This window comes from Colossoma macropomum, unplaced genomic scaffold (assembly GCF_904425465.1).
Source record: "Colossoma macropomum unplaced genomic scaffold, Colossoma_macropomum, whole genome shotgun sequence".
NCBI lineage: Eukaryota > Metazoa > Chordata > Actinopteri > Characiformes > Serrasalmidae > Colossoma > Colossoma macropomum.
In genome coordinates this window covers 23,615,740-23,759,918 of record NW_023494801.1, presented here as the reverse complement: position 1 = coordinate 23,759,918, position 144,179 = coordinate 23,615,740, and the positions used below count along the sequence as shown (strand labels likewise).

At 39.4% G+C, this 144,179-nt stretch overlaps 5 protein-coding genes across 7 annotated transcripts; 4 read left to right on the top strand and 1 right to left on the bottom strand.

The window, feature by feature from the left end:
• The first annotated feature begins 17,406 nt into the window (after window positions 1–17,406).
• Window positions 17,407–43,923, top strand: LOC118821478 (cytochrome P450 2K1-like). Its single transcript, XM_036590114.1, has 9 exons — window positions 17,407–17,765; window positions 18,538–18,700; window positions 19,677–19,826; window positions 34,653–34,813; window positions 34,952–35,131; window positions 35,543–35,684; window positions 39,873–40,057; window positions 40,642–40,783; window positions 40,872–43,923. Exons 1-9 carry the CDS (start codon window positions 17,562–17,564, stop codon window positions 41,060–41,062), a joined length of 1,518 nt encoding a protein of 505 aa, XP_036446007.1. The 5' UTR covers window positions 17,407–17,561; the 3' UTR covers window positions 41,063–43,923.
• Window positions 26,959–33,623, bottom strand: LOC118821473. The gene is made up of 2 exons (XM_036590107.1): window positions 29,495–33,623; window positions 26,959–27,060 (listed from the first exon to the last, which is right to left on the bottom strand). Exons 1-2 carry the CDS (start codon window positions 31,042–31,044, stop codon window positions 27,051–27,053), a joined length of 1,560 nt encoding a protein of 519 aa, XP_036446000.1. The 5' UTR covers window positions 31,045–33,623; the 3' UTR covers window positions 26,959–27,050.
• A 20,977-nt stretch (window positions 43,924–64,900) lies between the features above and the next one.
• LOC118821481 (cytochrome P450 2K1-like) lies at window positions 64,901–75,009 on the top strand. Of its 2 annotated transcripts, none has more exons than XM_036590118.1 (9): window positions 64,901–65,197; window positions 69,076–69,238; window positions 69,716–69,865; window positions 70,719–70,879; window positions 71,028–71,207; window positions 72,086–72,227; window positions 73,564–73,748; window positions 74,294–74,435; window positions 74,518–75,009. In XM_036590118.1, exons 1-9 carry the CDS (start codon window positions 64,994–64,996, stop codon window positions 74,706–74,708), a joined length of 1,518 nt encoding a protein of 505 aa, XP_036446011.1. In that variant the 5' UTR covers window positions 64,901–64,993; the 3' UTR covers window positions 74,709–75,009. The 2 variants fall into 2 exon arrangements, with proteins under 2 accessions (XP_036446011.1, XP_036446012.1); XM_036590119.1 differs by having other exon boundaries at window positions 65,119–65,228.
• Window positions 75,010–79,636: 4,627 nt separating this feature from the next.
• Window positions 79,637–100,861, top strand: LOC118821479 (cytochrome P450 2K1-like). Of its 2 annotated transcripts, none has more exons than XM_036590115.1 (9): window positions 79,637–79,955; window positions 84,187–84,349; window positions 88,453–88,602; window positions 89,479–89,639; window positions 95,737–95,916; window positions 97,017–97,158; window positions 98,020–98,204; window positions 98,388–98,529; window positions 98,609–100,861. In XM_036590115.1, the coding sequence occupies exons 1-9, from the start codon at window positions 79,752–79,754 to the stop codon at window positions 98,797–98,799; spliced, it is 1,518 nt and encodes a 505-aa protein (XP_036446008.1). In that variant the 5' UTR covers window positions 79,637–79,751; the 3' UTR covers window positions 98,800–100,861. The 2 variants fall into 2 exon arrangements, with proteins under 2 accessions (XP_036446008.1, XP_036446009.1); XM_036590116.1 differs by lacking the exon at window positions 79,637–79,955 and adding an exon at window positions 79,992–80,688.
• An 8,703-nt stretch (window positions 100,862–109,564) lies between these two features.
• LOC118821474 (cytochrome P450 2K1-like) lies at window positions 109,565–134,787 on the top strand. Its single transcript, XM_036590108.1, has 9 exons — window positions 109,565–109,806; window positions 121,333–121,495; window positions 121,640–121,789; window positions 122,515–122,675; window positions 122,781–122,960; window positions 131,390–131,531; window positions 131,623–131,807; window positions 133,727–133,868; window positions 133,956–134,787. The coding sequence occupies exons 1-9, from the start codon at window positions 109,597–109,599 to the stop codon at window positions 134,144–134,146; spliced, it is 1,524 nt and encodes a 507-aa protein (XP_036446001.1). The 5' UTR covers window positions 109,565–109,596; the 3' UTR covers window positions 134,147–134,787.
• Window positions 134,788–144,179: the final 9,392 nt, after the last annotated feature.

Sequence of the window (144,179 nt, the reverse complement as noted above, 5' to 3'; positions counted from 1 at the left end):
ATCTTCGAATTCTCAGTATACCAGAGGGTAGTGAAATGGGCAAGACTCTACTCAGTTTATCTCGAATATGCTGGTGGAGGTGATGGGACAGAATGCCTTCGTTAAGCCCCCAAAGCTGGAGAGAGCTCATCGTTCGCTTGGGTTGAAACCGAAAACAGATCAACCGCCTAGACCTTTTGTGGTATGCTTTCACAGATACAGGGAGAAAGAGAAGGTGCTTAGATGGGCAAGAGAACACGGTCTAACCTATAAAGGAAGCAAGCTGAGAGTCTACCCTGATCTGAGTGCGGTTTTGTCGAGAAAACGAGCAGCCTACACTAAACAAGACATTAAACGCACGCTTTTCGAGAAAGGCGTTCGTTTCCAGCTTTTGTACCCAGCTCGACTGCGAATAAACTACAACAATGAGACTCCCACCTTTGACAGCCCAGAGGAAGCTTTGAAATTCTATCGAGAGCGGATCTCTCCAGGACAGTAAGAACATTTCAATGTTTAATCAGAGAGATGGCTGATTCACACAGGTACAATTTGAGTCCGCTGGAACATTGACTTAACTGTGCAATGTGTAATATTAGTACATGTTTGGATTTGTTTAGAGTGACACGGAAGGCACCTGGTTTGCCTTGTAGCCGTGCTATTTGAGTTGGACAGCTTTCTTGTTGCTGCAAATTTTGCAAAGTTTGTAAATAAGTTGGGTGTTATAGACGTCAAGATCTGTTATCCTTTCATCGGCCTCCTCCGCTGTGAATTGTTGGTGTGTAAAAATATTGGAAGTCTTGAAATATAGTTAGGTGATATATAGCCTGCAGTTGACCAAACAGTAGGAGGTTAGCATAGGCAATGGTTGATTTTGTTAAATTCTTCCCTTCTAATTATTTTTTCGCTCGGTTTGGAGTTAAGTTTCATATGTTACTTCATGGTCAGGACAATGTTAATTATGTGAACTCTTCTTTGCAGTCTTATATCTTCTTAGGGTCGATGAATCATTTTAGCTTATATTTTTACTAAGTACATATGGCTAATAGAGTAAATATTAAGACAAAGCCAGAAGGGGGTGCTATTCGCTTTGTTTGCTGGAATGTAAAGGGCTTAAATGGACCTGTTAAAAGAGCCAGGATATTTTCCCACCTTAAAGCATTGAGGGCAGAAGTTATTTTTTTGCAAGAAACGCATTTACGCAATATCGATCATATTAGACTTAAAAAACCATGGATTGGTCAAATTTTTCATTTCAATTTCAATGCAAGAAACCGAGGTACTGCTATTCTGTTTCACAAAAAGGTACTCTTTTCTGCCCAGAACACTGTCTCTGATCCTCAGGGGAGATTTATTATAGTGGCTGGTTTGCTTTTCCATACTCCAGTACTTCTTATAAACATTTACGCTCCTAACTGGGACAATGTTAACTTTGCACATAAAATAATTTCTTCAATACCTGAAATAAATACCCACAGATTAATTTTTGGAGGAGACCTAAATTGCGTGATGGACCCTGTGTTGGACCGTTCTAATTCTAAAACATTTAACATCTCAAAATTTGCACACACTTTCTCATCGTTTTTGTCTCAAATTGGCTGCATTGACCCTTGGCGTTTCTTTTATCCAGATAAAAGGGCTTTTTCTTTTTTTTCACATGTCCACCATTCTTACTCCAGAATAGATTACTTTTTTGTTGACAAAACTCTTATTTCCTTTATTAAAAGCATAGAATATCAAGCCATAGTAGAATCTGATCACGCTCCTGATTCCTTAGATTTAATGTTCCCCTCACATTATAAGACACGACCTCCATGGAGACTGAATACCATGTTACTATCAGACCAAAACTTCTGCTCATCAGTGTCAACTGCTATAGGTAATTTTATCCTGGAAAATAAAACTGAATCAATCTCTCCTTCAGTTTTATGGGAGACTTTGAAAGTAGTGATTAGAGGAGAAATTATTGCCTATTCTGCATTGCGTAAAAAAAACAGAACATTTATCAAAAGTCGATCAGCAATATTCAACATGTCCTTCCCCACATCTGTACAAAGAAAAGATAAAACTTCAATCACAGTATAATCTGCTGTCTACTGATGAAGCAGAACAGGCCTTTCTTAAATTGCGTGGATATATATATGAAAATGGAGAGAAAGCAAGTCGACTTTTAGCGTGACAACTCAAAACTAGAGCAGCTGCTCAGCTTATACCACGGATTCGCACTACAAATGGTAACCTTACAAATGACCCTATACAAATAAATAGTACCTTCAAAGAATATTATAAGGAACTTTACTCCTCAGAATCTTCAAATCATTATTCAGAAATGACTAAATTCTTGGAAGGCTTAGATGTTCCTAAACTTGCTTTTGCACTTCAAACACAGCTAGATGAACCAATACAAATTGAAGAAATACTAGATTCAATTTCTAAAATGCAAAGTAGTAAGGCCCCAGGTCCGAATGGTTATCCCATAGAGTTTTTCAAAACATTCTCCAATCAGTTAGCACCTATTCTTTTGCAGATGTATAACCACGCCCTGGAATCAGGTTGCCTACCGCAAACTTTGACAGAAGCCACTATTACACTCCTTTTAAAGCCTGGAAATGATCCAAATGAGTGTAGTTCTTACAGACCCATTTCTTTATTGAATGTAGATTTGAAGATTCGTGCAAAGTTACTTGCAACTAGGTTACAAAAGGTAATTCTCAAATTAATCTCAGCAGATCAGACAGGATTTATGCACGGTCGTTATTTGTTTTCGAATATCCGTAGGCTCCTTAGCATCATATATTCACCTTCTCCGTCAGAGTCGCCAGAGGTTGTTATATCGCTTGACGCAGAAAAAGCATTCGATAGAGTGGAATGGGAGTATATGTTTGCAGTACTGAAAAGATTTGGTTTGGGCCCTAATTTTATATCTTGGATTCGTTTGTTATACACATCTCCTAAAGTCTCTGTAGTTACTAATGGGATAAATTCAGATTATTTTCCCCTTTTTAGAGCAACAAGGCAAGGGTGCCCACTCAGTCCAAGTTTATTTTCATTAGCAATTGAGCCCTTATCGATCTGGCTTAAAACAACTACTAACCTTCAGGGTATTTGGAGAAGAGGAACAGAACATGGAGTAGCTTTGTATGCAGACAATCTGCTTTTATTTATATCTGATCCGGCATCTTCTGCACAACAAATTATTCAAATGTTGAAACAGTTTGGTAGTTTCTCAGGCTATAAAATAAATTTTTCAAAGAGTGTGTGCTTCCCCATAAGTAACAAAGATATCCTTCATCCCAGCACTGTATTGCCTTTTTCAATATCAGTAACAGGGTTTAAATATCTAGGTGTGAATATTACCCCATGATTTAAAGAACTTTATTCGAAGAACTTTCTACCGTTGTTAGATAGCCTGAAACAAGATCTTCAAAAGTGGGAAACCTTACATCTATCATTGGCAGGTAGAATAAATTGCATTAAAATGTCAGTTCTACCCAGATTTATGTTTTTATTTCAGTGTCTTCCAGTATTCCTGAATAAGGCCTTTTTCCGCACGGTGGACAGTATTATACTGTCATTTGTGTGGGGAGGAAAAATCTCTAGGATACATAAGAGCTTATTACAACAACAAAGGAAAGAAGGTGGTTTGGCCCTTTCTAACTTTATGCAGTACTATTGGGCAGCTAATGTGCAGAAGGTAGCACTTTGGTATCAATACCCACAGTTAAATTGGTGTAGTTGGGAAGCTGATGCTTGTACTTCATCCTCGCTTTCAGCCCTAATAACAGCTAATTTACCTCTACCCATTTCGACCTGTGCAACTTGCCCTGTGGTTAGATCCACTTTGAAGATATGGTCCCAATTTCGGCGGCATTTTGGCCTTACTGAATTTTCTAATCTTGGTCCTATTTGTAAAAATCATTTGTTTATTCCTGCTACCATAGATCGGGTTTTTAATGATTTGCATAAAAGGGGCATTAGTAGATTTGCAGATCTGTACACTGATGGAGTCTTTGCTTCCTTTTCTGATCTTTCAGTCAAGTTTCAATTATCACCTTCTTCATTTTACAGATACCTTCAAATTCGGAATTTTATGCGTAATCAGTGCTCTTATTTTCCTTCCCTGCCACCAAAAACTCTCCTAGAAGATATTCTTGAATTACCCATGATAAATAAAGGTTTAATTTCAAGAATTTATAATAAAATTGCTCCACCACATAATACTCATTTAGAGAAAATTCATACTGCTTGGAACAAAGAGTTGGGTCTGACTATACCTGAAGAAACTTGGAAATCAGCTATGAACATAATTAGCAGATCTTTGTCATGTGTACGGATTAACCTTATTCAGTTCAAGGTCCTTCACAGGGTTCATTACTGCAAAGTGAAGCTGGCAAAAATTCAACATGGGGTAGATGAGCTATGTGATCTTTGTCATTTAGATAAAGCTGACCTAACGCATATGTTTTATCAACTTTGGTTGGCAATTACTAACTGTTTATCAGAAGTATTTAAGTTAGAGATTGTGCCAAGTTTTGAATTATGTCTATTTGGGTTGATTAACACAGACTCAAAAATTCCAAATAGGATTAAGGAGGCCTTGGCCTTTGCATCCCTTCTGGCAAGAAGGAGGATATTGACTAATTGGAAATCTCCACATCCACCGAAGTCCTCACAGTGGCTCTGCGATCTTATGCTTTTCCTTAAATTAGAAAAGATTAAGTTTTCATCTAGAAAGGCCTCTGTAAAATTCCATAGAACTTGGGATCCCATGATTGCATATTTTGAGAAGCTGAAAAGTCTCCCAAGTAATTAGCATCCCTCCCCCTATTCTTCTAAGTTGAGGTTAGTCTTTAGCTTAAATAATTACTTTCCCAATATCTGTATGTACAGTGATATGACCCTGTATGTATTTTGTATATATCTGTTTTGTTCCTAATTAACACAAATTATGTACAAGGTACAAGTAATTCCTGACCTACTCATCACTATGAGAATATATATTTATGTAAGTTTTTTTTTTTTTTTCTTTCCTCCAGTATTGTTTTAGTTTTTGGTTATGATGTAAAATGTGGAACACATAAATGTCTGTAATCCTGTATCTGCATAGATCCACAAATAAAAAATAATGTTAAAAAAAAAAAAATTAAACACATAAAACAAGTAAAATAAGTATAGTAAGTGTAATATCCCTCATATAAATGATGTGGAGTTTTAACCATCTGCATGCAATTTGAAAAGAATGGTTTTGTAAAGGTTTAGAATATCTTATTTCCGTAACGTGATGGTGCTTTGGGTCCATATTTAAAATATCAGTTTAATCATGAGACGATAACTTTGTAATGGTTCACAATGAAACTTTTGTATTTAGATGGCCTCTTCTTCTTATGGAAACCCATGATGATTAGTTAGCATTTGTAGTTGTTATGAGTTTTAGAAGTTTGATTTTCTATAAGAAAGAAGTTTTCTACACCACTTCGCTGGACCCACAGGAAAGGGTTGCATTCCTGAGGCCCTTCCAGAGTTCAACCTTGTGATTAAGAGGTGTCATAACACCCCCCAGGTCAGCAGATGGCCCTGACAGAGGGTATTAAAATAGACAATTTGTGTGTTGCCTTAAACCCAGTTCATGGTTGTGTTCAGATTTGTGGCATCAAAGCTAGTAGGGACAAACCATCCAGTGCTGTCTTCACTACAACTTTAAACACAGAGAGAGAAAGAATAGAATTTGAACTGAAACTGGATCAATTCAACCTGCCTTAATGTATTACAGTATAACTCCATTGTAAAGCAATGCTTATTTGCACAGCTGTACAAATACACATTTCTTCAGATCCTTTCACATTGATTCTTTACTATTCTTTCTTGTTCTTTATTCTGTTTAATAAATGTTTCTTTTATTTGTACCGTATTTAAAGATTTGTTAATAGTCTGTGTTGCTCGTCTCGTCTGTTCAGTATGTTACGTCATACTTGTGTACTCACCAAGGTAAATTCCTTTTATGTGTAACATACTTAACAAAATAAAGTGATTCTGATTCTGAACTGGAATTGCAGCATATGATGTGTAGTAACTGAAAAGATTTGTAAAGTACCTGCAGAAAAGTACATGAAACCATCTTTCTTAACAAACTGTCCATGCTCATCAAGGAAGAGTTCTGGGTTGAAGGGGTTGGGGCTCCCCCACTCTTCCACAGATGCCAACAAAGGAAATATGCAGGTGCCCTGCAAAGAACTAGGCCTCAGATCTATTTAGTCAGAGTAAAGTGGAACGTTTCCATGACAAGACAACTGTGACAATTGTGGCCTTTTCATGAACGGGTTTGGAATTACTATTGCCTTTTAAAAAGATTCTATGCCATATGTATTTTCTGCTACATTATTTTTAGATCCTTCGTAATTAACCCCAAAGACTGAACTTTTTCATGATGAAGCCCTGAAAGTGAAAATTACAGGTGGTGGTGTGGGGTAAACCTATGGGTGCTATGCTGACCAGGTTTCTAGCTGTCATGAATCACTGCATCAGTAACCAGATTTACATGCAGCCTGATAATCTGTTAATAATCCGACTAACTAGCTATAATAGAATACAGTTACTATCTGATTGAACGAGGTTGGTAATCCTGTAAACAGTCAGTTAAATAGAAGAATAATATTAACGTAAATACCTGAATCTGATTACATTCCCAATCGGAAAGTGTAAGTACCTTCTGTGCATGTGCATTGGCATCATAATGGAAGTTTATAACTTTCAAGATGGCAGGAGCCAAAAACTGATCTGCAGAAGAGATAAAGTGTATGCTTTGAACTTTAAAAGACACCGGTGTGACTGGAATCTAGCTTATGTGTTTCAGAACATGACATCTTCCTCTCGCCCTTCTTTGATAAAAACGTGAAATATGTTTTCCTGAGTCCACCATAATCTTAAAGTAATGAAAAACACAAGTGCCAGTGGTCATGTACTAGTGCTTGGTGGCTGTATCAATAAACAATAGCTAAGTAAAACTGCTTATATATAGCTAGATGAAGGAAAAATTGCAACTGAAGTCAGATTTGTCAGACTTACAGTGTGTTTCAATGAACGCATTTCTGCTTTCTTCCATTATTAGTTAGCCATATATTGGTAGTATTGTGAGAGAATGAAAGTGGCATTTAAGGGTGAATAGTGCCACCTGCTAATAGTCTCAGGTGACACTTGTGCATGCGTATAATAAAAGACTGCAACTCTCGAAGTCTGGCCCCATTTGTAGTTCAACAAACTACTGTTATCCAAGGGTCAAAACGGCATTCCTGCCTGATTAAGTTTATGTTTTTTTCCAAAATCACAATGGACTTCACCTGCTGTCACCCTCCCAACTCAAAATATGGCCACCCATACTAGTACTGACTGCACTCGGATGAAAAAAAATCAGTTTTGCAAGTGGTGTTCAGGAGAAATTGTAATGAACAGGCCTTTTTATATGACCTTGCACTTAGTGATATCCACTATACTTCTGAATTTCACAATATTGATTCAGCACTTTTACATATTGGTACCAAACACTTTAGTAAAACTTATTTCCACAAGCAACACACATGCACCTTTTAAGAACTGTAGAATACAAAGATCAGGCCCCTGGTTTTCTGATGAAATCTCTGTGTTTCTTTAGGCAAGAAACAAAGCCGGTGTACTCGCTAGGCAGACGGGATGACATTGACGTACTTTTATGCAACCCAGAAACAAATGCACATCTATTAGCAAGCTAAATCTTATAATTAATCTTATAATTAATTAATAATAATTAATTATAATTATAATAGATGTGTAATATTCAAATTCAGTCAAGTTTTGGAAGGCAGTACTCCATCAAAACAAACCCACCTACTTTATTCCTCCTCATATTTCACTTGAAGATCTGATAACTGATCAAAAAGAGATGTGCTTAATTTTTACTTTACAGCTTACACCTATACAGCTGCCAGGGGTGGATAACCACCTATCAAATTGGATTCTTGACTACTTCACCAACCGACCACAGTATGTGAGGGCACGGGATTGTGTGTCTGACATGGTGTTCAGCAGCACAGGGGCCCCACAGGAGCAGTCCTGGCACCATTCCTCTTCACCCTGTACACTGCAGACTTCATGTACAGCTCAACAAACTGCCATCTACAGACGTTCTCTGATGACTCAGCAATCATCAAAATCATTACAGATGAGGACGACAGAGAGTATGGAGAACTGACCCAGGACTTTGTGGGCTGGTGTCTGAGGAACGACCTCTTGATCAATGCAGGGAACACCAAAAAGATGGTGGTGGATTTTCACAGATGCAGTCACCTCCCTCCACCAGTGCACATCCAGAGAATGGACGTTGAGATAGTAGACTCTTATAAGTACCTGGGTTTTCACCTCAACAATAGCCTGGAGTGGTTAGAAAACACTAGTGCACTTTATAGGAAAGGCCAGAGCACACTCTACCTGCTTAGAAGACTGAGGTTATTTGGAGTGCAGGGGCATTCCTGAGGACCTTCTTCGACACCATGGTGGCATAAGCCATCTTTCATGGTGTGGTCTGCTGGGGTAGCAGCATCTCAACTGCATACAGGATAAGACTTGACAGACTCATCAGGAAGGCCAGCTCTGTCATGGGAAGCCGCCTAAACCCAGTGCAGGTGCTGGGAGACAGGAGGATGTTTGCCAGACCAGCATCGATGCTGGAGAACAGCTCCCACCCCATGCATGAGACTTCCTTCAGTGACAGGCTGCTTCACCCCAAGTGTGAAGGAACACTATTGCAGGTCCTTCCTTCCCCCCATTAGACCCTGATGCACCTACAACACATAAACTGTGAATTCATCACCATTTCCTGTGTGCAATATCATCAATACTCCATGTGAAATATTTGTAAAATCTCTATAGTGTAAAGATTTTTTGCTTTTCTATTTATAATGTTTATATTGTTAGCTCCTCACATTTCCCATGTTTAATATAAATCAGTGCCTCATGTGCAATATTCTACATGCAATTCAGGTAAAATATCCTTACAGTGTAAATATTTTAGCTTTTATTTATTTATAAATTGTTCATATTGTTAATTGTAGTGAAGGACAGAGTTTATATTTTTTTCTTATTTTTTACTTTTAGTATTATATATATTGTCTACATAGTAACAAGTAACAAACTGTAAACTGTAATTACTTAACAAGGTTAATTGCTTGTTAAATCTCTTTCTGCCACTTTTTTCCTTGAGTGCCTTACTATTCTTTTGCTGCTGTAGCACTGAGAATTTCCCTGTTGTGGGACTAATAAAGGATTATCTTATCTTATCAGTCACTTATTTGATAGCACCCTCCTTCCCCGAACAGTCGCTAAAGCACTAGGGCAAAGGTAACTGTGTGAGTTCACTTTTAATCTGTCAACCAGAGGCCACCATATATCATGTCAATAAGACTATCAACCCTGCTCAAATGACTTTATTACACCTCAGGTCCCCAGTGCTTTTACTGAGATTGTTAAATCTGCTTTTAGCTATGATACATCAGTGAAAAGGGATATGTGTGACGAATCAACAGAAACCAGACGCTCGCGGATAAAAAGGACAATAGCAGGTTTACTTTCAGAATCACAGTCCAAAAACGTAGTCAAATAACTGGCGTGGGTCAAATCCAGAAAACACAGCAGAAGTGTTATGATGAGCATAACACCAGACAAACAATCACAAAAGGGCAAGGCAAAAGACGTAGTCGTAGAGGCAGGCAAAAAGGTCAAAACACGAATCAAAACACAGTCCAGCAAAAGTACAAAGGGATAGAGCAAACGGCAGAGTCAAAAAACGAAGCAAACGGTCAAAAAACAGGATACAAACAGCAATGATGAACACTCAGTAGTTTACAGAGAAACAATACCTCGCAACTAGACCTAACTACAGCCCGGGCTTATAAACTAAACTCTGTGAGTCATATGACTACACACACAGATGATTATTAGTATTCGGGTGACTGAGAGCGCTGATAGGAGCGTGATAGAGAGTCAGAAGTGATGTGATTCCCCGGAGCATTCTGGGTAATGGAGTCCGAGCCGTACTCTGGTTCTGAGGGAAGTATCTCAGTCATGTGATCTCCCAGAGGGGTCTGGGAGATGGAGTCCGTGTTTCTGTGAGAACATGCCGGATGCGTGACAGTACCCCCCCCCAAAGAGTCCGGATGGGCCTTGGCACGAGGACGACCAGGACGACCACCACTTCCACTACCGGTGGCGAGGTGCTGGACAGGTGCTGGACAGACGGGTCCACATCACGCGGATCCCATAGACGATCAGGCAGGGAGTTAGGGAGCCCCTTCCGTGGGCGACCCCTTGGACGCGGAGCAGGTTTATCCGGGTGTTGGCTGTGGAAGTCCGCTATCAGACCAGGGTCCAACATGTCTCTAGCAGGCACCCAACACTGCTCCTCTGGGCCATATCCTTCCCAGTCTATGAGGTACTGGAGGAGCCCGGCCCGTTTTCGAGGTTACAAATAAATGGATATCCATCACCATGGATTCTCACCAGTATCGATGGGCGAGGAGCTTGTGGGTTCCGGTTTCTCCGGGATGTCTAGATGTGATAGATGCCCAGGTGATGAGCTGGGTATGAAAGGTCTCGGGTACGTAAAGCTTTCCGGGGGGAGACTGACTGGGCACTACGATGTTGGACAAAGCATTTTCTATGGCTTCATCTATCTCCCATCTGATAGAGGAAATGGTAACCTTGGGGGGAAGAATGCGTTCAATTATTTTGGAATCCTGCATGGGGGTATCTTTTTGGCGAATCCTGGACAAAGCATCCGCTTTAGTATTGCGAGAGCCAGGTTAATAGGTTATGCTGAACTGAAAATGTGAAAAGAATAATGACCATCTAGCTTGGCGGGCGTTTAGCCGTTTAGCACTACGAAGGTATTCTAGGTTCTTGTGATCAGTTAATACGGTGAACAGGTGGTTAGCTCCCTCAAGCAAATGTCGCCACTCCTCCGAAGCTAATTTAACTGCAAGCAGTTCTCTATCACCAATACCATAATTCCTCTCAGCCGGAGACAACTTATGAGAATAAAAAGCTATAGGGTGCAATTTCTGAGGAGACCCGGTGCGCTGAGATAATATGGCCCCTACTCCCGTCTCTGAAACATCCACTTTGACTATAAAGGGCTGCGTTGGTTTGGGGTGTGTAAGAATAGGGGCTGTCGTGAAGGCCTCTTTGAGGCTTTGGAATGCCTTCTTTGCCTGCTCTGTCCATCTTAGTTTCTTGGGGGCTCCTTTTAGGAGGGAAGGGAGTGGGGCAGCAATAGTACTGAACTCTCTTATAAACCTGCGATGGAAATTGGCAAAGCCTAGAAACCTCTGTAGCTCTTTAATAGACGTAGGAATGGGCCACTGAATCACTGCTTTAACTTTTTGATCATCCATAACTATGCCTTGCTCACTAATGATATAGCCTAGGAAAGAAACCGACTGCAAGTAAAATTCACATTTCTCTCCTTTTACGAATAAGTTATCTGGAAGTCGTTGTTGCATCGTGCGCACGTGTTGCACATGGGTTTCTAGATTAGGTGAATGAGAATATCGTCGAGATAGGCGATGACAAAGCACCCTAACATATCTCTGAGGACCTCATTTATGAACGCTTGGAAGACAGAGGGGGCGACAGAGAGTCCGAAGGGCATGACAAGATATTCATAGTGCCCCCTAGTGGTCAAAAATGCTGTCTTCCATTCATCTCCTTCTCTCACTCGGATGAGGTTATATGCACTACGAAGATCTAATTTAGTGAAAAACTTGGCCCCTTGTAATTGTTCTAATGCTACTGGAACCAACGGAAGGGGATACGGGTAAGCTTTTGTGATCTGATTGAGAGCCCGATAATCTATGCAGGGACGTAGACCGCCGTCCCTCTTCTTAACAAAAAAGAAACTGGATGCGATGGGAGACATGGAAGGTCTAATGAAGCCTTGGTCGAGGGCTTCTTGTATGTAAACATCTAAAGCCTTTTGCTCTTCTTGTGTCAGCGGATACACTCTAGATTTGGGGAAAACTGGGTTCTCTATGAGTTATTTTGCACAATCATAAGATCTATGAGGAGGCAACTTAGTAGCGTTTTTCTTGTTGAATACTTCTTTCAAATCTATGTATTCTGAGGGGATTTGAAAGTTGGATTTTGTGTTGGGGCTTTCTACTGAGGTAGACAAAACTGAGATGGACGGTGGTGTAATGCATGACTGAAAACAGAAATCAGACCACTTTGTTATAGTATGCTCTGTCCAGGAGATAGTGGTGTTGTGTTTCTTTAGCCATGGGAGTCCCAATATTAACTCAAATTCAGACTGTTCAAGGACTAAAAATGACAAAGTTTCCTTATGAAGAGCACTAGTCTGTCAAACCAAGGGAGTGTTGATTTTGGATATGGTCCCCATTCCTACTGGTCCTCCATCCAGTGCGGCTACCTTTAGAATGGTCTGAAGGGTCTCCATAGGGATCTGGAGCTAGACTGGTGTGAATGAAATTTCCTTCCGCACCAGAGTCAATCAGGGCTGAAATGACAAGAGAATAAGGATGACAGTAGAGAGTCAAAGAAAACATTAAAGATTTGGAAACGAACCCCTTTGTGGGAACACTCACCACATTAGCACGTGGAGTGTCCAGGGGTCAGAGCCTTGCTGTTTTGAGGTCTGGCCCAGCAGTGACGAACCTGATGTCCCGCCTTGCCACAATACAGGCACAGATGATTCATCAGCCGGCACCGTCTTTCTTCTTGTGACGGTCGAGACGAATCACATTGCATGTGCTCGGTAGACTCTGTGGTTTCTTGAGTGACTTTTATCCAGGTGAGAGTTTGTCTGGGGCTTCTTTCGACCTTGGGCTTGTTGCAGTGGTGAAGGAGATGATCTAGTTTAATGGCTAGCGTGATAAGTTGATCTAAGTTTAACTCATCATCTTTGCAAGCCAGTTCGTTCAGCATATCCACATTTAATCCTTGACGAAAGGTAACCAAAAGCGCTGCCTCATTCCAGCCACTACTCGCGGCTAGAGTCCTAAACTCTAGTGAATTATCGACCACTGAGCGATTCCCCTGATGCAATTTTGACACTAACCCCCCACTAACGTTTCCTTAGTAGGGGTGGTCAAATACTGTCTTGAACTCTTTTATAAGGAAGGAAGCATAAGGAAGGCGGTGGATATAATTCCAACTGGCGGTGGCCCATTCAAGGGCTTTATCAGCTAAACGGGATACAACGAATGATATCTTAGCTTGGTCAGAACTAGCAGGAGAATTTTCAAAAAAAAACTGACCACTGTTGTAGGAACCCGTGGCATTTATCAGGGTCACCTTCAAATTTGTCAGGTTTACTAACCGGAAAGGCTGCCTGTGATGATTCCACTGCAGTCGTCGGGGTAGCTGGGCTTGCAACTGGTTCCGTCAGGCTCATATTCTGAAGTTGGCGGGTTAACCCCTTCACACTGGCAACCAGTTGAGCTAACTGGGCTTGTTGTTCCACTTGTTGGTGAGCTAGTGACTCTAATGAGTGAGTCACTCCGGACAGGACCTGCTGATGTCAGCCGAGAAGTTGTCCTTGTTCATTCAAAGCCTTTTGGAAGGCTTCCGGGTCCATTGTCTGCATGTTCGGTGAGGTGACGAATCAACAGAAACCAGACGCTTGCAGATAAAAAGGACAATAGCAGGTTTACTTTCAGAATCACAGTCCAAAAACGTAGTCAAATAACTTGCGTGGGTCAAATCCAAAAAACACAGCAGAAGTGTTATGATAAGCATAACACCAGACAAACAATCACAAAAGGGCAAGGCAAAAGACGTAGTCGTAGAGGCAGGCAAAAAGGTCAAAACACGAATCAAAACACAGTCCAGCAAAAGTACAAAGGGATAGAACAAATGGCAGAGTCAAAAAACGAAGCAAACGGTCAAAAAAACAGGATACAAACAGCAAAGATGAACACTCAGTAGTTTACAGAGAAACAATACCTCGCAACTAGACCTAACTACAGCCCGGGCTTATAAACTAAACTCTGTGAATCATATGATTACACACACAGGTGATAATTATTAGTATTCGGGTGACTGAGAGACTGATAGGAGCGTGATAGAGAGTCAGAAGTCATGTGATTCCCCGGAGCATTCTGGGTAACGGAGTCCGAGCCATACTCTGGTTCTGAGGGAAGTATCTCAGTCATGTGATCTCCCAGAGGAGTCTGGGAGATGGAGCCCGTGTTTGTGTGAGAACATGCCAGATGCGTGACAATATGGTATAAAACACACTTAAGTTCAACTTGCTCATTCCTCCCAGGGTTTTTAAACTTTTACTTTCTACTTTCTGTTTTTGTTGTTTTAGTTGATTATCTTAATTGATTATTTGTAGTTGTTTTCTTCATTTTTCAGTTGTTTTATTAACTTGCTTCATTGTTTTGTTTGTGTTTTATTTCCAGGCCAGGTTTATTATTTTACTGTTTTATTGTTTTATTGTTTATTATTATACAAGTCTATGTATGTAATAATATTTACCTTAGTGTTAGCTAGTGATACCCTAGTCCTGATGCTTATTAAGTAGGTAACACTGCGTAAGCCGGCCACCCAATTTACTCAGTATTACCCATTGCACAGCATAGGTTTGCTTTTTTGGTGTCATGTTTCTTCAGATGACTGCTGCCAAACCATACTGCGACAACCCTGTCTTTGTCACATGAGACAAACAAATATATTTTTCACACTATGCTGAACTCTTTTTAAACCTGAGATTATGGCCTCATTTTACCCTGCAATGTTATACAACATTTCAAATTTGTAATCAAAGCACTCCTTAATTATTATTTGTAATTAAAGTGCTGCTTTTAACCCTGGCTTATGAAACACTGCACCAGAGCAAAGTCCCAGCTGCAAACACAGGCTGGCATAAACACAAATTGCATTTTTGTTGTTGTAGGGAAGTAAAGAAGAGTGAACATATGGTATTTGATCCCTGATCAGGCATGGACCAGTGGTAATTCATTGTAGTTTGATTACTCAAGTCACCTCATATACAGTCTTATGCAAACGTTTGAATACACTTTGTCAAATTATGTTTTGTTGATTTTGTAAGTGAAAATAAGTTAACTTGTTCTCTACATGGAACAAACTTGTAAAAAATATGGCATTTTCTGCAAATTCTAAAACACAATTTCTTGTATTTAACATACATACATACATCATCTAAACCGCTTATCCTTCTGGGTCACGGTGGGGTGCTGGAGCCTATCCCAGCTGTCATTGGGCGGAAAGCAGGATACACCCTGGACAGGTCGCCAGTCCATCGCAGGGCAGACAGACATACACATACATTCACACACACACCTAGGGGCAATTTAGCATGTCCAATCAGCCTGACTGCATGTTTTTGGACTGTGGGAGGAAACCGGAGTACCCGGAGGAAACCCACGCAGACATGGGGAGAACAGGCAAACTCCACACAGAAACGGCCCTGGTCGCCCAGCCGGGAATCGAACCCAGGCCATTCTTGCTGTGAGGCAACAGCACTACCCACTGCGCCACCGTGCCACCCTGTATTTAACATATTGAGAAAAAAACATGAAACATGTCATAAATTTGCACAGACCTCACTTTATGTTTTATTATTTTTCCTAATAAGTTATATTCAGTAAATACAAAATATAATCAGTATCATGATAATTTATATATCATGATACTGGCCACCATCTGTTCCAACTCCTTCCCTCAGGCTGGTGCTTCAGCCAAATAAGGATCAGGACATCCAGGCTACAGAGAAGCTTCTTCCCACAAGCCATCACTCTTGAACAATATACACATAAACAATATTCCAGCTTCTAAACTGTACTTGTAAATATACTAGTATATAATATCACACTCAACATTTCATCTCTGAAACTACCGTCACAGACCCATGTTTCTTCTTAACTAGTTCACTTGCAAAAGACGTTTATACCAATACCTATACTCACCAAATATGAATGACCTGCAATTACTTGCAATTATTCCAAAAACAATACTGAGTAATTGAAGGTCTTCGAGCAGTGGTGGAGGAATGGAAGAACTCCTGTGCAGTATATATATGTATGTATGTATATATGTACATACATACACACACTGTTAGAAATAACGGTACCGTGTACATTTATAATATATGTTGTATTTGAAATATTTAATTAGTCTTGTATTTTACTTGTTATTTATTTGCTGTTGACGACAAATGACTATCATGATGTCGCTGACACTTTGTTAAAGAACTGGAAGAAGGGAAGTCAAATCTTAAAACGCATTTTTTGTTTTTCCAATAGAATGTAATTTAAAATATTAAGAACTATAATGCAGTATTCAATTTTGGATCATTTTGTTTAAAGAGAGCTGTACTGTGAGTGGATAAGGTGTTTTCTAACAGGGGCTTTGTTAAAGGGAAATCTCCTCTTAATGTCTCTCATATCCTCTAAAGGTTTTGTGGTGTTTGGGAATAAAATATGCAGTGTTTTCTATCAGGAGGCCTTTTACAGCATGTTTCTGAATTTTACATGAATAGAAAAAATGTAGAAAAGTTTTAAATTAGAAAAAAACACCCTGATATTAAGTAAGTGTATGCGTATTAACAAACATGCATGTATATAATAAGCATTGTCTATATAAATGTGTCTCATGAAACCCACATTAAAATGGGCATATATCCACATGTTACCTTATATGGGGGTATGCACTGTATTCAAAACCTTTCTGGATCTTTTCCTTAAATGGACAGTGGTGTTTATTAAAGCAAAGTGCAAGCTCACTGAGCAGTGTGAACCTCTGGTTAACTGAGCACTTTGTTCAATCCAATACAAAAGTACATAATGTCAAGTTAGACGTAATTTGAATATTAAGAAACAAGGAAAAACAAATGTGGAAAATTATTATGGGAAAACAGATGAAAAAAAAATGAGATCACACTTTATGTATTTAATTTCCAGTCAAAATGGCTATTAGGCACAGGCTGTCAATTTTTTTAATCAATCATATTTCTGAGAAGATTGGATAAAAAAACAAAAACTTGCATAAGGAAGGGGAAACTCAAAGCAAATGGGTTGGAAGAAGAATCGAGTGACAATGTGACGCTGTTCAGAGGAATAGCATAGAGGACGTTGATGAATTTGCTGATGTGCCGCAAGCTTTTACAAAAAAAAAATAAATACTTTTTTGTTATTACAGACCAGAGATCTGTGTTATCCAAGAGCTTGGACAGTCTTGTGTGTTCCTGTAGTCCACTGCATGAAAAGTTGATCATGAAGTGACACAACTGAACCCCTGTCCACTGAAAATAGCAGGGCATCACGACCAAGTTACTATTTACTGAGTGAATTATTACCATCTCTCTCTCTCTCTCTCTCTCTCTCTCTCTCTCTCTCTCTCTCTCTCTCATAGCTCTGTTTTTAAACATAGCTCCACTTCTGGTGCAACCACTTCTTCACAAGTGCTCTTACAGGAGTGCTAATCTCTTGAAAGACCTGTTTTGCAACCCAGACAGTCTGTTTGTTTCTACTCACTTTGTGCAGAGCTCATTAGATTTTTCCCAAGACGTTTCTTTGGCAATGGCTTTGGTGACAGAGCTTCTGCTGCAGCCTATCACTGCAGGCATATTGCTTGGTGTTGTATTAATGTCGCTGCTGGTTGTTTATCTTCTTTCATCTGACTCTCAACAAGCATGGAAGGAACCTCCAGGTCCCAAACCGCTGCCTATCCTGGGAAACCTACTAGAGCTTGACCTCAAGAGACCCTACCTCAGTCTCCTTTCAGTGAGTGTCTTGATTTTTGCTCATTTTGGGTGAGTGGACTAAATAAGTGTCGTTTAATCACAACAATCTGTTTGTTCTTCATGAAGTTTATCAGAGTACTTCAGACTGAACTTAAGGAGGCGTGAGGCTGTGAAAATGATGAAAACTAATTGTGAAAGTGGAATAATACACTATGTGGACAGAAGTATTGGGACAACTACACATTACACCTACAGCTGCTGAATGTAATCAAATCCTCACAGCAATGTTCCAGCATTTAGTGTTAAGTCTTCCCCGAAGAGTAGAGACAGTTACTAAAGCAGAGGGGGACAAACTTCTTTATAATACTCTTGATACTGGAAGAAACATTGGATGAGCAGGTGTCTGTAAACTTTTGGCCATATAGTGTTTCTACATTCAGTGTCCATTTTATCAGCTCCATGTAACTTTGTAGTTTTACAATTACAGAGTGTAATCCATCTGTTTCTATGCATAATTTGTTAGCCCCTTTTACCCTGTTCTTCAATAGTCAGAATCCCCACAGATCAGGTAACATTTGGATATCATTATCTTTCTCAGGTGCATGCTTGAAGTAAATAGCTCTGGTCATGTGACCAACACTCACTATAAAATTGCATAAAATGTTCATATGAAATCAAGACATCATATAATTTAATTTAAAAACACCACTTCTAGAGCTTTATAAACTCAAAACAAAATGGGATAAAGTAGAAAGAAAAGACACCAGTTGCATAAAGGCCTTTATTGTGTTATTTTCTGTTTCTGTTTGCAGATGTCAAAACAATATGGATCCATATTCACTGTGTATTTTGGTCCAAAGAAAGTGGTTGTTTTGGCAGGATATCAAACTGTCAAGCAAGCCCTGGTGAATCATGCAGAGGAGTTTGGAGACAGAGACATCACTCCCATATTCCATGATTTCAACCAAGGATACGGTAAAAATTCTTTACTCTTCATTAAACTTCATTTAGAAAAAGTATTTTGTTTGTTTGTAATTTAATTTATTAAGGATAAAAGTAGTGCTTTGATTTTTTTTTTTTACAATTTTAAAAATGAATTTAGCATTCTTTTATCATTTAATCATTTAGATCAGTGTAAGTTTTCTTTCACTTTTCCACCTTAAGGTCAACTTTCTCACTTAAATAGGTTTCACTTAATTCTTACTTAAATAATTATTTGGAAGTTTTTGGCACAGTGATTTTTAGGTCCCACAGTGTGCGACACTGAACATAAAATATTAACACATTAGGCTAACTTTTTATACCAAAAAAGAATAGTGACAGAATGGTGACAAATTAAGCAGAATGTTCCAGCAACATTTTTGGACACCAGTCGTTTGTGAGTGAACAATTGAAACTCCTGGGGTTTATATATATTTTTCTAGAGCCAAACGGCTAAAAAGAGATACAGTCGCTTTGTGTGCTGTTGTTGTTGTTTTGGGTATTGAGTAGCCTTTAAGTATTGAACTAATAAGTTATCGTTCGAAAGGGCCAGTGTCTTTAGAAAGGTCAGCTTCCTATACAGAGTACACACCTGTTCTGCTCAGTTGCTTTGACAAACTTTATTAAAACATAAACAGATAAAAGTGAAATAATTATACATATATTATTTGTGAATAAATGCAATTCCCACACTGGCCCACTTTGGGCCACTGGCTCCCCCTCAGTATTGTCCCAAGGACCGCCAGAGGGTCTTTGCAGCCCAGTGGTTGAGAAACTCTGATCTATATAAAGAAAGAAAAAGAAGGACAACACCTTGAACAATACTGAATCATGTAAACTTTTTTCCAGGTCTATATAAATATAATGGGCTTTGTGAAGCTAATGCAATTAAATTTCATTTACAGTAGATTTTTTTGGGGATACAAATTAATAAGAAACAATCAACTACAAGAATTTTGATCAATTACAGGACTTCTGTTTTCCAATGGGGAGAACTGGAAAGAAATGAGGCGCTTTTCTCTCTCCACCCTTCGAGACTTTGGGATGGGCAAAAGAGGGAGTGAAGAGAAAATCATAGAAGAGACGCGTTACTTGAGAGAAGTGTTTGAGCAGTTTAAAGGTAAAATCATGTCACTAAGTGTACACCAGACACTTCGTTTCAAATAGTTTCTGTATGTAAAGCAATAAAAATTTCAGTCAATGGATACTCACTATTAGCTGGACCGCTTGTGTGTAGATGTCAAAAGTAGAATAACTTTTGTCTCTTAGTTTGTATCATGTACATCCATGACACAAATATATGCACATTTATCTTTTTTATTATCTTTTATTGTCTTTCTTCAATTTTATTTGTCTTTAAAATTATATTTGTATCATTATAAAGTTTATAATACATTGTGTGGACATAAGTATGTGGACACCTGACCATCACATCTATCTGAGCTTGGACATCCCATTCCAAAATCATGGTCAGTAATATGGAGGTGGCAGCTTCCTCTCTTTTGAGAAGGCTTTCAAGAAGATTTTGGTGTGTATCTGTGGGAATTTGTACTTATTTACTCAAAAGAACATATGTGAGGTCAGGCATTGATGTTGGACAAGAAAGCCTGGCTCACAGTTAATGTTCTAGTTCACCCCAAAGGTGTTTAATGGGGTTGAGGTGCTTTCCTCAAACCTTTGCCACAAAGCTGAAAGGATATGATTGTCCAAAATTGTACCAGACTTTATTGTTGACACTGTTGTTTATTTAGTGGCGATGGTGTTTAGATGTTGTGAAGAAAAACTCCGCTGATACTGAGTTGCCAGTAAAAGATTTATTACATAGTAAAACAGTATCATATCAAGCACTATAGAGTACCTGAGAGAGGATCTGTGCCAATTCTAAATGTCCCCTCCCGAACAGACTGACCAACAGCATATATATATGGTTCTTGTTGTTGAAACAGGAGACAGAGCATATGGTTCTTTTTAACATGACCTCATCTATTTGAACCTAAGAGACCAAGGGCCCCCCAATTCACATTCCTAGCCCCTGCACAAACAGAGCACACAGGGAACTCCTAGATACTACCACCTCAACTTATTGAAAGAGTGTTTTTACCTTCTTCTATCAAAGGTTTCTTTTTAAAATATACTTCATTTTCCCCCCTTCGAGACTTCCTTAAAGTCTCGAAAAACAAACAAGTAGCTTATACATATTTGTAGTTGTAACTAAATAACAATTCTTCCTATAGCATAACCTTAGCAATGTAACAGCTTCCTGGAGTGTGAGAGCGAAAAAACCTGTCCGGCAGCTTATCATTCCTGAAATATCCCTCAAACAATCTAGACAGGAAAAATTCTCTCACGGCCCCTCTGCCTTAGGCGACCACATAAAGTACTCCAGACCACTTTAAAGGAGGTATTCTGACAAATTGTATATGGATATGACTTAAGCAAATACATATGGAAACCTCAGAAAATGAAATCAAAACAATGTCCACATTCAGGCTGGTCGACCCATCGGACCTTCCAATGGACCTTTCCCTGCCTAACACCCCTATCCCTAAGCATCCGAAAAAAGAAAAAACATCTGAGGTCCCAATGTACTTACCCCATAACAGAAAACATCCGTCTTCAAACAATTAAACAAAGAGCCTAGTATAACTTTAAGTACTACTCATGCAATAAACAACTCAATCCCACTAGTATGTCTTACTATGATTATCACTTTCTTATAAATGTCCTCTATCAATATCACCCCTTACTATATGACATAACAAAATCCAATACTATGCAAATACATATGAAGACATAACAATGTATCACACTGCAACTCTTCAGCAGTGTCGACTCTCAGTGTAGTGTCGATGATGTGTTGACTCTGGGCATCGTATCACAGTGTCCTTATTTAAAGTCCTTCAGTCCAATCTTATTGTCCATGAACAGCAGGGTCCCTGAAGATCCAGCCACTCTTGCAGTTGTCTTCCCCCAGCATTGTTCTTGAGGAAAAGAAAGAAAACCACCAACCAGTATCTTTTGCAAAAACAACAGATGCAAATTGAAACATCACATATGGGTTAACACCTTATAAGTACATGTGAAATTCACAGTATCATACTTTCACATTATTCTCAGTTATAAATCCCCTTTTTCATTTCCCTCTACTATCATCCCACTCTATAGTAAGAGACTACTAAATACCCTAAATAGTAAAAGAAATAAATGTTAAGATTATAATAAGAATAGATATTCAAAATGGATATTTCTCCATCAGTTCACCTTCTATCACCACTTCTTCGTCATCGTCTATGTCAGTCCTATGTAATAATGGCATCTGAACCTGATCTCCAGGCATCACAACTCCAACCCATCTCAATATCATTGCCTTCGCAAAAGTTAACACCAATGTACAGCAACAGAACATCACACTCAATGATATAAGAACTGCTACCATAATCTGAACCAACACTGCTCCCAATGGTCCTAATTTTTCCTGCAACCAAGCATTCGCCAACCATCCAGCTCCTTCCGATGGGCCAAACGCATCCCTTATATGCTTCAATGCATCTATGACACTAGTCATATTGTCAGAACTATCAGGAATCAAAGTATAACAAGCATCACCAGTTAAGTTTAGAGCCACACATAGGCCCCCTTGTTTGGCCAAAAGATAATCAAGAGCCATGTCATGTTTCAGCAGCGTCAGTCTGTGACTCTTTTGAGTATTTGACAAGTATTCAAAACCTCTTATAGTCTCATTTGCAAAACCCTGTAGGGTGTAGGTAATATTATCAATGTGATCTGCCAAAAATGTCACCCCATACCATGGAAATAATCCTATACCCCACTTCTCTCCTAGGCTTATCCTCCAATGATAGGACTCCAGATTATGAAATTGTGCTAGTTCCCTTTTCTTCCTACTTCCTGAAATAGCCTCAGATTGAACCTCATCAGAAACTTTTCCCTTCTGGACAGTAAAAACCTCATATGGCAGTTTCAACATCGCCATATAACAGCATCCTATCTAGGAATATATATGCCTTATCACCACAAACCCACCAAATATCCTTAAAATTCCCTATAGTTACATTTCCCGGCAACTTTTGGTTCCGCACCATCAAAATTCTACTCAGTTTGCGATGTGGTACCTGAAAAGTCACTTTATACAAGTCATTCATAGCCTCATATTTATGCTCACCCAAGTCCATAATATAGTTGTTACAGTCTGATATCCCCATAAACTTTCCAGGCCCCTTATGAGTACCATCTGAACAAAAACAGTCTTTAGCCCCCACAAATTTCACTTCCAACGGATCAGGGACCGCTGTTATCATATTTTCATGCTGATCAAGTAAATTCACATATGGTAACTCTCCCAACCAAGAACAATTATGTTTAGGTCTAAACAGATGCACTGACAGAGCCATCACCTTATCTTCTGCTGCTTGCTGCTGATATAACAGCCACGATAATGCATATGATTGACATTTAGCACTTAATGGTTCTGGTACCGTTTCTAAAATTGAAGGCCATGTGCCTGGTGTTGGAACTTTCACCACACATGGACAATTCAGCTTCCTAACCGATCTTACAGAATGAGTTAACTGCTGGAACCATAAGTTCCTACCTGCCCATGGGTCTGCGATTTGTAACACCGAAGAATCAAATCCATATGCCTTCCACTTAGTTTCTCTCTTCTGTAATACACGATACTGGTTAGTCATGTCCTCTGGTGTCCAGTCAAAGTCAACAAACCCCTCTTCCTCGTCTAAAATAGTCCTCTGAGCTGTCACAGATGAATCTGCATCATGCTCTTCCACCTTCTGTTCTCTAGGTTCCAAAATCTCCTTACTACTATTCGCACTAAGCTCTATTTTTAGCTTAGGTTTCTGAGTTATATTTACTCTTTCTTTAAAGTTCAATAATGTCATACCAGGTGTCTGTGTTATATTTACAACTTTCCTAGGTGACAGAGATGTTGTCACTGTTTTATTAGCATAGGTTGCCTTTAGCCCAACCTCACTTATACTATTTCCCCCAGTAACAAAAGAAGAAATTGGCATCTTCTCTGTAGTAGCATTCATCCCCTTCAAAATCGTAGCTAAAGTAACAGCCTGAATTGATATATTGACATTCTTAGTTATTTCCGGAGCTAAAGTAGTAAGCTTCCTCAATGTAATATTCACTCTTGGAGTGGTTGCTGTGGTGACTCTTGTAGCCACCCTGAAAATTCCCGAAGAACTCAAATCTTCTATCACAACCACTACCTTACGCGTTATATAACCCTCTCTCCACACATTTTGAAATGGAACAAATTTCAACTCTGGCTCAAAATAAGTACATGTGTATTCCCCTTGATCTTCCCATGTTACATTACGCACTAAAAGTGAACAATCATCTCTAACTTTTAACCACCTCCAGTCATTAAACAACAGATACTTCCTCTGATCACGAGGCACCATATCAACTTCAGGTCCTGTTAACAGCACATCTTCACCACGACTATTTTTCCACATAGGAGGATTATTACCACCCACATTAAATCTTCCACATCTACAGGGGAGAGAAACCGCTCTTCCTAACTTAGTTCTGACTACTGTCTTCAACGGGGTTGATGTCGTCGCAATCATTTGAGGCGCCAACGTGAGTAACTGTGACATATTTATACCTTCAGTAACCTTCAATGCTAAAAAAGTAGAATTCCCTAAGGTCTTTTCAGCCCTAGTCCTCGTAACGTTTTGGTCTGACCCTTTTCCGAACTGGTCTTGGACTTCGTCGTCTAATTGAATCTCTGATTTCTCCTGCAGCAGAATCACAGTCCTTTGAAACCTTTGGCACTTCGCTCTCCACTGAAATAGGCTCTGCTGTTTCTGGGACATGTTGAAAATCAATGTCACCAAATCTTCTTTCCTGTCCATTAACTGCAGAGTCATTTCTGGCATCATCAGAAAAGTACATAGAATCATCAACGTTGTCAACAACCTGGACACCCTCCTCTTCTGGATTTTGACTCTGGAGATCTGTATGCATCTCTTTTTCTTCTGCATGTTCTTCCCCATTTTCTCCTGGCTCTCTTGAGCCTTCAACATCTCTTCCCTGTAAGCGTGGCGCCTCTTCCCTTGGCGCTTTAACACAATGCGATAAATGATACCACGTTGGAGACCCTTTAACCTGGACCGCCGTTCCCGTACTGCGAACAACTTCAAATGGTCCTTCACGGCGTTCGTTATACCACTTCCTTCTAAACACCTTCACGAACACCTTGTCTCCAGGTTGCACTGTGCTCCTCTTTTGCTCATCAAGCCTCTCCTCAGCTTCCTCTTTTCTTTGCCTGTCAGAAACGTACGTATATATTCTTTTATGCAAATTAGCCATATATTTAACGTACGCTCGCATTTCATCTTCCAAAAGGGCTACGCTTGGACCCTTTCCACTTGTACGCAAACAAGGCGTTGGCATTCGTCTTCCTGTGACCAACTCATGAGGTGTCATATGCAAATCACGCAGCTCACTTGAGCGACACACCATTAGCGCCAGCGGCAGTGCCGCTACCCAATTTAAACCTGTGTGCTGGCAGATTTTAACAATACGATTTTTCAGAACCCCATTCATTTTTTCACAAATCCCTTGACTTTGCGGATGATAAACTGCACCAAGACGCTGTTTAATTCCCAATTTTTGCAAAATCAATTTCATCGTCTTATCCACAAACTCTTTTCCATTATCTGAGGATATCCGATCTGGAAGTCCCCACCTGCTTATGACCTCTCTACACAGAAACTTAGCAACTGACTGAGCGTCTTTTCGCTTGGTTGGGCACGCTTCTGGCCAATGCGAAAATCTGTCCACAACAACTAGCATGTATCTCTTACCTTCAACTGGTTTTATCATGTCAACAAAGTCCACAACTAACTCACGCATAGGACCCCTCGGAGTTGGAATGTAACCAGGAGGAACCATCACCCCCCTTCGAACATTATTTTTCAAGCAGATAGTACATCTGCCTATAACATAATCAATCTGTTCAAGCAAGCATGGTGCCCAAAACCCATACTCCTTTGTAATCTTTCGTCTGACTTCCCCCCTTGCAACATGAGCTAGCCCATGCGCCTCCTGAATCATCAGACCTAACAGGTCTGGAGGTGCTATTATCAGCCCCTCATGATTTCTCCAAAGACCAGTAGAATCTTGAGTGGCACCTCGGTCTAGCCACAACTGTTTATCCATTGCAGGAGCAGCTTCCTGCATTAAAATCACATCTCTAAGTGTGATTTTGTCTTTCACGTCTACTTCATGAGTGACCAAAAACACTTTGCCCCATTTATCAGCTCCTGCAAATGCTTTGGCAGCCTCATCAGCCGCTTTATTCCCTTGTGTGACCTTCGACACATCCATTTTATGTGCTGCACACTTAACTATCGCTATTTCTTTAGGCTTCATCATAGCCTGCAACAATTTCATTATCTGATGGTGATGCTGTATTGGAGAACCATCCGTTTTCTTAAACCCTCGGTTCTTCCACACCGCTCCAAATAAATGACACACATTTTGAGCGTAGGCGGAGTCACAATATATATTCACACGCTTACCTTCCGCTAATAAACATGCTTCAGTTAATCCCACAAGTTCAGCAAGCTGTGCGGATGCAGGCTGTGGTACTACTCCAGCCTTCTCAACGACAAATTCAGTCCCTTGGGCTTTTACTACTGCATAACCAGCACTCAATTTATCTCCCACACGATAACAGGACCCATCAGTCCAATACTCCAAGTCCGCCTCACGCAATGGGAGGGCTTGCAAGTCTGATCTAAGCTTCGAGTATTTCTCTGCTTCTTGAACACAATCATGTGGTTCACCATCCTCTGGAGTTGGCAAATTCTCAGCTGGATTCACTGTGACACACCTTACTAGGGTAACATCTTCCTGCTCCAAGAGCCTATGATAGTCTCTAAGTCTAGACATAGTCAATGTGTATTTGCCATAATTCAAGAGATTTCTAAGACTATGATGGGTAAGAATTGTCACTGGATAGCCCATTGTGACAGACGATGCTTTCTCATACATTAAAAAAACTCCCACCAGTGCTCTGTAGCACAGCGGTAGCCCCAGCTCTACTTCTGAATAAGCAGTAGAATAATAAGAAATAGGTTGAGGATTTGTCCCCATACCTGTTGGCTGACAAAGAACTGCACATGCATATTTACCCCCAGTGGAAGTAGCCACATATAACAAAAAATTCTTAGAATAGTCCGGAAGCGCTAGCGCTGGAGCCTCTTGCAACCTCTGTTTGATCGTCTCAAATGCCAAAAGGCCATCCTGTGTCCAAGAAAGGTTACAATGAAGTTGAGCATTCCCAGTATCTTTAATCATAGCTCTCAAAGGCCCTGTTAAACTAGCATAATCCTCTACCCATGCTGAAGAATAACCAGCAATACCAAGAAATGTCATCATCTCTCTGACTGTTCTGGGTTTAGGCACCTTGCGAATAGCTTCCAACTGACTATCAGAAATGCTTCTGTGTCCCTGCGTTATTGTCTGACCCAAATAAACTACTTTCTCCTGACAGTACTGCAACTTCTTCAAAGAGACCTTGTGTCCCTTTTCTGCCAATATCTGTAACAATTTAACTGAATCCTTATGACATGTTTCCTCATCTGGTGAACAAATAATAATGTCATCCACATACTGTACTACTGTACTTTTTAATAGCTGATCTATCCCTACCAAATCATCCTTCAATACTTTATTGAAAATATGAGGACTATGTTTAAATCCCTGTGGTAATCTCTTATACTCATAGAACTGTCCATTGTATGTAAACCCAAATAAACTCTGACTTTCTATGCTAAGTGGAACACTGAAATATGCACCACATAAATCTAACACTGTGAAATGTGTCGCATCTGGAGGAATTTGGGCTAACAAAGTATGCGGATCCGGCACTTCTGCTGGAAAATCAGCTACCACTTCACTCACCGCTCTCAAATCATGTACCAGGCGATACGAGTCATCCGGCTTCTTCACAGGCAGCAAAGGCGTGTTACTCTGAGGATTCTGTGTTATCTTCAAAACATCTGCTTTCACAAGTCCTTCAATCTGTGGTTCAATCCCTCTGATTGCCTCTTCTTTCAGTGGATACTGGTTCTTCCAAGGAGGTTTAACTCCTGGTCGAAGTTCAACTTTCACTGGTTGGGCTGACTTCACACGTCCAATATCAGTACTATGCCGCGACCACAAACATTCTGGAACTTGTTGCAACATCTCTTCTTTCAAAGAGTCTGGATCCATCTTAACACTGCAAATTGACTCATGTGTCATCCGCACAGTTTGTGGCTGTCCCTGTCCTTGAGCAGTAATCATAATCTTAACAAACCGCTGATCCTTACTCCTCCAGATGGCAAGATTCTCTTTCACTGGTTCAAAAACAGCTTCCTCTGCTTCTACCATCATTTCTCCTATGTGCTTCTGCTCATATTCTTCAGCCACCAACAAAGTCACATGTGGCACACTCTTCTCAATGTCAAACTCTTTCTCCAAATAATCATCTCTATCTATCTTCATAGCTGCTCCTTGTGGTCCCAAAATTATGCAGCATGACCGAAGCTGAACTTGCTTTGGTTGACAACTCAACCATTCCTCCGAGTTTGATTGAGCCGCATCCTTGAAATACTTGAGCGTGCAATGAAATGGATACTCTGGAAGCTTCGCATCAGGCATGTTCGCTACAAGAAACTTCTCCCACAACTTAGCTGGCTCCAAAAAATCTGCACTAAGATTTCCAATCCAAAATACTGAAGACGCTTCAGTCTCCGTTGTCATCAATAATTGGTGAGCAATATCATTTGGCACTTCCACCAGACAGCCGTCAGGTGTACACTTTATTGTACAGTTCAATCTGCACAAAGCATCTCTTCCCAAAAGTGCAATAGGTGTATGTTCTGATACCAGTATAGGTAAAGTCGTCTTCATATTTTTATAGCAGAGCTCAATTGGTTCTGTGAGAGGAATCAGCTGTTTCACTCCCTCAAACCCGATTGTCCGAATCCATTGGCCAGACATGGGGAGATGTATAGCTTCTTCAGGCCGAATACAGGTGAACGCAGCTCCGCTATCCACCATCACTTCCAATGGTCGATTATTTACCTTCACCTTTATTGTTGGATCTCTCTCCGGCCCTGATGCTACCAGCTGACACCCCCCTCTCGGGTCCTCTGGGCACCTCTAAAATCCCGGTTCTGGACCCCTATAAGGGTTCACCGGTCCCCCAAATGGCCTTGGTTGGCCCCTGAAGCCTCCTCTGAAATTTCCTCTGAAATTTCCTCCTGGTCTGTTGCACTCACGAGCAAAGTGGCCAAACTGTCCACAATTATAACACACTTCTAAGGACTGTTGAAAATTTGGATTAAACCTTCCTCCTCTTCCTCTTCCTAAATTTCCTCGACCTCTTCCTCTCCAGGTCTGCGCTTGACCCAAAGTTGGCTGTGGGGAGGCAGCCACTGGAACCACCAATGATGGCTGAAACGACTGGGGCTGAACCTGATTCGACTGCGGTTGTGGTAATGGTTGATTTTGCGGAGACTGACTCTGTATAACCAAAGCCTGCTTCTTCTCTTTCTTCTTGTTATCCACCAGTTGTATTTGATTCAGTTTTCTGAGGGTTTCTTGGTCCTGTTCTTTCTGGTCATGTTCCTTTTTCCTATATAGCTCCACTTGATGGGCTATGTGATCCGTATAAACACCCTTTGCCATACTTCCAAGACCAACCACCTCTGCCAGTTTACTCCTCACTGGTAGGGGAAAATTGACTGCTCCATTTGATTCAAATCCGGGTCATTTCCTGTAACATTTCTCCACACTTGATGGGCTCTTGACACATAGGCCCTTGGGTTTTCTTCCTGTCCCAGTGGCTCAATAAGAATATTATCAGGATGTACATTTGTCGGAAATGTATCTCTCAGCGCTCTCCATACTCGACCTCTAATTGCAGAAAACAGCTCCGGATCATTCACAGCAGTCCCCACATATCGATTAAGTCCTGCTTTCTGTAGAATCTCTTCCATGGCTGGGACTCCAAGGAGATTAGCCAAAAGTCTCTTAATATCTCCTATTGCAGGCTGTGTCCCCACCATGATCTCTTCCAACTTCGAAATCCAAGGATGTGCTCCATCCTGAAGAGTAGGTAACTTCTCAAGTATATCTGACATATCTGTGTTTTGCCAAGGCTTGTATTCCAAGCTCTGTCCTCGGATGACCACTGGACACATCTTCTCGTGTGTCTTCCCTTTTCTTGTGCGCAGTGCATATTTCACATCCACTTTTTGGGAGCCTCCTTTCCGCAACTCTTTCTTCTGAATTTGCAGCTCCTTTAATTGGTTCTCCAGTGCTTTTCGGCTTTCTGGTTTAATGGATTTATCCAAGTACGAAAGGCATTGATCTATACTTCTCTCAACCTCTCTTAAAGCTCTCTTTTTATCCTCTCCTATTCTGGTACTAGATGCCGCTGGAAAAAACCCTTTCGAAGACAAAAGACCCTCACTCTCTGAGTCTTCATCACTGTCTCCATCCTCGCTCTCGTTAGAACTATCATCTCCTAAGTCCTCTTTCCTCCATGTTTTATCTCCCCTCTGTTCCGCTCTCATCAATATTCGCCTGACTGCAGGGTCATATCCACCCATGATCCCTTCCAGGTCACTTTGATCGCCATCATCTCCCGATTCCATCCTCCTGATCCTCAGTTCCCCCTTGGTTTCCAACCGTGTCATTTTCTTCTTACTTTTGGAACTTGGATACATCTTTATAGTTGTTTCCGCTTGACCTGTTTCAATTATCCGGTCATCCTCATCTCTGATGCGATATTCACCTTCCTGGCTGATCAATGGGAGCTGGGGATAGATTTCCTTAAACTTCACCTCCTTCTCATAAGGTGGGGGTCTCTTTACTGGATCCATATGTGAGAAAGGTGCTTTAATTTCTGCCATTAATTTTTCTCTTTCCTTTACATTTTCTCCTATTTCTTCTGCACCTCTATCTCTCTTATCTTTAGCCGCTTTTATCCTTTTCTGTCCCTCGTTTTCAAACAACTGGAGAATACCAAGCTCTATTTGTCTCTTTTCTTTACGTTTTTCCCCCTTTTTACCCTTCTTTTGATTTGCCTTATATGTGGACACAAGCACCTGCATTGTTTTAATTACATCTGGGTTAAGGGTCCCCTCCACTGGCCATGGTTGGTCAATTTCAGACCAACGCTTATGCCATTTCTCCGATATCTTTGCAATGCCTTTAACTAAAGGATTATTCTTCTGCACTACATCAACAGGCGTTATTACTTTTGTAATTTTAATGTCCTTTGTCGACATTGTAACTACTCCCTTATGTTCCCTTATTGTGAATTAAGACTATTTACTAAAATTAAAATTAGTTCTCCCTTTCTCTCTTTTTCAAACCACTAATTTACCACATCAGTAAAAATGAAAGAAATTTGCCAACTCCAAAGAAATCGGAAACATTAATGTAATTAGCAATTCACTTCAATAAATCCACCTATAATATGGACCAAACACACAAATAATCTGCCTAATTGCAAATAAAATTTCCTCAAATATCCAACAAATAAAAATCTAATCCTATACAAAGCTCAAAGTAATCACACACCCACAAGGGACCAGCTATCACCCGATGTGTTCCTATTTGCAGCAAGACAATCACCTATTTATCACCCAATGTTCAAACCCCTGCACCTTAAAGCATCCAATAGTCTCAACATTGAATCCCCCGTGCCGCTCAAATCAGAATAAACCATGCACAAACAATAAAACTCATATTTGCCATTCTTAACAGAGTTTAAACCAAATAAGTATGTTGCCTTAATTAATTAAATGCATTGAACAGTCAGTCTGTTGCCAAACCTCTCTTTTTCCCTTAAACTACAGCCCCTAGTATCATATAAACACATAGTTATACTCTTTAACCCCCAAATAGAGAAATATTCTTATAATAGCCTATAAATGAAGCAGATTGTATATATATCAACAATAATGACTATAAATAAGCATACATACATATATTTAAACTGCAGGTATTTGTCAAAAAGAGTTTTGTGGATAAAACACACTGGCCTTAATCAGATTGGAGCCAGATGGGTATGCGGTCAATCCGTGTCAGCACTGGAGCTCTGTCCCCTCCAATCCTCACACACCATAGGCGGACAAAGGAAAAAACAGATCAGAATCAAGTATCAAATGAACCCACTAGGTATTATGGACCACACAAAAACTATCCAATATGATTTACGCCCCTTATCTGCCCACTCTTATATCATTTTTTATCTATAACAAATGTTTTCCTCCTTTAAACACCAAATTATCATCAAAAAAGACATTTCAGTTTATTTCACTCCAACACCTTACATACTCATTCAATGTTCTTCACTCACACACACAAACATCCTCACTGGTCTCTCCACTCATCTCCAAAATTATAAACGTCCTTCTTGGGGGCTCATGAAGCTTATTATTATCAAGTCCCCTGAATGAGGCTCATGTATACTAATTTATAAAAGTCCTCTTATTCTTTATGAGGCTCATAAATCTTAACTTTATCTTAAATCTTAAATCTAACAATGTCCCCCAGGAAAGCTCATGATATTAACGATATCAGAGAAATGCCCTCTCATAGAGGTTCATATTTGATCATTTATACATTCTTAAAGCCAGTCACACAGCTGGAGCACCTCCAAGTCAAGCACCACACACACACACACATACATTTACGCATACGGAGAAGCCAGCTCCGCACACGCCCAGTAAGGGGGGGGCCAATCCCCCTCACACAGAAGCACACACAGCGCTCTCACAGACACAGAAGACACAGAACAAAACATTTATCCTATAGCATGCTTTTTCCTGCCGCTCCTTTTTCTCTTTTTCTTCTAAATTTATGCTACCTTTATGAGGTGTGAATATTCAATAAAAAGCTGCTTCAGACACTGTTCGTCAACTAGTGTTCGAGTGGGAACTTTATAATTGAATTTTCCCTTCCACACCTCCAGTTCCTTAGAACTGACCCAGAAATTCACCTAGTGATTTTCCAGGATTTTAGGCCCGTCTAAAACCGCCTCCCAGAGGGCTTTGGTCCAAATCTGCGGCTCCTTTTCACTTTTAACTCTTATCATCTCTATTCTCTTCCCTTTTCTTATTTCTCTTTTCACTCATATCATCTCTATGCTCTTTAACTTCTTTTATTCTCTTTAACTCTTATCCTTTCTATTCTTTTTAACTCTTCACATCTCTTTTCTATTTTCTTTAACTTCTTTTTTTCCCAGTAAACTATTTTCCCCTTAATCTAATTCCCCAGGGCCCTGGGCTTTTACTTTTCACTTCTCGTTCCCCCTTTTTATTTTCTCACCTGATCCGACTATTTCTCTGAGCCAACTTTCACGCAGTGACCGATATACACATGTCTTACCGTTAAGACGATAAGGGCCCAACCTTTATTAATCTTGCATGGTGTTAATTAGCTCACTTTATCGTTACTAATTAGGCTATTCTACACTTTTGCATCAGCTTTCCTTTTCACTATTATACTCCCCCCTTTTATTGCGGCGTGCACAACGCAATAAACCCCAATTTAGAACGGAGAAGCACTCCAAACATCAACACAGCATCGCCCCCACACACAGTCCTTACGGTGCAGCTAGACAGCAAACATCCAACAGCCTCAACGAAAAAACCCAGCGCTCACCTGAATAGCCGGCCTGGAGCGGGAGTCAGCGCACTGAGGCTGTCGGCGACGCAGCCAGCCACAACACCTCCGAAGTTCGTGACGCCAAATTCTTGTTGTTTATTTAGTGGCGATGGTGTTTAGATGTTGTGAAGAAAAACTCCGCTGATACTGAGTTGCCAGTAAAAGATTTATTACATAGTAAAACAGTATCATATCAAGCACTATAGAGTACCTGAGAGAGGATCTGTGCCAATTCTAAATGTCCCCTCCCGAACAGACTGACCAACAGCATATATATATGGTTCTTGTTGTTGAAACAGGAGACAGAGCATATGGTTCTTTTTAACATGACCTCATCTATTTGAACCTAAGAGACCAAGGGCCCCCCAATTCACATTCCTAGCCCCTGCACAAACAGAGCACACAGGGAACTCCTAGATACTACCACCTCAACTTATTGAAAGAGTGTTTTTACCTTCTTCTATCAAAGGTTTCTTTTTAAAATATACTTCAACACTATGCATTTCTATAGGTATGATTAATCACTCCAAAGAACACATTTCCATTGCTCCCGAGTCCAATGGTGGTGTGCTTTACACCACTCCAGCTGGCGCTTGGCATTGTGCCTAGTGATCTTAGGCCTGTGTTCAGTTGCTCTGCCATGGAAACTCATTTCATCAAGCTCCTGACGCACAGTTCTTGTGCTGATGTTGCTTTAGAGGCACTGAGTGTGACAGGGGAAAAGCAAATTTTACAATTTTACATGCTATGCCCTTCAGCACTTTGCGGCCCTGCATGAACTGCCCTGTGGCAAAGGCAGTGCCACATTTAAAGTCACTAAGCTCTTCAGTACGGTCCATTCTACTGTTTATTTATGGATATTGCTTGGCTATGTGCTTGGTTTTATACATCTTTTAGCAATATGTATGGCTGAAACACCTGAACTCAATAATTAGGTGTGTCCATATACTTTTGGCCAAGTGGTGTACATGGTGATACCAGCCCCGTTAATCTAGTTTCATTATAAATATACCCTCTTTAAAGAGGACTGCTGTTTCATCATGAAATATTCATTTTCAATAGCATGCAGTATTTCTATAGTACAGCACTATATACAGCAACTTATACTAACGTTTTCGTAATTCTTATGCTAATGTTTATAGCATGTTCTGGAGAATGTGTTGGAATGTAATGGATTAGAAATCTTTGGAATTTTAATTGGAAGCTGCTTACTGCCTTACAGGAAACCCGTTTGATACCACACAGCCAGTGAATTATGCCGTTTCAAATATCATCTCAGCCATTGTGTATGGAAGCAGGTTTGAATACAGTGATCCTCTGTTCAAAGACATGGTAAACCAGGCCAACAAACGCATCAAGCTTTCTGGCTCAGCTTCTATACAGGTACCCTTCTGCATCTAAACAGTGGGCCCCTATGTACTAATTTCTAATATGCACTGATTTTCACATCTGTACTGTGATCCTACACAAAGATAGATAATCACTTGACAAATGAATATTAATATATGAATGTACCTCCAGCTGTACAACATGTTTCCCTGGCTTCGTTCCTGCCTAAAGAACTGGAAACTCATCATGAGAAACCATGAGCAAAATATCAAGGAAGTATACAAACTTGTGGATGGTTTGCAGAAGACACTGAATCCTCAGGACTGCAGAGGCCTGGTCGATTGTTTTCTTGTACGCCAACAGAATGCGGAGGTATGGCTTTGCTAGTGCAAAAAAGCTTGAAGTGAAGAATGAGGGTTTTGTCTATATGACACTGATATCTTTTGTGGTGTCTGTGTAGTACTTCTGTACATCTTTCTTGTGTTTTGGTAAAAAAAAAAAAAAAACTACGTTCAGAATATTTGACTGGCATGTTTTTAATAATAATTGAACATCAAGATGTAGAAATTATTTTGAGATATTGTGAGGAGAAGCTTTTAGTGGTGACAAAACCTAACTGCATGTTTCATTTTTCTGTCTTTCATTGGCCACAAATAATATAATTACATATGTCATACCCAAGAGAACATTTGCAATATTCTGTGCATGTACTTTCTCACTGGGCTGTTACCTTGGCTGACTGGTGATCCATTTGTTTTTTGTTTTTTTTGTTTTTTTGCTTAGAAATGTGGAGAGAAGAACACCCCATTCCATGAAAAGAATCTCCTTTTCACCATTGCCAATCTGTTTGCTGCTGGTACTGACACAACTGGCACAACCCTGCGCTGGGGTCTTCTCCTAATGGCCAAGTATCCTCATGTACAGGGTAAGAATGCAAAATGCTGCATTCATATCCAAAGTAGAGTTATTACAGTAAGTCAGAGTATATGACCTCACCGTTAACTTCTCTAAAATGCAGATGAAAATCCATGTTCATCTATTCCCATCTACAAGTTATGATGTTAAAAAACAAAACATTTCATAGAGTGTACTTACTTATGTAACAGAACAAAAACAAAGAAAATATGACTTTGCAATCATTCATTAAAAATAAATTAACTGATGTCATTTTTTTCTGTTGTAAAAGTAAGTACACCCATGGCATCAGTAACTGGTATTGCCCTTTTTGACAGAAATGGCTTTATATTGGCATTTCTTATAACTGTCAACCAGTTTCTGGCACCTACTGGGAGAAACCCCCCCTTATACATGGAGGAGTGGAGAGTAAAATCCCCCACAGCATTTCAGTCAGATCTGGGCTTTGACTAGGTCATTCTACATCCCTCCACTTCTCCTTTTGAGCCATTCTATGGTGGATTTACTTTTACGTTTGTGATTTTTTTCCTGTTGGAAGGTCCATTCCTCAGCTTCAACTTTTTGGCAGGTGGCCTCACATTCTCCTTAAGCACTCTCTGGTATAAAACTGAATTCATAGTCGATTCTATGATTGCAAGTTGGCCAGACCCTGAGGCAGCAAAGCAGCCCCAAAACATAACATTCCCATCATGCTTTACAGTATGATCAAATGTAGTCTTTGGGCTTCACCAAAAATGGCTTCTGGTACTGAGGCCAATGACTCATCTGTCCACAGATCATTGTTCCAGAATTCCTGGATATTGATTAGCAAGCTTTAGTATTGCCCTGATGTTCTTTTTAGACAACAAATACTGTCTCCTTGTGCACCTCCCCTGAGGCTCAAATTTGTGCAGTCTCATTCTAATTGTAGCTGCATGCACTTTTCATACTTATCATACATCCACTGTGGCAGGAGCTACTTGCAGATCCTGTGATGAAATTTTGAGGTTCTTAAAAACTTCTTTATAAATATTATGGTTTGCTGGGGCAGTCTGGCCTGGATAGGGTTGAGATGGTTTTAAAACTTCTGTACTTGTAGATGATCTTCCAGACAGATGAAGGATTGAATTCTAATATTTTGGTAACACTTTCTCAAACCACTTCCTGGACTCATAGGCATCTACATCCTTCTTGCTTAAATCCCCAGGAAGCTCTTTTAATCTAGGCATGATGGTACCCCAAACTCTAATAACAAAGAGCAGACCAGATATCTGAGGTTTAAAGAAGACAAGATCCTCCAATATATTCTCGAATGGTGTTCTAATTATTGGCACCTGATTTCAATTTGACACATTATTATATAAATGATGACAATTTTTTTTTTTATTTCAGGTATCACTTATTAAATTATATCACCTATATCTATCAACATTGTTTAAATGAAGACCAGATCAGTACATCCAATAGGGGTGTGGGAAAAAATCGATTCTTAGATGCGCGATGTGGTCGTGAACGATTCTGAATCGATTCACAAATGTCAAAAAATTCTAAATATTTCTAAATATTTAATTTATAACGTAATGTTGACGGAACGCAGAAGGCGGAGCTTGGAAGTGGGTAAGTGCAGCGCCCGGACAGTCTGCAGCGGCACACAACAAAAACACTTCTGGATGAGTGCAAAATCTGACCGGCAGCCTCTGCATTAAAAGCCAGGTTAGATCAGGAGTCACAACCCAAATGATAAGAAGAGCCGTTTTGTCCTTTCAACAAAAATCAAACATTTAATGTCCAGTATGTGTCAATATGTGCTAGTATAGGCTAAACAATACAAACGAGAGCGCAGATTTACTTTGCTCTGCTTTAAGCTTTAGCTATAGCCACTTTCCTCCCATTTCCGCCAGAAAACTTTTCCTCAAAACTAGAGCAGTTTCTTGTAAAATGTCTCTCAACATTCGGCTGTCTTATGAGGCTGAAGTTGCTTCTCATTCTCCAGCTTCTTGTTCAAAATTTCCCGTTCCACCTTAAATTCTAACTGAGGCGCTGAATGTAAATGCGACACCATTTAAAGTGGAACGAGAAAATTCGGAAGAGAAGCGACTTCATCTTTGTGACTTTTTACTGTTTGACAGTCTATCATTGCAGATTTAACTTGCCAGGAAAACAACTGCGCTGCTTATGAATGCGAATAATGCATCGTTGCTAGGTGACCTACAGTCTGCACGCTAATTCTCAGTTGTTGCGAAACAGGGCTTTCGCGCTATGCTGCACACGTCACGTTTCGAAGATATTTTACTGATCCAGCGAACCTTTCTCTACAACGAGACCAAAACCAAAGTTATAAAGTCACTAAAAACAGGTAGGACGGCTGTAACGGATCTTATTTCACCGTCACTGCACATTTTATCGCAAATGAGTGGCAGCAGCGTCTCATGTGCTCCAAAGGCAGTGAATGAGAGCCTTCTAGTTCACTTGCCACATCACTTTCATTTGATTTATTAATAAAAGATATTTGAAGTAAATACATTATGGATCATTACAAATACTTTGCTTTAAAACTACCAAGTCCTCACACAGTGAGAAAATAGAAATGGTGTATAGAAAAAAAAAGATGCATTCAGATGCATCGATAATCGTTTTATAATCGCATCGCAGCCATCTGAATCGTAATCGAATCGAATCGTGAGTTGCCTAGAGATTCCCACCCCTAACGTCCAATGTCCAAGCATGCTGAAAAAGTCTAAACTTTTCATGGGGTATACATGACTTCACATGACTATATGTGCGTGTTTATATATACACATAATTGTCTAGGTTCTTCAGGATTTAGGCGCACAAATGCCCTTTTATCTGTCTGAATGGGCACAAATTTGTGTGCTCATTTCATACACAGAGATTTTGCGCTCCAAAATGTTGTAGAAAGACTTCCCAGAAATGTAGACACAAAAGAGGGGCCAGGTCCTTGTCAATTCCCATAGTTGTGGAATGAGCTGTTCAACAAGCTCATATGAGTGCGATGTATAGGTGTCCACAGGGGCACTCTGTGCGCGTCAGTGCTGAACGGTTGATTAGCTTTGTGTTGCTGAAGTGGTTAATAGAGCATCATCCTCTTTTTCAAATGTGTGAAAGAATTTACCAGCTAAAGTTAGTAGCCATCCCTCAAACTGGTTGTTTAGCCTTCTGGCTCGCTAGCTAGTCGTGACTTGTGATAGCATAGCATATCTATTTAATATTTTTAAACGAGAGCTGTGTGAATCTTTTAGCAGGAAGCAGTCTCATCTCTACTCATGCTGCTTCCTATGCATTGTGTTTGAAAATACAGCGATTACCATGTTGGCAGGTTTCTTTCATCTGTGATTTTATTATCCATGTTCTCTAAATTAATTTGTATTGTGGATATAGTCTTTTTGTGAATTTATTCCCCTTAATTTATATCCCTTTTTGGGTGAAGCAGACAAAATTTAGCTCTTTTTCAAGAAAAGTGGCAGCAGTGTAAGCTAGTGTAGAAGTGATTGAATAAGTGAGTGTCATTTTCAACCATAACAGCACACATAATTGACATTAAAATCTCTAATTAAATATACACTATTTACCTGAATATAAAGTGGAAGATTACTGAGGTATATATATGTATCTATTTGTTTTTCCTGCTACCATTTTTTTTCTGCTACCGTCCATGATCCCCCAAAATTAACCTCATGAGAACCACTACCTTAAACAGCACAGTGGAGCACAGTGGCCTACAAAATCTAAAAACATGAAAGAAATTTGGCTAATATTTATAGAATCTTTTTTTTTTCTTTTTTTTTATACACACTAAAAGCCTTCATCTAACAAAAATGTAAAACATGTTCTGTTCAAAAGATAAAGAAAATCCTCAAAATGTAATTTTCGAGGATCATGGCAATTTATATTTTACACATGGAACATGTTGAATTAAATGCATGTGTTTGTGGTGATTGTTCTATTTCATCATAATTTTTCCTTGATACTGTGAAACTGTGATGATTTTTTGACAAGCATATTGTGTTATGAAAGTCAAACCTTGACACCCCTAATCCAAAGTTGATGACAGGTAGAAAATAGTGATGAAGCCAAATTGCTTGCCATAATATCTCATTTAAGTGCAAATTTCTTGTTTTGTTTTTATTTATGAACAGTGAAAGTCAAACTTAGTTCTGTTTTCATGCAAAGCTAAGACTTAAATTTCTCTTGATTCCAGACCAGGTCCAGGAGGAGATTGACAAGGTGATTGGAGGTCATCAGATAGTGATGGAGGACAAGAAGAACTTGCCTTACACTGATGCAGTGATCCATGAAATCCAGAGACTGGCCAACATAGTGCCCATGAGTCTCCCTCACACCACTGCTTGTGATGTTCACTTTCAGGGATTCTTCATCAAGAAGGTTGGCCTATGATGTTAAACGAATCTAAATACAATAACTAAATACAATAAAACATGGCATACCATTTTCACAAGTGTGTTAGCAGGCTAGACTTCACTTGCAGCTGACATTTACATGCGTCATGGGCGATCTAATCATAAATGGGCAGCAGTAAGTACAGCTGTAAAAAGAAAATGAAGGACTGTCTTAATCAGCTACTTGATCAGAGTAGACAAGAAAGCAGCTGTGAAGCTTCTTCGTTTGTCTATAAGTTGTGCTAGCAGTGTAATATTTGTCTGACAACAAAAGCAACAAGAGACTCATGTAATAAATGTCTGTGCCACCATTCCTCTAGTCATGAAATCTGATCACATGTTATTCAAGACGTGTTCAAGACATGAGAAATGCCAGGTGTAAACAGCTACATGTCTCAGATCATAAGTGTACTTGTTGTACACTTATGATCTGATCATGCGATACAGGTGTCAATAATAAGTGTAAACAGAGCCAATATTAAGCAACTGACTACAAGACCTTCCCAAAGCTACTACGTAGACCGAATGTGTTAGATGCACTGAAATGTGACAGGCTCTACTTCTTTGCAGGGTACATGTGTGTTCCCACTATTGACATCTGTGTTGAGGGATGAGAATGAGTGGGAGAGCCCCAGCACCTTCAACCCAGAACACTTCCTTGATGAGCAGGGACGATTTGTCAAGAGAAATGCCTTCATGCCATTTTCTGCAGGTATTTTGAATGCTTTACCCTGATGTATCTACAGTTCAAATAAATCATTCTGTAATTCTATCTCTGTATTCTATGTCTCTGCTTTCAGGGCGCAGGGTGTGTGTGGGAGAGAGTCTGGCCAGGATGGAGCTCTTCCTCTTCTTCACCTCCCTCCTGCAACACTTCCGCTTCACTCCTCCACCAGGCGTGTCTGAGGATCAGCTGGACCTCACTCCAGCTGTGGGCTTCACACTGAACCCCTCCCCTCACAAGCTGTGTGCAATTAGCCGCAGTGTTTAAAGCAGTGGTGGCAAACTATGATTCTGGAGGGCTGGTGTCTAGCCCAGTTTGGTGATTTTCCTGCTATTAATGTACCTACTCAACCTGGCAGTTAGATGCTGAGTTCAGGTTTGTTTGAGTAGTAGAATCATCAAACTGTACAGTTCTCCAGCCCTCCAAGACTAGAGTTCACCACTCCTGGCTTAGAAAGACACTCTAGCCAAAAAGAATAATGTAACCATCACTACATACATTCTGAACATTCCTGCTTATCTCTTACAAAGGTGTCGCAATACTTTCTAAAGCAAGAATTTTGTGTTTGAAAGGTATAACCTGAAGGTGGCTGGTACAGACTTTACAAGTACATAGTGACTATATGAAAAGTATCAGGTATATACAACAGTACCTTACTCAGAATCTAATGTCAAACATGTACTTTCTCTTTAATGTCAAACATGTAGTACTTATAAGTAATATTTGGTGCATAATTTTCAAGTTCAACATTTAAGTACATTGCACCTAATGTGAGAAATACCAGGCATATTTCAGCTATTGATTGCGTTTTAGTAATTACATGCATATATGACAGAGAAGTACAACATAAGAGAAACTTAAGAGTAATTTATTCCATATGGCTTGGTACATTTAGTGATAAGGTGTCTGTAATACTATTGTAATATTATGGAAAGAGAACTGTAAAATACCTGTACCTTTGCACATGGAATGGTTAGTGTCTATATCGTAGTGTGAAATATGAATGACTGAAACAAAAACACACACACAGGAAAAATGGAAATATATAAGTATATTTAAGGCACTTGCTATTTTAAATGGCAGTTCTACCATGCCCAAGCAATTCTGAATGGAAAATGCCTGTCACATTTGCATCACATTGTGCAATGCTGCCTTATAATATGCTACCACCTGAACCAATCTTAGCTAGCTTGCTACCTGGCTAACATTTTTATATAATGTTAATTTTGGGTGCTTACAGTAGACAGTGCCTTACAAAAGGAGGAGAATTAAACAGAGAGTGAAAGAGCTAAAGAAGTCAGCTAAGGCGATCTCAACTTAGCAGAGCTGGATTCAAGCATTATGTTAGAAAGGTCAAGCAACAATTTCCTACATAATGAATTTAATATGAAGTAGGCCTATGTTCTCAGAAGCATTTTTTTAGTTGAAAGTAGGCTAATGACTAACTAAAAACAACTGATGATAAATACACAGTATATTATATCTGTACATAGTAGTATTGTGAATGAGCTTCATGTTTACCAATGTTAAGGAGCATTGCTTTTCTGTAGGGTGGTAGGATGGTAAGGCCAGAAAATATGTTCATGAAATCCTATATGACATTTGGTAATGCTCTGTATTCTAGTACATATTTTTACATACAAAACAAGATTCCTGAGCTTTACTAGAAAGAGTCAAGCTACTGATGGCATCATGTCCATGAAAATTCAGTTGGCTACACTGAAGTGAGATGTAAAAGTTGACGATTAAGTTTGACGTTCAGAATTTAAGTGATCAGAACTGTTGAACTGTATATTTAAGGCACTTGCTATTTTAAATGGCAGTTCTACCATGCCCAAGCAATTCTGAATGGAAAATGCTATGGACAATGGTATTTTTGATTCTAATAATTCAATTTAAGATGAGGCACAATCACAAGGCCAGAGAGTAAGAAAGAGCCTGTCTGAGCCTGTCTCACATCAGACAGGTACATATGAGGGTGGCAATGGCTGAGAGTGAGAGAAGTACTACAAAAAGGCCGTGCAAGTAATAGTGGGGTAAAGAGAATGATAGATTCGAATTCTCTGCTGAGCCTGCACATACTCTAACAGTGTGATTAAGAGAGAGCTCTTGCCTCAAGCACAACAATAATAATGCTTCATTATTTGAACACCTATCAACAATAATATCTTAAAAATTCCATCAATTAAAATTGATTTGTTGTTAGGTAAATGACCATATTCTACAATATAAACCTAAAATTGGGGGAGTGGGGGTGCCCTTTTTTAAAGTTAGAGCAACAGCCCCTCAAAGTGTCAGTGCACATCTCTGGTAAGGAATAAGGTGACAGTGCTTCATGCTGCCCTCCAGGTTCAGTTTCCATTTCCCAAAGCTATAGCTGACCGTGCTAATGTTATTCATCCTGATGAACAACCACACGTTCAACTCTGCTTGTCTTAATTCACCACCATCACTGTAACATTAAATTTGACAAGTTTTTATCAATGTTATCACACGAAGGTCATAAACACCTTAACATGGTGCCCTTAAATTTGTTTATTTGTGGTTAATAGTTATTTCATAAACACTTCCAGTTGTTTACTGGTCTTACTTTGTTTCCTCTATCAGCATTCATAAACCATTTATAAGGGTAGTCTTATTCTAAAATACCTTTAAGTTACATGTTAAACTTGCAAAGTATGTACCAAGCATTGTGCCAGATATGTGCCAGATAATTACTACATTTTTAACTATTAATAAACTATTATTATTAACTATTTATTAAGTACCCTAAAATAAGTGTTACCAGAAAAAAACACTTCGGGAAGTTGAATATCATATTTCTATGTTTTAGCCTCTACATCAGTGGCTATGCTAAGAATGATGATTTCTTCATTTTCCCTATTGGTCGTCAAGTTGGATGCATGCCATTAGAAATTAGAATTTTTAACTCAAAAATCTGAATTGTAATGTGATTATTTTGTATCTGTATCATACCATCTGAAATCGAATTCTAAACTGAAATTGAATTTTTGAAGAGAGCAAAATAAAATCTGAAACTTAGTTTTAAGGTTGACAGTGCAATTTAAGCACTCTACTAATTGACATTTTTAATTCACTTTATAAAAAAATATGGATGTCTTGCAAAAGCAGCACAATACCAAATCTCTCCCCTGCTCTCTCATCCCTTGTCTTACGTTGTACCTACATTCTCTGGTCATATGAACTGAAACACCTACCTTACAGGTACACTGGCACTTGCTGACTGTAGCCCATCTGTTGCTACAGTTGCTGCTTTTAAATTCCAATTCCAAATGACATGAATCTAACTCCATACATCTACTGTAGCCATAAAGCTTTGGATAAATATGGAACATACAAAGTTACATTAATAGTACTTATGATTGTTTCATAGAAATGAAAGTCTGTATGATATTGCCACATCTACACTGAGCAATCACAGGACCCCCCTCAGGTCCCCGATCTCCTGATTAATGGTTTCACCTGATTATTCTCATGTGTTTGCTGATCCAACCTCAATACTCAACCTGTAAGGACACTCACTTTGTCCTCTTACTTTGTGAATTATTGACAGTCAGTTCTCACTGCAGTTCTAAGCCTGTTTGTTCTATCTTGGTTCTCCTGTTTTTTGACCCATGTCTGTTTATACATTGTGTGTTTTTGTGCTTTGGGTTTTGAACTTTTCCCTGACCTAGAATTTTGGGCTGTGTTTTTGAATATTCTTGTTAATAAAACTCTGCACATGAATTCCTCAAACCTGTCTGAGCCTCCAGTGTTAAAGAATTTAGGGCAGCTATCTAATGTAGAGTTAATGATATGAGCCAGAACTGAAGCTGAGCTAATAGTTGTGCTAATAATTGGCTTTAACCTAGAGGGTTTTTATTATTATTATTATTATTATTAATAATTATCTTTGCAAATAACCAGAAGACATTTGCCTGAGTTTGATATGAATATATTCTTGATATATTATTCAAATACACAGATTATAGATCAGTTCAGATGGTGTATCAGAAAGAGTGTAATTTTGCTCTGTTTGCAGGTTTAAAAATAAACTATAACAGAACTCCATGGTCATAGTTACAGATCATATATTTTCTCAATTAGGTTCAATTAAATTCAGTACTCTCTCACTTTTCTCTCGATAATTAACCTCTATTAGACCTGCATGAAAACACAGAAACATCACTGAAAGTAAACTTGAGGTGTTTACAAGAAGCATGGAGAAATATCCCAGCAGATTTGTTTGAAAAACTGAAAACAAGTCAGCTGAAAAGAAAGGAGGCATTAATAAAAAATCACGCACATAGAATGGTTAATATTTTGATATTATGTTTATTTGTTGAGGCTTCTGTCTGTAATTTTGTTTTCTGCTTTTTTCCCAGCACTGAAAAATGAATACTTTGTATGTAACGGCTGTTTTGACCGGAAATGGCCTCAGCTTGCATGACTGAACTTTATTCTGATTGTTTTGCTGGTCAGGGAATCTGGAGCAAAGAACACTCTGTTCCATGAACAGAATGACGTTCAAACAGTTTCCAACCTGTTTGCTGCTGGTACTGACACAAAAGCCACAACCCTGCGCTGCAGCCTTCTGCTAATGGCCAGGACCCTCATGTACAGAGTCAGAATACAATGCAGTGATCTGCATTGTGATGGCAGCAGATGTCTGGTCTGATTAGTACATGTTTCTTATTTTTGTTTGCTCTAGATCAGGTGCTTGAGGAGTTTGACAGGGTGGTTGGAGATTATCAGCCAGAAATGAAGCGCAGGAAAAAAAAAGCAAAGAAATTGCGTTAGTACACAGAAACTGGAGAGAGCCTAGACCTCAGCATGACTGAGGGATTACTTGGAGTGTGAGAAGCATAAAGTGCAACCCAGTTCTAAAACTGAACTTTGGAGTTGTTTATAAGAAGCATGCCTACTCAAAGAAAATCCGTGAACATTTTCAAAACACTGCTGACACACGGCGCATGTGGCAGGGCATCCAGGCCATCACCAACTACAAGACACCGCCACCTGCTTGTGACAGTGATGCCTCCCTTTCAGATATGCTTAATAACTTCTATGCTCGGTTTGAAGCACAGAATGGCACGACGGCGAGGAAGATCACATCTCCTCCAAATGAACAGGTACTGTGTCTGTCCACTGCTGATGTGCGGAGAACTCTACACAGAGTCAACCCACGAAAAGCACCAGGATATGACAGCATACCAGGCAGAGTGCTCAGAGAATGCGCCGAACAGCTGGCTGATGTTCTCACGGACATATTCAACATCTCTCTGAGCACTGCAGTCGTTCAAACGTGCTTCAAGTCCACCACCATCATCCCTGTGCCAGAGAAGTCTCCGGTGTTGTGCCTTAATGACTACCGTCCCGTTGCACTCACTCCCATCATCATGAAGTGCTTTGAGAGGCTTGTCATGAGGCACATTAAAGACCAGCTCCCTCCTTCATGGGACCCACTGCAATTTGCATATCGCCCCAGCTGCTCAACGGATGACGCCATCTCCACCACACTCCACCTGGCTCTCACCCACCTAGACAATAGAGACACCTACATCAGAATGCTGTTCATAGACTTCAGTTCAGCATTCACCACCATCATCCCTCAGCAGCTGATTGGAAAACTGAGCCTACTGGGCCTGAATACCTCCCTCTGTAACTGGGTCCTGGATTTCCTGACTGAGAGTCCTCAGTTAGTCAGGATAAGTAACAACATCTCCAGCACCACCATACTGAGCACCGGCGACCCTCAGGGCTGTGTGCTTAGTCCACTGCTGTTCACTGTTCACATTCTTGTTAATAAATCTCTGCACATGAATTCCTCAAACCTGTCTGAGCCTCCAGTGTTAAAGAATTTAGGGCAGCTATCTAATATAGAGTTAATGATATGAGCCAGAACTGAAGCTGAGCTAATAGTTGTGCTAATAATTGGCTTTAACCTAGAGGGTTATTATTATTATTATTATTATTATTATTAATTATCTTTGCAAATAACCAGAAGACATTTGGCTGAGTTTTCTTCTTGATATATTATTCAAATACACAGATTATAGATCAGTTCAGATGGTGCATCAGAAAGAGTGTAATTTTGCTCTGTTTGCAGGTTTTAATAATAAACTATAACAGAACTCCATGGTCATAGTTACAGATCATATATTTTCTCAATTAGGTTCAATTAAATTCAGTACTCATTTTAACTGAAAGCCTCTCTCACTTTTCTCTCGATAATTAACCTCTATTAGACCTGCATGAAAACACAAAAACATCACTGAAAGTAAACCTGAGGTGTTTACAAGAAGCGTGGAGAAATATCCCAGCAGATTTGTTTGAAAAACTGAAAACAAGTCAGCTGAAAAGAAAGGAAGCATTAATAAAAAATCAAGCACATAGAACGGTTAATATTTTGATATTATGTTTATTTGTTGAGGCTTCTGTCTGTAATTTTGTTTTCTGCTTTTTTCCCAGCACTGAAAAATGAATACTTTGTATGTAACGGCTGTTTTGACCGGAAATGGCCTCAGCTTGCATGACTGAACTTTATTCTGATTGTTTTGCTGGTCAGGGAATCTGGAGCAAAGAACACTCTGTTCCATGAACAGAATGACGTTCAAACAGTTTCCAACCTGTTTGCTGCTGGTACTGACACAAAAGCCACAACCCTGCGCTGCAGCCTTCTGCTAATGGCCAGGACCCTCATGTACAGAGTCAGAATACAATGCAGTGATCTGCATTGTGATGGCAGCAGATGTCTGGTCTGATTAGTACATGTTTCTTATTTTTGTTTGCTCTAGATCAGGTGCTTGAGGAGTTTGACAGGGTGGTTGGAGATTATCAGCCAGAAATGAAGCGCAGGAAAAAAAAAAAGCAAAGAAATTGCGTTAGTACACAGAAACTGGAGAGAGCCTAGACCTCAGCATGACTGAGGGATTACTTGGAGTGTGAGAAGCATAAAGTGCAGCCCAGTTCTAAGATTGAACTTTGGAGTTGTTTATAAGAAGCATGGAGAAAAATCGCTGCAATTTGATAAACTGAAAAGCAGTTTCCCAAAAAGAACCGAAGCAGTAATAAAATCAAAACACTAAATGGCAAATATTTTGATATTATGTTACTTGTTGAGGCTTGTTGTCTATAATTTTATTTTCTGCTTTTTTCCCAGCACTGAAAAATGAATACCTTGTATGAAATGGCCATTTTGACTGAAAATTGCCTCATCTTAGATGACTGAGCTTTATTCTGATTGTTTTGTTCAGAGAAGTAGCAATGTCTGGTGACTCCATCAACCTGGAGGAGTATACAGAATCAGTGACTGGCTACATCAGCAAGTGCATTGATGATGTTACTGTCTCCAAACTCGTCACAACTCACCCCAACCAGAAACCATGGATCACTGCGGAGGTGCACATGCTGCTGAGAACCCGTGACAAGGCTTTCAAGTCAGGGGATAAAGCAAGCCTCAGGATAGCAAGAGCCAAGCTTTCCCGGGCCATTAAAGAGGCTAAGCATGCCTACTCAAAGAAAATCCGTGAACATTTTCAAAACACTGCTGACACAGGGCGCATGTGGCAGGGCATCCAGGCCATCACCAACTACAAGACACCGCCACCTGCTTGTGACAGTGATGCCTCCCTTTCAGATATGCTTAATAACTTCTATGCTCGGTTTGAAGCACAGAATGGCACGACGGCGAGGAAGATTACATCTCCTCCAAATGAACAGGCACTGTGTCTGTCCACTGCTGATGTGCGGAGAACTCTACACAGAGTCAACCCACGAAAAGCACCAGGATATGACAGCATACGAGGCAGAGTTCTAAGAGAATGCGCCGAACAGCTGGCTGATGATCTCACGGACATATTCAACATCTCTCTGAGCACTGCAGTCGTTCAAACGTGCTTCAAGTCCACCACCATCATCCCTGTGCCAGAGAAGTCTCCAGTGTTGTGCCTTAATGACTACCGTTCCGTTGCACTTACTCCCATCATCATGAAGTGCTTTGAGAGGCTTGTCATGAGGCACATTAAAGACCAGCTCCCTCCTTCACGGGACCCACTGCAATTTGCATATCGCCCCAACTGCTCAACGGATGACGCCATCTCCACCACACTCCACCTGGCTCTCACCCACCTAGACAATAGAGACACCTACATCAGAATGCTGTTCATAGACTTCAGTTCAGCATTCACCACCATCATCCCTCAGCAGCTGATTGGAAAACTGAGCCTACTGGGCCTGAATACCTCCCTCTGTAACTGGGTCCTGGATTTCCTGACTGAGAGTCCTCAGTTAGTCAGGATAAGTAACAACATCTCCAGCACCACCATACTGAGCACCGGCGACCCTCAGGGCTGTGTGCTTAGTCCACTGCTGTTCACTGTTCACATTCTTGTTAATAAATCTCTGCACATGAATTCCTCAAACCTGTCTGAGCCTCCAGTGTTAAAGAATTTAGGGCAGCTATCTAATATAGAGTTAATGATATGAGCCAGAACTGAAGCTGAGCTAATAGTTGTTCTAATAATTGGCTTTAACCTAGAGGGTTTTTATTATTATTATTATTATTATTATTATTATTAATTATCTTTGCAAATAACCAGAAGACATTTGGCTGAGTTTTCTTCTTGATATATTATTCAAATACACAGATTATAGATCAGTTCAGATGGTGCATCAGAAAGAGTGTAATTTTGCTCTGTTTGCAGGTTTTAATAATAAACTATAACAGAACTCCATGGTCATAGTTACAGATCATATATTTTCTCAATTAGGTTCAATTAAATTCAGTACTCATTTTAACTGAAAGCCTCTCTCACTTTTCTCTCGATAATTAACCTCTATTAGACCTGCATGAAAACACAGAAACATCACTGAAAGTAAACTTGAGGTGTTTACAAGAAGCATGGAGAAATATCCCAGCAGATTTGTTTGAAAAACTGAAAACAAGTCAGCTGAAAAGAAAGGAGGCATTAATAAAAAATCACGCACATAGAATGGTTAATATTTTGATATTATGTTTATTTGTTGAGGCTTCTGTCTGTAATTTTGTTTTCTGCTTTTTTCCCAGCACTGAAAAATGAATACTTTGTATGTAACGGCTGTTTTGACCGGAAATGGCCTCAGCTTGCATGACTGAACTTTATTCTGATTGTTTTGCTGGTCAGGGAATCTGGAGCAAAGAACACTCTGTTCCATGAACAGAATGACGTTCAAACAGTTTCCAACCTGTTTGCTGCTGGTACTGACACAAAAGCCACAACCCTGCGCTGCAGCCTTCTGCTAATGGCCAGGACCCTCATGTACAGAGTCAGAATACAATGCAGTGATCTGCATTGTGATGGCAGCAGATGTCTGGTCTGATTAGTACATGTTTCTTATTTTTGTTTGCTCTAGATCAGGTGCTTGAGGAGTTTGACAGGGTGGTTGGAGATTATCAGCCAGAAATGAAGCGCAGGAAAAAAAAGCAAAGAAATTGTGTTAGTACACAGAAACTGGAGAGAGCCTGGACCTCAGCATGAGTGAGGGATTACTTGGAGTGTGAGAAGCATAAAGTGCAACCCAGTTCTAAAATTCAACTTTGGAGTTGTTTATAAGAAGCATGGAGAAAAATCGCTGCAATTTGATAAACTGAAAAGCAGTTTCCCAAAAAGAATCGAAGCAGTAATAAAATCAAAACACTAATAGGCAAATATTTTGATATTATGTTACTTGTTGAGGCTTGTTGTCTATAATTTTGTTTTCTGCTTTTTTCCCAGCACTGAAAAATGAATACCTTGTATGAAATGGCCATTTTGACTGAAAATTGCCTCATCTTAGATGACTGAGCTTTATTCTGATTGTTTTGTTCAGAGAAGTAGCAACGTCTGAGGAGTATACAGAATCAGTGACTGGCTACATCAGCAAGTGCATTGATGATGTTACTGTCTCCAAACTCGTCACAACTCACCCCAACCAGAAACCATGGATCACTGCGGAGGTGCACATGCTGCTGAGAACCCGTGACAAGGCTTTCAAGTCAGGGGATAAAGCAAGCCTCAGGATAGCAAGAGCCAAGCTTTCCTGGGCCATTAAAGAGGCTAAGCGTGCCTACTCAAAGAAAATCTGTGAACATTTTCAAAACACTGCTGACACAGGGTGCATGTGGCAGGGCATCCAGGCCATCACCAACTACAAGACACCGCCACCTGCTTGTGACAGTGATGCCTCCCTTTCAGATATGCTTAATAACTTCTATGCTCAGTTTGAAGCACAGAATGGCACGACGGCGAGGAAGATCACATCTCCTCCAAATGAACAGGTACTGTGTCTGTCCACTGCTGATGTGCGGAGAACTCTACACAGAGTCAACCCACGAAAAGCACCAGGATATGACAGCATACCAGGCAGAGTGCTCAGAGAATGCGCCGAACAGCTGGCTGATGTTCTCACGGACATATTCAACATCTCTCTGAGCACTGCAGTCGTTCAAACGTGCTTCAAGTCCACCACCATCATCCCTGTACCAGAGAAGTCTCCAGTGTTGTGCCTTAATGACTACCGTCCCGTTGCACTCACTCCCATCATCATGAAGTGCTTTGAGAGGCTTGTCATGAGGCACATTAAAGACCAGCTCCCTCCTTCACGGGACCCACTGCAATTTGCATATCGCCCCAACTGCTCAACGGATGACGCCATCTCCACCACACTCCACCTGGCTCTCACCCACCTAGACAATAGAGACACCTACATCAGAATGCTGTTCATAGACTTCAGTTCAGCATTCACCACCATCATCCCTCAGCAACTGATTGGAAAACTGAGCCTACTGGGCCTGAATGCCTCCCTCAGTAACTGGGTCCTGGATTTCCTGACTGAGAGTCCTCAGTTAGTCAGGATAAGTAACAACATCTCCAGCACCACCATACTGAGCACCAGCGACCCTCAGGGCTGTGTGCTTAGTCCACTGCTGTTCACTCTACTGACTCACGACTGTACTGCAAAGTACAGCTCAAACCACATCATCAAGTTTGCTGATGACACGACTGTGGTGGGTCTGATCAACAAGAATGATCAGTCAGCGTACAGAGAGGAGGTGCAGCGGCTAACAGACTCGTGCAGGGCCAACAACCTGTCTCTGAATGTGGACAAAACTAAGGAGATGGTTGTTGACTTCCGAAGAGTGCGAGGCGACCACCCCCCACTGAACATCACTGGCTCTGCAGTGGAAATCGTCAGGAGCACCAAGTTCCTCGGTGTCTATATCACAGAGAACCTCACCTGGTCCCTCAACACCAACTCCACAGCCAAGAGAGCCCAGCAGCACCTCTACTTCCTGCGGAGACTGAAGAAGGCTCATCTCCCCCCTCCCATCCCCCAACCGTGTTCTACAGGGGACTGTGGAAAGCATCCTGAGCAGCTGCATCATCGCTTGGTTTGGGAATTGCACCGCCTCCGAACGCAAGACCTACAGCGTATAGTGAGGACAGCTGAGAAGATCATCGGGGTCTCTCTCCCCTCCATCATGGACATCTACACCACACCAGCATTGTGGATGACCCCATCCATCCCTCACACGGACTTTTTTCACTGCTGCCGTCTGGCAGAAGGTACCGGAGCATCCGTGCCATCACTGCCAGACTCTGCACCAGCTTTGTTCCTCAAGTGATCAGGTTTTTAAACTCACAAGGACATACTCTACACTCACACACACACACACTCACCTCTTTTGATGCTGTACTTGCACTATGTGGAACATTGCTGCTAACACTGTGTTTACACTGTTTACTCAAGTACTACCTCAGTAACTGCTGTGTTTATGTATGTTATCTGACTGCGTAAACTCACAGATCACAGCATGTTAAATATCTCTGCACCTTATTTCACTACCTCATGTCCAGAAATGAGTGCTGTGTCGGTGCTGCAATGTCCTGTCTGTTCACTGTGTCTAATGTCTGTTTAATTTATCGTATTTATTGTATTGTTTCTAGTTTAATTTTTTGTTTGCACACATTTGAACTGTTTGCTGCTGGTACTGACACAACTGCCACAACCCTGTGCTGCAGCCTTCTGCTAATGGCCAGGACCCTCGTGTACAGAGCCAGAATACAATGCAGTGATCTGCATTGTGATGGCACCAGATGTCTGGTCTGATTAGTACATGTTTCTTGTTTTTGTTTGCTCTAGATCAGGTGCTTGAGGAGTTTGACAGGGTGGTTGGAGAGCATCAGCCAGTAATGAAGCACAGGAAGAACTTACAGGAAAAAAGCAGAGGATTTGCATTAGAACACAGAAACTGGACAGAGCCTAGACCTCAGCATCACTGAGGGATTACTTGGAGTATGAGAAGCATACAATGCAACCAAGTTCTAAGATTGAACTTTGGAGTTGAAATAATGCACAGATTAAGAATGCAGTGCAGTAACATGCAGAGATATAAAAGCACCAGATGTCTGGTCTGATTAGAGGAGTTTGACAGGCCAGTAATAAAGGACAGGAAGAACCTACAGCCTTACACTGATGCAGTGATCCATGAAACCCAGAGACCAACCAAGCACCCAAGGTTTACCCCATAGCACCACCTGTGATGTTAAATTTCAGGGCTTAATCATTAAGGAGGTCAGCTTTTGAGGCTAATTACACAGGATCTAAAAGTAATATTTTCAGAAAATACATGAGGCGTAAAGAGTTATTTAGCAAGCAGTAGTCCTGACAAGTTCATAACAAGATGTTACCATCATCTTGGCATGGAAATTTGCCATTGTACTCTGATTATGTATGTCCAAGCTTCAGTTCTTTACAGGGTACTTGTGTATTGCCTTTATTGGCAATCATGCTGAGAGATGAGAATGAGTGGGAGAGCCAATGCACCTTGTACCCAGAACACTTTCTCAATGAGCAAGGACAGTTTGTAAAGAGAGATGCGTCTATGTCTGTTTTTTCACAGGTACTTTAAATATTACAATACTTATTACACAATACATGCTGTAATTTTAACTCTACACTCTATGTCTCTGTTGTCAGGGTGTAGGGAATGTTTGGGATAGGGTCTGGCTAAGATGCAGCTCTTCCTCTTCTTCATCTCCCTCTTGCAACAGTTTCACTTCATTCCTCCACCAGTCATTGCATGATGATCAGCTGGACCTCACACTAGCTGTGTGCTTCCCACTGAACCCCCTCCCCGGCAAGCTGTGTGCAGTTAGCCGCAGTTCATAACCTGTATGCTTTCAATCTGGAAGTGGCCAAGCCATTTTCCCTTCTTTGCTTGCAGCTATACCTGCTAGATTGTTATTGTTTAGTGCCGTGATCAGATCTGATATTAATAATTTTTCATTTAGTATATCCTGGAAATTATTTTCTTTCATTCTTTCTTTCTTTCTTTCTTTCTTTCTTTCAAACAAATAAGCTGCTGCCGTTCTCAGAACAACAGTGTTGGGTAATTAAATCAAACTTAATAAAACATATAACTTGTTATTCACTATATTAAGATCAATACTATCATTACTTATATGATTGGTCCCTAAAGCATATCAAAACTTGAACTGAATAAAAGAACGCTTAATGACATTGATAAACATAGGCAATGTCAAAATAGCATCTTGTTTAACACTCTAATCCAGTTAAGTTCCACTTACAGAATGGTATCAGCAGCATGTCTACAACAGCTTGTTGAGGATGCTTAGACAACAAAAAATATTTTGCTCAGACTGTTTTAAAATTTCTTTTTTTTTCAAAGCCTATATTTCTCTCACTGTTTCACTCTTTCTCTCAAATTGAACTTTGGCACAGGAAAGAGGGCCATGGACATCTGAACCCTGTGTGAGACAGGAGGACAAAGCCATGTCCATGAAGAAAGGGAACACAAAGCCATAGCATCAGTACACAAAATTAGACTCCTAAGCCTATTTTGTTGAATAGTGGGGGTGGTGGACTGCCTTCTGTAAGTCATGGTGGACATGACAGAGAGCTGGAAGAGTCTTAGTGAGGACTGGTGTGTGTACATGGTATGGGGACATCTGTCATCACTCCCACAACTCTTAGATGCCATTGAAACATTTGTGGAAGAGATCCCATTTTGTCTTGAGGGGGTGGAGTGAAGAAAATGACTGAAAACTCCCCCCACTCACTTATCCTTTATCTTTTATGTAAATGCATATAATTTAATCATCTATTCAATTTAGGCACATTTAGGCAAATTATGTTTCCCTTTTCATGTTCCTGTTATCCTGAAATTTGAAAAATATTATTATTACATTTTATAATCTATTCTACTTTTCAAATTCAATTTGTGTTTTTATGCATTTCATTATGCTGTGGTAAATTACCCAACATTTGTTATAGACATATTAGCATATGATTCAGATTACGTAACATATAAGCATAGGATTCAGATTACATAAAATATTAATTCAGTCAATTCAGAAGGATGAGGCACATAGGACTGTTTGGCATATGCTAATATGTCTATCACAAATGTTGGGTAATTTACCACAGCATAATGAAATGCATAAAAACTTTCATTAGGAAGAACACAAAAACTAAACTGCCCTTTTTTAATGCCTTACAAACAGCTGTTATTATTTATTTATATTATTTATATTAGTAATGTGCCTAATAGTTTTATTTGTTTTGATTTGTTAACCTTATATGTCTTGAACTGGGACAAATGTGAGCTTTATGCCTCCCATAGACAACATAGAGGAAGAATTTTTAAAAACAATGAAGTTCAAGATAGCACACAAATCCTTGAATTATTTAGGAATCATAATCACAAGAAAAGTAGAAACATTATTAAGAGCAAATTGGCATAAGAAAATGGATCAACTCAAAGACAACCTAAAGTTTTAATACAGATGTCAATGGCAGAAAACTAATGCCGTTAAGATGGCAGTGCTCCTGCGATTTTTGTATTTATTCCAGTCCATCACATTGTTTATACCTCTTGTTATACCACATTATATAAACATTAAAAAATCTCTTAAAATTTTTGAAGTACATTAAAACCCGTTTAAAAGCCTCCAAAACATATATTAATAGTCCATCATGTGATAATCATGCATCCCCCCCTTGGCTGGGAGAGAGGTTATTCCCAGTGGAAAAATAAGGGTATTAAAACAATCCAGAACCTATACACTGATGATCATTTTGGAAAACAAAACAAGAATGGGAAAAAGAGTGTAATGCCGAAATTACCATAGACTGATATTCCATTAGTGCACGATATATATTAATCCAGTTTGAGATCATAAGTAGATTACACTATTTAAGATCCATAACACACAAGATTTACCCTGAGATAACCCCTATTTGTAACAAATGCAAATCAGCAGATAGCACTCCTTCCCATGCCTTATGGTCATGATCAAGGACCCAGGCTTTTTGGAAATAAATATTTGAGTTTCTTTCAAAGATCTACACAATTCTACACTGATTGGGAGCCATATAGGTATACTTGGAGTAAAAGGGAATTTCAGTGATTAACATCAAATACAAGATATTTTACTGTGTATTATACTAGCAAAGAGGGCCATATTGCAGATGTGGACATTGGAGACAGTTCCTACTCTTATAATGTGGATCACGGACGTTTCCAGTTTGGTTTATTTATATAGCAGAGATATGATACCTAATGATAAATAAATTCAGTATTTTTAAGAAAATATGACAACTAATCAGAGATCACCTACAATACAGCAACATAAACTGTAAAAGATGTTTATTAATTTTAGAAGAGTGGTCACCATGGACTGCATGCAGTGATTGTGTATGGTGTATGGGATATCAACAGAGTATTTGTATATACAACCAAATGTTTAAGTATCACTGTATAATTGCCTTTGTTAATTTGTGGGTAACACTTTATTTGGATGGTCCACTGTAGATGCTCTGTAGATGCTCAGTTTATCTTTAACTAACATTCAAATTCAATTTCTATTAAATGCAACTGAACTTGAAATTGCATTTGAAAGATTCTATTAAATCTGTCCCTAACTTTAAACCTAATTCTAACCCTAACCTCAAGGCAAAACCTACACCAACTCCTAAACTTAATCCTAACCTTAATGTTGTTGATAATCAACTGAGTATGACCTGAAAGTTTGTTAATAATATAGGTATCTGTAGACCATCGATAGGGGACCATCCAAATAAAGTATGACCAATTTGTGTTTAGAGAGCAGTTACCTCACAATGAGGGACAGCCAGTGTGTACACCTAATGGTGTAAAGTGCCACCTGCTGCTTGTCTCGAGTGACGCTTGTGCATGTGCATTTCAACAGTCAGTCAGTGATTTAGTCAGTAAGAGTCAGTAAGAGACAGCGACTCGCACAGGCTTGCCCGATGGTGGCAAAAACACAGCTGACTGATAATTAGGCTCCAGCACTGCTGCTGACTTGAAACAGTGAAATGTGCAGCCAGCAGCCTTCAAAAACACAGCATGAAGCACCAGACAAAAGGCAGAACACCTTTCTTTTTCGGCCTTCAGATTCTTCAAGCCACACATCTTGTTTTACCATGCACCCTCTCTCCCTAAACAGTTTCAAATGAGTGTGTGAGTTCACTTTTAATCTATAAGGTTCTCGTTGGCCAGATGCCACCATATATCACGTCCATGGTCACTGTGAATATAAACTTCTTGTATCAAACTTTATTAAGATTTACGTACTTTTTACAACAAACTTTATTAATTATTTCAATACTTGTATCTTCAAACAGAGCACAGGAAAATACAAAAGCATACAAAAAGAATCAATATTTTCCAAACAAAACATGATTACATGATTTAATTAATCATATACAGTTGATTTTTTCGGCAGATTATTGAGATTACCTGGATTCAGGTTATGACTCTGTGTTTGCCATTTTTTTATTCTGTCGAGTTTTCCAGGCATGAGCTTTTAATCTTCGAGTCCTGTCACCTCCGTATAAACGAGTGTTTAAACCCACAGAAGTTGGTGATAGAAAATGCAGAATAATAAAGCAGATCGCACTTTGTGGATAAAACATGTGTTTATATGTAGGCGTGAGTACACAATAACAACTGTTTACATGTTTTGATACATATTTAGGTGTACGTTTAAACATAAAAACACAAAAATTAAATAATTAAGAATAATGTATAATAAAATATAATTTCTCATAACAATGAATAATCTGAAATTGTGGTATCAAAGAGTCATTATTTTATTTGTGTCATTATTTTATTTCATATGTTCATTGTACACATGATAAATAGAGACTAGGTTCACTTATTTTATGGCTCTCTTTACACTCTAAGGAGGTCTGTTTTGCTGCTTAGACACTTACTATTTTACTATGCTGCTATTTGTGAAAGACTCACTGTATTACACACTATCACATTTGTGTCTCGACATGCACTGTTTGTTTACTGTGCTGTTATATGTGGCCCCTTGGCCTTGGAGAAAGACTGAATACCTATATTTAGCTTACTTTACCTTTAAACACATTTTAGTGTTTTAGTGTTTAGTGTGTTGCCAGTGGTTCAAAGACCTATTTTTTCCTCATAATACCACTTTCCTTAAAAATGTCATGTGTCATGTTCTTTAACTATTAAAGAAACCGGGATTGGTCAGTTAATGACTGCTTCTACCTTTTGATCATCCATGATGACCCCATTGGAACTGATAACATAACCCAAAAACGAAACTGACTGAATGTGAAATTTGCATTTCTCTCCTTTGACGAACGGATTATTTTCAAGGAGCCTTTTTGGGACAGCACAGACATGTTGAACATTAGATTCTAAGTCAGGAGAGTACACAAGAATCTCATCAATGTAAACGATGGTGTATTTACCCAGCATATCTCTAAGTATGTCATTGATGAAAGCTTGAAAGACCGGGGGGCATTGGAGAGGCCGAAAGGCATGACTAATTGTTCGTAATGCTCTCTAGTGGTCGCAAAAGCAGTCTTCCTCTCATCTCCCTCCTCGATTCTGATCAGGTTGTAGGCCCTTCTCTAATCTAACTTAGTGAAATACTTGGCACCTTTCAATTGTTCCAAAGCTACAGGGACAAGGGGAAGAGGATATGGGTAGATTTTAGTGATCTGGTTTAAACCCCTATAGTCAATACATGGGCGGAGGCCTCCATCCTTTTCCTTAAAAAAAAAAAAATCCGGAGGCAGCAGGGAAAGAGGAAGGCCTGTTGAATTCCAGGTCAAAGGGCCTCTGGGATATAGGTATCCATAGCATGTTTTATTTCTTGAGTGAAGGGATAAACTCAGGACTTAGGAAGAGTTGGTTTCTCTATGAGGTCTATGGAACAGTCATATGGGCGGTGAGGAGGTAATTTGGTTGCGTTGCCCTTATTAAACACCTCCTTAAGGTCTGTGTATTCAGGTGGAATATTAAAGACAGTGTCAGCATTAGGGCTCTCCAGAGATGTGGATCGGACTGAAACTAAGGATTGTTTAGTGCATGTGTGGTGACAAAAAGCTGACTATTTTTGAATTTCGTGTTCAGCCCAGGGTCTGTTTTTCTAATCAAGAAAGACCTAAAATGAGTTGGATTTCAGAGTGTTCAATAACCAACAGGGAAAGGAGTTCACTAGGCAGGGCACTGGTCTCTATATGAACAGGTTCAATTTTGGCAGATATGGTTCCAGCTCCAGCAGGGTTTCCATCCAACGTTGCCACTCGTAGAGTCATCTTCAGGGCTTCAACCGGGATTTGAAGTTTTTCCACAAGGTGAGAATGGATGAAGTTCCCCTCAGCACCGGAATCTATGAGGGCTGAAACAACAACAGAAACCTGATGACAGCATACAACAACTGGTAACAGAAAAGATTTTGAAACCAACCACTTTGTGGGAACACTCACCACATTAGCATTTCCAGGGGTCGGCGCCAGAGATTTTTGTGAACGGGTCCTGCAGTCACGGAGGTCATGACCAGCACTGCCACAGTACAAAGTCCCTCTCTCACTCATCAGAGCCTTTCCTCTTTGGACAATCTCATTGCATGGGTTCATCAAACTCCTTGTGTTCAATGGGTTCAGATGGGGTTCTTATTTGGGCAATCATTCTCTGAGAGCAATCAGTCTTAGGTTTGCCATGGTTGTTAATTAACTGATCTAGGCGAATGGACAGGGTTATAAGCTGATCCAACATTAGATCATCCTTACGTGCCAGTTCAATCAAAATCTCTGAGTTTAGTCCCTGGTGAAACATGACAAGGAGAGCTGCCTCATTCCATCCACTGCTAGTAGCGAGTGTATGGAATTTCAAAGCGTAGTCTACCACTGAGTGGTTACCTTGATGTAGTTTGGTTAGTAATTCTCCGCTTATCTCAGGGTGCTCAGGGTCTGAAGTTGGGTGGCGAGACCCTTAACATTGTTCACAAGTTGCACTAGCTGGGCTTGTTGCTCGGACTGTTGATGCACCAAGGACTCGAGAGAATGAGTTACCCTGGCTAAAACCTATTGGTGTCAGCCTAATAAGAGTCCTTGCTTGGTAAGAGCCTTCTGGAAAGCCTCCGGATCCTCTGTCTGCATTGTTGGCGAGGTATACTGTAACGTGGCAGAATAACTCATACGCTTGCGGGTAAAAAGAGAAAGAGAGGCTTTACTGTTGTAATCACAATCTAGAATCATCATCAGAAAACAGGCACGAGACACAAAAACACAAACATAACCAGGCAAACTATCCAAAAAGGGTCAGGCAAAAAGCAATGGCAAAAAACAGGAAGAATGAGTCAGAACCAGTAATACAAACAATGGGAAGAAAACATTCAGTAGCTCTGTAGAAAGAAGCAATACCATGCAACAACTAAGTCTAAAATCCCAGGCTTTATACTCCAACTAACTAGTGACAACAGGTGAAACAAATCAGTATTCTGGAGATTGGAAGCGCTGATTGGAGTGCGAGGCAGGGTCAGGAGTCACGTGAGTCACGTGATCCCCTAGAGGGAAATGTCCAAAGAGTCCAAGGAGACCTCAGAGCTGAAGGAAGGTGACAATTACTACTAGGATAAAAAAGCATTATCATGTTTCAAATCAAATTTAAAAATATATGCAGGATCTGTTGTGGGGCAGTGCACAGACACAATTAAGTTGTGAGGTTAATCAAACACAGATCAATTTTCACCCATTTAAGTGCATCACTGTTTGAATGATTGAAGTTCATTTGCAGGCATATTTGCTATGTCATTAATGGACAAACTTATAATGCCCTGAGAGCCTAGGCTGAGTTGTGGGCTAACTGCATTGTTTCAGAATCAGAAGATCAGAAAACACAAACATCACAGAGGACAAAGGATTGGTGGATAAAGGGAATTTGCTGTCATTGATGAGAGTCATTTTAGACACAAAAGGAAGGCAAGTGCTTACTTAAGATACTACAAATATATGTCTATATATAGTATATGTAAGTTCATCATATTATGCTACAGTTCTATATATAGCCTTAGGCAACAAAGAAAATTGTTTTAAGGGCCCATTTCAAGGAAATGAAATTTTTCTCCCTTTTTGGGATACTAGAGTTTGGTGTGGTACGTCCTGTTAATGAAGTTTCAAAACGTTACTCTCAGGTTCATATAGTCAATATATGAAAACAAAGCTGCAAAAACAGCCTGTTTTGAATTAATTGTTTTTGTGACAAATTAATTAGTTTTGTTATAAAAAAACAATTCATTTCCCTACTCAGCCTACAGCAGTTTAGCTCTGCTCGTTTACACAGGAGTGTTTTAGCCCAGATTATTTCTTGAATGAAGTGCAATCAACAAGGCAGCCAATCAAAACAGAGCTTATTTACATATATCAGCCTTTAAGTCACAGTAACAAAAACAGCCTGTTTAATTTTAAGAGATAAAGAAAAGTTGGAATGTAATCATAAAAAAAAGGAATTGAGCGCCACAAACCCCCCACACACACTGAAAGTGGAATACAAGGGAAAAATAAAATATAAGAAACTGGCCCTTAAAACTATTTATCTGGGCAGTAAATGTTTTTTAGCCACTTCTAACAATATATAACATTAGAATAAATACAAATAAACATAAACACAGTAAAACAACACAAGAATGTTTTGTTTTGAAAAAGTTATTATTTATTATGTTTTTTCAAAGAATACAGTTAGAAGAACACAGACTGGTTCCTTACTTTTTTCTGCACTCCCAGCTATTACACAACGTTGTTAAATTCTATCAGCAGCACCTGATTTAATTTAACAAAGGACTGATTAGAAATTGTTATAAAGTGTTTTACAGTGTATAGATAAAATTGTTGTGTTGTGCACTGGGTTGGTGCAAAAATGTGGACTGTTGCAAATTCATTATTCAATACCTTTTGCATGTCTTTGGTACTTTGAAAGCTATTTCTCAACTTTTGTAAGCACTTACTAAGGGTAGATGAGTAGTTATTTAGGCCACTTGTACTTGATAAGTAACCTAAACTTGTGTTTCATCACCATTGTTAAAAGCTTATTAATGAATTCTTCAGGTACCTTTCAGTCTTTTGCTCACTTGACTAGCTTTTAATTGTAAATATACAATTCCTATATAATATAAAATACAAGAATTGCCATGATGGATGGTTTAATTGCCAGTACTTTACTGGACTCAACCAGAGATGATGTTTACTCACTTGCATGAACTACCATGGTAGAACCAGTGCACTTACATTAGGACCCAATGAGACCCAGAGAGCTGAGGAAATCCAGACAGCCCATGAGACACTGACCTCAACATGTAGTGGCTGCACTCAAATCAAATTAAATCATGTTTATTGTCACATTACCTTTACACAGGTGTGAAGGTGAGTGAAAACCTTAGGTGCATAGCCCCCTTGTAGTACTTAAATACAAAAATACAGGGTAATTCAAAAAGATTCATTAGATTTCAAAGCACCATATTTTTACAAACCTGAGGCGCCAAGGAACCAATCACATACCAATTGAAAGAGGGGGGCATAAAGTTTCTGACTGTCACCGGAAGATGGCCCCCTTCAGTCTGCGAGGAGATGGCGACCCCTGCACAGAAAGCGTTTTGCGTTCTCCACTTCAATAAGAGTGAATCTGTCATAACTGTGCAACGTGATTCTCATTGGCAGTGAACCTCCAACAGCTCAGAGCATTCGTCGTTGGTTCCACAACACTGGATGATCTCCAAAATCGCATTGAAAGACCCGTGAGTCCAGTGACACCCGACATGCTCAGTCGAGTATGGGATAAATTTGACTATAGCGTTGATGTTGTCTGTACAGCTGGAGGAGGTCATATTGAGCACTTGTAAAATTACATAATACACTTCATGCTCACTTAAACCATTTACAATGTACTACATTGTTCTGTAATGATTTACAAGTGAAATAAACCATTTTGAAATCGGATGAATCTTTTTGAATCATCCTGTATATATACAAATAATGTATGTGTGTGTTTGTGTGTGTATATATAGATATATAAATGAATAAATAAATAAAGGGTTCCTAGCATTAAATTCAAAATAGGCATATATTTTACAAAAAACAATAACATTTCTCAGTTTCAAAATTTTATTTTTAATTGTCTTTGTACTATTTTCAATTTAATATAGGATTTAAGTGATTTACAAATTATTGCTTTTTGTTTTTATTTACTTTATTTAACTTTTTTGGAAACAGGGTTGTAAAACCAGGGTACCCAGCTATGAGAATTTATACCAGGAGATAAAGTCCTTGTAAGTCCAAAGTCCAAACTAAAACCTTGGAATAAGGTGGTCCACTTGGCTCTGGCAATGAAAATTCTGGAGAAAGCTGAGTTGGGGCCAGCTGTGGCATAATGGCTAGAACAGACCCTGGTGCCCTGTGGAGACCAGCTTTCCACGCCCCAGAGAATGAAGGTTACCCAGTTGCAAAAGGAATTTTCTGATGTGTTTTTATGCCTACCTGGCCATTTGCCATACATAGAACACCACACTGAGACTCCTCCCAGAGTAGTTGTATGCACGTGCACATACCGCCTGCCTTAACACAAAAAAAAATGATTCAAGATGAAATAAGGGCCATGGATAATCAAGGAGTCACACAGTGACTGGAGCCAGTAGTGTTTGCATGCCTGATAGGACTATTTGGTTCCGTCTTGGCTATAGAAAAGTTAACACAGCGACTAAATTTGATTTTGACAAGTTGCTTAATTGGTTTGGTGCTGCTCACTTTTTTGACACTGAATTTAATTAAGGGGTGCTGGCATATCCTCTTGACTCCATTATCTTGTGAGAAAATTCTCCACCCCGTTCGGTTTACACCAATTCGTCACACTCCTGTTTGGGTAGTTTGGAGCACTAGATACCTTTCAACAACCGATGGAGTGAGTTCTCTGCCCTCACTGCATGTACATTGCTATATTATCATTTATAGTAATAAGTGATGGTGGCACATGCAACACTTGTGGGTCTTTCTGAAGTCATTTAGGAGAAAAGGTTGGGTGGAGGTACTTGGGCTTCCACTTGGGTCATGGACAAGCACATCCCCAAACTGATAAGACACAATTATGACATGTCTAAGACCCAATACTAGCAGACTTAGCTGGCTACAGGTGCCACCCACCGCAGTACAGTATTGGTTTCAGTAACTGGTGCTCAACTAACTCTCGTGTAGAAGATAAAGAACTTGAGAGTACGATGTTGAGTGACTGGTGCTGGCGCGACAGTTGAAATCAGACGTGTTTTGTGGTGTGTGTGTGTGTGTGTGTGTGTGTGTGTGTGTGTGTGTGGGTTTTATGTTGTCAGCAATTACCCACTCTTTTGTGTAGCCTTCTTCAGTATTTCCTGGTTCTGGTTTGGCTGCAGAGCAGATGGATAAAAAAAACATAACTGGTCTCACAACTCTGCACCAGCATGTAAAGGCACAATTGTGTGTTCCTGTAATCCACTGCACAAAAACAGGATCATGAAGTAACATAAATGAACTCTTGCTTAGAGAGGTAGCAGGGCATCATGACCTAGTTTCTGTTGCTGGATGGGGGTAACAATCAGTCTGCACAACGAAGGAGATGGTATCACGGGCTGAGTGGATTTTTATCAGGTAGCACAATCTTTGTCTTGTAGCTCTATGTTGAGTATGTCCTCAACATAGCTCCACCCCTGACGCCACCACTCCTTCACAACTGCTCTTAAGGGAGTGCTAATAAGTTAAAAGACTACTGGTCTTGCAACCTGGATAATCTTTTACTTTCTACTCACTTGTGCATACCTCATAGGATTTTTTTTTTGCACAGGCGTTTCTTTGGCAATGGCTTTACTGACAGAGCTTTTGCTGCAACCTGACAGTGCAGGCATATTGCTTGGTGTTGTATTAATGTCGCTGCTGGTTGTTTATCTTCTTTCGTCTGACTCTCAACAAGCATGGAAGGAACCTCCAGGTCCCAAGCCGCTGCCTATCCTGGGAAACATACTAGAGCTTGACCTCAACAGACCCTACCTCAGTCTCCTTTCAGTGAGTGTCTTGGTTTTTGTGCTAACTTTGGGTGAGTAGACTAAAGTATCATTTAATTCCCAACAATCTGTTTGTTCGTCATAGCATCTATCATAATACAATACATTATCTCATTACATGCTCACTTTTGTTAGTATATCAAAATGTCATTTTGTTCCCATGCATCACTGTGTGCGTGTGTGTGTGTGTGTGTGTGTATGTGTGTGTCAATCTGTCTGAAGGACTAAGATACAGAAAACGGTCAACAATGAAGTGGTAGAGAGCAGTGTTTGATCTTAAACTTGACATTGTTCTGTTGCATTACTGTTCATTCATTCTTATATAAAGTATTACTATTTCATTTTCATTAAGTTCTATTTCATGTGAGTTTAAAGTAACACAGATGGAGTTATTTATGGGAGGCAAATCCAGTCAAAAAAGAATTAAAATTAAAACAATAAAATGTAAATGCAGACCTCTTTTTGCCATTTCTTTTTCCAATCATCTGTGCAAATATCTTGCCAAAATTGAAAATGAAATGAAATACCTACATTTGTAATTTCATTTTTCACATGAGCACGAGTCATTTGTGCCAATAATAAAAAAAAATTGAAACAGCTATTTGTCATTTCATTTTAGTCGTTATTCTGGTATTTCATGGCCAAATCTAAAATGAAAAAGCTAATAGGGAAAAGAAAATCCAAGCTTCACTTTTGCTTTGGTTTTGGTCAAAACTAAAATCAAAATGCAATGTTCATGTTCTTATTTCTTTTTCATAGCAATCAGTTGCATATCTGACAAAATTAAAATGAAAATGCAAAATGGATAAATCAACAGCAAAGTGACAGTTTGTGATTCAGTTTTCGGTGTGGAACGGCATCAGAACGGCATCATTCCTCAAGCTAAACGAGTCTCGAGAAAAACCATCGTCATGTTTCAGATCTGGTGAAACTGAACATCAGACCAAACGGCCTCAGAGAAAAGGTATCAGACCAAACGGCCTCAGAAAAAACTGTGAAAATGTTATACTGGCATTTATATCGAGATACACAATAGTTTTCTAAGCTATACAAACCAGTATATGCTTGACCAGGCTTGCGTTTGGTCTGATACCTTTTCTTTGAGACCGTTTGAGAAATTCAACGACCATCAATAAGCAAAAGAAGAATGTGAGAAAAGATTCAGTCAGCTCTGTGCTGTTTTTTTTTCAGGATATGCCTAACTGGCTGAAAGGGCTTTTTTCTAGTAGCCCCAAAATTTGTATTTTATGAGACAGTTTTATCTCCCCATTTAAAAAGCATTTAATTTCTGATTCAGTCTGTGAATTAGTGTCACCAACTATACTGAGACAGCAACACATTTTTATTGGTACAGCTGTATGTACTTAAAAAAAATTAAAAACTTTCCTCTAATACTACTAATATAATAAATGAAACATCAATAATCTGTATCAATTAAACAGCAGTACTGATAACAGAAAGAAAAAAAATCTCTGCCTCATTTTCTAGGATTTTTGACTAGTTTACTCTCAGAGCAACAAAATTCTACTTAAGACAGAACTGTGCTCTGTTGTTGGTTGTACTTTTTGCTTTAGAATAGAGGAAGCAAAAAATAAGTAGAAAACTATTGAGAGTGAATGGGGCTCAGAGGATTCCACTGCGTGGAATCTTGCAAAGTGCTACTGGCTTAGAGTGGGGTGCTCAGCGCTGGTCCTGGTGATCTACATGCCTGAAGAGTTCAATTTTAGCATATCCTGACTCTCATATTCAGATTTTTCAACTCCAGAAGGCATTGACTAATTGGATGTATGTCAGGTCAGTTGGTCTGTCTGTCTGTCTGTCTTTGTATCTATTTATCTCTCGACAGACAGCTGACCAAATAAAAAGAAAAACAACATAAAGTATTTACGGTTGGGCCACCATAAGCCACCAGAACAGCTTCAGTGCGCCGTGGTATTGTTTCTACAAGTGGAACTGTAATTTGGCAGTGGCATGTTATTAAAATATAAATAATAGACCCTGCAAACAGTATATCAATTATAGTATCTAATGTTTTACGTTCACTTAAAAGAGCACAAATGCATCTTTTTTCTCAGATGCATGCTTAAAGTAAATAGCTCTGGTCATGCAATGAATTACAACCCCATTTCCAAAAAAGTTGGGATGCTGTGCAGAATGTAAATAAAAATAGAATGCAATGATATGCAAATCATGTAAACCATATTTTTAAAGGAAAATACTGCAAAGACAACATATCAAATGTTGAAACAGAGAAAATGTGTTGTTTTTTGAAAAATACATGCCCATTTAGAATTACAAAGTTTCATCACCTCTTCTTTTAACAACACTTAAACGTAGCGTTTGGGAACTGAGGAGACCAATTGAAAAAGACATAGTCTGGATGGCAGCATATATTGCCAAAACATGTATATGTCGTTCAGCATTAATGGTGCCTTCACAGATGTGCAAGTCACCCATGCCATGTGCACTAATGCACCCCTATACCATCATGAATACTGGCTTTTGAACTGTGCACTGATAACAATCTGAGTTGTCTTTAGCCTGGAGGACACAGCGTCCATGATTTCCAAAAAGAATGTGGAAAGTGGATGCAGCGACTGTTTTCACAGACACTCAGAAGTGTTTCTGAGCCCATGCAGAGATTTTCACTACAGAATCATATCTGTTTTTAATGCAGTGCTGCCTGAGGACCTGAAAATTGCAGCCAGTCAATATTGGTTTTCAGTTTTGTCCCTTGCATACAGAGATTTCTTCAGATTCTCTGAATCTTTTAAGGATATTATGTACTGTAGATGATGAAATCCCCAAGTTCTTTGTTATTTTATGTTAAGAAATGTTGCACTATTTGATCGTGCATTCTTTCACAGAGTGGTAAACCCCTCCCCATCTTTACTTCTGAAATACTCAGACTCTCTGAGATGCTCTTTTTATACTCAATCATGTTACTGACCTGGTGCCAATCAACCACCAGGTGTTTTTTTTAGCATTACACAACTTTACCAGCCTCTTGTTGCTCCTGTCCCAACTTGGAACGTGTTATTGGCATCAAATTCAAAATGGGCAAATATTTTTTAAAAAACATTTTCTCAGTTTCAACATTTGATATGTTGTCTTTGTACTATTTATTAATTAAATATAGAGTTTAAATGATCTGCACATCGCCCTGCGATAGACTGGCAACCTGTCCAGGGTGTATCCTGCCTTCTGCCCAATGACAGCTGGGATAGGCTCCAGCACCCCACCGCGACCCAGAAGGTTAAGCGGTTTAGATGATGGATGGATGATCTGCACATCATTGCATTTTGTTTTTATTTACATTTTGCACAGCATCCCAACTTTACTGTAATTGTGGTTGTACATCACTTACATAAAAATGTTCATAAGAATTCAAGATATCCTTTTCAGTAAAAAAAGATCTTCTAGAGCTTTTTCAACTCAAAATAAAATGGGATAAAGTTAAAAGAAAATGCAATTGCATAAATACCCAGTTAAGCAAAAAGTTGGCAGCAAAATTTTTAAGCAAAATTATACTCTTTTCAGTGCATCTCAATCAGAGTCCCTCCAACCTCAGAGGATACATAATGCCTTTGGGGTACAATGGTAGTTTGTATCAGACCTTACGAATCAGCTAGACAATTCCCTTACAAGTTACACAGCAAAAAATTTCCTGAACACTCCTCCAGCTCCAATAATCCTTAGAAAAAGCCTTGTCATGGCACAAATGTCACTGGCACTAGTGGTAGGTAATAGGAAAAATAATTAAGGGTAAATTATTATTATAAGAACATAATTTGAGCATTTTCATTGCTACAAATGAATGCTATATCATGCTAAGAACTTGACTCTATTGTCTGTTTTATTTTCTGTTGACGTTCGCAGATGTCAAAACAATACGGATCTGTATTCACTGTGTATTTTGGTCCAAAGAAAGTGGTTGTTTTGGCGGGATATCAAACTGTCAAGCAAGCCTTGGTGAATCATGCAGAGGAATTTGGAGACAGAGACATCAATCCCATATTCTATGACTTCAACCAAGGATACGGTAAACATTCTCTGCTTTTCATGAAGCATCATTCAGCAAAGTCTGTTTCACTGATATTAAAATGATTTTATAATTCATTTAGCCTTAATACATATTGCATATCAGTTTCTTTATAAAGAATGTGGTTTGCTATGGGGTCCTATAATGTTGATACATTTGTACTGTAAAGAATGTAAAGATGCTTTTCTGCAGGTGGTAGGACTTTTAGTTTGTTTTTAGCAACAAAGATTAAGTTATCAATTAGGTGTTATTATTTAGGTGTTAATTAGCAATTACGACAGCCTAATATCCTCCTGATAAAGAAAGGAGTTAAATACTGCTCCTTGAACAATACTGAAATGTATAAACTTTCCTCCTGGTCTATATAAATGCAATGCACTTTGTGAAGCTAATGCAATTACGTTTAATTTAAAGCAAAACAAAGCTGGGATAAAAATTAATGAGAAACAGATGATCAGGAATTTTGATCAACTGCAGGACTTCTGTTTTCCAATGGGGAGAACTGGAAAGAAATGAGGCGCTTTTCTCTCGCCACCCTTCGAGACTTTGGGATGGGCAAAAGAGGAAGTGAAGAGAAAATCATTGAAGAGACGTGTTACTTGAGGGAAGTGTTTGAGCAGTTTAAAGGTAACATCATGTCATTGAATGTACAGTAGACATCATATTTCCAAATATACTATATGGCCAAAAGTATGTGGACACCTGACGATCACACCTGCTTGAGCTTGTTGAACATCACATTCTAAGATCATAGTCATTAGTATGGAGTTGGCCCTCCTTTGTGGATTTAACAGCCTCCACTCTTCTTGGGTAGGCTTTCCACAACATTTTGGAGTGTGTGTGTGCTTGGGTACGTGCTTGATTTTAGACACCTGTTTGCAATGGGTGTGGCTGAAACATCTCGAACTCAATAATTAGAAGGGGTGTGTACATACCTTTGGTCATATAGTGTATTTTTTCTGTATGTAAAGCTATATACATTTTAGTCAATTCATACTCACAATTAGGTGGCCTGCTTGTGTGTAGTTGTAAAAAGTAGAATCAGTTTTGTCTGCTAGATTGTATCAAGTACATTGAATTCGTCTTTGAATCAACTAACCAAATCTGTGCATTTATCATAATGTCTTAACCCCTAAAATGGCCAGGGCCCCCCAGCAGGCCCAAAGTTTTATTACACACTTCTAACCTAAGATATTTATATCCTTTTATACTTTAATATGTATGGAGATCCAGCTCTGTAAATCTAGTCTAGACATGTCCTCTCTGAAAGGGAATTGATGTCTCATCACTAAACATTATTAATTTTCATTACAGTGCAGTACAGCAATAACTTATACTAATGTTTCTATAATTCTTGTAGTAATGTTTCTAACATTAACATGTTAGAATATATAAATAATGTCTATGGATTTGAAAGTACAAGTAAGAAGGGCACATAAATCTTTTGAATTTTAACTGGAAGCTGCTTACTGCATTACAGGAAAACCATTTGATACCACGCAGCCAGTGAATTATGCCGTTTCAAATATCATCTCAGCCATTGTGTATGGAAGCAGGTTTGACTACAGTGATCCTCTGTTCAAAGACATGGTTCACCGGGCCAATGAGATTATTAAGCTTACTGGCTCAGCTTCTATACAGGTACATTTCTGCATCAAACAATTGGGCTCTCAGTGTGATGATTCCCAATATGCACTGTATTTTCCCACATATACTATGATCCTATATAGTTTGCAAGTTTGAAAAGTGCTTTAAACATATTAAAATATTTACCTGAATGTACCTCTAGCTCTACAACATGTTTCCCTGGCTTCATTACTTCCTGAAGAACTGGAAACTCATCATGATAAGCTATAAGCAAGATCTTAAGGAGGTGAACGAACTTGTGGATGGTTTGCAGAAGACACTGAACCCTCAGGACTGCAGAGGCCTGGTTGATTGTTTTCTTGTATGCAAACAGAATGCAGAGGTAAATCTCTCTGTTGCTGTATACAAAAATCCTAAGGTTAAGAATGAAGGTTTTATTTTTGTGCTACTGATTGTATATTCTTACCATATAGGTGCACTTCGTAGTTCTACAATTACAGACTGTAGTCGATCTGTTTCTAAAACACTCAAAAAAAAAAAAAAACTCCAGGAGCTCTGCTGTGTCTGATCTATTCATGCAATGCATCATACACTAACACCACCACGTCAGTGTTACTGCAGTGCTGAGAATGATCCACCACTCAAATAATACCTGCTCTCTAGTGCTCTTGTAGGGGTCTTGATCATTGACTGGGGTAAAGGTGGGATAAGAAGTTATGCAGAGAAACAGATGGACCTAAATCTGTCATTGTAGACCTACAAAGTGCACCTATATGGTAAATGGAGCAGATAAAATCTTCAATATGTGTAGGTACAAGGTGGGTACCTTGTATCTACCTGATAGTGACCATTGAGCATATAAAACCATATGCAAGCTTTAGATTTTAGTACAGGCAAAAGAGGACCCTTAAACTCTGACTAAAGTGCACATAATTCTAGGCAAATGTGGAGCCATACAATCAGCCTAATGCACATTTTTTTGTTTATTGTTGTTTTTTCCCCTCATATGGCCTATTTGAGCAAGCTTATATAACTGTATACTGTAAGTGATAGGATTTGTTTGAGTTTACGACTACAGTATTCATAAAAAAAACTTATTTCAACAGTATGAAATCTACATAACTATGGAAGATCAAAACAATAGAATTACATAGGCCACACTGAACAGAACAGTGGCAAAAGTCTGTGCATGTACTCTTATAATTATTCACTCGTCTTTTACTTTGGCTGACTGGTGATCCATTCTGTTTTGTTGCTCAGAAATTTGGAGAAAAGAACACTCTGTACCATCAAAAGAATCTCCTTTACACAATTTCCAATCTGTTTGCTGCTGGTACTGACACAACTGGCACAACCCTGCGCTGGGGTCTTTTGCTAATGGCCAAGTACCCTCATGTACAGGGTAAGAAAATCTTGCAAGATGCATACATATGCAAAATAAGTTTGCTACGGTAAGTCACATAACCTCCTACCAGGTAGTGGCCACATTGAAATCTAAGTAAATTTAGGGTATCCTACACCTACCAGGCTATGGATAAGGTGTATACTAGAGGTTCAAAAGAATGACAAAATTAAAGTATGGTTCTTCAAAGGTTCTTTAGTAAAGGCAATAGTTTTATTCAGATCCATGAGTTCTGCCAGAAAGACTCAGGGAGGCAAGACCGAAGGATTATTTATATTCTCGCTGGAATTTTACAAGTTGGAAGATAACAATTCAGTAGAAATTAAAGAGTCTCTATCTATCTATCTATCTATCTATCTATCTATGTATCTATCTATCTATCTATCTGGGTCAGCTCATTAAAAATGATTGTGCCAGTTGTTTGTCCTTGCACTGGGGAGCAAACAAAGCAACTCCTCCCAAAAAGCTAATTAAAAAAAAAACTCACAAACACAGATAGCTGTTCAGTGTCTGTTCTATCACAAGACTGTTCAATGGTGAGTGACATGAAATCAGTTTGCTTTATTTAGACTAAAGAGCAGAGCAGACAGGCAGTCCTCTGCTAAAACTTCTACACTTCTCACCACAACTTTGTCCGATAGTGGCACTTGCCTCAACAAGTCTGCAACCATTTCCTTCGTTTTTTTTGTCATGATTTAAAGCTTCTTCCATTGTATCAGTAACACACTTTATCAATTCAGTATCCATGAAAGGTTTCTTAGCTTTTACTAAGTTTCATGACACATGCTGCCATTTCATTCCTGTGCAGATGTAGTTTTATTAATGATGATAACAAAATGATTGCAGGCAGCAATCAAATTTGCAGTCTTTTGTCTTTGCCTGTGGCTGTGGTATATTTTGAAGTGCCACTTTATAGTAGCCATTTTGCAGAAGGCTGCATTTTAAGAGCACAGCAAACAAGCTGGCTTAGCATTGGTATCGTTTGGTAAAATCGAACAAAAATCATCAGTCCAGGTTGAGCGGAATTGTCTGTTTTCATGTTCAACCTTTAGTTTTTTAGCACTGGCTATGGCTTTTATGCAAGCATGACTTAGATTTGCTGTGTCCACAGAGTGAGTTTGTATGGGTTGGATAGCTGTTATGATTCTTTTTTTTCTTTTTGGTGCCAGAAGCATACATACCTGTGCTCAAGTGTTGGCGGTGGGTCACCTATTGGGAAACACTGTCGTATGATATCTTGTTGTTTTGGTGCAAATTTCTTGTTTTGTTGTCACATAAGAATACTGAAAGTCATGCGTTTTCATGTAAAGCTGAGACTAAAGTTTCTTGATTCCAGACCGGGTCCAGGAAGAGATTGACCGGGTGGTTGGAGATCGTCAGCCAGTTGTGGAGGACAGGAAGAACTTGCCATACACTGATGCAGTGATCCATGAAATCCAGAGACTGGCCAACATAGTGCCCATGAGTCTCCCTCATACAACTGCTTGTGATGTTCACTTTCAGGGCTTCTTTATCAAGAAGGTCAGCCTTTGATTTTCATTACAAGTGTGTTAACAGTTTATAGGCCTTGTTTGCACCTGGCACGAACATATGTATTGGGTGATCCAATCATAAGTGGACAGCATTTAGTAGGTATGAAAAAGGACATTTCCTTAATCAACTGTTAACTTCCTTAATCAAGCTGCGTAGCTTCTTTTGTCATCTCAGTTACATTTGTAAGTTGTGTTAGAAGTCAACTGTAAGTTTTATTAGAAGTTGTTTGTAATACATGTAAGACAACAAAAGCAGCAAGAGACTATGTAGTAACTGTACATGCCACCATTTCTCCAGCCATGAAATCCAAACACAAATTTTACTGAAGACGCATTCAAGACGCGTGTAAATGGCTGCACATCTTGCTGTACACTTATGATCAGATCATGCGATACAGGTGTCAATACCAAACAGAGTGTAAACAGAGCTAAAAATAAGCATTGGAACTGACTACTATAAGTACATGACAGGGCTACTGTGTGGTTTGAATCTGTTACATGCATTGAAATGTGACAAGCTCTACTTCTTTGCAGGGTACATGTGTTTTCCCACTATTGACATCCGTGTTGAGGGATGAGAATGAGTGGGAGAGCCCCAACACCTTCAACCCAGCACACTTCCTAGATGAGCAGGGAAGATTTGTCAAGAGAGAAGCCTTCATGCCATTTTCTGCAGGTTTTAAAATACTTTACTCTGATATATCTAGTGTTAGAAATCAAATTAGTAATTTTAACTTTATCCTTTACGTCTTTTTCAGGGCGCAGGGTGTGTCTGGGAGAGAGTCTGGCCAGGATGGAGCTCTTCCTTTTCTTCACCTCCCTCCTGCAACACTTCCACTTCACTCCTCCACCAGGCGTGTCTGAGGATCAGCTGGACCTCACACCAGCTGTGGGCTTTACGCTGAATCCCTCCCCCCACAAGCTGTGTGCAATTAGCCGCAGTGTTTAAAGCATGGGTGGTGAACTGAGGCTATGGAGGGCTGGTGCCCAGCACAGTTTTGTGATTTTCCTGCTCGTAACATACTTACTAAACCTGGCAGTTAGCTGCTGAGTTCAGTCAAGTGTGCTTGAGTAGGAAAACCCCTGGCTTAAAGGGGAGTTCAGTAGAATTTAAACAAAGTCATCCCTAGTGGTTTGTTGCAAAATGATTCATAGAGAAACTTACCTATTCTGATTCCTTTACAGTGATGGTGATAGGAACCAGGGGTCACAATGTCTACAATGCAAATATTTTAATTTTATTTACTATCCAAAACCACCAGCGAATCTACATGTGTCTTCTGAGGTTTTATATGTAATGTCATTAATGGTAAAATAGTGGAAAACCTGAAAAAAAGTTTTCTTTGGGACTAATTTGTCTTACAACACCCTGCCTGTACCTATCCACCAACTTCTCAAAACTATTGTAAAATAATGTCTCAGGCAGCAGACAGCATATTATTAACTACTTTATGTAATAACTTTCATAGCATTTAGAGGTATTTAACTCTTCAGATGTCTGGTTCCTATCAGCACCACTGAACAATTTGTACTTGGTAAGAATGGAGCATTTCTTGACTTTGTTTACATCTTAAACATTTAAGGAAATTCCCTTTGAAGGGACACTCCAGCCAAAATTAATTATATAAGCATCACTACATCTGTTTTGAACGTTCCTACTTACCTTTTACAATGGTGCCACAGTAGTCTCTAGAGCAAGATCTTCCGGTTTAAAGACTATGAGAACCCCTTCAAAAGATGTGTGTTGAAAGTGGGAGGGACTTTTGAAAAACTACACTTTGAACACTTATAGATGGGTACTTTCTGGTTGTTTGAACTGTTTTTTCTTTTTTTTTTTTTTGATGCAAAAGAATACTGCTTGAAAGCCTAATATCATGTTTCTATTGATTAGCCTCTACATCAGTGACTGTGCAAGCAATGAGGATCTTTTTAGCACTTATTATCATCAAGCTTTGAATAAACACAGCACATACATAATAATATTTTTTTAGGAATGCAAGTCTGCATAATATTGTCATAAATACCCTTTGGCCATCCAAAATCCCAAGTACTGATCTGTTTCCAAATTTTCACTTGAACATTCCCACCTGTTTGCTTATCCAGCCTTAATACTCTTTGTATATGATCTCTCACTTTATCCGTTCACTTTGTGAATTATTGACTAGTGGGATTTTTTAAATTAATTATCTGTGCAAATAACCAGAAAGCTTTTTGCTGAATTTGATTCTTGATTTTTTTTATTTGTCTTTCTCTCACTCAGCTGAAACTACTACATAATTCCCAAATAAAGCAAATCATAGATGTGTTATTTAAGAGAAGTGTTTACTTAAGTGTTTATTGTTGCTTATTGTACCATTTGATACCATACAGCCTGTGAATTATGCTGTTCCAAATACAGTTAGAAACATTGTGTATGGAAGTAGGTTTAAATTCAGTGATCTTCTTTTTAAAGGCATGGTTGACAGGTTAATTAATCTTATATTTTACTATGTTTGCATATGTTAATATGGCTGAGGAAGAAGTCTTATATTTAAAAAAAAGGCCAGTTTCAAATACGTTGGCATATATATATCACATGTATGTCCATATTTCAGAAATATAAGTTGGATATAAAGGAAATCCCAAGGAAAGCCCATATATTGCCATATATTAGATTTCTGTATGGGTAGACTCAAACCCTATTGGTACTGGGTGTGGAGAAAAAAAAACTGTCATTAATTAGTGAATTAGAATTCTCATTGCGAGTGTAATCCCACATTAAACACTGTCATCTAGTGACAGTTGCAGCACGTTCATAATGAAACACACACATAAAGGCAACATAAAGAAACAAGCACAGTTTATGCCATTAATAGGTTTTAAGTACAGGTTCTAGTAGTATGTGCCATTCAATCTTATGTTTCAGCAGCTCTTGGTAAAGGTCTCAGTGTTCAGTGGCACGGTTCTCAACTCCAGTCCTGCCTGCAAATAGTCCTGTATGATGACAATACACAGTAAGCATCGTTGTGTTTTTTATTTATTTGGTTTTTACCCATGTTTTTTTGTCCGTGGTGCACATATGCTTTTTAAGATATTGCTTATGCATTTGGATTTTTATGTAACCCAGAGCAAAGACTTTGAGGAGTCTGTTGTAACATTCTTTTATGCTTTCTTCTCACAAAAGAATCTGCCACTGAGGCTGTTTACCATACAAAACCATTCAAAAAAGTTATTCTGTATGGTACATGCTCAAGGTTTCAAAGAAATTCTGCCTGAGAATATTTGATTGACATGACATTTGTTCTGTACTTTATTAATTACTCCATTTCAGTTTACAGCGGCAAAAAGGTACAACACTTGCTTTACTGAATAACTATTTTTTAAAATGTTTGACTCCCTACAGCATTCCACAAGAATGAGACCATCATACCAACAATCAAACAGTGGTAGTGGTGGTAGAGTGATGTTGTGGAGATGCTTTGCTGTAAGTTTCTGTCTGGAAATGCCCCTTTCCACTGCACTCAGTGGACCCAGAGCAATATAAAACCTTCAGGGGACATTTATGATGATAAAGGTTTAGAAAACTTTTAGAACATCAAGATCAAATACAGCTCACCTGGTACTTCATTTTTCATGTATCTGTACATATCAAATCTGCAAGCAAAGCATGCACGCAAAGTTTATTTATATAGTGCTTTTTACAACAGGTGTTGTCACAAAGCAGCTTTACAGAAAGAAAAAAAAAATCAGCATTACAAAAAGAAAATCCAGGTCCGAGCCCCCATGAGCAAGCCGGTGGCGACAGTGGCAAGGAAAAACTCCAAAGAGAAGGAGGAAGAAACCTTGAGAGGAACCAAGATTCAGCAGCATCTGAGGGTGAGGATTGAACAGCGTTATACAGCATGAAGCTCAATGGTGGTCAAGCCGGTCCAGAAGGCTGGCGAGCAGTGGCTCCCAATCAAGGCAAAAGAGGCAACAGCATCAGACGCACAGGATGGGCAGCTGTTCAACTCAGCAAAGAAAGGAAACAGACAGAGAGTCAGTTCTGTAATGAGTGACCGATCACAGATTACAGTATTAACGGAGCAGCAGAGACTCCGGCAGGTCTAGATCTGACAGTGAAAACCAATTGCCAAAGGCTTGACTATACAAGTAAGTTTTTAGCCTAGACTTAAAAACTGAGGCTGTGTCCGAGTCCTGAACATTAACAGGAAGATTATTCTAAAGCTGGGGGGCTTTGTATGAGAAGGCTCTCCCCCCTGATGTAACTTTATTAATTTTAGGTACTAGTAGTAAGCCCAGCACCTTGTGATCTAAGTAGGTGTGATGGTTCATAGTAGGAGAGAAGTTCACTGAGGTACTGAGGGGCGAGTCCGTTTACAGCTTTATATGTCAGTAATAGAATTTTATAATCAATGCGAAATTTAATTGGTAACCAGTGTAGGGTTGATAAAACTGGGCTGATATTGTCGAACTTTCTGGTTCTCTATGTTTATGGGGTCTCCAATTCTGCCTCAAACATCTACTCCTTTTTTATTTAAATCCCTCCAAAGCACACTTGGTACAATTTCTTTCATGGACAAAAGACATTAATCTTGACGTATTGAAAAATAGCCTGAAAAAGAAAAAAACATGGAAAATAATTGACATGGCTTCTAAAAATCCAAACACCAGGTTATCCACTGAAAACTCTTACCTAGATTCTGTTTAGCCCCTATGAAACATTTACAAATGCATTTAGCCCTTTCTGTCAGCTGTGATTTAGGGATACTAGGGGACTTTTTGCATTACTTTTGGGAGTATCCAGCACTTTTCATGCTCCGGAGACAGCTTAATGTGGATGCTTCAACCCTGACATCTTAACATCAGATTATTCTTTTTTTAATCTCTCAAATAGCCCACTGTATCCATGTCAGATGAAATATACTTTTAGCTGCTCACACAGCTGATGAAAAACTAATAGTAAAGCAAAGGAACCCCTCATATAGTTTGGATACACATATATAGGGCTTAACCCATTTGTATATCATCTCAATGGAGCTTTCAAAAGCTTGTATGCATGGGCTAGGGCAGTGGAGAGGTGGAGTGCTGCTTTAAAAAATAAGTTATTTATTTCCACTTGCGGAATCAGTATTCTTTTCTTTCCTAGAGTTATGATGCCTGTTACTTAGTTTTATTTGTCCCATCATTTTATTTTACTCATTGACACACTGTTGAAGAGTCAGTGTCAACAATGGGAAGTTGCTGTACTGTACAGTTGCCTGTTTGAATGATTGGAAAGATTAGATTCAAATATCTACATCAGTAGTTCCTAAACTGGGCCTCAGAGGACCCTAGATGGTTCACATATTTGTTCCAATTCACAATAAATGAAGGAAAATGTGGACTGTCCAAGTGGGTCTGAGGACCACTGATCTATGTAGTTAATTTAATCATTTCACACTGACAAGCCATGGAGAAGAGATTGACTGGTCTCCTTTGACTCCACTGGATTATACAATATGAGCAGAAAAAAGAAACATCATATTGTTCTTTTTATGTGAATTAAAGTAGGTGCTACAGTACAGGCCACAAGTGTTAAGCCATGTACTCAGGCTGAGACCATACTGGGCAATCAGGTAGCTGCTGAACTTAAAATAACCCTGTTAAAAAAAGATTCTGAACTATTGGAACCTGATACCTGCCTTCTGCCATCAATTCAATACTTCAATACTTTTCTGTGACTTCTCAAAGCAAAGAATGTCCTAGTGTACTTAAAGAAAAGTACAATTCACAAGGAAGGTAACACTATATGAATTAAATCAATATTATTATAGATTTTAAAAGTCGCACATGCTTTCTCTAGTGACTCTTGTTTTTCAGCATAGCTCCTCCCCTGGTCACTCTCCACTACTGACAGGTTATCTGGATAGACTGCAAGTACTGCCTCTCTAACAGTCTAACTAGCTTGTTCTTTTCACCTCATTGTTCATATAATTCATACCCATCTTGGCAAAGACTGCCTAAGTTGGCAATGGCTTTGGTGGAAGAGCTTCTCTTGCAACTTAGTAACAGAGGCATATTGCTTGGCTCAGTGTTGATGTTGCTGCTGGTTGTTTATCTCCTTTTGTTTGACTCTCAACAAAAGTGGAAGGAACCTCCAGGGCCCAAGCCACTGCCAATCCTGGGAAACCTACTGGAGCTTGACCTCAAGAGACTCTATCTGAGTCTCTGTTTGGTAATTATTGCGCAAATTTTTCTCTTCATTTACAAGTAATCGTAAAATGGTAGCAATAAATGGAACTAAGTGTAAGTATCATATTCATACTTGTATTTGTCCTTTTGTATTTACTTGTATTTATCTTGCCAGCATATTAAAACTAAAAGGTAAAACTGAAACAACACTATAAAATGCAGTTTAGTCCTGATGAGGTGGTTTGAAGTCTGTAGGTGGTTTGAAATCTGTGACTTTTCACCATGAATCAATATGTGGTTGGACAGATTTGACGTATTACAGTACATATCTCCTGCCAACAATGTGGTTATCTACATAGCATTCATCTTTGCAATGTCAGCAAGTTTTGAAAAGTTAGCTGGACAAAAACAGTTATGTAAAAAATCTCTACACATTTGCAACTTGATAGACATTGAGCTGTGTTCTCTAGAATAACAAGACAGCATCATGATGCGGTAGTGTCACGTTTATTTTGGCTTCGCACCAAGTTATACATAGAAAACCAAGTCTGTACACTTCCAGCCAAGAGTCTCTGACAGACCTATATTAGGACTGCTCACTCTGCTAGTTGTTTCTAAAAAGACAATACATTATGATGCATAAGTGCTTGCTTATGTTTTAAAAAGTTTGGAACAACAGAACAAAGTGCCCAAACCTTTTATCTCTGGGTGCCAAAGTACAGTTTTTGTGGTGTGCCAAGGGTAAAGAAGAACAATGTTATAATCTTTGAATGAAGGTAGGTACATTTTTAAAAAGTTTTTAACAATTTATTTGTACCTTTTATTATTAATTAAAATTAATAAGTTATATAGAGTATAAAAATTGTTTGTTTTCTCATTGGGAGGGGCTGGGCCTCACTTTGTGGTGGGCCAAATCAAACATACTCACAGGCCAACTTTGGCTCATAAAACACTTTGGAGAGCCCAGGAATAGACAGAACAACACTAGGATGCAAGGCTGAGATGGTATTGACCCAGTGTCAGCCAAAAATGCTGGAATACTGGAAAAAAGAATGAATCTGATCCAATCTTGTACAAATCTAGCATAAAATATGCCACACTTGCACTGTGTGATGTGATGTTATTTAGTTGTGCATTTCTTCCTGTGAGGTAGTAGAGTGTTTGAGCAGTGTGAGCATGATTTCCTACTTTTGAAATGCTCATCCCAAGTGAAGATACATCTGTAAGATGCACTTCTCAAGTGAAGTGCTTCAATTAAAAATAGCTAATTTTAAAGCTTAATACTTTTTTATAGAAGAAATATTGAATCAGGATTGGCTGATGCTTAAAGTTTCGATATAGGTATTTTAAAAGAAAAAGTGGTGATGTGACATCTCTAAGGCAAGGTACTGGTGTAACACAAATAAGAAACTGCACATTCCGCTTCTGCATGATTTGGTAGTTTTTTCACTCGTTCACCTGATAGCAGCTAATTGCAAAGTTTAGTAAATGTTGAGAGAAAATCATCAAATTGTGCCACATACCTGCTCTCCAGGACCACTGTTTACCACCCCGGATATAAACCCGGACCAGGACTGCGAAACATGGAGTCCGAGCCAAGACTTTTAGTAGTCGAATCTGACACACACACAAACACACATACACACACATATGTATAGTATGTGCAAAATTTAAATAAAACCAGAATGCAATGATTTGCAATTCAATTAAACCCTATATTTAATTAAATTAATTTTTCCCAAATTTTTCTCCCCAATTTAGACATACCCAATTCCACCCACTAGACCTCCCCCAGTTATATGATACCACCAGCAACAGGCGGGCGAGGGCCAACACAAGCTTTCTCCGAGACCTGTGATGCAAGCCAAGGTGAAGTCATTGGAGAGCTGAACGCGCTCAGAGGAAAGTGGCAACTGCCAGTTCTGTTACATCAGCTAACAGACATCTGCGCTAGCTAGCATGATAGCTGGGTGATGGGGGAGATGGGGGCCATCGTACCCACCCAGGAAGAGCATGGCCATTTGTGCTGGACTCCAGCTATAGATGGCTGTAGCATCTTCACAGATCGACCTCGAAATCTACTGATGATAGGGCCAATGCTTGATGGATGTGCCAGTCAAGAGCCCTGAAAGAGACACATTTTAGGATACATTTTAGTATTTTTTGAAAAATATCCATATATACACACACACACGGAAGGCAGGATACACCCCAGACAGGTCACCAGTCCATCACAGGTCAGACAGACAGACATACACTCACACCTAGGGGCAATTTAGCATGTCCAATTGGCCTGACTGCATGTCTTTGGACTGTGGGAGGAAACCAGAGAACCCGGAGGAAACCCATGCAGACAACATGCAAACTCCACACAGAAAGGACCCTGGTCACCCAGCCAGGGAATCGAAGCCAGGCCCTTCTTGTTGTGAGATGTATATAGATATATATACATATAAATACAGACAACATATTTCAAAAAAGTTGCGACAGGGGCATGTTTACCACTGTGAAATGTTTTCAGTGGGTGACAGGTTGGACTGGAGCCCGGCCAATTTAGCACCGGACTCTTTTACTGTGGAGCCATGCTGTTGTATTACGTGCAGAATGTGGTTTGACATTATCTTGCTGAAATAAACAAGGTCTTTCTTGCAGGCAAAGTCATCTGGATGGCAGTGTATGTTGCTCCAAAACCTATATATATATAATTCTGCATTAACGGGGCCTTCAAAGATGTGCAAGTCACCCATGCCCATGAGCACTAATGCACCCCTATACCATCACAGATGCTGGCTTTTGAAATGGGTCCCTCTCCTCTTCAGCACAGAGGATGCAGTGTCCACTTTTTTCCAAAAAAGAATTTCAAATTTTGTCTTGTTGGATCACAAGACACTTTTCCACTTCGCCTCAGTCCGTCTTAAATGAGCTCAGGCCCAGAGAAGACGGTGACGTTACTGGATCCCGTTTATGGATGGCTTTGTTTTTTGCCTGGTAGAGTTTTAACTTGCAGTTGTGGACTCAGCAATGAACTGCATTCACAGACAACGGTTTTCTGACATTTTCCTGAGCCCATGCAGTGCTTTCCACTACAGAATCATGTCTGTTTTTAATGCAGTGCCGCCTGAGGACCTGAAAATTGCAGCCAGCCAATACTGGTTTTCAGCCTTGTCCCTTACATACAGAGATTCCTCCTGATTCTCTGAATCATTTAATGATATTATGTACTGTTGATTATGAAAGACCTTTGCTGTTTTATGTTCAGAAATGCTATTATTGAATTATTACAATATTTGCCTGTGCATTCTGTCACAGACTGGTGAACCCCTCACCATCTTTTCTGAAAGACTCATCATCTCTGGGAAGCTCTTTTTATACCCAGTCATATTACTGACCTGTTGGTAATTAATTCAATTAAATATAAGGTTTGAATGATTTGCATATCATTGCATTCTGTTTTTATTTTACAATTTGCACAGCATTCTAATGTTTTTGGAAATGGGATTATATATGCTTGGAGACTAAACATAGAGATTATGTATCTAAACCTGTCAAATTGAGCCAGAACTCTGTGTGCAGCTTTCCTCTCTTCAACCTGGCATTGATCATTCAGTAGCTGCTAAATCAGCTTTTGCATTAGGTGAGTCTAAAAAAGATCTCATTAATTCACAGAACCTTTTGTAGTCATTTGTGTGGGAGACAAGTTGCAATAGTTTGGAAACACCTGATTATTCTATTTACCCTCGTTTTGTTGATTTTCAATAATAATTCAGCCTTCAATTATTCCAACCAGAGGCATTGCACTCAGCTGGTCTCAATGACAATCCACTTTACCCTGAGACCGAGACAAGACTGAATCCAAATAAGGTTGAGAACAAGATCGCTCGTTCATTTTGGATTTGAGTACTACAACATTATTAATTTGCACAATGGATACTTTGTAAAAACTGACCTGTCAAACTGACAGATGTCAAAATAATATGGAAAATGGCATGTCCTTTAAATTCCCAGTCATACAATGTTTTTGTCAGTAAAATTTTGTAAGCAAAATCACATTTGTTTCCATGGAATTCACCTTGGATTCAGGGTACATCAAATCTTTTGGGTACATAACACTAGTGTTTATATGCGGGCTGTGGTAAAAAAAAATAATAATAATTATGGATAAATTATTAATTTGAACAACACAGTTTGGACATTTTAATTTAACTGTTGTGAATGGTACCTCATGTTAAGAACTTACGTTTAAGGTCTGTCTTATTTTCTGTTGCTGTTTGCAGATGTCAAAACAATATGGATCTGTGTTCACATTGCATTTTGGTCCAAAGAAAGTGGTTGTTTTGGCAGGATATCAAACTGTCAAGCAAGCCCTGGTGAATCATGCAGAGGAATTTGGAGAGAGAGATATCAATCCCATATTGTACGACTTCAACAAAGGATACGGTAAGAAAGTTAACCCACTGTTCTTCATTCAGCAAAGTAAGTTTGTTTAGTTTTGATACAATGTCAGGCTTTATTGTCATTTCAGCTACATACAAGTACACAGTGAAATGAAACAACATTCCTCCAGGAACATGGTGCAACACAGGAACATAAGTGTGAGACAATAAAATATACACAGTGCAGACAATATAGTACAATAAGTAAATACGAAAGACGTACAATAAATACAAAACAAAACACAGACAGTATACTGAGAGTATGTGGAGTTGTGCAAAGGAGGATGTAACATACTATGACATAGTAGCAGTTTAGCAGATAGCCTAGCATACATAAGCATAGCAGTCACTGAGGTAGCAACCAGAGCAGAGCAATACTTGTGCAAATACTAGTAATTTTGTGATTTTTTAATTTAATTTATCATTCTTGTATCATTCATTTGCAACTTAGCTATTTTGTCTGCTTCACTGGTTTTTAGTTAATATGCTGAAAATTGCTATGGCATCAAACAAATGGTACTGTAAGCATATCTGTGGTAGTACTTTACTGAAAGGGAAACACCACAGATTTTTCAAATATTCTGCATAATGCAGTCTTTTTGAAACAATTAAGTGGTTTGATGTAAAGTGATGCACTGTAGATAAACTTATTGTTTGCAGTGGTGATAACTGGCGCTGGTGGCATAATGGACACAGCGCAAACATAGCCTTTTTTATAGAAAATAAGTAGTGAATCTACATGTGCCTTCTGTCACATGTCATGATGCTCACAGTAAAATAGCAGTAAATCCAGTTTTCTTTTGGAACTAATTTGGCTTACAAAACCATGCATTTGCCTGCCCACCTTGCAGGTATTTTAAAATAAATATATAATAATTTTCTCAAAAATAATTTTTCTCTGAGTTTCTGTACCAACAATCAGTAATTCAATTTTTTCATGATTTAATTGTAGAAAATTTTGTGACATCCACTGAGAAATATCTCACACACAGCTGGTTAGTCTGTCTACAGAGTCTTGATCTTCAGAAGGAATAGTAATGTATAACTGGGTATTGTCAGCATAGCTATGAAAATTTATACTATGTTTCCTAATGACATCACCTAGAGGTAAATTTTGTGACATCCACTGAAAAATATCTGACACACAGCTGGTTAGTCTGTCTACAGAGTCTTGATCTTCAGAAGGAATAGTAATGTATAACTGGGTATCGTCAGCATAGCTATGAAAATTTATACTATGTTTCCTAATGACATCACCTAGAGGTAGCATGTACAAAGAGAAAAGCAAAGGCCCTAAGACTGAACCTTGGGGGACTCCACAAGAAACGGCAAATCGTTTTGATGAATGATTTCCAAGTGAAACCATGAACTGCCTATTACTTAAATACGATTTAAACCATTCTAGAACTGTGCCTGAGAGGCCAGGCCGACCCAGTATTCAAGACGCTGTAGTAAAATCTTGTGGTCAACGGTATCAAAGGCTGCACTAAGATCTAATAAAACCAAAATAGAAGGATTTTGTGCATCCGTGCTGAGCCTGAGGTCATTCATAACGCGAATCAGTGCTGTCTCTGTACTATGTTTAGAACGAAAACCTGACTGAAACTTCTCATATAAATTGTTTGATATTAGATACGTATTTAGTTGTTTGAAAGCAGCTTTTTCTAAGACTTTACTTAGAAAAGGTAGGTTTGAAATCGGTCTAAAATGATTTAGTATGGAAGGATCCATGCTACTCTTTTTTAGCAGAGACTTCACCAGGGCAGTTTTGAAAGCATCTGGAAAAACACCTGTTGACAGAGAACAATTTACAATAGTTAAAACATCACTTTGAACACAGTCAAAAAACATCTTAAGGAATGAAGTAGGAACAGGGTCAAGATCACATGTGGATGAACTTAGTTTGTTTAAAATAGTTGTGAGCTCCTCATAGTTGATAACAGAGAAAGATGTCATTACTGATGTAGGTGATCTATCAGGAACATTATAGGAGCTTGTTTGCGTCTGCTGAGCTACACCCTGTCGTATCAGGTCTATTTTATTTTGGAAATGAATTGCGAACTCTTCACAGATATTAGAAGATAAATCATCATTAAATGCACTAGCAGAGAAGTTAGGGTTAATTAGTTGGTCTATAGTGGAAAAAAGGATTTTGGTATTATTTTTGTGTCTATTGATTACACTAGAGAGATATGACTGTCTGGATATTTTCATAGCATTATTATAGACTGAGATCTGCTCTTTGAGAATATCATAGTGTACCTGCAGTTTAGTTTTCCTCCATAAGCGCTCTGATTTATGACAATTTCTCTTAAGCTGGCATATTTCCGTATTCATCCATGGATTTTTAAGAGTGCGTGAGCTTTTCTTCCTTTTTATAGGGGTGAGAAGGTCAAGGCCTTCCCGTAATCTAGCACTTAGATCGGAGACTAGATCATTACAGGATGGAGTCGTATCTGTATTCGCTGAACTATTATAAACAGTTTTAAACTTTTCAACTGTTTCTGAGTCTATGTAATGTGTTTTAAAGTAACTTTCAGGTACTTTCTTCTTTACTTCTAAATTGATTTGAAAGAAAATACAGAAGTGATCTGATAAGAAAACATTTTGGACACCTTTGTTTTTAAACCTTTAGTGATGACCAGATCCAAAATGTGACCTAGCTTGTGGGTAGAGCTGCCCATGTGCTGCTTCAAATATGCAAGGTGGACAGGCACAATTTTACAGGTATCAGAACATTCTTAACCGCTTCTAGCTTTCTGTGATGTAGCTTTTAGAGGCATTTAATGCCTGTTGTGAACAATTAATATCTTTACAATAGCACATTTTACCATTTTATCAAACCATTACAACGTGATTATTCCGATTTTTTTTAAAATCAGAATTTCCCTGTAAGTAAAAGAAATTTATTTATCATTATTTATGACAAAGCAAAGTGCAAAAGCACAACACAGACCACAAAAAACTTACATTTACAGCATTTAGCAAAACACCAGGCACTATACATATTAGCAGTTTGCTTCAGTCTTTCACAGAGATCTGCTATACATGTTTTGAATGAATGTAAATTTGGGCTATTCATCAGAAACAGTTGGATTATAGTGCAGTCATTGTGATTTTTTTTTTTCAGTTTTCAAATGAAAGCCATGTCACAAATGTGACCACCCTGGACAGGTCACCAGTCCATCGCAGGGCAGAACTACTGCGTGTTAACTAAAAACAAATCAGGTTTCTATTTACAATCAAATAGCACAGATTTTTCAAATATTCTGCATAATGCAATCTTTTTGAAACAATTAAGTGGTTTGATGTGAAATGATGCATTGTAGATAAACTTATTGTTTGCAGTGGTGATAACTGGAGCTGGTGGCATAATGGATACAGCGCAAACATAGCCTTTTTTATAGAAAATAAGTAGTGAATCTACATGTGTCTTCTGAGTTTCTGTATGTCGTGATGCTCACAGGAAAACAGTAGTAAATCCAGTTTTCTTTTGGAACTAATTTGGCTTACAAAGCCATGCATTTGCCTGCCCACCTTGCAGGTATTTTAAAACAAATATATGCAAGGTGGACAGGCACAATTTTACAGGCATCAGAACATTCTTAACCGCTTCTAGCTTTCTGTGATGTAGCTTTTAGAGGCATTTATTGCCTGTTGTGAACAATTAATATCTTTACAATAGCACATTTTACCATTTTATCAAACCATTACAACGTGATTATTCAGATTTTTTTTTTTAAATCAGAATTTCCCTGTAAGTAAAAGAAATTTATCTATCATTATTTATGACAAAGCAAAGTGCAAAAGCACAACACAGACCACAAAAAACTTACATTTACAGCATTTAGCAAAACACCAGGCACTATACATATCAGCAGTTTGCTTCAGTCTCTCACAGAGATCTGCTATTCATGTTTTGAATGAATGTAAATTTGGGCTATTCATCAGAAACAGTTGGATTATAGTGCAGTCATTGTGATAGTTTTCAAATGAAAGCCATGTCACAAATGTGACCACCCTGGACAGGTCGCCAGTCCATCACAGGGCAGAACTACTGCATGTTAACTAAAAACAAATCAGGTTTCTATTTATGATCAACTACAGGAATTCTGTTTTCCAATGGGGAGAACTGGAAAGAGATGAGACGTTTTGCCCTCAACACCCTTCAAGACTTTGGTATGGGCAAAAGGGGGAGTGAAGAGAAAATCATAGAAGAGACACATTACTTGATAGAAATGTTCAAAGAGTCTAAAGGTAAGATCAAGTCCAAATGAACAGTATGTTTTTTCCAGAATTATTACATTTCTTATATACAAATCTAGGATTTCATTCGACACATACAAACATAATTCAATGTAAGGAACATCTGCTGAGCATCTACTTAAATTAAATGTGTGTAAATATCAAATGTTTGATTACACACAATTTGTCTGAGCATAAAACAAACAAGGCAGTAGCAAAACACAGTACTAGGTAAAATTCAGAGACCACATTTTATTTATTTAATTTCCAGTCAAAACAGCCATTAGATACAAGTTTTTCATTTCTCAGTGGCAGAAAAAAGGAGATGTTTTCAGATCTGAAAAAGGATTTCTCCTCTCTATCGAAGATGAAAACTTTAAGTACTGTTTGTCTGATTGTGACAGTTTTGTTGGTCTACCTGGTCTTGCACAGTTGTTGGGGGTCTAAGAAAGTTTTATTTATTTTTTGAACTCATTTTGAATATAATCCCTCACAGAATAACCTAAGAATATAACTTGACTTAATGGCTCTTTTGGTCAGAAATTAAATGAATGAAGGGTGGTCTCTGACCTTTGCACAGAACTGTATATATATTTAGTACTAAATCATTTCAAGAAAGTGAAATAATGAAATACAAATACAGTCAAATATACATGAGGATCTATGTCTGCAAAGTTGGTTGCATTAAAAAATTATTTGATGAGGACTGCTCAGCAGGGTGGAAGAACTGTTTACTATTTAAGCATTTATTTATTTTAACTAGGAAGTAGTACGGTAATAATTCATACTGCCCATGGTACATGTGCGCACGTTTATAGAGAATGTGAATAGCTTATTGATAAGGTGTATACATGCTTAAAATATTAATTGCTGCCTACTCTCTTGCAGGAAAACCGTTTGATACAACACAGCCTGTGACTTATGCTGTCTCAAATATTATCTCAACCATTGTGTATGGCAGCAGGTTCGAGTACAGTGATCCTGTGTTCAAAGGCATGGTTAAACGGGCTAATGAGAACATTCGGCTAACTGGTTCAGCATCAATACAGGTACCCTACTCCATCTAAATAATAGGGGCTACAAAGTAATGTAATATTAATTGCATGCTGCAGTCCAACTACATGCGCCTTAGGCAAACAGGATTGAGGTTTTGTTGTTCTAGAGTTAGATATAATAATATAGATATATAAATGGCAATTTAATATATACACAATACTATATAAAAATGTAGCATACATACTGGCCAAAAAAGAGGTTAATGTACTTATGAGAAAAAAAATATGGGAGAGATGAAGGAGATACAATAAGCAGGTAAATCACCAGGCAAACAATAATTGCAAAGGTACCTAATAAACTGGCAACTCAGTGTAGAATGGACTTTTTATGTGCTATGATTATCTCCATGAACAACCATTTAGAACTGTCATTTAGTACTTTAAGGGGCTTCAACTCTGAAATCTATCCATTAGCTATGCCCATGAGCTATACTTTTAATGGAGAATTTAGAACCTAAACTATAGTCAGCACAGGTCACAGATTTGAAGATATCCATAGAGGCTTCTGCCGTACAAATCTACTGTCGTGTAGGCCACAATCTAGTCTGCACATTTTTGCTTTGTCTCTCTCAGCTTGCCTCTGTGGAAATTTTACTTCAACCACAAACAACCAGCGGTTATATGTCAACTAATCAAAATTCTTATTCTACCTGGCATAACTTCCTGTGGCTGTGATAATTGTTAGTATTGGTGTTCCATGTTCTAGCATGTGATCACTTTTTATTGGTCAGTAACAGGCAAACTCTCATTCACCAACAACAGTGATAAAATTAATTAAAGAAATTCTGAGCCTTGTTTGATGAGTTTCTGATGAGCATGTGACATGCTGCAGTGAAGGCCAGTTGAGCAGGAGCTAGAACAGGAGACAACGTTACAGCAGACAGACCTTCCATCTACGAGGCCCCTGAAGGAACACTTTTTTTTATTTTAGTGGCATGTTTTTTTTAGGTAAAAATCTGATGCTTACCAGATACTATCAAGCGAGCACCCGATACTATGTGGTGAGAAAAAAAATTATACAATATGTACAACATATACCCCAATTCCAAAAAAGTTGGGATGCTTTTTAAAATGTAAAAAAATGTAAATTAAATAGAATGCAATGATCTGCAAATCTCATAGACCCATATTTTATTCGCAATAGAACTTAGAACACATCAGACTTTGAAAGTTAGACATTTTACCATTTCGTGAAAAACATTAACTCATTTAGGACTTGATGGCAGCAACGCATCTTAAAAAAGTTGGGACAGGGCCATGTCTACCTTTGTGTCGCATCCCCTCTTCTTTTAACAACGTCTGGGAAGTGAGAAGACCAATTGCTGGAGTTTTGGGAGAGGAATGTTGTCCCATTCTTGTCTGATGTAGGATTCTAGCTGCTCAACAGTCCTGGGTCTTCTTTGCTAGATTTTTCATTTCATGATGCGCCAAATGTTTTCTATCGGTGAAAGGTCTGGACTGCAGGTGGACAGTTCAGCACCTGGACTCTTCGTCTGGGAAGACATGCTGTTGTGATGGATGCAGTATGTGGTTTAGCATTGTCTTTCTGACATATGCAGGGCCTTTCCTGAAAAAGATGTTGTCTGGATGGGAACATCTTGTTTTAAAACCTCTATATATTTTTCAGCATTGATAGTGCCTTTCCAGAAATGTAAGCTGCCCACGCCACAGGCACTAATGACAGATAGATAGATAGATAGATAGATAGATAGATAGATAGATAGATAGATAGATAGATAGAACACAAGTGGCAGTGCAATATGAAAAATGACAATGTATAATCAAAATGGCAGTGCACAGTAATCTGAGTGGAGAGATGTAATGTCCAGCTATTGCCTAATAGGCCTGTCCTGTCAGTGGCTCAGTATACAATAATGTCCTGGCACAGTGACAAGGTGTTGCACAGTATGATCGCTGTTGGTACAAACGATCTCCTGTACCGTTCCTTACTACAGCGGAACTGAATGAGTCTGTTGCTGAAGGTGCTCCACTGTCTGACCAGTAGTTCATGGAGAGGGTGTGATGTGTTGTTCAGGATAGCAGTGAGTTTATTGAGTGACCTCCTTTCAACCAACACCTCCAAACCATCCAGGGAGCATCCCAAGACAGAGCCAGCCTTCTTGATCAGTTTGTTGAGCTTTTTTGCATCTCAATTTGAATGTCAAGTTTTGATTCGTCTGACCACAGAACAGTTTTCCATTTTGCCTCATTATATTTAAATGAGCTTTGGCCCAGAGTGGCGTTTCTGGATTGTGTTGACATTTGGCTTCTTCTTTGCATGGTACAGCTTTAACTTACATTTGTGGATTGCATGGGGAACTGTGTACACAGACAATGATTTCTGGAAGTGTTCCTGAGCCCATGCGGTGATTTCTAGTACAGAATCATGCCTGTTTTTAATGCAGTGCCGCCTGAGGGCCTGAAGATCAAGAACATCGAATATTGACCGTTGACCTTGTCCCTTGCGTACAGGGATTTCTCCAGATTCTCTGAATCTTTTGATGACATTATGTAATGTAGATGGTGGGATATGCAAAGTATTGAGGAACATTTTTCTGAAATTTTTAGATGCAGTGTGTGTGTGTATGTGTGTGCATCTGTATATTCATAAGGTATCAGTGTTCACTGGTGACAGGTGACACAAGAACAAATAAAGTGACTTAAAGATGATAAATTTATTTGTTCAGACAGCCATAAAACCATAATAATTTACCAATTTTTCCCTTTTAAAGAGATATAGGTAATATAGGCTGCCTTTGCTAGATATAGTTAGCTATGAATTATGTAGTAACTCTCATAAAGTCCCAGCTGCTGAATGAAGTGGTGAAACTGCCTGTGCTCCTTTCACTTGTCCAAAATGGAAAGTAACCCACCCAGTGGAATCATTTATCTGGGGAAAAAGTTATCTTTGTCATTTTTTTTTTTTTTTTTCAGGCCAGTATTCCTTGACCACACCACCACCCCCCTTTTTCAGGGTGTGGTGTGGCCACCCAACCCCCTCCAAACACCACCCCACCCATCCACCCATCCCCCGCTTTGAGTGAAAGAAAAGACAGAAATAACTGAGAGACAAAGCAGAAGAAGTAAAGAGAAAGAAATAATAATAATAATAATAATAATAATTAATGATAATAATGATACTCAACAATGGACAAACAGGACAAGACAAGACAGGACAGACAAACACAAACACTCAACAGAACAATAAACAAGGTAGTAATGCCCCCCCCCTCCTTTTTTTGGGTAGTTATCAAATTCTATGTATGGGTTTTAACCTTTTCTTGGTGAGTTTGGGGAGAGAAATCAGCTCTCAATATATTGTAAAAATTGTGACCAGGTTTCCTTGAATGGTTTTGTATTATTTTGGTTCTGTCCTTCCAGTTCAGCAGTATAACTTTTTTGGCAATGGCAAGCAATATTAGTATAAAGGATTTGAGGTGATTGGGTGCTGAAAGTGAGGAAAGGTCATTAAGTAATGCTACAGTAGGACATAAAGGGATGACAAGGCCCAAAATCTCTGATAGCCTGTCCATGACCTCTGACCAAAACTGCTAGGTTGGGGGACAATTCCAGAAAGCATGATAGTAATTGTCTGTTAAAGCTGGACAATGTTGGCATGCATCACTGTGACCAAATCCCTAACGGTGTAATTTAGAGGCTGTAATATATGTTCTGTGAAGGGTATTATTATATTATATTATATTATATTATATTATATTATATTATATTATATTAAATTAGCTGGAGTTTTGAATTGCTGGTCATAGAGAAGATGTCACTGCATATATTTTGCCAGATAACATTTTCTGAGGTTTAAGGCATTGTAGTTTTAAGTAGAGGGGGGAGTGTGATTACAAAAATTTCCACTATTAACTGTTTTCTTTAGAACATCTTTGAGTTGTACATACTGAAAGTGACAATTATCTGGTATACTGTATTTTTTGTATCTTTGATGTCATCAAAGGTCATGAGCAAGCCACCAGAGAACAACTGTGCCAGGTTGGCTATATCATCTTTATTTTACCACTATTAACTGTTTTCTTTAGAACATCTTTGAGTTGTACATACTGAAAGTGACAATTATCTGGTATACTGTATTTTTTGTATCTTTGATGTCATCAAAGGTCATGAGCAAGCCACCAGAGAACAACTGTGCCAGGTTGGCTATATCATCTTTATTTTACCACTATTAACTGTTTTCTTTAGAACATCTTTGAGTTGTACATACTGAAAGTGACAATTATCTGGTATACTGTATTTTTTGTATCTTTGATGTCATCAAAGGTCATGAGCAAGCCACCAGAGAACAACTGTGCCAGGTTGGCTATTCCTCTCTGCTTCAAGGCTGAGAATATAAAAGGTTTGTTATTTATTAAAAACATGGGATTGTTCCACAAAGGAGTTTGACCAGAGGGAGAGTTGCTGTAATACATTTTTTTTTATAGTTTTGTCTATGAATGGAATACTATTAATGTCCAGTTCTTGGATTAAACTTTCCTCGATGTCTAGCCACAGTTAATTGGCTGCTTGTCCAATGTCTGATGTAAAGCAATTGGTGCGATAGAAAGTACTAGTAGAAATTTGGGGCTCCAAGTCCTCCAAAATTTTTAGGTTTCTGGAGGGTAGCTAATTTGATTTGAGGCTTTTGGTGCTTCCGATAGAACTTAGTGACTGCATTATCAAGAGATGGTGGGGTAACAGGGGTCATAGAGAACAGATAATTGATTTTAGGAAGGATATTCATTTTAACTGCTGATATTCAACCAATTAGAGTTAATGATAATTTTTTTCCATCTTTCTAGATTTTCCTTTATTTCGTGCATTAAACGTATATAGTTAAGTTTATACACATTGTTTATGTTTAAAGAGACATGAATACCAAGATATTTAATAGACTGTGTGATATGTTCAAATAGCATATCATGGACCCCGTCATCCCAGTCCCATATACTTATTTATCGGATCATGGACTGATGGAAGGCACAGTGAAGGGTTAGTAATATGTACTAAAACATTGTCTGCATATAGATTGATTTTATGGTGGTATGACTTTGACTGTATACCTGAGATGTTATCGCACTGTCTGATAGAAGCAGCCAAGGGTTCAATAAAAAGACAAAACAATGAAGGTGATAAAGCACATCCTTGTCGACTTCCTCTTTGTAGCTGAATGGGTCTAGATGTATGTCTATTTGTTGAGACAGAGGCAGAAGGTGAGTTGTATAATGTTTTTATCCAGTTGATAAAATATGGGTCAAATCCAAAGTGTTTAAGAGAGGCAAAGAGAAAGAGTCACTCTACCCTATCAAACGCCTTTTCAGCATCCAGAGATGCTATTACACATGGTGATATATTTGGAGATTTTTCGCTGTTCTATTTATGAGTTAGGTTGAATAACTGATGTGTATTCTCTGAGGAGTGTCTCCCTTTGATGAACCCAGTTTGATCTGTGCTTATGAGACCGGAGATCACTGATTCCAATCTGATTGATAAAGTTTTACTTATGATGTTTATATCTGAATTGATCAGTAAAATGGGACGGTAGCTGGAGCAATCTATAGATTTTTTATTTGGTTTTAAGATAAGTGTGATAAGAGCAGTATTCATAAGATAAGGTGTGGATGTAGCCTACATTTAGCTATATCTCTTTGAAAGGGACAAATTAGTAAATTATTGAGGTTTTTATACCTGTGTGACCAAATACATTTACCGTATCATTTTTACGTCATTTTATTTGTTCTTGTGCCACCTGTCATAACTGTCTTCTTCCATGACAGAATGATGGAGGTATAACAAGCACAGCCGGTGCACAAAGTAGTGCTTCGTGAAGTCATGATACTATGGAGCCCATTTTATTTTCTCACCACACAGTATCTGGCCAGTCATATGACTTGATTCCATTACAAATTACATTTTTTATAAAATATCTATCTGTGTGGAAATTTGCAGACAACTTTTTTTTTTTTTTTGCAAAACTTGGAAAGTTTATTTAATATTTACAAATTAAGTGTTTATGAATGGATCAATAATTATAAATGAATCAATTTTGAATGTTCATGAATGTCTTGTATATCCTTGTGTCCACCTGTAGTTGTACAACATGTTTCCCTGGCTTCGTTTCTGCCTAAAAAACTGGAAACGCATAATGAGTAACTGTGAGCAAAACATCAAAGAGATAAAGGTCCTGAAGGATGGTCTTCAAGAGACACTGAACTCACAGGAAAGCAGAGGCCTGGTTGATTGTTTTCTTGTACGCAAACAGTATGCAGAGGTATATGTTTTTTGAGCTATAAACAGAATTGTTGATTGAGGAAAGGGGAGAAGATGGTGGGGTGAGAAAAGATTGTCTATAGAAGTAAGATGTAATTTTAGAGAAAGTAAGATAGGAAGCAGGTGACGCTCCACACATAGTAGTGTGCAAAAATCAGAGCCAACCTTCTGTAGACATGTTTGCACCTTACCCTCTCCTCCTTTTTCCTCATTCCTTTTATTTAATCAATTTCCAGTCAAGTGGCTGTTAAGTGCAAGTTAAATTTTTGCGCGTTAAAATTTGTGCAAATTACTTTTTCAGTGTCAGAAAAAAGGAAACATATATTTCACATAAAACAGCTTCCACATATAATATCAAATCTATCAGTATTTAACTTGTCTACTCTTTGGTTTTGTACACCCAGTTGCCACATTAACTGTTTTATCCTTCCAATCTTAAAATCTTCCAGTTACAGCTGTGTCCTCCACAAAAAAAAGTTGTTCCCAAAGGAGCCACTGACACTATGTTTACCTTTAAATAGACAATCACATTCACACAAGCAACTACCCAAACTCACCTTAGCTACCTTACAAATTTCTATCCCATGTGCTTCTAAAATGGCTAAAATAGATATTTCTGAGGAGATTAGATAAAAAATAATCAATTTTTAATCCAGAAAGGGAAGACACAAACCAAAATAAGTGAAGAAAGGGAAAAAGCAATAAAGCGTTATAGGACAAAATTCAACTCCACTCTTTTTTACATCTGAAAAAAATATACAGGTATTTCTGTCCATCTCTCCACTTTGAGATAATAACACTGTGGGTTTGAAAGGATGTGTTACTGTCAGGAAGCTGTTACTAAGAAAAGGAAAGAGGCAAGAAGAACATTTGTGCTAGAACACAGAAACTTGACAGAGTCCAGATCTTAACATCACTGAATGTGTTTGTGATTACTTTCAAATGTGAGGAGCATGAAATGCAACTAGCTTCTAAAAATAAACTTTGGCCTGTGTAATTTATGTGTTTTGTTTTTTCCCAACACTGAAAATGAATGACTTAATGGCTGTTTTGACTGAAAAAATTGTTTCACAATTTCATTCTAATTGTTTCGTTGGTTAGGAATCCAGAGAAAAGAACACTCTGTTCCATGAACAGAATCTCATTCACACAGTCACCAACCTGTTTGCTGCTGGTACTGACACAACTGCTGCAACCCTTCGCTGGAGTCTTCTGCTAATGGCCAAGTACCCTCATGTGCAGAGTAAGGCTCAATCCCATGTTTATTTTTACCCCTACACCTTGGTTTTAAGTGTCACCTTGCCCCTTGGAACTGCGTTACAAAGAACAGTGGTTGAAATCTTCCCTTAAAAATTTGAGAACCTGACCTGTTATCAGTAGTCACTGATGGCTTTTACGTAAAAAGACATTATGGCTTTTACGTAAAAAGACTGCCGGACATTTCTAATGTGCCAGTGGGTATCCTTTTGCACTTGTATATAGCAAATCAGAGAAAAGTTAGAAAACAGTCTTTAACACCTAGGAATGCTAGTGGATTGGTTTTTGGTATGTTGGATACACATTTTGTTGTAGTTAGTCTAGCTATACAACATACTAGCTGGCATGTATAACGTTAGTGACTTTGGATTTGGTTAACATTTAATGAACCTGTTTTTAATGTCCACTTATTGTGTTTCTTACATTGATCTGTGTGTGAACACTCTGTTTGGAGTGTGCCTCCGAAAAACCTCCGTTTGAAGCGCCATGTAGCCCAAACACTTCGCCCTACCCCTCTATCCCAATAAGAATCGGGGCACTCTACCCCTAGGCATCAACACGCAAACGGAAGGGTATGGCTAAATGGTCCGGAACAAGGGGTAGATTGGGCCTAAGACTGCAACGTCACCACATATAGAAACAACTGATTATTACTGAGGGTTATTTCTTGATTGTCTTGCTCTTGCTTGTGAATATCGAAATTGAAGTGAGAAGTACCCTCATGTAGAGGGTGGGAATACAAACTGCAATATGAGCCCATGCAGTAAGACTTGCTTGAGAGTACACAGACATGGTGAGAGCACCAGACATCTTGTCTGAATACATATTTCTTGTTTTTGTTGGCTAGATCGAGTTCAGGAAGAGATTGACAGGGTGATTGGAGGTTGTCAGATAGTGATGGAGGACAGGAAGAAATTGCCTTACACTGATGCAGTGATCCATGAAACCCAGAGACTGGCCAACATAGTACCCATGGGTTTACCCCACACCACCACCTGTGATGTCCACTTTCAGGGCTTCATCATTAAAAAGGTCAGTCTTTGAGGATCTAAAATAAACGCAGCAGAAAACACACATGCCAATATGCCAGGCCATCGTAATATATGCCAGGCGATCGTAAGTCCTTACCAGATCATGACAAGGTCGCAGTTATCTTTTCATGGAAACTTGCCACTGTCTTCTGACTATGTAGGTTTAAGCTCTAGTTCTTTGCAGGGTACTTGCGTAGTTCCTTTGTTGGCATCTGTGTTGAGGGATGAGAATGAGTGGGAGAGCCCCAACACCTTCAACCCAGAACACTTCCTTGATGATCAAGGACAGTTTGTTAAGAGAGAAGCCTTCATGCCATTTTCTGCAGGTATGTAAAATATCTTTTTAGGTCTTACACATTACATACTGTAACTTCAGTTCTGTTCTTTCACTCTATATGTTTTCAGGGCGCAGGGTGTGTCTGGGAGAGAGTCTGGCCAGGATGGAGCTTTTCCTCTTCTTCACCTCCCTCCTGCAACACTTTCGCTTCACACCTCCACCAGGTGTGTCTGAGGATCAGCTGGACCTCACTCCAGCTGTGGGCTTGACATTGCACCCCTCCACCCACAAGCTGTGTGCAGTTACCCGTAAGGCATGACCTGTACACTTTCAATCTCAAAGCAGGACAGTCCATTTTCACCTCTTTGCATGCAGTAATACCTGCTGGATTATTACTGTGTAATGTCATGACCAGGTCTGGTTTTAACCATTCTTCATTTTAGTACTTCAAAGAAAATCTTTCTTTCTTTCTGTCTTTCTGGACTAAAGAAACTAAATTAATGTTTGTTTCTCCAAAATGGTAACTTTTCAACAGAATGATTGTTTTAATGTAATGTACAACAACAAACAACAAACTGCATATATATATATATATATATATATATATATATATATATATATATATATATATATATATATATATAATGCGAAGGATTCCCCCCATTAAATTATATTATTCTACACTTCTACCTTTCTACACTTTTGTGTGTTAGACCTTTATATAATCTTCATATTGCATATACAGTAGAACTTACTGGCTTTTATCTACAAGTCTCTTAACAGCCAGATACACTTCTGCTACCCATGTATTTACTGAGCTGGGTAAATCTGCTTTTAGCTACTGTACTCCAGGGAACTGGGATATGGTACAAGCTACACTAAAACTTGACTTATTTGTTCCTCTTGGATTTCAGCCTTTTACTCTCTAATTATTTTTTGTTCTGATAGTAATTGTTTTTGGTGATTAGCTTAAATCTTTTTATTATGCTCTTGACTTTTATTTTTTATTGTCATATTGCTTTTATTACTTATCATTGAGTTTTATTGTGTTACAAGTCAGTTTCTTTTTCATTTTGTTGCTTTTTATTCCTTATGTGAAACACGGCTACACTGAAAATGAGGATTCTCCTTAATATAAACCCAAGCTTAAATAAAGAAAAAAGATGATGATAATGATATTCAGCCTAGTGTTAGCTAGTGATACCTTAGTCTTCCATTAGCTTATTAGCTAGCTAATAATAGCTAGCGCTGACCACTTTATTCCTGTAAACCAGCCAACTTACCCAGTATCACCCATTGCAGAGCATGGGTTTAGCTTTGTTTGTAATGTTTACTCACTTGACTGCTGCCAACCTATTACGACAATCCTGTTTCTGTCACATGAGACAGACAAATAAATGTTTCACACTTTGCTAAACTTAACATCTTTTTAAACATGGGCTCACAGTCTCATTTTACCCTGGGTAAGGCAAAGTTTCACATTTTTTATTTTAAAAGAGTGTAAAGCACTGTCTTAACCCTGGATTATGAAACACTGCACCAGAACAGGGTTAGCACCAGCTGTAACTTTGACCTTTACACAGGCTGAGTTCATAAACACAGACTGCATTTTGGTTGCTGTGGAGAAGACTGAGGATATGATACTTGATCCTAGGTCAGTAGAGGATTATGAGCCAGTGGTCATGCATGGTCATTTGATTACTTAAGTCTCCTAATATAGTCGAAGGCAAACGTTTGAATACATTTGGTCAAATTCCATGTTTTTTTTTTTATTTGAAATTAACACATCATACACAGAGAACTTAAATATGATTATGTTCTGTTCTTTTTAGATCATAATTTATATTTATCTGCTGAGTTCAACATGGTGGAAAAAAATATAAAATAAAATGTGCCTTACAGTTTGCACAGACCACATTTTATGTTTTATTTTTCCCAATATGTCAAATTCTGTATGTAAACAGTGACTGTGCATCAAATATCCAAACTTCTGCATGCAACTTTAAGTATCTTGGTGTTTATATTGCACTGAACTGAACACTGACCTGGCGCATCCATGTGGAAAGCATATATCAGCAGCAAAGACTTTTCTTATTGTGAATGTACAGGTTGAACCAGTTCATGTTCTTGTAGTCATCTCACATTCCTGGGTAAGTGATGTGGCAGAAGTTCTGTATACTTATTATACACACTCAACTGGTATGAAAACTCTTTGATGCTGATATTCAATTGGGCTTTTTTCTTCTTTTTTCTTTTTTTATAGATTTTGAACCTTCATTCACTGTGAGCTGGAGTATTTCTATAAATTTCCTTACTGACATTTATATCATGTGTGATATTTCCAATGAAGACAATAAAGACAAGTCTCATGAGAACATTAACCCAGAGTTAAAACGTACAGAATGAAAACATGAAAACAGAGAAACAGGGAAACTGTTTAATATGTGAAACACAGAATAAGTCAATCTAGAATTATTAAACCCAGATAAGTGAATGTGTGTGAGCGTGTGTATGCGTGTCTGGCAGCACAAGTTATTATATAACTAATTTAGGTTCCTTTTCAACATTTTGCAAATTTATAATGCAAGTGTTGCAACACTTTAAAAAGATACATGTTTCAGTAACATAGTAAAATGTAGTGTATATTTTTAGAGGTAAACAGTTCAGTGTTTAATTACAATAAGGCTCAGTCTTAATGTCAATCTTTATGAAAGGAACTATGTACAGATCATCCATAAAGCTGTACGTTTTCCTCTGCACATTGAAATTCACTCTTCACTGATCATCACTGATTGTCCAGTTGTAGCTTATTAACTGTAACTAGGCCCAGGGACCTCTGACAAGGTTTCTGAACTTTGCCACCGTATTGTGTGCAAGAAACTTATGAATCATATACTTTAAAATGTATCAAAATATATAAAATAAAATCAATCAAACTCATAAAAATACAGTGAAAAATGCTTCCCTATATGACAGAAAAAAATATGTACATATATTTGTTTTGACAATTTTAGCCAAATTATCATTACTCAAAAAATGCTAGCCAGTACATGACTAGCAAGCACAGCTTTGAACAGCTAGGCACACATAAAATCATAATTTTTATTAAAACTTTAAAATATATTGGCAGAAAAATGTATTTCAGCATTTAGAGTTCTTAAGGTTACATGCTGATTTCCAGATTTTGGGACACATTAACTTCAAAACAATGATATCTAACTGCTCACGACATGTTATGAGATGACATGTTACTTCCTGCTCTAAAATGCAGGGGTGTAGCTAAAAGTAAGACTAAATGAGGACAGAATGGAATAGCATTTTAATAAAGTTTTTTTTTATTTAAAAATTAAACTCATGATAAATCCAAAACTGCAAAAGATCTTAAAAAAACAGAAAAAACATTAAAAAATAGAAGCGAATTAGGGGTTATGGTTTTGGATAGATCTCCACACAGAAAGTACCCTATAAATAATGATTGTGTATATTTTTTAGCCTATTACTATCTCAATTAATTAATTAAGAAGAATGGCACATATGTGCCCTTATATGTCAATATATTGAAATTTATGGACAAATGTAGAAGCAATGTGGTGTCATTTTTTACAACCGCATTTCCGAAAAAGTTGGGGCGCTGTGCAAAATGTAAATAAAAACAAAATGCAATGACATGCAAATGATTTAAACCCTATATTTCATTGAAAATAGTACAAAGACAATATACCAAATATTGAAAGTTTTTTATTGTTTTTGAAAAATATATTTTCAATTTGATGCCAATAACACATTCCAAAAAAGATGGGACGGGGCAACAAAAGGCTGGTAAAGTTACGTAATGCTAAAAAAAAACACCTGGTTGTTAATTTGCAACAGGTCAGTAGCGTGATTCGTGAGTTCAAAAAAAGCATCCCAGAGAGGCTGAGTCTTTCAGAAATTAAGATGGGGAGGGGTTCACCACTCTGTGAAAGACTGCATGATCAAATAGTACGATGTCTTTTTCAGAGAAGGTCTTGCTTATTTCAGCAAGACAATGCCAAACCACATTCTGCACGTATTACGACAGCATCACTCTGTATTAAAAGAGTCTGAGTGATAATCTGGCCTGCCTGCAATCCAGACCTGTCACCACTGAAAACATTTGGCACTTTATGTAATCAAAAATACTGCAAATGAGACCCTGAACTGTTGAGCAGCTGAAATCCTATATCAAACAAGTAGGAAAAACATTTCACTTTCAAAACTACAGCAACTGGACTCCTCAGTTCCCAAACGCTTACAGAGTGTTGTTAAAAAAAGAGATGATGAAAAACAGTGGTAAACATGCCTCGTCCCAACTTTTTTGGCATGTGTTGTTGGCATCAAATTCAAAGTGGGCATATTTAAAAAAAAATGATAATACAATTTCTCAGTATCAACATTTGATATGTTGTCTTTGTAGTTGTCTTTAAAATATGGTTTACTTGATTTGCACATCATTGCATTCTATTTTTATTTACATTCTGCACAGTGTCCCAACTTTTTTGGAAATGGGGTTGTAAATATTACATATATGTCAATCATATATGAAAACATATTACAAATCTATTTGGAAAAATATATGGAAATATATTTCCTTTGAATTTGGCTCATAGTATGATTACATTAAAAGGCAAGGCACATAAAAAGTGGACAGCAGACAACAGAATCAAAAAGGTCACCTGTAGTACATTAATGTGCATAAAATTACAGGGCAAAGTTTGGCCTCAAGCATGGGCTACTAGGCTGTTTGATGAGGCTTTTTAGCTGCCACTAGCCTCTCTTTTTATCCTTTTATCACTATTAGACTACTGAGAGATCAGTGTTATGTATGTAGCCTTCAAATGCACACTAGAGATATTTTGTCTATTCCTTTGTGTAATGTTGAATATATTGCTCCAAAAACACTAAGAATTCCTTGGACTAGATCATACCTACACCTCCAAAGTCTGCATGTTTGTCAGACATTAACCAGGAGGGGCAAAGCTTAGCAAACTTATTCATTTACAAATAATCTTTAGCAATGACTGACTTCAGCTGTAAAGTCAAAAGTGTAACAGAATTCTATCAGAATCTATGTATATGCATCCTACTCCTTTTATTTATTTTTCCTGAAACAAAGAGAAGTTGATATTAACAGGGACGTTTTTCCTTTGCTAAATCATGTCATGATCAGCCCAACTTAAAGAAAACACTGCTTAACAATTACAGTATTTTACAATTATTAAATTTAACACACACCAGTGGTACTTTTTAGACCAAATACCATATGACCAAACCAAAACCACCTGTAAGTACCACCCATAAGTAATTTTACAGAAACACATGTGCACAACCTACACGCACTTACATACAGTAGTCCTATGTGTGAAGTGAGCACCATGAGAGTAAGAGGGGTAAGAGGGGTGTGCCTGTTTAGCTGAGCAAAGCTGAAGATGAAGGTAGTTAGTCTCAAATGCAGATCTGACTGAACACTTCAGCAGTGACATGTAAAACCCCATTTCCATAAAACAGTTGGGACGCTGTACAGAATGTAAATAAAAACAAAATTAAATTAAAATGATGTGCAAATCATTTAAACTCTATATGTAATTGAAAATAGTACAAAGACAACATATCAAATGTTGCAACGGAGAAATGTTTATTGTTTTTTGAAAGATAAATGCCCATTTTGAAATTGACAACACTTTCTAAAAAAGTTGGGACGGGGGGCATGTTTACCACAATGTTTCATCACCTCTTCTTTTAACAACACTCTGTAAGCGTTTGGGAGCTGTAGAGACCGACTGCTGTAGTTTTGAAAGTGAAAGTTTTCTAATTCTTGTATATAGATATAGGATTTCAGCTGCTCAACAGTTTGTGGTCTCGTTTGCCATATTTTTTCATTCTACCAAATGTTATCAGTGGTGACAGGTCTGGACTGCAGGCAGGCCAGTTTAGCACCCGGACTCTTTTAATACAGAGCCATGCTGTTGTAATATGTGCAGAATGTGGTTTGACATTGTCTTGCTGAAATAAACAAGGCCTTCTCTGAATAAGATGTCATCTGGATGGCAGCATATATTGCCAAAACATGTATATATCATTCAGCATTAATGGTGCCTTTCACAGATGTGCACATCATCCGTTCCATGTACAGTAATGCAGCCCTATACCATCATGAATACTGGCTTTTGAACTGTGCACTGATAACCAGCTGAGTGGTCTTTAGCCCAGAGGACACAGTGTCCATGATTTCCAAAAAGAATTTCAAATGTTGATTTGTTGGACCACAGGACTTTACCACTTCCCCTAAGTCCATTTTAAATGAGCTTGGGTCCAGATAAGGTGGCAGCATTCCTGGTTCCTGTTTATATACGCTTTCTTCTTTGCGTTTAAGAGTTTTAATTAGCATTTGTGGATGCTGCGCCGAACTGTTTTCATAGACAGTGTTTTTCGGTTTTTCTAAACCTCTTGCAGTGATTTCCACTACAGAATCATGTCTGTTTTTAATGCAGTCCCGCTTGAGGGCCCAAAGATCATGGCCAGTCAAGTTATTGACCTGTTGCCAATTAACCACCTTGTGTTTTTTTAAGCATTACACAACTTTACCAGCTATTTGTTGCCCCCGTCCCAACTTTTTTGGAACGTATTGCTGGCATCAAATTTAAAAGGGGCATATATTTTTCAAAAAACAATAAAATCTCTCAGTTTCAACATATGTTGTCTTTGTACTATTTTCAATTAAATATAGGGTTTCAATGATTTGCACATCATTGCATTTTGTTTTTATTTACATTTTTCACAGTGTCCCAACTTTTTTGGAAATGGCTTGTGTGTTTACACTAACAACGTTGCATGAAGGCTGTAGTAGTATCAAGTCACTGCTCAGAGCTTGTGGAGTTTATGAGGAGTTTGCTATCTCCCCCGACAGTTTACCACCATGCTCATTGTCACAGTGTACATTCCACCCAGTAACAAAGCAAAGGAAACACTATACCAACTCTATGGGGCCATCAGTGACCTACAGACTGCACACCCTGAAGCATTTTTCAGTGTTGCTTGGGACTTTAATCATGCAAAAGTCGGTGCTGTCTACATTCTTTATTTTGTATGTTGATTTTGTGACTTGTGGAATAAACACATTGGATCTTGTTCACACCAATATCCATGGAGCACACAAGACTGTGCCCTGAGACCTGCTTAGACCACATCACTGTCATGATAATTCCAGCATACAGACCTCTACTCAAGCATGCCAAACCGGTTCTGAAACATGTGAGAACCTGATCTGAGGCAAGCTATCAGAGAGGCAAAGCACAACTAAGCACAGAGAATCTACTGATACTTACAGGACACCAAAGACACACAGCATATGGGGCAGGGCATTCAGGCCATCACTGAGTGTGTATACATGCACTCATTAATCTGATCATAACCAGATTTCTGCAGTTATCCAATTGTTAAATCAAGTCAAATTTATTTATATAGCGCCTTTTACAACAGATGTTGTCACAAAGCAGCTTTACAGAGAATCCGGGTCCACGCCCCCAGTCAGCAAGCCTTGGCGACAGTGGCAAGGAAAAACTCCCTCAACAGGAGGAAGAAACCTCGAGAGGAACCAGACTCAAAAGGGGAACCCATCCTCCTCTGGTCGACACCGGATAACAGCACAGACACAAAACAGTATAAGTGGATACAGTTTTACACTTCTGTGCAGTGCGCCGACCGCATCAGTCACGTCAGACCCTCTTAGGACGGGCAGCTGCTCAGCTCAGGGAACAAGAGGGGGAGGGGGGAAGAGAGGGGGGGATAGGGGGGAGGGGGGAAGAGAGGGGGACAGATAGTTAGGAAAACAAATTAACCAAAGGCTCGACTAAACAGGTAAGTTTTTAGCCTAGACTTAAAGATGGAGGCTGTGTCTGAGTCCCGAACACAGACTGGTAGGCTATTCCAAAGCTGTGGGGCTTTGTATGAAAAAGCTCTTCCCCCTGATGTACCTTTATTTATTCTGGGTACTAATAATGAGCCCGCACCTTGTGATCTAAGTGGGCGTGTCGGTTGATAATAGGAAATAAGGTCACTGAGGTACTGAGGAGCAAGGCCATTCAAAGCTTTATACGTCAGTAGAAGAATTTTGTACTCAATACGGAATTTAACTGGCAACCAATGTAAGGTACACAAAATTGGGCTAATGTGGTCAAATTTCCTGGTTTTGGTGAGAACTCTAGCTGCAGCGTTCTGGACTAACTGAAGCTTGTTAAGGTTTTGGCTGGAACAAGCAGAAAGCAGAGCGTTACAGTAATCTAACCTGGACATGATAAAGGCGTGAACTAACGTTTCTGCATCCTGTAGCGACAGTGCATTTCTTAATTTAGCGATATTACGCAGGTGGAGGAAAGCTATTCTGGTAATATTGGTAATATGCTCATCGAAGGCCAGATCGGGATCGATCGTGACACCAAGGCTTTTTACAGATGTGCCTGGTGCAATTGAGAAACTATTGAGATTAAGAGTAAACATAGGCAGATTATCCCTAGCAGCTTTTGGACTTTAAATGGTCATGTAAACACCATACTCTAATCTAGTAATCTGACAAAGAGAGCTGGATTTTAGCTCAGCAATCTCAGTGCATGTATACTCATACTCTGATTTCTATCAGAGATCTTAGTCTGTGCATGCGTGAGAACAGACAGTGGATGTTGCGAGATGGCAGCAAAACACTTTTGGAGAGGCGCTGAAACCAAACACGAAATAAAGGATTTAAATACTCTTCATTTTCCGAACGATGTGTGTGCATATTTTCATATAAAGTTGTGCGCTGTTTAAAAAAAAAAACGCAGCATGAAGTTTGAGTTTTATGTTACATTTCTTCTTCTGTGAGTTAATTGCCTGCAAAAATCTGATTACTGCCTGACTCATATAAACCCAAAATTTTCCCATTATCTGATTACTCAAGTGCATGTAAACATGTTGATCGGATTACTGACAAAATCTGATTTTCTGCAGTTATCAGATTATTAAGTGCATGTAAACACACTCACTGACTACAAGTGACATCACATGTCTGAGATGGTGATGCCTCGCTCCCAGATGCACTCAACAACTTCAGTACAAGGTTTGAAGCACAAAACAACCACACCTCCTCATACAAAAACTGACAAAATGAATAATAAATTTCTATCAGAATGGGGAAAAAATGAATAGTAACCTTTTTGTAAAATGAAGTTTAATTTAACTCTAATTTGTATTTGCAACGTATTTTGATTCTTAATGTTTTTCAAGTGGATTTTATTATTTAGTTTGGAACTTTCGGCACATAATTAACCCCACAGGAGTGGCTTTTGGACTAAAACAATCAAACACGTCTCTAGGACTTGATACTTGACTTGGGTTTCTGCACTTATACTTACACTTACATACTTTCTCACTGACTGATTTTGATGAGCACTGTGATGGCTCACACAGAAGCAACATGTCAAAATAGACACAGGCAGAAAAAGAAAATGAACCTCTATGTAAATAAGTTAGGTTGTTATACTATTTAGTTAGCTATGCTAGTTACTTGGAGCTGGCTAGTAGCTAGTGTTACCTGTACTTGCTACTTGCTTTCGATCTCGACAGCAACACAAAGTAAATTAAAGTTGTTCACTCACTACAAAACTCAGTTTTAGCTGATCTAGCTTCATCAAAACATGGATAAACTCCCACAGCATGGCTGCTACTTAGAGGCTGCAGTTGGGGTTGAGGGTTGTGATGCTAATAAAGTTGGAACTACCCTTCTCTTCAGTCTCAGGTTTGAGAAACCGCTGTCTGGAGTGAAATATGCAGAGCAAACTAACAACTTTTAATTCAAATTGTCCTGGATCCTGTTAAACATGAGGCAGCTGAAGTTGGCTTTCTGTTCACCAACTTGGTTTGTGCATTTTCTGTTCCACCTTAAAAGGTGCTGCAGTTACATTTTGGCACCTATACAAGCTGTAGAATTTAAGATGGAATGGAACACGTACAGTTAAAAAGTTGGATAGGAAGCCAACTTTTGCAATGTAGAGATGATCACCGGCCATGTCTGTTGACAGCTCAGTTACTTAGGAAGAATATAAAAATTCCTTTCACAGCTTTGAATAGTAAAATTTCTGCAAATACTCCACCATTTCCATTACTGTTGCTCTGTTGTCGTGTCCTGCTGGGCTAGAACGTGGGCTGGTGTGTGTAAAATTTGAGGTGTAAATATTAATGAGTCAAGACTGTTATATAACAGTTTAAGATTTTGGAATTGGTTCATTTAATGCCCTCCTTTGGCAAATGCAGGATTTGTATTTGAAGAAGGAAACAGCAGTGTTTGACGTTCACGTGTGTCAATTCCATGTACTAAGCTCTCCTTATTCAACAATGCCAATGTAAATAGAGTTTGCCATTCTATGGCACCTTCATGCTGAAACAAGCAGTAACTGGTTTTATTCAACTCAATTAACAATCTTGAATGAAACGATGCAAAGCAACATTTAAGTTTAAATGAGCAAAAGCAATATTTCACATCAGTTCAATCATATTTCAAATGAATTAAAAAGACTTTGAATCAGCTTCTGCCCTGTTCCACATTTTATAGTATACCACTATAAGTGCTGTGACTCTTCCTGGATTCCATACAACTGGAACATACAAAACATGCTGAACTAAACAATTTGTAATGTGCATGTGTCTTGTACAAGCGACACAATTCCATAAGTACTCTGTGTTCTTTAGCACAGAGTATACCTTAGGTTAATCTTTGACCTGTGTCTCACTTTAGCTTATAGATATTCTCAGATAGGAATCTGGAAATACATGGAATTCCACTTTGGCACTTTTTGACACCTTTTGCTAAAACTAAAAAAATCCTCCATGTGAACTAACTATATATTCCCTGATTTTAGCTAACTAATCCTTTCAGTGGGTACTACAAACTTTCTCCTATTGCCCTAGTTTTGAATGTAGCTCCACCCCTGGTTCCTGACCACTCCCTGACAACTGATATTAAGGGCATTTCAGGCCCCTTAAATACCACTTGCTACCTGAAAATTTCATTATTTTGTACCCATTTTGTGCAAAACTGTCTTTTTTTGCACAGGACATCTTTTTAGGAATGGCTTTGGTGGAAGAGCTTCTCCTGCAACCTACTAGCAGAAGCATATTGCTTGGTGCTGTGGTGATGCTTCTGACACTTGTTTATTTTTGCTCCTCTCGCTCTAGCTCTCAGCAACAATGGAAGGAACCCCCAGGACCCAAGCCACTGCCTATCCTGGGGAACTTACTAGGTATTGACCTCAAGAGACCCTATGTGAGTCTCTGTTCGGTAAGTGGCTTCATTATTGTGTTCACTTAGTGTATAATAGTAATATTTCTCAACATATTCTTGCATCCATTGACCTATAATACCATAGAGCCTTGGTGGACAGAGATAGGAATCTAATACTAATTTGATGGATTCCACACATTTGAGCTTGCCTGCAGCCGCCTGCACACAGAGTGTGAGAAATTCTTCTCTGTTACTCTTTGCATGTCTTCTTGAAAAACATGTGCTTCCACAACACATACATCTTTAGACTAGCTGTATTTTGCTTTGGAAAAAATGAAAAACAAAGTAAAATGTACAATTTGTCACAACACTGGGCCTGACATCAGCTTTGCCAGTGCTGAAACATTTATCCACCTGAAGCTGATGAAAAAAAAAAATCAGATACCATTTAGCTAGCCCCTGTTTGTCAGCTATGTTAATTTGGCTAGCATTATCTCTCCAAAACGACCTTGCCATGAGTCACTGACATTGTATCCCTGAAGAACAACTGTGGTAACAACTAAAGTTAATATATCTTATCATTTATACCATCAATCATAATAATGTAACATACACTTGCTATTGTACTTTTTATTCTGTCAGCTCTGCTTCCATGTTTTACTTTTTTCGTGAAAATTGTTTTATGGAATCGTATCCATTCATTTCCTTCACTTGAAATTGGAATTGGCGTTGACTCCAACATGCCTAAAATCTTACAGGCCCCCTGAACTGACAGGTGTCTACAAACGTTTGGGCATATAGTGTAATTAAAAGTAAATATTGTTGTTTTTTACCAGTTTATATAAACTGTATAAATGTTTTTTTAATGAATTTAATAAATACAATGATATAAATTAATACATTTCACAATAGGCAAAGAAACTGTTACTGTTTGCTATCAAGTCAATAAAGGGGGACCTAGATTGGCTTGCTTCCAGTATACCTCTCTCCACTGCCTAAATGCTTTGAGTTAAAGATCAAACATGCACTCACAAATATGTCCAAGCATGCATAGACATTGCATATTTGTTACACTTGAATGTTTCGGATCATCAAACTACTTTTAATATTAGACAAAGATAACCCAAGTAAACAAAGTCATTGAAATCTACCAGTCTGGAAAGGGTTACAAAGCCATTGCTAAAACTCTGGCACTCCAGTGAACCACAATGAGAGCCATTATCCACAAATGGAACTTGGAACAGTGCTGAATGTTCAGTGGCTGGCCTACCAAAATTTTACCAAGAGCGCATCCAGGAGGTCACAAAAGAGCCCAGATGAATATCTAAAGAACTGCAGGCATCACTTACCACAGTTACAGTCAATGTACATGATTCCACAATAAGAAAGACAAAATGCAAAAATAGAATCCACACTATAAAAAAATATAGCTTATATAACAACAAAAAAAACTTTGTACAGAATTTCCCTGAATTTTTTCTTGTTCACTCAACTTTTACAAATTATTTGTTGTACTAACATTTTTTTTGTTAACAATAAAATGAATATTTTTAGTTGAGCTAAGATGAGAATATTTGTTGTACAAAGAAATACAACTATTCTTAAGCAAAGCTCTTTGAGTTGTACTGACTTTTATTTTTTTGTTTTACAAAGGAAAACGAGTTGTACCAACTTTTTATGTCTTTGTTAAACAAACAAAGGAAATGTAGTTTATATAACTGTTACATTCTTGCTCACTAAACAAAGCTTTTTGAAGTTAACTAAAAATATTCTTTGGAAATCAGTACTAAGGTATATTATGTCATGTATCATGTCCTCTAAATTTAACAATTCTTAAAGCTCACCTGTGTTCACCAGTATGTGGACATGAACTGGTTACACCAAAAAGCATTTTGAAGCGATTGCTTTAATTGTCAATACAACTTATACAGAACTTACAATTCAGACGAAATGAGTGAAATAACAATTTGTAACGTTGGAACAGAAAGCAGATGCTCGCGGTTTAAAGACAAAAAGGAAGCTTTACTTGGGGAATCAGGGATGCACACCGTAGTCAGATAACGAGCATGGGTCAGTTCCAAAAAACACAGCAAGATGAGAATGGCTACCATAACAAAAAAGGGCAAACCAGTTTGAACTCCACAAAACAAGCAAAGGGTCAAAATCACCAATCCGAATAACCAGGCAGAAGTACAAAAGGGCAAATCCAAAAACAGAGTCAGAGAACACGAGAAGAATAAAGTCATAAACAGGAAGACACTCAAAGAAAACGCTCAGTAGTTTCATAAAGAAAGCAATACCTTGCAAAGATTCTAACTAAAGCCCGGGCTTAAATATTATCTAAAACAGCTGCAAAACATTAGTATTCCGGCGAACTTGAGCACTGATTGGAGGATGAGGATCTCTCCGGAGTCATGTGACTTTGCTGAGGAGTCTGCGAAATGGAGTTCGTCTCAGAACATGCGAGCGAGGGAACTAGCTCCGTCTGATGAGTGGCAGGAAGCGTGACATTACCCCCCTCCAAAGAGTCCTGGCGGGCCTTGGTATGAGGGCGACCAGGACAACCACCGAGCCCCCCACCGGACCTCTGAACAGGGGCGGAACCAGAACCATCGAGGCGCTGGACGGACGGGGTCTGATCACGGTGTCTCCGCAAACGCGCCGGAAGGGAGGCAGGGGGCCCCTTACGTGGACGACCCCTGGAACGTGGAGCAGTCTTTTCTTGGGTGCTGGCTGTGAAAGTCTGCGACGAGACCTGGATCCAAAACGTCCTAAGCCAGCACCTAACTCTGCTTCTCAGGACCGTAACCCTCCCAATCCACCAGATATTGCAACAGTCCACCCCGCCTCCTGGAGTCCAGCAACCTCCGAACAGCATAGACCGGGGCCCCATCTATCACCTCCGGCAGGGGTGGTGTGACGTCCAGCGACACCTCGTCCAATGGGCCTGCAACAACAGGTTTAAGAAGGGACACATGAAAAGACCGTGAAACTCTAAACCTTGGGGGTAATTCTAACCTATAAGTCACCTCGTTAATCCTTTTAACAACTTTAAATGGTCCAATATATTTAGGTTGGAGCTTTCTACTTCCCCCCGTTTGGCGAAAGTCTCTCGTGGCCAGCCAGACGCAATCACCAGGTTGGTAGACAGGTGTTTCACCTCTGTGCCGGTCTGCCTGTCGTTTGTTCCTTTGTAGGACAGTCTCTATGCGTCTGTGCGTCTGTTCCCAGACCTGTTCACTCCGGCTCATCCAGTCATCCACAGCCGGAACCTCTGTCACTGACCCCGTCCATGGTGCTAAGGGTGGCTGATAGCCCAAAACACACTGAAAAGGAGTCATCCCTGTGGTAGAACTGGTTAGAGAATTTTGGGCTATTTCGGCCCAGGCTAAAAACCTATACCAATCAGAAGGGTTGTCATAGCAAAAAATTCTCAAAAACTTGCCTAGCTCTTGGTTAATACGTTCACACTGTCTGTTAGCTTGTGAATGATACCCGGAGGTCAAACTAACAGATACTCCAATGTGCTCAAAAAATGCAGTCCATACCTGAGACGTGAACTGTGACCCACGATCAGAAACAATGTCCTCCGGGATCCCAAACAGCCTAAATACATGATTCAACAAGGCTTCAGCAGTCTGGAAAGCACTTGGAATGTTTTGGAATGGAATGAATCTGACTCCCCTTGAAAATCTATCAATCACTGTAAGAATGGTGTTAAAACCTTGTGAATCTGGAAGGTCAGTCACAAAGTCAATGGCTACATGAGACCAAGGTCTGGCAGGTATCGGAAGGGGCATTAGCTTGCCTGCAGGTAGGGTTTTCGGGGTCTTACATTGTGAGCAAGCGGAGCATGACTGAACAAAAGAATGGATGTCTTTAAGCATAGACTCCCACCAATATCTGTGAGCTAATAGCTGATGTGTTCGTGTCTCCCCAGGGTGGCCCAAAGTAAGGGATGAATGGGCCCAAGTTATCAATCTATTACGACATTCCGGGGGTACATACTGTCTTCCTGTAGGACACTGATTAGGAATGGAAGTGTTAACTAAAGCAGCTTCTATATCATCATTGATTTCCCAGCGTATCGATGAAAGGATCACTTCTGGGGGTATAATGGGTTTAGTGTCCTCCAGCTCTGTGTTGACACTGTCTCTTTGATGTATGCGGGAAAGAGCGTCGGCCTTGGTATTACGAGATTCTGGTAGATAAGTGATGCTGAAATTGAAACGGGCAAAAAACAGTGACCATCGAGCTTGACAAGCATTCAATCTCTGGGCACTCCTAAGATATTCTAAATTCTTGTGATCAGTGAGCAGTGAAAGGATGGTTTGCTCCCTCAAGCCAATGTCTCCACTCTTCTAAGGCTAGTTTTACCGCTAATAATTCTCGATCACCAATACCATAGTTCATTTCTGCTGGCGACAACTTGTGGGAATAAAAGGCTATCGGATGCAATTTCTGAGGGGACTCGGTTCTCTGCGATAAAACTGCTCCTACGCCAGTCTCTGATGCGTCCACTTCTACCACAAAAGGTTGAGAAGGATCAGGGTGTTTGAGAATGGGAGCCATGGTAAAAGCTGCTTTGAGACGTTGAAAGGCAGCCTCTGCTTGCTCTGACCATCGGATCTTTTGTGGCGAACCTTTTAATAGGGAAGTAAGGGGAGCTGTGAAATTTCTAATGAACCTCCTATAGAAATTTGCAAATGCCAAAAATCTTTGCAACTCCTTGACTGAAGTGGGAGCGGGCCAATTTACCACTGCATGAACCTTGTGATCATTCATGATCACTCCCTGATTACTAACGACATATCCTAAGAAGTCGACAGACTCCAAGTTGAACTCGCATTTTTCTCCTTTAACATATAGATTATTGTCCAATAGCCTCTTCAACACTGCACGGACATGTTGCACATGAGTCTCCTGGTCTGGTGAGTAAACGAGAATATCATCTAGATATGCAATGACAAAGTTCCCTAGCATATCCCGCAGTACCTCATTTATGAAAGCCTGGAAAACAGAGGGAGGCCGTCTTCCACTCGTCTCCCTCTCTGACTCTGATCAGATTATAGGCACTTCTAAGATCCAGTTTAGTGAACACCTTAGCCCCTTTTAATTGTTCTAAAGCCACTGGGGAAGCGGATAGGGATAGGGCTTGGTGATTTGATTCAGGGCTCTATAGTCTATACAAGGGCGCAGTCCTCCATCTTTTTTCTTTATAAAGAAGAAACTAGAGGAGATTGAGGAAGTGGATGGCCGAATAAACCCTTGTGTTAAAGCCTCCTGAATGTATGCATCTAGGGCTTTCTGTTCTTCTTGGGTCAATGGATACACTCTGGCCTTTGGGAAAGTAGGATTATCTAGCAACTCGATAGCACAATCATATGGCCAATGTGGTGGTAACTTAGTAGTGTTCGTTTTATTGAAAACTTCTCTAAGGTCTAGATACTCAGGTGGGATTTGACTTGGGGCTTCCACATCCGGACTTTCTACTGATGTAGATAACATGGAGACTACTGGAGGGGTCATGCAAGTGAGTAGGCATTTGTCAGACCACTTCGTGATAGTGTGTTCTGACCAGGAAATCGAAAGATTGTGTCTCTCAAGCCATGGGAGTCCTAATATCAGTTCGAACTCAGAATGTTCTAAAACTAAAAAAGACAGTGTCTCTTGGTGCAGAGCGCTGGTCCGTACTACAATGGGAGTGGTGATTTTGGAGATGGTCCCGACTCCAACAGGTCCTCCATCTAGCGCTGCCACCTTTAACACGTTCTGAAGACTTTCCACAGGAATCTTCAGCTGTTCCTTGATCCTTGATCTCTGGAGAGGATTCTTCTGGGGTTTCTATCAGGCTTGTGTTTACACAATGATCCAGTTTGATGGTTAGATCAATGAGTTGATCTAAAGACAAGTCATCATCTTTGCATGCGAGTTCATTCAATATCTCCTGGTTGAGTCCTTGTCTGAACATTACTAAAAGGGCTGCTTCCTGTTCCAGCTAGCAGTAGCCCACTCTAATGCTTTACCCGCTAACCTTGATACAATGAAGGATATCTTAGCCTGGTCATTACTAGAAGGGGAATTGTCAAAAAAACACAGTACACTGGAGCAAAAAGCCTCTACATTTGTCAGGGTTACCCTCAAACTTATCTGGTTTACTAGCCGGGAAAGTAGTAAATGTGGTCGACACGGGAGCCAACGGAGTCGCGATGTTTACTTCAGGTTCAGTCATGCTGAGATTCTGGAGTTGAGTGCTCAGTTCTTTGACACTAGCGACGAGCTGCACCAACTGGGACTGTTGTTCAGCTTGCTGATGAGCTAACGTCTCCAGCGAGTGAGTTACCCCAGACAGAACCTGCTGATGCCTGCCGAGTAGCTGTCCTTGCTCCGTCAATGCCTTTTGGAAAGCTTCCGGATCTGCCATCTGCATAGCAGACGAGGTATTTTGTAACGTTGGAACAGAAAGCAGACGCTCGCGGTTTAAAGACAAAAAGGAAGCTTTACTTGGGGAATCAGGGATGCACACCGTAGTCAGATAACGAGCATGGGTCAGTTCCAAAAAATACAGCAAGATGAGAATGGCTACCATAACAAAAAAGGGCAAACCAGTTCAAAGTCCACAAAACAAGCAAAGGGTCAAAATCACCAATCCGAATAACCAGGCAGAAGTACAAAAGGGCAAATCCAAAAACAGAGTCAGAGAACACGAGAAGAATAAAGTCATAAACATGAAAACACTCAAAGAAAACGCTCAGTAGTTTCATAAAGAAAGCAATACCTCACAAAGATTCTAACTAAAGCCTGGGCTTAAATATTATCTAAAACAGCTGCAAAGCATTAGTATTCCGGCGAACTTGAGCACTGATTGGAGGATGAGGATCTCTCCAGAGTCATGTGACTTTGCTAAGGAGTCTGGGAAATGGAGTTCATGTCAGAACATGCGAGCGAGGGAACTAGCTCCATCTGATGAGTGGCAGGAAGCGTGACACAACTACATAAGTAGAGAAACAGTTACAAAAAATTTTTACCAAAAAATTACATACTAAATTGGTGTTGGTGTTGTACTTGATTATATGTACACACTCACTGGCCACTTATTTATACTATGCTCATTTCCCATTTAATCAGGTCCATTTAATGTATAAGTGCACTTTGTAGTTCTGCAAATGCAGATTGCAGTTGATCTGTTTCTCTGCATAATTCGTTAACTTTTTCACCTCATTTATCAATGATCAGAACCCCCACCTGGACCACCACTGAACAGGTATTATTATCATTTCGTTATCAGTACTGCAGTTACACTGGCATAGTAGTATGTGGGGTATTGGTACTACTGTATCAGATACAACAATGCTTTGAACACCTCAGTGTCACTGTTGGAGTGAGGAATACCTTAAAAATGGCCAGCGAGTGTATACATATGTGTGGGAAAGAGAGACAGCAAGAGAAAGAACATCTGAAGCCCACCCTACTGTGCTAAACATACTCGTCCTTTAACAGATGTGGAGGTCTCTGGTCAATTTCTTTGTCACTTGCAGCTTGTGAGGGTGGATTCTCCATGGCTGTATCTAAAATGAAGAAAAAGTAAGCAAAATTGGTAATAAACACTCACCAGACAAAACATAAGGATGAGAAAAATCCTGGACAGTATGAAAAATAAACATACAAATCAACACCAAGAAAAAGAAAACACGTACAATAGAATACAAGAAGGAGCATGTTATTGTGAATAACAATGTAATATGTTTTTTACAACATCATACAACCTTGAAAGCTCTTGCTTTCACGCAACAGTTTTAAAAATAAAGAAAAAAGCAAAGCATGTGAGCCATAGTTCTAAATACATCTTAAAATTCATAACGTTGGCAATATTTTGAGCTAAAAGATGTAGTAAAACATATAATGAAATCTGTACTAATAATACAAAGAGCAATACTATAAACAATACTATAAGTAAAAGCACCTGGGACAAGCTCTAAGTCCTGATCAGTGGAGAACCAGAAGGATGGCTGTAGGAAAAGAGAACATTGGTAAAGGTTTAAAATGCTAACTTCAACAACTGAATCAGATGCAGGCATATTTCCTTTGACTAACTAAACTTGTACAAGTATTCAGTCCTCTCAAATCCAGTAAAGACACTGCTTCCATACCTGAAAAATACAAATACTTTTTTTGTTCCTGACCTCTTCTGAGCTTAGATGGTCAGTGAGGAGCAGGGTGGACAAAATACAAATACAAACTTGTGTAAAAGCAGCAATACTCTTGGTTAAATATTACCTGTGTAAAGGTATTCAGTCAACATTTGTGCTTGAGTACTTGCTTCTAAATTACATAAGTATCAGAAGTAAAGATAATTATAGAAAATGTTAATTTTGATGAACACTTTCTGTTAAGAAAACTTTGCTATAGACAGGGACAGTGAACTCTGATGTCTGCAGCCACAAAGGCTCTTTAACGTAAATAAATGTATCAAATTATATATCAAAATAATATAACTGCAACTTTTAATGTCCATGTGTCATATTAAACATAATTCATTATACATCAAACACTAAATTATTGTTTCACCATTATTTTCCATCTGCAATGACAAATAAAAGCATATATAAAATAAAATAAAAAATAACCAATAATAGTTTTACGCTTTATGATATTTAGCTTTTTCAAATTATGTAAAGAAATGAAAAACTAGGTTTTGTCCCAACAGCAACAATATTTATTTTGGGCAATTATGATCACACTGGTAAAAAAAAAAAAACTAAGAAAACCAAACCAGCAACATGCTAGAGAAAGAAATGTAAATAAAGCTGCTTCCATACATGAGAAATGCTGGTGGTGAGTTAGATGTAGGAGATGTGGAGGTCATTGCAAGAACAGTACCAATTTGGTTAAGCCTTAAAGCAATGATATAAATAGAAAACAAAAGATTTCACAAACATTAGTCTGATACAAGGTTTAGTCACTTAGCATTTAGTTACCAAATCAGTACAAGTAATAACTTAAGTTACTGTTTTAATTGCAGCACCAGTTACTCCCTCAGATTTCTGTTTTTATCTTCTAAACTAATATGAGTGAAGCTGGTCTGTGGTGTGTGAAGCCATTAGCCTGCTAGCCAGCAAGTTAACAACCTCACACGTAACAGAACCAGAGCCGGTTTATGCGGAGCCTGGCCACTTCCTATTCCCCTGTTAAATCAAAAACAGGACTGCTAATCAACAGAGGGCGCCCGCGAGTGAGTCCTTAATTAACGGGAGTGAACAGCTAAAAACGAAAAGTTAAAATAGTTTCTAATCACTCAGAACGTTTCTTTAATTTTAGAAAGTAGAAGGATGTATTTCACTAAAAAAGCAAAGAAAACTCACCTATATATTTCCCCTTTTCTACAGCAAACGGGTTTTGGGCAGCAAAAAGCAGGCATTACCGCTAGAGCGTGATGATTGATTGGCGAGCTGAGCAGCTCATTGGCTGTTCGCGCTCACTGACGTCGTGGACATACATGAGGTGCCGTTTTAACCTCCTATAACTTGAGTTTAAAAGCTCTTAAAAATATAACAGCAGTGTTAAAATATTTTATGATATTTAGTGTTCAGGAAATGATTGCATTCTTTTACATTAAAAATGTTTAAGCATTTATAAACTATGATTTTGCTCATATGCTCCATATCAACCCATTCATTTTGAACTCACTCGGGAGTGCCCTCTAGCGTTTGAGAAAACCGGAAGACATTGCAGAGTGGTAATTCTCCTCTCTACAAGTTCTGTAACAGAACCTAGTTAGTTTCTCCTTTTCTATCACTCCAATGCCAGACACTCGACCTCCCTTGCTCAGATTTGAGAGTTTAATCGTCGTGGGTTAGCATAAGTTAGCCGGAACTGAGCTGGTCTTCCAGCAGAGCTATTGACTTAGCCTGCTAATATTAGCTAAGCTTGCACAAACACGTTAGTTAGCTAGCTAGCTAACAACTCTAACAAGTGTACACACCAGTTTATTAGATTTGGAATATAAATTTGACACAGTTCCAAATTCATTTAAAAAATGTTTCTCGTATTATTTTGTGAGAGCGCTCATCTAAAAGAGATGACTCACTAGGCTAGCTAAGTTAGCTACCACAGCAGATAATGGCGAGCTAGCTAACTGTCTGTTAGCAAATCATGTTCGTTTGAACATATGAGAAGTTCAACATTAACAAATTATAGTATTAGGTTTGAGTAAATGTCTCACTGAAAACTGTTGGTACGTCAAATAAACCAAGCATTTACTTACCAGACTTCTGAAGTTTCCAGAAGCTGCTCTAAGTGCGCACTTCCCGCGGTGGAGCATTGGTGACAGCTCGGACCTTAGTACGGGTAAAGTCTGCCTCAATACAGGTGGAATCTGCCTCAGTACGGGTAGAATCTGCCGTGTAATTTTTCCCCTAAACGTCAGTTGCCGAGTCTCGCACATACTCGTCCCGATTCCGGTGTGCCAGAACTCTTGGCCGAGACTGCACAGCTTGGGCCGACTCTTCATGTTAGCTGGGTTATTAGCCCGTTAGCATGTTAGCCGGCGTCATCTAGCTAGTAAACAGCCAGCCTGCTATAGGAATATAACTTTATAGCTACTTAGTCCAGCTACAGAGAATGTACAATATAAACCAAATAAAGTATGCTAATGGCTGTTTTTGTTAAGTGTTAACTTTTGCAGCAAACATATTTCTATTTGTAGTTTTGTACACTGGGTTTGATATACTCTGTTACATAGCTCCATGTTTATAGAATCAGTTGGACGCTACTAAATCAGTTTGCTGAACAGCAGACCCGTCCAGGTACTAGAACCCATGTAAAAACGTTTCATCAACTTGAAATTGTCAGTTGATACAGCGTGTGTGCTGTGAGACAGTCATGAACGCAGTATAGATTATTGAGTTAGTTAAATCATCACGAGAAAGTTGGGCCAACTGTATTTTTTAAATTCGCCTAACATTTAGCGAGTTGGATTTTTTACAGTGCGTAAGAGAGTTGCAAGGGGCAAACCACTGCTGACCAAAAAGAAAACACAATACAATGCAATGTCATAGTGTACATACCTATTTAGGAGAGCATACCGACAAATAAAGTACTGGACCACTTGTGTGTCCAAAACATCTACAAAATGAAGGGACAGAGAACAGAGTTTGTTGAAATAGTTCATAGTTCATTTTTGCAGCCATGTTGAGCAGGATGGAATTCAGTCTCTACTCTATTGCTCATTCTCTCCTATCCCATTAATGTTCATGTTTACCCTTGGATGAGAAAAAATTGGTTTGTGGATAAAAAACAAATGTGAAAATCATGTACAGTAGACAGAGGGCAGGCAAAACTGCTCTAGCGAGAGCTAATAAATGTTCAAAAACCTCTATTTTATACACTACACAAAGAGCAAAGAGAGCTTTTTTTTTTCTTTTAGATTGGCTTTGAAATTGCATAAATTTGAATGAGAACCAAGCTATTGTGTGGTCTTTCTAATTAGTTACGAACAATTTTTGTGAACAATTTTTTTTTAAAATTTGTTTAGTTCTGAACTGATGTTTTTCTTTCCGTCTCTCTTTTTGTTGATGTTTGCAGATGTCAAAACAATATGGATCCATATTCACTGTGTACTTTGGTCCAAAGAAAGTGGTTGTTTTGGCAGGATATCAAACTCTCAAGCAAGCTCTGGTGAATCATGCAGAGGAGTTTGAAAACAGAGACATCACTCCTATATTCGCTGACTTCAACAAAGGATATGGTATATGATATTTTCTGGAATACCCCATTCACTGATGCCCATTTGCTTATGTAAAATGAAATGCATTTATGCCTTATCGAACCAATGAGCTCTAACAAAGTTTACTCCAGTTGATAAAGAAGAGTATTTCATGATCAACTGCAGGAATTCTGTTTTCCAATGGAGAGAACTGGAAAGAGATGAGGCGCTTTGCTCTCTCCACCCTTCGAGACTTTGGGATGGGCAAAAGAGGGAGTGAAGAGAAAATCATAAAAGAGACACGTTATTTGAGAGAAGTGTTTGAGCAGTTTAAAGGTAACGACATGTCACCAAATGTAAGGCAGACACTTAAAGTTCAACTTATGTAATTGGAATTTAATTCTATACATAGAATTCAATGTAAGGCACTGCTGGGAATCCTGGTCCTGTGAAGATGTCAGAAGTAGAATAATTGTTGTCTGCTAGCATTTGTCATGTATGTAGACTTTGTCTTCGTTTGCATGAAGCAAACAAACCTGTGACAGACATGTATACAAATTGTACAGTGGTAAACTGTCACTATTAGAGCTAGGCTTCAGTTCAGGCCATAAATGTAAAAACAGAAGTAATAAATTCAAAAGTGAAGAAAAAAAACACCTCTGCAATAAGACTAATTAGAGAAATGCACGAACAGGAGAGTACTTTTTTTTTAATCTGTAGCTGCACTATTAAGCTTTTGCCTAATCAACATTATCAAACCTCACAGCCTCAAAGGTGACAGCAAGCTCACTGTCAGTCAGCTCTGACAGCACTCAGAAAAGTTAAGACTTCTTCTCCAAACATTACAGATCAGTCTTTCAATAATTTTTAAATGCATAATTTTTGTACTGTCCTTAAACACATGTATTTTAAAAACATGAAAGAAGCTCGATGATCAAATGACAGAAATTTCTAGGCTGCATTTGGTTCTGCAAGCAATTCTGTGCCATTTCTAGTTAGTTTTGTTAGATATACATTATTTTTTTTGGTCTCTGATATTGTACCATCTCACTGTCTTACAGGGAAACCATTTGATACCACACAGCCAGTGAATTATGCCATTTCTAATATCATCTCAGCCATTGTGTATGGAAGCAGGTTTGAATACAGTGATCCTCTGTTCAAAGACATGGTTGCCTGGAGTAATGAGAATATCAGGCTAATTGGCTCAGCATCTATACAGGTACCCTTCTGCATCTACAAATGGAGCTCTTGTGTTATGAATTGTATGAATGTATAAATCACTTAACACATGATTGCTAACGTATGTACCTGTGTGTACCTCTAGGTGTACAACATGTTTCCCTGGCTTCATTCTTGGGTAAAAAACAGGAAACTCATCATGATAAACCGTGAGAACTCTATCAAAGGAATAAACAGACTAGTGGACCGTCTGCAGGAGACACTGAACCCTCAGGACTGCAGAGGCTTGATTGATTGCTTTCTTGTATGCAAACAGAAAGCAGAGGTATGTTTTTCTTGTACTTGTATACAGAAATGATAAGTCTGTGAAGTGAAGAACGAGGGCTTTATCATTGTGCAACCACTCATATATTCTGGTGTGTCCAGTGCTTTTGACTTGAAAAACTGAAGCAGTGCTATGTTATTTTTATTTTGGAATGATCGACTTTGCTTTTATTTAGTCTAAATGTTTGTTGGATATCACGCCTTTGGTTGTGTAAGGTTTGGTTTAACTTTATAGCATAAAAAGTGTTTTTTTTTTTTTGGTTGTCTTTTTTACATATGTGATTTAACACAACTACAGAATGATAACTTACATTGTACCAATGTTTGTGTGATTTCTTTTTGTATATAGCTCTATTTACATGAATTTTGCTTAGTGGCCATTTTGCTTAACGTGAGATGCATACACTGCTCAGTAGTGTCGTAGTAAAGACTGCTAAAAATAAATCCTAAAACATCAGCAGTTATTATTGTATTATAGTCTTAGGGCAACATGCATTGTAACTGGAAGAAGTGGAATGGTTATTCTCTGTTTTTTCTTCTCTAAAACTCGTTTAGAATCACTGCCTAAGTCAAATGCATAATCTAAACTACATCCACTTTTGCTATTAATATGAAATACAGTTATATTATCATTCCAATCTGCTCTCAGGAGATGCTTGAATTTATCAGTGAACATCAACAAACAAATAAGTAATCTTGAAAAGGAACAATTAGATCCTTAACCAACAAATTTTATTTAAACATGTACAACAGTGTTTTTCAACCTGTGGGCTGCAGCCCCCCGGTGGGCTGTGGTGGTACTGCAGTTTGGTTTTTTTTTAATGCAAAAATTTGTTGCAAACATTTAACCATTTAATTATTTGTTAAAATAAAACATATTTATATCAAACTCATTGATTGTTCTGGCAAAATATTAGCTAGTTAAGTTTATATTTTAGTGCAAGCATAACCAAAGGGAAATATGTGAATATGTGGTGCTGGTTTTCATGTGTGTGAGAACTGAAAATGAGTAACTACAGCTCTGTGCTGTTTGCTCAAAGGTCTTCTCAAATGAAGTTTTGTAATTCAACATAGTTGAATTCAGACTAAACATAGTGAATAGACATCTAAACCTGTTGAATTGAGTCAGAACTCCGTTTTCAGCTTTTCTGAAAAGGACTAAAAAATGTCTTTTAACACAGTATGGGCCCAGAAGCTTTGTAAATTCACACGATTGAGAGTCTGATGCGTATGTATATACCATTTTTTATTTGTATATTTAAGTACTACAAGGGGGCTATGCACCTAAGACTTTCACTCACCTTTTTGATTTACTCGATTTGATCATAAAACAAAAACAAGATTAGATTGCATTTATATCTCTAAGCAAATGGGAGCCAAAAACTACGAAGCTGAACCTTTAATCAATTTAGATCACTTGGTAGTGACTGTCAGTATTTTTATAAGCAAAGATATAAAAAGAAAATGCTGGAAGATGAATGTAACTTGGTTGAAGAATGAGTCCTTTGTAAATACAATTAGAGAGGAAATAGAAAGAGTCAAAGGCTTAGATGTTTTAACTAATTCACATTGTGAATTATGAGAAATCTCAAAGAATCCTTTTAAATGGTTATTGATGGAAGAATGTCATCATCATCATCATCATCATCGTTAACCGCTTAGTCCAGATAGGGTCGCGGTAGCAGTTGGGAGAGCAGAGAATCCCAGATGACCCTGTCCCCCGCAACTTCCTCCAGCTCATTCCCGGGGACCCCAAGCCGCTCCCAGGCCAACTTGGAGATGTAATCCCTTCAGCGGGTCCTAGGACGACCCCGGGGTCTTATTCCGGTAGGCCGTGCCTGGTACACCCCCACCGGGAGGCGTCCAGGGGGCATCCGGATCAGATACCCGAACCACCTCAGCTGGCTCCTCTCAATGCGGAGGAGTAGCGGCTCTACTCCGAGCTCTTCCCGGATGGCCGAGCTCCTCACCCTGTCAAATAGAGTGTGGCCCGCCACCCTGCGAAGAAAGCTCATTTCCGCCGCTTGTATTCGCGATCTCATTCTTTCGGTCATTCCACATCTCGTGACCATAGGTGAGGGTCAGGATGTAGACCGATCGGTAAACAGAGAGCTCCCTCTTCACCACTACAGTCCGGTACAGCGACCGCATTACTGCTGCCGCCTGTCCCAGCCTGCGGTCGATCTCACGATCCGTCTTCCCATCACTCGTGAACAAGACCCCGAGATACTTAAACTCCTCCACCTGGGGCAAGTCCTTTCCTCTTACCTGGATGGGCATGCCATCCTTTTCCGGGCTAAGACCATGGACTCAGACTTGGAGGTGCTGATCTGCATACCAACCGCTTCACACTCAGCTGCAAACCGCTCCAGTGCGCGCTGGAGGCATCCATGTGATCCAGCCAAAAGAACAACATCATCTGCAAATAGCAGAGACGCCACCCTCCGGCCTCCACACATAATGCCCTCCTGACCCCGGCTACGCCTTGACACCCTGTCCATGAATATCACAAACAGGAGTGGAGACAGGGCACAACCCTGGCGGAGTCCAATGCTAACACTGAAAGAGTCCGACTTAATGCCGAGTATACGAACACAGCTCTCACTCCGGGCGTACAGAGATTGAATGGCCCGGAGTAGTAACCCCGGCACCCCATACTCCCGGAGGACCTCCCACAAGATATCTCGGGGAACACGGTCGTAAGCCTTCTCCAAATCCACAAAACACATGTAGACTGGGTTGGCAAACTCCCATGCCCCCTCAACAATCCGTGAGAGGGTGAAAAGCTGGTCCATTGTTCCACGGCCAGGACAGAATCCGCATTGTTCCTCCTCAATCTGGGGTTCAACTATCAGTCGAAGTCTCCTTTCCAGCACCTTGGCATAGACTTTCCCAGGGAGGCTGAGCAGTGTGATACCCTGATAGTTGGCACACACCCTCCGGTCCCCTTTCTTGAAAATAGGGACCACCACCCCGGTCTGCCAGTCCAAGGGTACTGTTCCTGAGGTCCCTGCACTATTGCAGAGGCGTGTCAGCCACGACAGCCCCACAATATCCAGAGCCTTAAGCATCTCCGGACGAATCTCATCCACCCCCGCTGCCTTGCCACTGAAGAGCTTGCCAACTACCTCAGTGACCTCCACCAGGGAAATGGAGCTTGTCACGCCAGAGGCCTCTGGCCCTGACTCCTGTGAGGGAGGCATGTCTGCCGGATTAAGGAGTTCCTCAAGTGCTCTTTCCACCGACCAACAATATCCTCATTTGAAGTCAGAGTTTCTCCACCCCTGCCGAATACAGCTTGGGCGCAGCCACCCTGACCGCTCCTGAGTCACCGGACAGTTGTCCAGAACCTCCTCGAGGCCGACCGAAAGTCTTTTTCCATGGCTTCACCAAACTCCTCCCACGCCCTGGATTTTGCTTCTGCCACCGTTGCAGCTGCCACCTTTTTTGCCTGTCGGTACCTATCTGCTGAATCGGGAGTCCTTCGGGCCATCCAGTCCCTAAAGGCCTCTTTCTTCAGCTTGACGGCCTCCCTCACCACCGGTGTCCACCAGGGGGTTCTTGGGTTACCGCCATGACAGGCACCAACAAACTTTTGGCCACAGCTACGCCTGGCAGCTTCCACAATGGAGGTTTTGAACAGGGTCCATTCAGACTCTATGTCCCCTACCTCCTCCAGGACATGAGAAAAGCTCTCCCAGAGGTGGGAGTTAAAATCATTTCGAACAGGGGCCTCCGACAGTCGTTCCCAGCACACCCTCACTATCCGCTTGGGCCTACCGGGTCTAACCCTCAGTCTTCCCTGCCATCTGATCCAACTCACCACCAGATGGTGATCAGTTGACAGCTCAGCACCTCTCTTCATCCGAGTGTCCAGAACATATGGTCCCAAGTCAGATGAAACGACAACAAAGTCAATCATTGACCTTTGACCCAAGGAGCTCTGGTACCATGTACACTTATGAACATCCTTGTGTTCAAACTTGGTGTTCGTTATGGACAATCCATGCCTGGCACAGAAGTCCAATAACAATTCACCATTCGGGTTTAGATCGGGCAGGCCGTTCTTCCCAAACATGCCTCTCCAGGTCTCCCAGTCATTGCCAACATGAGCTTTGAAGTCTCCCAGTAAGACTATGGAGTCTGTAGGCGGGGCCCTTTCCAGAACCCTGCCCACTTGCTCCAAGAAGGCCGAATACTCCGACCTGTTGTTTGGTGCATAAGCACACACAACAGTCAGAGTTTTCCTCTCTGCGATTTTAATACGCATTGAGGCGACCCACTGCCTATACGCCACTGCACCACTCCCCCATGCTGGACCTTGCGGGTGGTGGGCCCACATGGTCCCCCCACGTTGCCTCTCCAGGCTGAGCCCGGCCGGGTTACTTGGGCTGCCCAGCCACCAGGCGCTCGCCGAGGGATGCTACCCCCAGGCCTGGCTCCAGGGGTAGGTCCCGGTGACCCTCTCCCGGGCAGGGTACACGATCTTCTTTGTCCGTTTTTCATGGAGGGTTTTTGGATCGAGTTAGTCTGGGTCTTCACTCCAGACCTGTTCCCCCTGGGAGACCCTACCAGGAGCATGTTGCTCCCGACGACTTAGCTCTGAAGATCCCTAGACCACACAAGCCCTTCCGCCACGACAAGGCCCCGATCCAGGAAGAATGTAAAAAAATAAAGAGCAAAATAAAAAGTATGACGATTTCATTTTAAAGGGAAAGTTGATAGAACACAGTAGAAGATTTAAAGCTGGAAGAAATGAAAGAGTTTAAAGATAAACATCATGCTTGAGTTTCAAAAGAGTGTAAAAGCAATGTGTGTTTACAATGATGAAGAAAATAATACAAATATTGTTAAACTTCTCAGGACATTTAAAACTTGGCAGGAAACAAAACATATTAAAGAAATTTGAACTGTGGATAATGAAATGTATAAAGGGATTGATTACAAATGTGTATAAGGATTGATTATAGTAATTTAGAAAAAGGCGAAATGCATAATATAAATAACTTGAGGCAGATAACCTTAATGAACATGGGATATACAATTTTAAAAAAATATCAAAGAACAGGTTTTGGGATATTTTCGAGAAGATAATAGAGAAGGAACAGACATATTAAGTTAAAGGGAGGAATATGAGGGATAATCTTTGTGCTATCAGAGAGGTTATTTTGATTAAAAGGTTTATATAGTATAGTATTTACAGTAGCCTTAGACCAGAATAAGCCTTTGGTTTTGCCTTTACTAACATGCCTTTACTAACATGAAAAAATTTTATATATATATATATATATATATGATGTGACCAAATGTAAATATGTACGATCTGTGATGCATTGTTATAACATTTTATTGTATCATATTGTTGAAAATTAAATTAATAATAAGTTTTTTAAAACCTCCAAAGTATTGGAGAAAGTTGCTCATAATTACTCCTGCTTTAAGGTCCCTAATATAGCTCAGAGCACACAAAGCACACATAATTCTAAGGACACAAACTTTACTAACTTCTTTGAAGAACGGACCAGACTTTTACAACTCCATTTCCAAAAAAGTTGGGATGCTGTGCAGAATGTAAATAAAAATAGAACGCAATGATATGCAAATCATGTTAAGCATATTTTAAAGGAAAATACTACAAAGACAACATATCAAATGTTGAAAGTGAGAAAATGTATTATTATTATTATTTTTTTTTGCCCATTTTGAATTTGATGCCAACAACACATTCCAAAAAAGTTGGGACAGGGGCATGTTTACCACTGTGTTTCATCACCTCTTCTTTTAACAACACTCTGTAAGTGTTTGTTAATCGAGGAGACCAATTGCTGTAGTTTTGAAAGTGATATGTTTTCCAATTCTTGTATGGTACAGGATTTCAGCTGTTCAACAGTTCGAGGTCTCCTTTGTTCTATTTTTCATTTCATAATGCACCAAATGTTATCGGTGGGTGACAGGTCTTGACTGCAGGCAGGCCAGTTTAGCACCTGGACTCTTTTAATATGTATCAATGCTGTTGTAAAACATGCAGAATGTGGTTTGTCATTGTCTTGCTGAAATAAGCAAGGCCTTCCCTGAAAAAGACGTCGTCTGGATGGTAGCATATGTTGCCAAAACATGTATATATTGTTCAGCATTAATGGTGGCTTCACAGATGTGCATGCCACCCATGCCATGTGCACTAATGCACCCCTATACCATGATGAATACTGGCTTTTGAACTGTGTGCTGATAACAAGCTAAGTGGTCTTTAGTCCGGAGAACACAGTTTTCGTGATTTCCAAAAAAAATTCAAATGTTGATTTGTCAGACCACTTTTCCACTTCCCCTCAGTCCATTTCAAATGAGCTTGGTTCCAGAGAAGGTGGCAGCATTCCTGAATCCTGTTTATGTATGGTTTCTTTTTTGCATGGTAGAGTTTTAACTTGCATTTATACATGTGGTGACGCACTGTTTTCACAGACAGTGTTTTTCAGAAGTGTTCCTTAGCACATGGAGTCATTTCTACTACAGAATCATATCTGTTTTTAATGCAGCACCGTCTGAGGGCCCAAAGATCATGGCCAGCAAATACTGGACAGCAAACACATGAAGAAGGAAGACAGAATTAAAATAAAAGACAAAGAAACAGAAAAATACCAGACCAATAATCACTCTCACAATAGGTATGGTATTTACCATATTATACAAAAAAAAATTAACATGTATGAATGTTGCTACAATCATACGTTTTTATATATGAAAATAGTAAGCATACTCGGAATACAATAGAAGGACACATGAACTTATATAATATTACTCACTAGCCATATAACTTATCCAAAGATACCTTTCTGAGGTACCTGTTGTTTCCAGCATTTTATGTATATTTTTCATACAAACCACCTCCAAACATAAGAACAAATGAATAAAATGAAAGCTTTTCTACAAAAGAAGCGACTAAGATCATTCCTGGATGTATAAGACAGAAAAATAGTGAGAAATCGCTCCCAGCCTCAAGTCTGCTTGCATTAGCCTCTCAGAAAATCACAGAAAAGGTGAGAGAGGGGTTAGCTTCTCATATTACAGGCAGCTATAGCATGCTAATACTCCTCACTCTTTTACTCGGTAATACATTTGAAATACTCAAAATCTATCTATAAAACATCCAGATAAAGATCCCTAATGCTATTTTGCTTCATATTAAACCAGTATTATAACTTTTTACACTATATTAAATATTTGATGACCATTTTATAGCTCAGAGCTGAAGCTACACCAACCTCTCAGTGCTCTAACTAGACTGAAGAGAGTGTATGTGATGCACCAGATGACATCACAGCAACGCCCACAAAAATATATAAAATAAAAAAAATTATATATTCCAATTTAATCTATTATTTAAATAAATGCAAATGGAGAAGGCATGAACATTTTGAGGGAAACGTAATGAAAGAAAATACATTACACATGCAGTCTTTCACATGGTGGTGAACCCCTCATCATCTTTACTTCTGAAAGACTCAGCCCCTCTGGAATGCTTTTTTATACCCAATCATGTTACTGACCTGTTGCCAATCAACCACTAGGTGTTTTTTTAGCATTACACAACTTTATCAGTCTTTTATTGCTCCTGTTTCGACCTTTTTGGACAGTGTTGTTGCTATCAAATTCAAAATTGGCATATATTTTTCAAAAAACAATAAAATGTCTCAGCTTCAACATTTGATATGTTGTCTTTGTACTATTGTCAATTAAATATAGGGTTTAAATGATCTGTGCATCATTGCATTTTGTTTTTATTTACATTTTGCACAGCATCCCAACTTATTTGAAAATTACTCCTTAAAGGGTAAACTATTGTTTTCAAAAGTTCTGAATAAGTCAGTCTTTAAGGTGTAAACAGTTATTCATTGTGGTTTGTTGTGAAGTGGTTTATTAAAGAGAAACTTACAGACTCTGATTTCTTTACAGCGGTGGCGATGGGAACCAGGGGGCTGCATGTCCACAACACAAATACACAAAGTAAATTTTATTTACTATCCAAAACCAACAGTGATGATAATAGATGTTGATAATAGTAAAATCATCATGAATCTGAAAAATAAGATCTCTTTTTGGACAGTTTTGCTCTACAATGGCGTACATGTAACTCTCTACCATGAATGGATTAAAATTAAGGGATTAAATACATTTTAAGCCACAACTTATTTTACGAAACTATCATAAAACAATGAATCAGACATTAGGCAGCATATGTTTAACCACTTTCTGCGAGGGAGCTTTAAGAAGCATTGAGCTCTTCAGATGTCTGGTTCCTATCACCTCCACTGTGAACATTTTTGACTCTGTAGGAAGAACGGAGCATTCCACATCAAACCACTCTGAATTACTTTTTTTTAACATATTAATCATTTAATTAGACAGAATTTTTTGCTGTGTATATCTGGTCAGGAATCCGGAGAGAAGAACACTTTGTTCCATAAACAGAACCTACTTTACACGGTAGCCAACCTCTTTGGTGCTGGTACTGACACAACTGCTGCAACTCTGCACTGGAGCCTTCTGCTAATGGCCAAGTATCCTCATGTACAGGGTATGAATGAAAAATACTGAAACAAACATGCAAATGTTCAATGTTCATTGTTACAATGACGAATTGCTTATAATTTTTTCATTTTTTGCAGATCGAGTTCAGGAGGAGATTGACAGGGTGGTTGGAGATCGTCAGCCAGTGATGGAGGACAGGAAGAACTTGCCTTACACTGACGCAGTAATACATGAAATCCAGAGACTGGCCAACATATCACCCATGAGTCTCCCTCACACCACCACTTGTGATGTTCACTTTCAGGGCTTCTTTATCAAGAAGGTCAGTCAATGAGGTTAATGAGAAAAAATCTGCAAACCCAATACCAAAACAGCTGAGGCAGTATGAAAAATATAAATGAAAACAGACAGCAATGATTTGACCTGTTTTCACTTGAATACATTCTTATTCACTTTAATATACTCAATTCATTATTCTAAATATAAAGCTTGCAACATGTGTAAAAATAATTATTTTACTTAGGTATAAGTCTGAGACAAAAACTTCAACACTCAGAATGTTTTTGCGTTTTTTTATTTTCTCTGCAGAAGAAAAGGTTTATGATTCGACAGAGTGTAAAAAGCAGTCTGCAGAATCGAGAACAAAGAAACTGAGCTTTTCAGGGCTCTTCTACAGAAATACAGAAAAGAGGAAGCATCTGCACATCCGTTGTAACTGAACCATGATACTGGTATCAGCAAATTTTTGGCTGAGTTGACCTTTCTGAGGTGTTAGACAGTTTGTTCAAACAAAAGTTCACTGTTAAGTTCATGTCTGAGTTCATCGGAAGTTCCATGGTCTCCATTATACACTATGCTTAGTAATGTGCCACATGTTTTCAGTGGTGAGACAAGTCTGGACTGTAGGCAGGCCAGTCTAGCACCTGTATTCTCTTACTTTCAGTATGTGGCTTGGCATTGTCTTGCTGAAGCAGGGACATCCCTGAAAAAGACATTGCCTAGATGGCAGCATATGTAGCCTCACAATGCGTATGTACCCCTCAGTATTACCACACTTCCATACTATAACAAATGCTAGCTTTAAAACCTTGCCTTGGTAGCAATCAAGAAGGTCCTGTTTGTTTTTATTTCCAAAAGCAGTTTAAAAAACAGCTCATATTTTGGATGTTGTTGATTTGGCTTCTGTTTTAAGTAATCGTAACTCACATTTACAGATGCCGCAACAAACTCTGTTTACTGGCAGGGGGTTCTTAAGTATGTGAAGCCTATGTGGTTGCCTTCATTACAGAAGCATGTTTTTTTATGCAGTGCCGTATAAGGGATTGAAGGCATCCTGTATTGGTTTTTGGCCTCGCCCTTTATGCACAGAGATTTCTCAGGATTTTCTGAATCTTTTAATAATATGATGGGCTGTAGATGGTGAAATACCAGAGGAAGGCTGGTAATGTTAAAAGTGTGTGATTTGAATGGCTGATTTATACGGGATAAAGGATCTCCCCAAATTATCCCAAATAGCCCTGATTAAAACATCATTATACAGATGTATACCTCAGCAGTATGCAACAGGCACCACAATTTCAAACAATACCAACACGATATGCAGCTAGCTGGCATATAGAGTAGGATTAGCATGGAAAAAGGGGGTTCATTTAACTTAGCAAATGTTGCCCAATAAGACAGAAAATGCACTGCGTTGCAAGAGGTGCTTTTGAGCTATTTAATTTTCCTTCTTGTAATTCAGCCATCACCCAGAAAGTTCTTTCAGTAGTCTTCTTTTACACATTTTCTCCTTCCACCTTAAATGGTGCATGGGAAAATGTGAACAACAAGCTGGTGAATAGGAAGCAAACTTCAGCCTCATCCATTTTCTCTTACCTTTTTTTGTTGTTACATTCTGGAGATGTTAATTCAACCAGGACTACTATTACTACTATTGGGAGCTTTGAGTTTGGCAAATTATAGGGGACAATTTACCCAATCACTCAAATTACAGCATGTCCTCAGGTAATACTTATCCCACTCAAATAGAGCTTTACACTGCCACTGTCTCAACCTTTTTCGGAATGTGTTGTAGGTATCAAATTTGGAGTTAGCATATATTTACAAAAAAACAATACATTTGATAAGGTAAAATATTAAATATTGTTTCCTTTTGATATTTTCAATTAAATATCTGTAGAAGACAACTTAAAAATTACTGTCATAGAAATCTGTCACTATAGAAGTTCATCATTCCTGCAGGGAACATCTGTGCTTCCTCTTTTGACATCTGCATTGAGGGATGAGAATGAGTGGGAGACCCCCTACACCTTCAACCCAGCACATTTCCTTGACAAGCAGGGACGATTTGTGAAGAGAGATTCCTTCATGCCATTTTCTGCAGGTATTTTGAAGTGCTTTACTTCAATGTATGTAATGTTTAAATAAATTATACTGTAATTGTAACTCTATTCTACATCTCTGCTTTCAGGACGCAGAGTCTGTGTGGGAGAGAGTCTGGCCAGGATGGAGCTCTTCCTCTTCTTCACCTCCCTCCTGCAACATTTTCGCTTCACTGCTCCACCAGGCGTGTCTGAGGATCAGCTGGACCTCACTCCAGCTGTGGGCTTCACACTGAGACCCTCCCCCCACAAACTCTGTGCAATTAGCCGCAGTGCTTAGCCTCTTCAGTACTGGCACACTTCTGTCAAAGCGTCATTTCCTTTTTTATAATTGTCTAGAATTGTGGTGATGCAATATACAGTTGGAAAGCTTGAAATCTCAAGATTCCCACATACTGTTTTATGATGCATTTTTCACAGCAGTTACAATCGTCTCATTTCCAACATTAACACCAAATGAGCAAATCATAGCACATCTGTGGCCCCTTACCTTCAAATCCCTGTCACTATCCACAAAGACATCATAATCCAAAACATGTGGTCTTGGTAATACAGTAAGTGGTAGAGATCAGTTAAGAGATCTATGGATCAGGCAGAAATAAATCCCTAGCCTCTAGCCTCTGTTACTATTGTCAGTAATTCATACAATTATTCTGATGGTTGGAAAAATACTTGAGTGTTACCTTTCAAATGAGACCAAGATCATGACTATAACCCAAAGTATGTGGAAACAATGCTCCTTTTACAGTATGCCATTTCAAACAAAAATGGGGTGACAACAAGTTAACAGAGTGAAGATGTGGATAAACTGATGCTATTGTTCCATATGTAGTATATGCCAAAGCTTATTCTATGGCTGCTGATCTATTAGTCAGTAATTTTACTTAATATTTCATGTTCAAATATTCTGTTTTGATGTTTATGCTGTTGTAACGAGGTTAAAATATATCTTTGTTTTTTTTGTTAAAATTCCACCAAAATCCTATTTTTCTGAATTATTTGTTTTCATGTTACATATTTTACGTATCTGTACTGGGGAATCATTTATTTTGAAGTTTTTGTTAATTATGTACCGTCACTTTAAGAGTCACGGTATTGCTGTGCCTCAGCTGCAGCGCCTTCAGTCTGCGAAATGCGAACTGAGAGAAGGGGGCCTGTACTGGGGAGAGAGAGAGAGAGCGAGAGCAGCGTGAATGTTCACTCCTAAGCTAAACATTGTCTGCAGAGCTTTCACTGTTATATTTTTATGTTCATACAGCAACTATAAAAAGAACCAGCAACCAGCAGCAACTGTGGTCCGAGTCCTTCATTCAGTCGTCGCAGTACTCCTTGAACACAACGCAGAATAAGGGGTTAATGGTCGTTCGGTGGGACTGCTACAAAAACACACAAGCCACCGCGAACGCCAGTTACAATGGTGCCGTGACCTCTTCAGGAGAAAAACAAATCGACATCAGTTCGTTCACCGAGGGAAGCTGTAGTTGCCTGTTTCTCTGGTAAAGGTAATTCACTGGACTGTATGAGGTATGTTTTAGGTGTCTCTTGGATTGACTAGAACATTGGACTCAAAAGAGAGAAAAAAAAAACACTCGACTACAAAAGGCGTAATGAACAATGGACAGGACTGAATTTTGGGACTGAACTGCTTTATTCACTTTGGAGCTTTGTTTATGTGTGATTTTTGACTGCTTGATTGTTTTGTGACTTGCAAATTCTGTGTTTGTTTTTTTTCTCTTATTTTTCTGGTGGGAAATTGAAACATGGCAGAGGGTAGGACATATTTTGCTAGGGGAGAAGGTGATGATAGCTTTATGGAGTGCCGGTTTGGTATGGGGAGAGGGTTTTTCAATCCACCCACTCAAACCAGTACACCAGGGCCTATAGCTGCAACATTAGGAACACCAGTAATTACCTCCACACGTTGCACAGGACATGCCATGTCTAGCCTAATAGAGCAAAACCCAGACTTAGATATACTCATTACACAGGTAGCTGAAAAGCTAGGCAAATCCATTACAGCTCAGCTGCAGTCTGAGAAAAGCACACATAGCTCTAAGCATACTGATCAGTCCTCAGAGATGACATTGTCTAATGTCAAGCTTGTCATGCAACCAGATGCAAAGGAGCCTCCTATATTTAGGGGCGATAGCTCAGATAAGTTCACAGTGCAGGAGTGGGAAAATTTAATGACTTTATACTTAAGGAAACGAGCTATTCCAAGTCATGAGCACTCACAAGAAATCCTGGATAGGCTAATGGGCAAAGCAGGGGATGTAGTGAGGATAAAGCTGCGCAATAACACATCAGTTGACCCCACTAAGAACCCAGATGTGATCTTTGACATCTTAAAACAGCATTTTAGCGAACTGACGTATTCGAGCATGCCCTTAGCTGATTTCTATAATACATTACCAATGCCAGGTGAGGATGCTATGGAGTACTGGATAAGGCTCAACAAGACAATGGATGTTGCAAGTGAATGTCTGAAAAGGCAAAGCCGCAGTGTTTGTGATCCGAGCCATGAAGTCAGCATGATGTTCATCAAGCACTGCCCAGATCAGTCCCTTGCAGGTGTTTTTAAGTTCAAATCTGCAGAGAAGTGGTCAGCTAGCGAAATTCAAGAGAGGCTTGATGACCACATGCAGGAGAAGAAATCTCGAGCAGCTGTTAGAGCTCCAAGACCAAGCACAGTGGAGCGTAAGATCCACACTCAGTGCTCTGTTGGTGATGTGCATGTCTCAAACACATCTGTACCATCTTCAGTGCCTCCTGCTTGTGTCAGTACAGACAATGACTGCATGAAGAGTTTAGTCTGTTTGTTAGATCGGCTAGTCACACAGCAGACACAAGGGTTAGCAGACCCTAACACCAGGGCAGCAGTGCCCCAGTCATTCCGTAGGGTCTGTAGGATTTGTGGGGCTTGTGAACATTCTACATTGTCTCATTGCAGACGAGAGGGCAGATGTTTGAAATGCTTGGCTCCTGGTCATTGGAAGAAGGATTGTCCCAAACAGACTAATCAGCACCATTCTCAGCCTTACACCAGCAGTGGTGATCAGAATCAGCAGTTAAACTAGATCACTCATGCCTGGAGAGGGGCGGTGTGAGTGCTAAGAGTGAATCCCTCTTTAAAGACGGTGATTTGGCTCGTTTGTATAAAGAAAGTTGTGCCAGCGTTCCTAAGGGTTCTACAGTAATCGTTCAAGCAGCCCAGAAGGTACAAGCTTTCAGTGAGTTGTTCTATACTCCAGTTCTTGTCAATCACCAAGTGCAGCTTAAGGGGATGCTGGATTCTGGTTCGATGGCATGTACAATCAGTGACCAAGCCGAAGGGAAACTCCGTGCTGCCAGAGTCTTACCTGAGAAACAATATTCAGAAGACAACATTGTCTTAGTTGGCTGTGGTGGCCTACAAACACAGCCTGATGGCTTTTATGTCTTGGAGCTTCAGCTTTATGGCACATGTTGTGTCGTGCCAGCTTTAGTTGTGCCTGGTCAACATGATGACTTGATTTTGGGTTCAAATGTCATTAAACACCTAATTCATGACCTCAAGAATGGCGATGTATACTGGGATATTGCGTCAAGACATGGCCATCAGTCCAGCCCGGACATTGAGCAGTTCTTGTCAATGTTTACAGGTGTTGAGCGTTGGAGAGGGAGCATTGTTCCTGATAAAGTGGGCACTGTTAAGCTCACTCAAGCGGTCACACTCCTCCCAAAACATGAGCACTTAGTCTGGGGTAAACTGCCCTCCAGTGTACATTTGTCACCTGGCAGCACCATCATCGTAGAGCCAACGAACTCCAAAGCTAGACCAAGAGGTGTTCTCATTGGACGGCTTGTCACACCCTTGTGGGGAGATAGATGGGTGCCCATGACAGTCGTAAATCCATCAGACAAAACTATAACGCTGAAGAGAAACAGCAAGTTAGCTGACGTTTCACCCTGTTTAGCAGCTGAGGACTTAGATGTGTTTCAGGGCCTACACATCGCTTCTGAAAAACAGCAAAGTGACATCTCCTCTGGTGGCTCTCTTACTGCTCAAAACAAAAGTTTGTTGGAGCTGGGACTCGGCGACATTAACATTGATTCATGTCAAGTAAGCAATGCCTGTAAAGCTAAGCTTGTCCAACTCTTAGCTGAGTATCAAGATATTTTCTCCAAGCATTCACTGGATTGTGGTGAGGCCAAGGGCTATACGCACCGCATCCGTCTCACTGACGAGCGTCCCTTTCGTTTACCATACAGGAGAGTGCCCCCAGCTTATTATCAAAAGCTGAGGCAAGTTCTTACTGATATGGAGGAAAGAGGAATTATCAGAAAGTCTTCAAGTGAGTATGCGTCACCTCTGGTGATGGTGTGGAAGAAAGATGGTGGGCTACGAATTTGCACGGACTTCAGATGGCTAAATGCTAGAACTCTAAAAGATGCTCATCCATTGCCGCATCAGTCCGACTGTCTAGCCGCCTTGGGTGGTAGCTGTCTCTTCAGCACGATGGACCTCACTTCTGGCTTTTATAATATACCAATGCTTGAAGACGACAAAAAATACACCGCTTTCACAACCCCGCTTGGATTGTATGAGTACAATCGTATGCCGCAGGGGCTTTGCAATAGTCCGGCATCCTTCATGAGGATGATGCTTGGGATATTTGGTGACATGAATTTCACAAAACTTCTGTGTTATCTTGACGATCTTCTTGTCTTTGCGTCATCAGAAAGTGAGGCTCTGTCCAGACTGCGAGCAGTGTTCCAAAGGTTGCGTGAGAACAACTTGAAGTTAGCTCCTAAAAAATGTCATCTGCTCCAAAGCCAAGTCAGGTTCCTCGGTCATGTCATTGCCGGTGGTGGTGTGTCTGTCGACCCTGCCAAAGTGGAGGTCATTACCGCCATGAAGGTGCAGGATCTAATGGAGGATGATGGGGCTACACCTTCCATTAAGAGAATAAAATCCTTCCTTGGCATGGTATTTTATTACCAGCATTTCATACCCAACTGTTCCTCCATTGCAAAACCTCTGTTTGCACTTACTGCTGGGCAGAAGAGAAGAGGGAGATTGGCTAAAGACAGAAAGAAACAGGGCGTGTACAGAAAACTTACACCTGCGGATTGGACAGAAGAATGTGAGAGTGCTTTTAGCCAGTTGAAGTCTATGCTGCTGGAATGTGTTGTGCTTGCACATCCTGATTTTGATGAGCCCTTCATCTTGTCAGTTGACGCGTCATTGGATGGACTTGGGGCTGTGCTCTCCCAAGTGGCCAAGGGAGAATCCAAAGCAAGACCAGTTGCTTTTGCGAGTAAGACTCTCAGTGCATCACAGAGGAAATATCCAGCTCACAGACTTGAGCTTATGGCTTTGAAATGGAGTGTGTGCGAAAAATTCAGCCACTGGTTGAAGGGCCATAGGTTTACGGTCTGGACTGATAATAACCCACTCACATATCTCATGACAAAGCCCAAGATTGATGCATGTGAGTTGCGCTGGGTTTCAAAGCTTGCATCCTTCTCCTTCAATCTCAAACACCTACCTGGAAAAGCAAATGTAGTGGCCGATGCTTTGAGTCGCGATCCCTTTGCCAAATCCATCGGGCAGAGGTTATTGGAGGAGCCATACACAACCCTCATTCAGCAGTCCAGTGGACTTGAAGAAGATTCTGTGCAGGATGTTTTTAGAGTCAGTTGCCAGTCCCAAACGTGCAGATCAGCAAATCATACACTGCTCAAGACAAAGTATGATGCAGCTGAGATCAGAGCTCTTTGCCAGAGCCATTGTGATTGGATGGATGCAGCAGAAGTCAGAGCAGTTCAGTTAGCTCAGCATGTTCAACAACTGTCAAGCAGTCAAGAAACATTCCCCACATTTTCCATGGACGAGCTCAAGTTAGGTCAGGAGGAGGACCCAGTCATTTCTAAGGTGTTACCCTTTGTTGTTGCTAAGAAGCGACCATCTAGGCGAGAAAAGCATGGCGCTGATTCTAAGGTCCTCAGACTGTTTAAACAGTGGGGCAAGTTACGTGTTCAAGACAGTGTTTTGTACAGAATAACAAAAGATCCTTCATCCAAGCAGAAAAGATTCCAATATGTGCTACCTAAGAATCTCAAGGACAGAGCATTGTCAGGCATACACGATTTGGCTGGCCATCAGGGTCAAGACCGTACTCTATCCCTTGCAAGACAGCGTTTTTATTGGCCTGATATGGAGAGAGACATCAGAGAATATGTTAAGTGTTGTCGGAGGTGTGTCTTTGGGAAATCACCGGAGCCAGCTGCCCGTGCGCCTTTGGAGAGTATCAAAAGTTCAGCCCCGATGGAGTTAGTTTGTATAGATTTTTGGTCAGCGGAGGATAGCAAACAGCGAGCAGTGGATGTTCTTGTGGTCACTGACCACTTCACCAAGCTAGCTCATGCCTTCCCTTGTGCCAATCAGACAGCAAAGCAGGTTGCCAAGAAACTTTGGGATAACATATTCTGTGTGTATGGATTTCCGGAGAGGATACACTCCGACCAGGGCACAAATTTCGAGAGCAAATTAATAGCAGAACTTCTCCATCTAGCTGGTGTTGAGAAATCTCATACAACAGCTTACCACCCTATGGGCAATGGGTGCACAGAACGCTTCAATCGCACGTTGGGTAACATGCTCCGTACTCTTCCCCTTAAGGCAAAAGACAAATGGCCACAGCAAATCCAGACCCTCACCTTCGCCTACAATGCCACAGTCCATGAGACTACGGGATACGCGCCCTTCTTTCTGATGTTTGGGCGTGTCCCTAGGCTGCCGGTAGACATCATGTTCAAGCAAGTTTTGAACACTCCCGAAGTTGTTGATTACAACTCATATGCAAAGTCGCTGCTTTCCAGTCTCAAGATTGCTCTGGAGATTGCTCAGAAACACTCAACTGCTGAACAGCAGCGACAGGCCCAGCAATACAACAAGCGCATCAAGGGCACTTATTTGTCTGTGGGAGACCGTGTGCTAGTGGCAAATAAGGGAGAACGAGGTAAGAGAAAGCTAGCGGACAAATGGGAGGATGTACTATACACTGTTGTTGAAGCGATTCCTAGCATTCATGTCTACAAAATTCAGGACGCAGCAGGACACACAAAAGTTGTTCACCGGAATTTGTTGATGGAAGTAAATTTCTTACCAGTTCCTGATGTAAATCAGACTGAAGATGCTGATAGAAACGACCAGTCATTGGTTAGTGAAGAGTCTGATCAGGAGGTTTATGACAGTGAAGAAGAAACTACTTCAGTGTCTGGAGTGTTAGCTCAAGACCATGTGCAGAACATGTCAGATTCTAGAGATGGAGAGGAGTCTACAGTTTCTTCATCTGGGGATTCACTCAAGACTGACAAAATTGATTCTGAAGAGCTTACTTCATCTACTCCAGCACTTTGTCCTGACAGCACTCAAGTTAGCACTGTTTTACCACACTCAGGCACACTAGACACAGCACATGATGGTACTTCATCTCTCACTGATTTACACAAACCTGCTGAGGTTGATAGTCGCGTTAGAACACGTGCAGGGAGAATAGTGAAATCAGTAAATAGATTGATAGAATCAGTGGTTCAGAAACCATTTCTGAAAGGTTCACAGATTCCATTTGGTAGCAGATCTTGAATCTCCTTTGATAGTTGAACACACATTGAAGCTTTGCTTAGTTCATGTTACAACAGTGTCTATGTGATGAATTTATTAGGACCAAGTATTGTGTGGCGTAAGAGGGCGTCACATTAGTCTAGAGGAATTTAGAGACTTGATCAACCTCTTCTTTTCTTGAACCTTGTGTTTGAGGTAGCTCTTAAGTTGACTATGTAGACTAGGTCTAACTGATCACTTGTTCCAGTTTTGGGTCAGCATGGGACACTTAGCCTCCTTATAGTCGTCAAAGCTCATCCAATCAGGATGTTGGTGAATTTTAGGAGGGGTGAATGTAACGAGGTTAAAATATATCTTTGTTTTTTTTGTTAAAATTCCACCAAAATCCTATTTTTCTGAATTATTTGTTTTCATGTTACATATTTTACGTATCTGTACTGGGGAATCATTTATTTTGAAGTTTTTGTTAATTATGTACCGTCACTTTAAGAGTCACGGTATTGCTGTGCCTCAGCTGCAGCGCCTTCAGTCTGCGAAATGCGAACTGAGAGAAGGGGGCCTGTACTGGAGAGAGAGAGAGAGAGCGAGAGCAGCGTGAATGTTCACTCCTAAGCTAAACATTGTCTGCAGAGCTTTCACTGTTATATTTTTATGTTCATACAGCAACTATAAAAAGAACCAGCAACCAGCAGCAACTGTGGTCCGAGTCCTTCATTCAGTCGTCGCAGTACTCCTTGAACACAACGCAGAATAAGGGGTTAATGGTCGTTCGGTGGGACTGCTACAAAAACACACAAGCCACCGCGAACGCCAGTTACACTGTGGAGTTTTATTGTTTATATGCCAGGAAAAAAGATTTTATACACAATGGACAATAAAGTATTCTAATGCTGATTAATGTCATTTTTTTGGCATTACTTCTGTCATTATCAGTGTACTTTGCACTTGGGACCTCATAACTTCAAAAAAATGACTTAAATTTTTAATTTCTTTGAATGTTCATGATAGTCATAATACTATAGACTACCCAGAAAACATTTATGTCCAGCTCAAACACTTTTTATTGTGCATTGGCAAGCCAACATCTCATGATGCAAACAAAAGTTGTGTCCACCCTGTCATGGACAAACAGAACATATAAAGTATATTTCTGCAGTATTTTAGAAACTGTAGAGCCATTTACAGAGAAATATAACTTCCTCTTTTTAATAGTAATTCCTAGGTGAGAAGGGTGCTGTGGTGCTTGATCCTTGTGGAATTTTGACCAAGGCATTGACCAGACAGCTCATGAAGACCACAGGGAACTGTGTTAAATGTGTTATGTGGAAAAGTAAATTTTTACCCTGACTGCTTTGAAAAAGCTTTTTCAAACACATTCATTGCTATTGTATTACTTACTTACAATCACACATTTTCCACAAACGCTGGTAAAAGAATGGGTTGTGCTGAAGATACACGGCACTGTTGTAGCTTCACTAATGATATTGTGAAATGAAAACGTCTAGGAAGAATAGTTAGTCAGAAGCTTAATGAAATGGATTTCCATGGCTGAGCAGCTGTGCATATGGTCATCAAGTACAATACCAAGCGTCTGCTAGCGTAATGTAAACTGCTGTTGAATTCAGTTGGAACAATGACAACACATTCCCTGGGGTTATGAATCACACTTCATCATGTGGCTGTCTGAGTGAATTTGGCTGATACCAGGAAAACCTCATGTTTTGCACAGTCTGCATTCCCATGTATATATGACCAACCTTTCCAGCCTGCTTCACCATTCCAGCAGAACTATATGCAATAGCATCACCAGGGGGGGACATGAGTGAAATGTGCTCTACGTATGCAGTACGCTGACTTACTGTGCCTACTCACTATGGACAATTAATCAGGTGACAGGCAGTCAAATGAGCTAGACTGCTACCTTGGTTATGCTTGCTAGAGTAGAAATACCTTGCTAGGTAAGAATTAGAAAGAAAGATTGCCCAGGAAAGCATGTTTATCTTGGCCCTATCATCAGGAGATCTTGAGTTTGATCTACAGCGATGCTACAGATATTCATGGTCAAGAGTCCAACAAAACACGATTGGCCTCGCTCTGGGTGGGTACGATGGCCCTCCCTCTTCCTACATCACTCAGCATGTTGCTAGCCAATGCAAGCATAGGGCTACCATAACATAACTGGCAGTTATCACACTCCTCCAAGCACTTTCAGTTGTCCAATTATCTTATGTGAGTGGCAGTTTAAGAAGTTGTGATGGTTGGCTTCACATGACTCGGAGAAAGCATGTGCTAGCCTTCACCTTTCTAGCACTGGCAACTACATGTGATTAGGTGAGCCCCAGCTAGTGGACAGAATACGACACAACCAAAGAAAATTGTGAAAAATGGCACAAAAGGCAAAATTCCCCTGTTATCTTTGAAGTGTGATGATTTTTGCTTGCCTTGAAAATATCCAATTTTTGGGTACATCACCATGCTATAGTCGGAGGGGTTACACTTTCAGGCACGCCACAGAATCTGCAAAATACAAATGCAAAAAATGGATGGTAATCAACCCTAAAAAAAAAAAAATCAACATTATTCTGATGATGATATGATGTCAATAGTATATAATTCACTTATATTTTGAGAGTTAGCAAAGTCCTTGATATGAGGAAATATGATATATGAGGAAAGTACCAACTCAATTCTAAAAAAGTTGGGA

Excerpts from the sequence above, each read along its gene's own strand:
- LOC118821478 (XM_036590114.1), top strand. The coding sequence starts at position 17,562 with ATGGCTTTGGTGACAGAGCTTCTGCTGCAGCCTATCACTGCAGGCATA. Across the intron at positions 18,701-19,676 it reads TGATTTCAACCAAGGATACG|GACTTCTGTTTTCCAATGGG; the intron begins GTAAAAATTCTT and ends GATCAATTACAG. Across the intron at positions 34,814-34,951 it reads CTGGCTCAGCTTCTATACAG|CTGTACAACATGTTTCCCTG; the intron begins GTACCCTTCTGC and ends ATGTACCTCCAG.
- LOC118821473 (XM_036590107.1), bottom strand. The coding sequence starts at position 31,044 with ATGTCGACAAAGGACATTAAAATTACAAAAGTAATAACGCCTGTTGAT.
- LOC118821481 (XM_036590118.1), top strand. The coding sequence starts at position 64,994 with ATGGCTTTACTGACAGAGCTTTTGCTGCAACCTGACAGTGCAGGCATA. Across the intron at positions 65,198-69,075 it reads CCTACCTCAGTCTCCTTTCA|ATGTCAAAACAATACGGATC; the intron begins GTGAGTGTCTTG and ends TGACGTTCGCAG. Across the intron at positions 72,228-73,563 it reads CAAGTACCCTCATGTACAGG|ACCGGGTCCAGGAAGAGATT; the intron begins GTAAGAAAATCT and ends TCTTGATTCCAG.
- LOC118821479 (XM_036590115.1), top strand. The coding sequence starts at position 79,752 with ATGGCTTTGGTGGAAGAGCTTCTCTTGCAACTTAGTAACAGAGGCATA. Across the intron at positions 79,956-84,186 it reads TCTATCTGAGTCTCTGTTTG|ATGTCAAAACAATATGGATC; the intron begins GTAATTATTGCG and ends TGCTGTTTGCAG. Across the intron at positions 95,917-97,016 it reads TACGCAAACAGTATGCAGAG|GAATCCAGAGAAAAGAACAC; the intron begins GTATATGTTTTT and ends TTCGTTGGTTAG.
- LOC118821474 (XM_036590108.1), top strand. The coding sequence starts at position 109,597 with ATGGCTTTGGTGGAAGAGCTTCTCCTGCAACCTACTAGCAGAAGCATA. Across the intron at positions 122,961-131,389 it reads TATGCAAACAGAAAGCAGAG|GAATCCGGAGAGAAGAACAC; the intron begins GTATGTTTTTCT and ends ATATCTGGTCAG. Across the intron at positions 131,808-133,726 it reads AGGGCTTCTTTATCAAGAAG|GGAACATCTGTGCTTCCTCT; the intron begins GTCAGTCAATGA and ends TCATTCCTGCAG.